Here is a 144,179-nt window from a genome sequence, read left to right as displayed (position 1 = left end):
ATAATCCTAAGGAAAACAATAGGCCTCTCGCCCTTTGGGCTTGAGCCCTAAATAACAAATAATCCTAAGGAAAACAATAGGGCTCTCGCCCTCCAGGCTTGAGCCCTAATAATCCTAAGGAAAACAATAGGGCTCTCGCCCTCCAGGCTTGAGCCCTAATAAAAAATAATCCTAAGGAAAACAATAGGGCTCTCGCCCTCCAGGCTTGAGCCCTAATAATAACAAATAATCCTAAGGAAAACAATAGGGCTCTCGCCCTCCAGGCTTGAGCCCTAATAATCCTAAGGAAAACAATAGGGCTCTCGCCCTCCAGGCTTGAGCCCTAAATATATGTATCCTCACAGAGCCTACTACTGTCTGTTTTTTTCTAAAGCATAAGTCTGGTACAAATCTACCAGGGGAGCTCTATAAATTGTTTATTCTGTTCCATGTTGCATCTGAGTTGTAAAAAAGAAAAAAAGACCTTGGCGTAGTAATTAGTAGCATTAGTGAGAGACACAGGTTTGAGTCTGGTCTGTATCTTGTTTTCATGCATCCCCTTGCTTCTTGATTTCCTGAGATATTTTTATTGTCTCCATAAAATAAAAAGTGGCAGAAGGGCAAAAATAAAAGGTGTATTAAAAAAGCAATTATTTAGGAATGGACGTAAATTTTCCAAACAGTGACTGAGGTACTTTTGAATTTTGGAATATGCATTGTACAAAGGGCAAATAATGATAAGGTCTTGCTGTAGGCTCTTCACTTGTACAAACATATAGATATAGGGCAAACATAAACAGAGCTAACATACATAGATTTTCACAGATTTGATATCTGCACTGAAGGCAGATTACAAGATTTTCTGTGCCTGTTTCGGGAAGGTAGCACAGGATAAATGAATGTGTTGATGGTTTTAAACAATGGTAGGTTTACTTTTGGGGACTCTAAACACTTTAGAGTTGTGTATCATTTGTCAGTTGCATGGGGAATTTTCTGCAGCAACACCAGGACCGTGAGGAGGGGGGACTAAAAGGGTGCAAGATCTAATATCTGCATCTAAACATATCACATTCACTAGTTTTCATGGTTAAATAATTAGCTAAGAGGAGAGGAGAAAAGTAAAAAAAAAAAAAAAAAAACATATATATATATCCAGCTTGGCTTTGAGACCCTCCCTCCTCCCGCCTCCCAGGACAAGAGTAAGTGTTGATTTTGGATGCTGGAGGAATTATTAGTAGTGAGGTAAGCTGCTGTCATGCATCTATTGTGTTGCTATTGGCTAGAATTTTTCTGAACATGCTTCTTCAATGGCTCCACAGTTTGTAGTATAACATAATCATCATAAAATCCCGTGTTTTGGGGTTCGTCATGTACTAGGAACATGTTTTGATAAGTTGAGTTAAAGGCTAACCAAGCCAAATTTTTATCAAATTATAACAATTGTTTTTTTTTCCAAATGACACCAGCATGAAAAATGACAGGAAGGAACAAGTAAATAGTGAGGTAGTGTTTTTTTTACTGTGCATGACTAATGTGCATATAAGGGTAAATCAACCATTAGAACCTCTTTATCTTCTATTCAATGTGAGTTTCCAGATAAGTCTGAACTGAACAGCACTTAAAGAGTGGGAGGCTCGCTCATGTAACTGCAGAAAGTAAAAATGTTCCAAAATCATAACAAAGAAGACTAACAATGAAATTCTTGAAAAGTCATGTGGTACAATAAATGCAAAAACAAATAAACTCTTCAGGAAATTAGTCCAACTTGTTACTCCCTTGTTCCATGTAGTAACAGGGTAAGTAGCTACAAGTAATTGTTTCAAATGATTGTTGTTTAGAACAGTAGGCCATACATACATTCATAACAGGTGATATCTCTATCATGTCAAGCTCTTTTTTTTTCTAACTCAAAATGCTGAGCTGTTTTATATAATTCAATTACTGCTTGAAAAGAACTTTACTGCTGGGTCTAAATGAACTCAAAATGTGTTTTTAAATTAAAATCACACACAATATGACAACAGTAACAACAGAGATGAATAAAAGGCAAACTTGTATTACACCAGAAATTTATACAAATTCAAACAAAAAAAACTTAGGCCTGCATGAAAAGTTCAGGAAAAAACAAGGCAACTCCACACTTATACAACTTATATATTAGTTAAACCAAAATTATTTAATATTGAATAACTTATGTTTAAGAACAAATTTGAGATTTTTTTTGCTCATGTTTTTTACCCACTGATGAATAAACTATGTACACTATACGGCCAACCCATCACACCAAGAAACACACAGACTGAAAGCTTGTAATAAACACCCAAAGTCAAGAATAAACTGTGTATTATCGCAAATCTATTATAGCAAGGTTTGACACATTCCTAACCCAACCCCATCGGGTTACTAACAATTATCAGCCCAAACGGGGTCAAATCAAACTTTCTTACAAAACAGTCTCAACTCTGTTGAAACAATAGCTTAAGGTTTTTTTTTTTGTTGTTGTTGTTGTTGTTTTTTTTTTTTTTTACTTTTAAAAGGTACACAATGTATGTTATTGCTAAATCTCTTTTAAAAGTAAAATTGTTGTTTTCCAGGTAATAAATACCATGTAATATAAAAAATAGGTACCCCTTAGTTTCAATACTTTTAGTATAAATAATTAGCAATTTTCAAGGTTATTATGTCTTTATTCCCTAAATGTTGCAGATTATTCCCTAATACCAACACGGAGGTACTGTTTAGGTAAATGATCATTACGAAAAGGTACACTGTAAATTTGTTTTACGTACACTGTAAATTGCGTGCAGTAATCTAAAGCGTTATCCGAAAGTGTTAATGGCAATGATAACTGTGAATTGTGATTTCAGTGTTGCTTTAGAAATGATGTTGGACTTGTGCACAGGTCTTAAAATGACTACTCGCACACCAGTTCTGTGAGTGCACACAGTACAACACAAAACCTGTCACATTGCCAAATGGAGATTTGTTCTGTTTTGACTTCTTTCCTTATTTTCGTCATTTAATTTCAAGTTGTTCATTTTCCACATTTTTCAAAATACTCTTCAAACGTTAGGGACAAATTAATAACTTCCCCCCCAAAAAAACTGTTCAGCTCACATATAACATTAGAGTATAAAATATTACTAGACTCCTTCACTTGTTCAATAGTATTTTATTCCAGGTGGTCAAAAGAGCACATGAAATACAGCCACCTCTGATAAAGCTACTATATCAGTCCCACTGTATTCTTGGAATGCACTATTTTTTGGCTTCAAGGTGAACTCCCTTTTGTGTTAAATCCCTTTTGAAAGGCAAGGTAAGATACAGTCCAGTCAGTAGAGCGCCACTGCATTGTTACTAATCAGGCTACAGTGCTTTAAATAAACTCTATCAAGCAGATCTAACTGCTGAAAGCCCAATTTAGTTCACTTCAAAGTGTTTTCAGTACTTCCTGTTGGCATTTCAAGTTGTGCCAGTGCTTTCATCTTGTCCTGTGTCCCAACTGGTCTCAGCTCATTGACAGAGTCAGGAAGTCATCGGGAACGCCTGCAACATCAGGGACAGTGTGACTCTGCTAATATCTTAGTAGGCTGGGAAGAGGATCCAAAGACCCTAAAATCTCTTATAATACCCCAAAATTATATTAGATAATAGATATTTTATTTTATTTTATATACACCAGCACAAAATGGAAAAAAAATAGATAAATATAGAAAATACTAGTAAATAAATACATTTTCAGTTTTCAAGTGGAAACCCCCTTTCCCAGGTTATGGTTTTGGATGTCAAAAAAAAAAAACTTTCTCTGTGTACTGTTGTATTTTTGCAGTTTTGAAGAAAGCGCACATTTAAAATGTTACGATTTTGCTACGTCTCAAAAATCAACTGCACTCATAGGCTTTCTTCTGTTACTCTAAGATACAGCCATGAGAAACTGCTGATAGAGTGTTTTCGAAAGTACTCCGGCGTCGCTGTCACACGTCTCCATCCATTAGTCCGGCAGGGAGAGGGGAAATGATGCAGGCCATCATTGTGTGTCGGCAGACCCTGACAGAGATTGTGGGGTCGGAGGAGGTGTTAGGGAGCCTTGCGGTGCTGCCGTAGAGGAAAGCGCCGGCTCCAGAGGGCTTCCCTCCTCCCCGCGGGGCCACGATAGGCTGGATGGCAGGAGGACTGGTTGGAGAATGAGGCCGCAGCTGTGGGGGAGGGTAATGGCTGTGCCGGGCTCCCTTCTGCCCTCTTGCTGACAGGATCTGGTCAGTGTCCTGCTGCTGAGGGTCACGGCCCAGCTTACGAACACAAACTTATCTTCCGTACATCTGCCAGGCCGCCTGCGCAGTCAGTCAGTCTCCACGGCAGGCTGCGCTCTCTTTCCTGCAGAGGGAGGTTGGGTGATACTTTGGTTGAGGAGAGGTGACAGAGAGAGGGAGAGGGCCAGCGGGAAGGGGGACAGATTGGGAAACCAAGTGATCTAGACCCTGCCAAATGGAAAACACGAGCTGCCTCCAGGGTAACAGGCCCACTTCTGAATTTCGACAAACAAAAATAACTCCGGCGACTGGATACATCCATTCCTCAAGCGCCGCCGGCCAGAATTCTCAGAAGCTGAGCGAATTCGTTCTGGAACCAGGACTGTCTTTGAGGACTGCTAATTTGCTCTACTGTTACAAGCAAGGAAGAAACTTAATAATACTGTTTTGCCTCAGTTATTTATCATTCCTCTCTCCACAGATGGAGATGACCTTTGAGTGACCAATGGTGAAGCTCAACCCTGGCCCTTTCGGTGACTTATTTCATCATGTAAGCGGCGTATGATTCAATTCTCATGACCTAATGCATTGTAGAATGCCTTGGAACTGAAGTTAATGTTTTTTTCTTTCTTTTCTTTTTCAATTTTTTTTTTCATTCTACTCCCACCCTTTTCCTCAGCAGTGCAAGGGAATGCTGGCTGCGTCTGCCCAAGAGAAAATGACAACTTCATTAGAAGAGATTGGATAGAGCAGAGAGTGGGAAAACTAATGATTGTAAGCGGTGTTGATGGAGCGCAGCGAGGCTAACTCAGAGCAGTTGTACCTGCCAAAACCTTGTCTGCCTAACCTTAACCCAGACGAGAGAATCAGGAGATGATGTATGGCTGAGAGCATGCTATCTGATGGCAGGACCGCTGTGAAAGGCGTGATTTGGGTCTCTTCTTTTTTTTAGGAAACAGTTTTGGTTCAAATTACTGGTTTTTGTGGTGAGCCTTTGACACATGACATGGTGCTCATTGTTTTTGTCCTATGTCTTGTGAAAGAAATATGCCTCTGCTGTGAAGAGCATGTTTTTAATTTCTAAAATAATTTTTATTTGAACTTTTTTTTTTGTCCACCAAAGTTTTGCAATATGCACAAAAATCCAGAAAAAAAACCCCAATAAAACAAGTAAATATATCACACAGAGGACCCCTGCAGACCCCTATAACAGTGTCTCAAAGTCTCTTAAAATAATTCATAATGTTTGTTAAAAGATAGATCTTTCTTTGTTCCACATTATAAGAACAAATATTTTATTCCCTTTTACTTGTTGGTGACACCATCACATTATGAAAAACTGACATTTCTTTATATTTATAGAGAGAGAGAGAGAGAGAGAGAGTGAAGGCATGCATATGAATTACATTTTACATAAAAGATTGTTTCCTTAAATAACATCAGATTTCTTCTTCTTCTTCTTTTTCTTTCATTCTTTCTTTTTTTTTTTCTTTCTACATGCCACACTCTATAGATGCCCCAAAACTTGAGTTGAGCTTAGTTGTGATATCTGAAAATACAAAGTTGTGACCAATTATAAATGATCCAGTGGAAGATTTGATTTGATAATTATTAATTGCCAATAATAAAGAGTTACAAGTGCTTCTTAAATCCTCACCCTTGATATGTTATGTGTGCTCACTGAATGGGATAAGTTAATGTCAGAGGTAAGTAATGATTTATTAGAGCAAAATTCCCCCCCCCCCAAGAAAGAACTATGTTGGTACAACCAGGAAACACTGTAAAAAAAAAAAAATTAAATGGGAGACCTATCATAAAAGTTTAAAATGGTAAACCTCTTCTTTGGAAGCAATTCTTCAGTCTTTGCAACTAGGGGTGTGTTATCAGAATTGATAATGTTCCCTAAAATACAAGAACCTGTAAACTGAAAAAAACTAGCAACAGGCGAGTCTTACCTTAAGAACTAGTTCTACATAACTTAACCCTTAAATTAAATTAAATTAATTGGTATAACCTAGTGTAGTCGAGTTGTTTCAGGGATTAATTTAATTTAGACGTTATCACAATCAAAACATTTTCAGGTTACCTGCCCTTAGCGCTAATATTTTCTGTGGTTGAAAATGGATTATTGTTCATTCATCTGTTGGATTTTTTGTTGCATTTAATTTTTTTACTCCTATTCCCCATTAGGTCTGCTCTTGTTCTTTTAACATTATTGTTTAATTCTACAAAATTACACTTCTTTTTTACACATTTTAATAATATGATCATTTTATAAACTATGACACTGAACAAACATTTGGAGGTTGATTAGTCTGGATTTCAATCTATGGGGCACAGGAATGCCACAGACAGGGTAGAAAAGGTCATTTGTTTCATGTTTCATGATGTGAAATACAAGTTGGATAAGGCAGAGGATCAAACTATGTCAAAAAACACCACTAACCACAAACCGCCCTGCATTTCCTAAAGCCCCTCTGACAAGACATTGTAGACCGAGCCATAAAACCTAGCCCATCACTCACTGCTCATCCACTGTGCCCTATTAAAACATCTGCTCTCTGTTGTTTTCCCTTCAGTAGGTCTCACTAGAATGTCTAAGCATGTCTAAAGTTGAACTGTTAGTCTTTGTGCTCTAGACTGCTAAAAATCTTTATGGTACACCATATGATCAGATGATGAGGATGATGCACTGCACGTGATGCTGAAAATGTTTGAATATTTTTCCTCCATGTAATGTAATTGCTACATTATGATGTTCCAGAGAAACAGCCACAATGAAAGATACTTTTACAATAACATAAAAAAGTCAGATTTCATGAACAGATTTCAGGTTGTTTGCTCTTCACATCAATGTGTTTTATTAATTATTGTGGCTGTAAATACGGTTTTATTTAATATGGAGAAGCTAAAATAAAATGTCAGACCACTTCAAAATGTATGTGTAATTATGACCTATAACTCACACATTGAACCTGTAGGCTAAGACTCCTACAGACTTGCTAACATTACAAAAAGAGCTCTAAAACAAAGCACAGGGGTTCCCAGCATGCATTCCCTAAACACTGTTAATTCCTCTGCTTCTAAGCTTTGTGAGTTGGGAGGGAGGCTGGGATGAAACATGGGTTGCTCAGCGTACATTCTTCCCTGGCTGCCCCTCTCAAGGCTGGCTGGGGCGTGTGCTGCACGGTTTCCATGCCGTCTGTTCAAGCAGGTGCCAGGCACGGTGAGAGGCTTCAGTCCTGTAGCGCTGACCCAAGACGCCCCCAAACAACCAGCCGTGATGGATTCTTTCCTCCTCCAGCTACCTCTTCTGGGCCAGCAGCATGAGTTGTAATGGGCCGGAGCATCACATTCCTATTTATCAGTATTTGCAGTAAATGCATAAATGTGCACAACAAACACAGAAAGATAAAAACAGTGACTTGATGTAAGTTTATCCACTAAACCACAGAGGCTCTATATAGAAGAGGAGTTGTAAAAAATATATGGAATTTTATTAGCAGTCTCCAAGGATTCACTTATTTACTTAGACTCGACATCGGAAAGGCTAATGCTTTGGTTTAAACTACTGTAGAAGGATTAATAAAGTTTTTCACTTCAGAAAGGATATACCAAATTTTAAGGGTATTGCAAGGGAGATGCTATGATGGTATGTTTTTAGCATGTTGCTAGCTGACGCTAAGTTAGTGGCAAACATACTTCACTCAAAACTGAAAATAAAAGAATAGTTGCACGTGCACTTAAAATGATTTATTTTGCTCAATATTTGCATGTGTGCTTTATTAAAATGCTTATTTGATTATCGCTTTGCTAGCCTAGCATCGTGTTAAAGCCAAGCTCTGTTGAACTCATTTGTAAGTCTTCTCTCACGTGCACAACTTTTTTTTACTGTGGCTCATAAAATTGCTGCCTGTGTTAGAGCATTTCAAATTTGTGACTCATGGGTCACCAACACTGTGTCACGGGTTACGCTGCCGGAAGGAACACGGAGCCGAGGATAAACGAAATAAGGTTTTATTTTCCAACATAGGAGTTATCCAAACATGGATCACAGAGGAAGGCACACGTAAGTAGCATGTGAGGTAGCAAGTAACAAGTTGGTAACAAGTAGACCCGACAAAACAGAACTGAAAGGACAAGGCTTATGTACAGAGGATAATAGGGAAACACAGGTGGATGGAATAACTAAATTAACAGGGACATTAACACACATGAGGAAGAGAATAGACACACCTGGGAACTAATCAAACCAAACACGGAAGACAGAAACTGGGTCACAGGGGCAAAAACACTAAATGAGTCCAGGTGTGTGACAGTACTCCCCCCTCCCTGTAGGTGCGTCCTCGCACCGTAGAAACAACCAAGGGAGGCGTGTGTGGGAACTTGGGAGGAGGTTCCGGTGGAGGACGGACTCCCAGGAGGGGGCCAGCAGACAGGGACCACGGAGGAAGGAGCCAGGGAGGAGACAGGAGCAGGAGGAGCCAGATGGTCCACCAGAGACCAGCCAGGACGGAGATCCAAGGTGGAGTTGATGGCGGTAGGAGCCATGGTGAAAGAGGGGTCGACGACACCAGGGGGCCGACAGGCGGAGACTGCACCGGTGGGTGAGGAGCCCAAGATGGAGCAGCACAGCCGCAGAGCCAGGGTGACGTCGAGCTTCCGGAGGGCCTAGGTGGAGCAGAAGGCTCAGGCGACCAAGACGGAGGCGGGGTCCTGGCAGACCGCTGTGGAGCCGGAGTGACCGAGGATGGAGGTGGAACCGGAGGGAAGGAGGAGCCTGACAGAGCCGGAGGGATGGAATGACGAGGTGGAACCAGAGGAGTGGAGTCCCGAGGCGGCGGATGGTCGACGACTGACCAAGGTGGAGCCGGAGGGACGAGGGAGCCCGGTGGAGCAGGTGGGATGACAGGCCACGGTGGAGACGAGGGAGCTAAGAGCCCAGGCGGAGCCGCTGGGTCGAAGGACCGAGGAGGAGTCCAGGGCTCGGAGGCTGGAGGCGGAGACAGGGCCTTAATGCGCCAAGGCAGAGCTGGAGACTGGCAGTCCAGTGGCGAACCATAGCGCCCCGATGGCGCGGACTGAGGGTGAGCTGCTGGACTGACTGGCACCAGCAGGGATGGCGAGGAACTGGCGGGTCTAGGAGGAGGACAGAGAGGAAGGATGGGAGGAAGGACAGGAGGATCAGGGCTGGACGGAACCAGCAAAAGTGGAGTAGAGGGACCAGCAGGTTTGGGAGGAGGTGGGAGAGGGAGGCTGGGAGGGAATACAGGAGACACAGAAGGTTCAGGGCTGGGCGGAACCAGCGGAGACACCGAAGATTCAGGGCTGGGCGGAACCAGCGGAGACACAGAAGATTCAGGGCTGGGCGGAATCAGCGGAGACACAGAAGATTCAGAGCTGGGCGGAACCAGCGGAGACACAGAAGATTCAGGGCTGGGCGGAACCAGCGGAGACACAGAAGATTCAGAGCTGGGCGGAACCAGCGGAGACACAGAAGATTCAGAGCTGGGCGGAACCAGCGGAGACACAGAAGATTCAGGGCTGGGCGGAACCAGCGGACACACAGAAGATTCAGAGCTGGGCGGAACCAGCGGACACACAGAAGATTCAGAGCTGGGCGGAACCAGCGGAGAAACAGAAGATTCATGTCTGGATGGAACCCGCGGAAATGGAGCAGAGGAAATGACTGGAGGAGGTAGGAGTGGGAGACTGAGAGGGTATACAGGGGAGTCAGGGCTGGACAGAACCAGCGGAGAAACAGGAATATTAGGGATTACCTCCATAGACCAGTCCATCAGATCCAGAACTTGCTCCATATGATCTTCAGAGACTGCATACAGCTCACCCTCAGTCGCAGGAGTGTGGGCAGGGCTTTCCTCCACGCCCTCGATCTCCACTAGGACTCCCACGATGCACGGTGTTGCCGGCTCACACACCTGGTCAGTCGCGCTCTCGAGATCCTGTTCCCTGTCAGTGGATGGCTCGGGCTCTGCGGCTGCGGTGGGCTCTGGCTCCGTGCGGCGTGATGGTGGCTGGCTGGTCTCTGGGTCGGGAGTGGGGCTGGCGAGGTCCTCTATGGGGCAGCCGGTGAGAGGTGAACCATTTCTCGCCAGAGTCCACTCCACGAATGCAGCGAAATCCTCCCGAGGACCATCTTCGGACGACAACGCTCTGCACTTGGAGTTCAGGCTGGCGTTGTAGAAGGCGCAGAGCGCGTCGTCCGGGTAGCTGGTGGCATTAGCTAACAGAAGGAACCGTCTGGTGTGGTCCTCGAGAGAGCGTCCTTCCTGCTCCAGCATGAGGAGGAGGAATCCGGGGCTAGAGAGGGGATCCATCAACACTAAGAAACAATAGGACTGTGAAAACACAAAAACAAAACGGAGGGAAAAACAAGCAGTTTTCTACTTTCTTTTGGGTCGGGTCTTCTGTCACGGGTTACGCTGCCAGAAGGAGCACGGAGCCGAGGATAAACGAAATAAGGTTTTATTTTCCAACATAGGAGTTATCCAAACATGGATCACAGAGGAAGGCACACGTAAGTAGCATGTGAGGTAGCAAGTAACAAGTAGACCCGACAAAACAGAACTGAAAGGACAAGGCTTATGTACAGAGGATAATAGGGAAACACAGGTGGATGGAATAACTAAATTAACAGGGACATTAACACACATGAGGAAGAGAATAGACACACCTGGGAACTAATCAAACCAAACACGGAAGACAGAAACTGGGTCACAGGGGCAAAAACACTAAATGAGTCCAGGTGTGTGACACACTGTGCTAAAAAAATGTTTTCCCTATATGAAAAATTTGAGGGACGTCATGGCCTAGTGGTTAGAGAGTTTGACTCCTAACCCTAGGGTTGTGGGTTTGAGTCTCGGGCCGGCAATACCATGACCTTGAGCAAGGCACCGAACCCACAAATGCTCCCCGGGTGCCAAAACATAAATGGTTGCCCAGTGCTCTGGGTGTGTGTTCACAGTGTGTGTGTGTGCACTTTGTATGGGTTAAATGCAGAGGAAGAATTCTGAGGATGGGTCACCATACTTGACTGTATGTCACTTTCACTTAAAATTCAATTAACACATATAAAGACTTGAGTGCATCTCTTCAGCAAAGTATTTTTAAATGAAGTAAAATGTATAAAGAGAGAATAAACAAAAACTGCAACACTTCCTACAATACATTTTGTACGTTTTAAGTAACTGCTGAACTTGTATGAATTCGTACTCTGTTCTTAGTCTGCTCATTTCATCTGCTTAGGTTAGGTTTGGGGGGGCTTCATGGTAACGTTATACCTACATATTGTTGGTTTTTTTTTTTATAAAATCCATAAGAAATGGTAAACTTGCACAATATTATGAATTCCCGTCAGGGGAAAGACAAGGTACAACTGATACTATAATGATGACAAGGTAGATGATTAAGTAGTTTGGCATAATCTTGTAATATTTCTGTAAAAAAAAAAAAAAAAAAAAAAAAAAAAAAAAGTTCACTAGTCATGCATGTGACTAACAAAGTTATGTAAAATTACTGAAACCAGCATGCAGGAAATAAAGCCATAGAGAGGACTTTTGCAGACTTTCATGACTGTAATAAATAAAAACTAAATGTAGAGGGTATGATGTTACCAGTCCAGGTAACATTAGTTCAGGTTTTAAAATGTCATGAGGTTCAAACGTAATGATATTTATAAATTAATAATTCATTTGTTAAAAACTTTCAATTATATTAAATAATAATAATAATAATAATAATAATAATAATTAAATACTGATTAAGATGTGTACACTCAGTGTGTAAGTAAAATATGTTGTTACCTTTTACTTGATGGTTACACCACATGATATTTTTATTGATGCTGTATTTAAACATTTCTTGAACGTTTGAACGAATTTTAGTCTGTTTCTCTCTTATTCCGAGGTCAGCGTGGCCACCAGATGCAGTCTGTATCCAGATCAGAGGGTCACTGCAGTCGCCCGGATCCAGTACGTATCCAGACCAGATGGTGGATCAGCACCTAGAAAGGACCTCTACATCCCTGAAAGACAGCGGATACCAGGACAACTAGAGCCCCAGATACAGATCCCCTGTAAAGACCTTGTCTCAGATGACCACCAGGACAAGACCACAGGAAACAGATGATTCTTCTGCACAATCTGACTTTGCTGCAGCCTGGAATTGAACTACTGATTTGGTCTGGTCAGAGGAGAACTGGCTCCCCAACTGAGCCTGGTTTCTCCCAAGGTTTTTCTCCATTCTGTCACCGATGGAGTTTTGGATCTGGTTTTGGTTAGTTTGGGTCACTTCATCTACAGCGATATCGTTGACTTAATTGCACAGATACTATTTAAACTGAACTGAGATGATGACATCACTGAATTCAATGATGAACTGCCTTTAACTGTCATTTTGCATTATTGACACACTGTTTTGCTAATTAATGTTGTTCAGTTGCTTTGATGCAATGTTTTTTTGTTTTAAGCGCTATGTAAATAAAGGTGACTTGACTTGACATGACTTGACTTGACGTTATATACTGTAATAGAGGATTGTTGCTAAGAAAAGGCTTTATTGTAAGGCAATGTTACAGTGTAAAAAATACATGGAGTATTATTAATTAACATGTTCTTATATGGTTAGGGTGAGCTGCATGTAATTATGCATAATTGTTTTTAATTTATCATTTATAATTATTATAGTAACTACATGTGTAACCTAGTGTTACCTAGAAAGGTAATAGCAAATATATAACTTATTATATTGCATAAGCATGACAAATTATCATTCAAAGTTTAAACAATTACAATAATGATTCTTATGATAATGATCTCAAATCAGTGTAAAATGAAAGGCAAAGAATATGTTAAGATCAAACAGTTTTCAACGCAGACTGGAATGAATGAATCATTGATCATTGACAGCTTGTATTTCAGGGGAAAAGGTAATTGCGCAATAAAAGTCAATAAGACGCATTACATGGATTTCTATGGAGCACATATTTTCAGACACTAAACCAATATATTTGACACAGTTCTTTGAGCACACACGGTACAGTCATTTTTCTTTTTTGTACAGGTCTTTTTCCTGTCTACATGCTGACTCATAATATATTCCTTCCTCTTGTGTTTTGCTCACTCACTTGTGTGGGCTTTTCCTCACTGTTATAAGCTGCTGTTAGTAAACTTAGAGTCTATATTCTGACCTTCCCAATGAACCAGCTGCTACTCTTTTCACCTCAGACTTCCCTCATAAATCCTACACCATGTTTCCTCTCAGCCAACCAAATGTGGCCCCATCCGTGGCCCTTCATTGTTTCATCCAGTGTCCTCATCCTGCAATGCTTCATTTTACCTGAAATCAAAATAATCTCAGAGGCTGGGTTGTACACTTTTACCTAAGAAGGGGTTTCTATCAAATGAGAGGTGATTTTGTTGTCTGTATGTCTACGCGTGTCAGGTCAATGGGTGCTGTGTGTTGTTTTCTTGATCGCAAAGTGAAAGCGGATGCCAGAACATTTCTTTTAAAGGCAAAGACTTGGATAAACAACTTAAGAAAACTGAAGTGGAGCGAGTGATATTACAGGTGCTTCTAAATAGATTACAACATCGAGGAAAAGTTCTTTTATTTCAGTAATTCAACTCAAATTGTGAAACTCGTGTATTAAATAAAGTCAGTGCACAGACTGAAGTAGTTTAAGTCTTTGGTCCTTTTAATTGTGTTGATTTTGGCTCACATTTAACAAAAACCCACCAATTCACTATCTAAACCAAAAAATATATTGTCTTTTAGTGTTATAGATGATATGAAAAATTTATGAGACTCAATTTTATGTTTTGATTTGAAATATTTTATTGAAAGAAGACTTTGGCAGTTTTTTTCCCCTTTTTTTTTCCCTTACCTTCTTTTTAATCAGGTAATTCATTGGAAGAGGCATACAGACACTTAATTGGTCACTTAAGACAAGGGTTGTCACATTTTTTTTTTATATGCCAGAGATGCCCAAATATGAGTAAGGCATATTATTGCCTTTATGAAGACCTCATTTATAGGCTGCTGTGAAAATGTAATATTATATATCTATTTAGTTAAATCTTATTTTGTATTATTTATAGCAGTGTTGTGTTGTTTATCCCGGACGAGCCCCCAATTTATGTTACTTCCCTCACCTGGACCAGGGACCGTAACACTTTACACTTGTTTCCTTGTTTTTGTCTAAACATTTCCAGAGACCCCTTAGCACTCGCTTGCAGCCACAGTTTGACAACACGTGATTCATTAGCTCCCATGATGGTCAGGATGCTGCCTAAGAAGAAAGCTGCCTATAAAGGCAATAGTCAACAAGGCACCTCACTAGGTTTTGGAAAATAGCTCATGTGTGCCTTCTTTCCGCTTGCTCATTCTCTTCAAATTAATACAAATTTTGTTTTCTTTTGAGTTGAACAGTAAAGTATGTTTTCACAGGCCAGCTTTACTCCACGCAAGAGAAGAGAAAGCACATACAGATTCAACCCGTTTTCAAAAATGCTATCCCATTATGCTGATTCTTTTAATGTTGTAGTTGTGCGCAAGAGTGATAGTGTGATTAATATGGTCAGTTCTCTTCTGACAGCTTTATGAAGTGCCTCAATTACCACCATTTCAAGAGTTCCTGGCCTCATGTAACACATGATCATTAGACTAATATCTTCCAACATGTAGACATTAAGTATTGTTTTAATTTTGTTCTGATAAATGATGAATATTTTATATAACAAATATATTATTATGGAATTTAATTCCAGAAGTTTTTTTTTTTTTTAGTTTTCACAAGCTGTTTGCTATCACACAAGCTATTTTTATTATTTTGTTATAAGATAATAATGATTTTTTTACCCAATTTTAAAATCAAATAATAATACTAATGCTGAATTAAAGTATGTTTGCAGTAAAATATGAACTTTTAGGAGAAACTGGTCAGTTAGAGTTTTTTAAATGATCTGATTATCAAATTTTCAAGGAATCAATTCTCTTGCCAGGAACATGTCAGACTAACATGTTGTGTATGTTTTTGGGGAACTTATATTAGAGGGAGGGCTTAAATGTTTCCCTAAACGTTTGACGATCATATTGCAATGACAATGGCAATATTACTAAAATGATGCTATAACTGCTGCTTGAGCTGTGTGTATGGTGAACAGTGAATTTGGTTCCATAAAATGTGTCCACAATTAATTAAGAAAGGCAAAATCTTTTAAAGGGGCCATGACCTTTTATTATTATTATGATTTTATTATTAGGGTAAGGTAAGTAGATCAAATTCTATGTAATTTCAAGATAATATTTTGACACATTGTCATGCTGGTCTGTATGACTCCTCAATGATTTAAATTCTTTATTATTTGAATTATAATTATTTAATCCTGATTTATGGAATATTAGGAAAGAAAAATCAAATTTTAGGTTGAAACAGTTGAAGACATTATTGAAGACAATATCATATTTGATACCGTTATTGTCACACACCTGGACTCATTTAGTGTTTTTGCCCCAGTGACCCAGTTTCTGTCTTCCGTGATTAGTTCCCAGGTGTGTCAATTCTATTCCTCATGTGTTCCATGTTCCTGTTAATTTAGTTATTCCATCCACCTGTGTTTCCCCATTATCCTTTGTACTTAAGCCTTGTCCTTTCAGTTCTGTTTTGTCGGGTCTTCATTTGCCACTTGCTACTTACGTGTGTCTACCTCTGTGCTCCATGTTGGATATCCCCTGTGTTGGATATATTAAAAGCCTTATTCTGTTTATCCTCGACTCCGTATTCCTTCAGGCAGCGTAAAACCGTGACAGAAGACCCGACCTCAAAAGAGAAAATAGAAAACTGCGTGTTCTTCCCTCCGTTTTGCTTTTGTTTTTTCACAGTCTTTTCTTTTCTTAGTGTCTATGGATCCCCTCTATCGTCCCGAATTCCTCATCCTCCTGCTGAAGCAGGAAGGACGTTCTCTCGAGGACCATACCAGACAGTTTTTCCTATTAGCTAATGCCACCAGCTACCCGGACGGCGCGCTCTGCACCTTCTACAACACCAGCCTGAACTCCAAATGCAGAGCGTTGTCGTCCGAAGATGGTCCTCGAGAGGATTTCGCGGCATTCGTGGAGTGGACTCTGGCGAGAAATGGCTCATCTCTCACCATCTGCCCCATAGAGGACCTCGCCAGCCCCACTCCCGACCCAGAGACCAGCCAGCCACCATCACGCCGCACGGAGCCAGAGCCCACCGCAGCCGCAGAGCCCGAGCCATCCACTGACAGGGAGCCGGATCTCGAGAGCGCGACTGACCAGGTGTGTGAGCCGGCAACACCGTGCATCGTGGGAGTCCTCGTGGAGATCGAGGGCGTGGAGGAAAGCCCTGCCCACACTCCTGCGACTGAGGGTGAGCTATATGCAGTCTCTGAAGATCATATGGAGCAAGTTCAGGATCTGATGGACTGGTCTATGGAGGTAATCCCTAATTTTCCTGTTTCCCCGCTGTTTCCGTCCAGCCCTGATTCCCCTGTGTACCCTCTCAGTCTCCCGCTCCTACCTCCTCCAGTCATTTCCTCTGCTCCATTTCCGCTGGTTCCGCCCAGCCCTGAGTTTTCTGTTTCTCCGCTGGTTACGCCCAGCCCTGAGTTTTCTGTTTCTCCGCTGGTTACGCCCAGCCCTGAGTTTTCTGTTTCTCCGCTGGTTACGCCCAGCCCTGAGTTTTCTGTTTCTCCGCTGGTTCCGCCCAGCCCTGAGTTTTCTGTTTCTCCGCTGGTTCCGCCCAGCCCTGAGTTTTCTGTTTCTTCGCTGGTTCCGCCCAGCCCTGAGTTTCCTGTATCTCCGCTGGCTCCGCCCAGCTCTGAATCTTCTGTGTCTCCGCTGGTTCCGCCCAGCTCTGAATCTTCTGTTTCTCCGCTGGTTCCGCCCAGCTCTGAATCTTCTGTGTCTCCGCTGGTTCCACCCAGCTCTGAATCTTCTGTGTCTCCGCTGGTTCCGCCCAGCTCTGAATCTTCTGTGTCTCCGCTGGTTCCGCCCAGCCATGATTTTTCTGTTTCACCGCTGGTTCCGCCCAGCCCTGAATCTTCTGTGTCTCCTGTATTCCCTCCCAGCCTCCCTCTCCCGCCTCCTCCCAAACCTGCTGGTCCCTCTACTCCTCTTTCGCTGGTTCCGTCCAGTCCTGATCCTCCTGTCCTTCCTCCCACCCTTCTCCTCTCTCCTCCTCCTAGACCAGCCAGTTCCTCGTCATCCCTGCTGGTACCAGTCAGTCCCGCAGCTCACCCTCAGTCCGCGCCATCGGGGCGCGGTGGTTCGCCGCTGGACTGCCAGTCTCCAGCTCCGCCTTGGCGTGTTAAGGCCCTGTCTCCGCCTCCAGCCTCCGAGCCCTGGACTCCTCCTCGGTCCTTCGACCCAGCGGCTCCGCCTTGGCTCTTAGCTCCCTCGTCTTCACCGTGGCCTGTCATCCCACCTGCTCCACCGGGCTCCCTCGTCCCTCCGGCTCCACCTTGGTCAGTCGTCGACCATCCGCCGCCTCGGGACTCCTCTCCTCTGGTTCCACCTCGTCACTCCATCCCTCCGGCTTTGTCAGGCTCCTCCTTCCCTCCGGTTCCACCTCCATCCTCGGTCGCTCCGGCTCCACAGCGGTCTGCCAGGACCCTGCCTCCGCCTTGGTCGCCTGAGCCTTCTGCTCCACCTAGGCCCTCCGGAACCTCGACGTCCCCCTGGCTCTGCGGCTGTGCTGCTCCATCTTGGGCTCCTCACCCACCGGTGCAGTCTCCGCCTGTCGGCCCCCTGGTGTCGTCGACCCTTCCTTCACCATGGCTCCTCCCGCCGTCGACTCCACCTTGGATCTCCGTCCTGGCTGGTCTCTGGTGGACCATCTGGCTCCTCCTGCTCCTGTCTCCTCCCTGGCTCCTCCCTCCGTCGTCTCCTCCCTGGCTCCTCCTTCTGTGGTCCCTGTCTGCTGGCCCCCTCCTGGGAGTCCGTCCTCCACCGGAACCTCCTCCCAAGTTCCCACCCACGCCTCCCTCTGTTGTTTCTACGGTGCGAGGACGCACCTACCGGGAGGGGGGAGTACTGTCACACACCTGGACTCATTTAGTGTTTTTGCCCCAGTGACCCAGTTTCTGTCTTCCGTGATTAGTTCCCAGGTGTGTCAATTCTATTCCTCATGTGTTCCATGTTCCTGTTAATTTAGTTATTCCATCCACCTGTGTTTCCCCATTATCCTTTGTACTTAAGCCTTGTCCTTTCAGTTCTGTTTTGTCGGGTCTTCATTTGCCACTTGCTACTTACGTGTGTCTACCTCTGTGCTCCATGTTGGATATCCCCTGTGTTGGATATATTAAAAGCCTTATTCTGTTTATCCTCGACTCCGTATTCCTTCAGGCAGCGTAAAACCGTGACAGTTATAGCTTAGTATGATATACGAGAATGGACCTAATGCTCAGGGAGGAAAACACACCTGACCTAATATATAGTGTACAAAAGGTTTTTCCAGCTCATTTTATTTCAACAATTTAGGACTTAGAAATCATGTAATAAATATGATACAGTAGGCTTTACAGAGTAAAAGTCATTGTATAAATGAATTGCATTTCCATGTGCAGAATGGTTCACATCACTGACCCATTTATAGCAAAAGTATCTGTACACACATTTCAATTCTATCAATATTGTTTTCCAGTATCGGTATACACTCTACTCATCTCAGCTCAAAATGTGTCTTCAGCTGAAGTGGACTAATATAAATCTCTCCAGTTTGAGGGCCAGGCCTGACCTGTACTGTTGGCCTCCATGAGCCTTTGTTTGGCAGACGCCTCTGCTTCTCCTTTCATCCTCCCTTGAGATAAATCCCTTGATGGACCTTCTCAGCTCTGGTTGAAAGTGCAGCGCAGACGCCATACATCACAGTGGAGCTGGTCCGTTTGATGTGGGGCTGCTGTGGCCCACGGGTGGGCAGGAGATGGACTTCCTCACAGTTCCCCCTTGAAACTTGCTCATCAATCTTGTGATCTGACCGCAGATCTCCCTCTGCCCAGCCACCTCTGCCCTCTTGACCACAGAGAAGCAACAACAAGAACGCTCAGCGTCAGACTGTGTGACGTTAGGGCAGAAGCAGCTATCCATCACTCCGATTAGGCTCCTGAAAGTATATAAATCACCACTTCAATTGGTATCTGATTAAAAACAACATACATATATTTCTCATAATACTGGCTGATATCATGTGGCTCCTAATTTTCTTAGTCACTCCCAAAACAAATGTATTTATAAAAATAAACTTTAGTCACATCGCATGAGTCACATTTTACTCCCTGAACTCAACTGATAAGAACGGACATAGATAGGATAAATCACTTTCACTTTCAAATCCACAAGATTCCAGATATATTCCAGCTTCATATTCTCAACCATCTCCTTTCAGAAAACCATCAGAAATATTTTTATTCTTTTTCCTCCAATCAGCGTGAAGCAGTTGCCACACCGTGTGCATCATGACTCACAATGAGGTGCCAAAATCACTTGAGGGGGAGGAAACCCCACACAAACACAGGAAGTGCTGCATTTCACACACAGGGACTGTGTCTGAGGTCTGAGGTCTGTGCTCTGCTCCGCTGGCCGAGACTTACATTAGTGTTGCTTGTGACAGCGTATAGCTTCAAAAACCGCTGTGCAAAGTTATTCTTTTGGTGCATTACGTGACTGAGGAAGTAATAAAACATTACAGAATGTGCAGCCAATTGAGGATCTGTCAAATTAGATGTGGAAATTAAAACTATGTCTTGTTTATTGGCGTTTAATGTTAATGTTTGACTTTGTCTGTCCAACACAATAGTCTTTCCAACTTTTTTGTGCCCTGAAAACTATGGCTGATATACAAAGATTCTGGTCAGAAAGAGTGAGAAAGAGAGAAGTGAAAAGCATTACTAAACGGCTTCCGTAGTGAAGGAATTGCTCTCGTATTTCTTTTCTTGAGTATCTGTCATTACCATAACGTGGTTAACTCAGCATGTTAGAATAATGTCATTGACCTGAGTGCTTCTGACCGAGGAAGGTTATCAGTGGGGAAGAATTCTGAGCAGATGACAGCAAAGGGACCACCCACTGTTACTGGAGCATGGATGTTGTAGTCCACATTCACAAGAATATCCTTCATTTAGTTGGCCAAATCAGTGGAAAATTATATTAATATATATATACAGTACAGACCAAAAGTTTGGACACACCTCATTCAAAGAGTTTTCTTTATTTTCATGACTATGAAAATTGTAGAGTCACACTGAAGGCATCAAGGGCTATTTGACCAAGAAGGAGAGTGATGGGGTGCTGCGCCAGATGACCTGGCCTCCACAGTCACCGGACCTGAACCCAATCGAGATGGTTTAGGGGTGAGCTGGACCGCGGACAGAAGGCAAAGGGGCCAACAAGTGCTAAGCATCTCTCGGGGAACTCCTTCAAGACTGTTGGAAGACCATTTCAGGTGACTCCCTCTTGAAGCTCATCAAGATAATGCCGAGAGTGTGCAAAGCAGTAATCAAAGCAAAAGGAGGCTACTTTGAAGAACCTAGAATATGACATATTTTCAGTTGTTTCACACTTTTTTGTTATGTATATAATTCCATATATAATTCCACATGTGTTAATTCGATGCCTTCAGAGTGAATCTACAATTTTCATAGTCATGAAAATAAAGAAAACTCTTTGCATGAGAAGGTGTGTCCAAACTTTTGGTCTGACATATATATGTATATCTATATATATATCTATATATATATATATATATACACATATATGTGTGTGTGAAAATAAAAGTGTATATTTTAGGTGCTATCATTTATATATTGTTTTTTCTCTACCGTTTTAAATCAGCTTTTGCACGTAATTAAGCTCTCTTGCATTATGACAAATTATTTTTTTTTTAAGTACAAATATTTCATGCAGTACGTTGATTAGTAATTATCCGACCATGTAACTAACGTTAGCTGTGCACATGACAGTCTTCCCAATTTGCATCACTCTTTATTTCACCTCATTTCCTTAATAAACGCCTCCTATAAGCTAGAAAACTGACTGCGAAAGAATTCCAGACTATCTGTTACAAACGACAAATGAACTTGAATCTCGACTATTTCACCACTGGTTTATATGACCTCCCTTATTCATCTCATCACGGGAATCTGTCTCACTCGTGATATTTAAAGGGGGGGGGGGGGGGGGGTCCACACACATGTACATTTAGGCTACACTCGGTCGCCCTCTAGTGAACATCTCGAAGAAATCATTATTTAATCGCTACATAACTTCCAGACATATGCACACAACTTTCTTAACCACTAGATGGCGTTGTGACTTTAAAAATTACTGCAATCACACGTTTGTGAGTCTTTAAACACACACACACGTACACACACACCGACAGTCTTTTGTGCAACTTGGAAGTCTGTGAACGGTTGTTATTGTCATAAATTGTGCCATCAAGTAGAGTTTTGTCATTTCAGTTTAGGTACCACTCATACAGTGTTTTTATACTCATGTCACGTTCAGTGACTACACAATCCATCTTAAAGCTGCAGTCCGTAACTTTTGGCCTTTTTTTAAATAAAGATATTACTAGTTTATTTATTTATTGGTATTTGCCTATATTATTTAACCAAATAAAATTCGTACATATTAAATGTTTAAAAGTCTTAAGAAGTTTATTTTCAAATGTTTGAAGACACAATAACGATATCTAAAAGGAAATCAATATCTAGTGCTACCTTGTAGACTACTGTACCTAAACATTTTTATGTCCTGTCCATGTAGCCCCAAGGGCGGAACAAAAACGAAGGCAGAGGGTAAAAACACGCAGGCTGTGTTTCAAACCGTAGCGAGCCGCCTAACGTAACGTTACACGGCATTTTTAGCATCGATGGCGTGCTCAGAACCCGGCGTTAGGCTAAAATAAATAAACCACTCTTAGAAATGCTGCCTAGAATTTTGAATTCATTTCCAAAAGCGCTAAAGATGCTGTCTAGTTAGGCGACTCACTAAGTTTTGGAACACGGCCCCATTGTTATGACTTCCCATTGGTCAGACTGCTGCCACAATACTGCACACACGTGACCAGCTTTTCTGTACACACACTCACAGTAAAACACAGCAGCCACTTAAAAGCCAACGCCATGGCTCTTTGACCAGCAATTTCAACCCACATCCAAACATCACTATGAACCCTCTCCGTTGACAAACACGCACTATCCCACGCGTAATGGCGAGCGCGCTGCAGATGAAGCCCTCCAGTCTGGAGCACACACGGAAGCGCGTAATAGATCCACGACGGAGACAAGCTGCACTCTCATTCCTCAGCAACATCTCCCTGGACGGACGACCCGTGCAGGATGACGGGGAGAATCAGACCGAGGATGAGGATAGCCCTAGGACTAGACAGAGCCTGGTTTCTGCAGTGGGCCAGCATGCATTGGCCGCAGCAGCGAGTCAGGCTCTCGGCAGTGTCCGAGCTGCTGGTTTACTGGTAGGGATCACGGGTCCCAGCTCGGCGGCCGCCGCTGCTGCTGCTGTTGCTGTTGCTCCTCCTCCAGCGTGCGGAGCGGATGCGGAGGAGGATGTGTGCGGCTCTCAGGTGCTTCAGTCCGTGTTCAGCTCCCCCTTTTCAGCAGTGCCACCGGCTACGAGAGGGAGACTTCAGACGTACACTCAGGGAGTCCTGCCTGTGTCCTACACCAGGCAGTCCAGCCAGAACTACTGCGGTCTAGATGGAGGGCAGATAGCCAACTCTGCCCTGGAACTGCAGAGATCCAGGTAACTGTATGCATTGAGATGAGGTCAGGCCATTAATTATAACAGCACAGTAATATAACAAGGTGCTCCACGAATTATTAACATGCACGTTATTGCATATGCAAATACACCAACAAATCTATTAAACTAAGCACACTTGTATCATTACATTGGTGATGGTGGCTATACATAACTTTAATCAAGTGCTATTTACCAACTAATATCAGGGTGATTTTTAGAGGATGTTTGAAATCACTTCCCAAGTTCACTTACATGATAGCAGAGTAACCACAATAAACAAGTACTGTCTTTCTTTAAAATAAATGCAATTTGGATTGATATTTACTTGTATATTTAATAGAATTACCTTGTATTTTATGGCATAAGTGTCCAAATAGTTTTGGGGGGCACATGTCTGTTTTTGTATTACACACAATTCTTTAATAATGTTAAATTATAATTTAATGTAGTAATACACCAGCAAAGTAGTACTAACGTTTGCATTTACACTGTAAAATTAATACTCTAATGTAAAGACACTTATGGCAATTTTTAAACTTAATAATTCAGACAGAGTACACAGGTCCCACTTTATATTATGTGTCTTTATGGACTTATAGGTCAGTTTTTGGATTAATTGTTTGATACGGTATATTGTTTATGTTCATGATGCATCGCAATTATAGAAGCTGTGAAGTGGGGGATTACCTAGACTTTATTGAAATGGGGGATTATCTGACATTGAACTAATGGCCCCATTAGACACATTAAACACTATCCCTGAAAAAAAAAACTAATCAATAAACTCCATTCAGACTTTTCTACAGTACATCATTCATTAATATCCTAAGTGACCTGCATCCTGAGAATACTGCCGATGACACAGTTTGCATGGGTGAATTTCTCAGTTCATCTAATGTTTGTGCTAACCAATCATTTTAACTACAATTTAAATATCTTTACATTTAATGTCAGACAACTTTATTTAATCACTAATGGTTTTGATGAATCCTGTTCCTCTTTGGCAGCATTTAAAGGAATATTTTCTCATATTCAGAACTGTTAAGATGTAAAAATCTACTAATATGCCCCTTGAAACTCTTCAATGCATATTCATCTTCTAAGTGTAACCTCTGAAGGAAACCACACAGCAGCCAGTATCTCTGAAGTACCAGGATAATATGTTTAGCATGGTCATAGTGACAACTGTGTCATATCAGAGATGAGCAGGTGGCAACACTGAAGTGTCTGCCAGGCACATTAGTTTCAATTCCATCCAACATAACCATAACATTTCAATCTCAGCATAACAACCATAGCACTGGTGTCTGTTGTTCTAACTGTTGCTTTAGATGCATGCAAAGCACAACCAAATCTGCAGTCATGAATGTTCGGGTTACAGTATCTTTTACTTTTTCTTTCTAGAATGCATCACACACACATATCTTATGCACCTGTTTTGTGTGCTTTAATGTGAACATATGAACATGCTGTAATATGAGACAGACACCGTGCATGCAAGTTGGGTGTCCTTTGTTCAGTTACTTTGTTTTGGAGCCAGAGAGACAGCAGGGAATGTTTTTATGAATATAGATACTGTGCTGTATTGCACTTTGGTGCACTTTTGTGCAATGTTTTCTTTTGTAAACGAAAGAGTGAATCAAAAATGGACCTACGACATATTACAGAAAAATTATATTATGCACAACTGTTTTCTCATGACAGTAATTGTTTTTCATTGTGGTACTAACAGGCACTGGACTAAACCAAATTCTTGCTTCATTTCACAGTAATTCTTATGTGTCCTGTTGGTTTATTTGTGCAAGGTACTAAAAGTACTTAGAGATGGGTCAGAAAGAAAAAAATACACCTTTTCTTTTAACTTCGAGATGATTTGCCATGTGTCAGTAAGCCATATTTGGTGTATTGTTGCTGATTTTGATAAATCACACACTGTGTTCTTAAAGGCAAAGTGTGTCATTTTTGAGCTACCATGTAATGATTGTTTTTAAACAGGTTTTGTTGTTTACCATTGGTTGATCCAAATGGGTTGTCCCACCACCAGACTCACTTCATTACTTGAGAGTGTTTACACAGGTATCAACCTACATATAGCTAAAATCCACTGTAAAAAAAAAAATCATTTTTAAAGGGGTCATGAACTGCCCTTTTTTATAATTATTATTTTGCACTGTTCTTTGAGGTTTTTGAAAATCCAGTGATGTTGGAGCAGTCATTGATGATCATCTGCGGAGGCGGGATTTAGCAACGCTATTACATCATTAAAGGGTTAATTCACCCAAAAATTCTGTCATTAATTACTCTCCCTCATGTCGTTCCAAGCCCATAAGACCTCCATTCATCTTCAGAACACAAATTAAGATATTTTTGATGCATCCGAGAGCTCTATGACCCTCCCTTAGACAGCCAGGGTACTACTACGATCAAGAACTAGAAACGTAGCAAGCACATCGGTAAGTAATCCATGTGACAACGGGTTCAACCGAGATTTTACAAGCTACGAGAATACTTTTTGTATGCAAAGAAAACAAAAATAGACTTTAATAATTTGTGTTCATTGCATCACCTTGCAAACAGCATATGCATTCAGTGGATATTCTCCAAAATGGCGCTGGGTAACAAAAAAATATTCTCGTAGCTTTGTAAAATTACGGTTGAATCACTGACGTTACATGGATTACTTTACCAATGTCCTTGTTATGTTTCTGGACATTGATCATGGTAGTACTCTGGCTGTCTATGGGAGGGTCAGAGGGCTCTCAGATTCCATTAAAATTATCTTAATTTGTGTTCCAAAGTTAATCGAAGGTCTTATGGGTTTGGAACACATGTGGGTGGGTAATTAATGATAGAATAAATTTTTTTGGGTGAACTATCCCTTTAAGTGGCATATTCCACAACCTATCATTTTGGCAGATTGGCTTCAATATAAGCTGTTTTTAGACTAACGAGAAAGTTTTGAGTTCTGACACAAGTACAATGATTTCTTATATGGAATTTTGATTTCTTAATTCTTGACCCCTTTAGTAGACAAAAATGCTATGCTAAAATGCTATGTTCCCTTATATGTGATGATAACCTGTAATTAATAGGTTGTTTTACAGTGAAGTAAATGTACAGTTTTTTTAATGAAAAAAGTCATTTTAAAATTTACAGCGGAAAACATTTACATTTGGCAGAAAATCCTGAAGTTACGTTTTATTGTCTTTATCAGTTAATTAAATTAGGTTTTTATGTTGCAACTTATGTTGTTAAATCAATGTTTATTGTATTCAGTAAGTGTCGTATGTATTACCATTATAGTGGTTTTGTATTTTTGTACATGACCTTGTGCAACTTATATTATTTAAATTATTTCAATTTGTGGAAAAGCTAATTGTGATGAGCTTTGATTATACATTGTAACTGTAAATTCAAACTGTTAAAGCTAAAATGTTGCTAACTTCTTTTTAAAGTTGAAGTTCTGGCAAATACAGCTGCTATTTTTTTCCCATCAATTTCATTTCATTCATACTCGTACTAAATGGGCAGTTGATAAAAACAAAAAAGGCAGGATGCCCAGTTTCTGCCCTGACTTCCTTACCCCCTTCTTCCTTCGCTCCCTGCCTCTGACTTCCACTTCCTCTCCCAGACCCTCTTCATGCATGGTCTGCCACTTTCCTAGCCTGACTACGTCAGACTTCCTACTTCCGCTCAATTTCATTTCGCTTCTGTACTCAGTCTGATACAGCGTCAGAGCTTTCTGTTTGCCACCGGTCTGGAAACAGCCGGGCCAATCAACGAACAGAGGGCGGGCTGAGAGGCGTGACGTAGATGCTAAGCGCCGGGTTTTACATTGTAGGTTAGATGCTGAGTCCCAATTCGCCTACTTATACTACGACCTAAAAGTATGTACTTTTTTTGTGAGGGAAAAGTACATGCTTTTGAGTGTGTAGCAAAAGAGTATGCACGCTCTGGGACATACTTCGATGACGTCATGCAACATGAACGAAAACGTGGTTGACTAGTTACGCACACCACAACTGTTAACGTTTCATTCATTCTTTATGTCCAATAAAATTTTATTTACTATTCCCATCATTTTTTCTCATCGTTTTTTTTCACAATACATTTTACTATGTGTGCTTCTACCAAGTTGAGGAGTGAGGAAGCAGGGCTGCATCGTCGTAGAACCAAACGCAGGTCGTTTGTGAGGCGGCTGGTTCTGACGTTCATGTGCAATGTGTGTAACAAAATAAAATATAAACGACCGCGGAAATGGAAAACGAGACGGGATGCAATTCGCTCTGTTATGGAGAACATTCAAGTGTTTAACAACAGGTTTACAGTGGAAGTTCAATCATAGATTTGAGTTCGATGCATGATGTCTGTGCTTCGATGCGGCTGTACAGACGCATAACATACGTCTAACTAAACGTATCTGATTGGCTTACGGGTAACCAATGATTTTAAACTTCAGACAAGCGCCCCCTAGCGAGAGAGAAAACACTTCTCTATTATGCCATTCCAGACTCTGTCTACGAAGCAAAGTGAAGTAGCAGAGTCTGGTATTACCAGGCTACCACTTTCCACCAGGAAGACCAAAACCTTTAGATGCTCTGCCAAGAGCAGTCTGTGAAGGGAGACTGTGCATAGTAGTTCTGTAGTAGTCTTTCATGTGCTGACATTTACGCAAACACACCCTATATGATCCTGTTCTTCAGGGCCTTTTGTTAAGCTACAGTCTGAATCAATTGGGTGGCCCAGACAAAAGCTTTATTGCAGCCCTGTCAGGTCTAACTATGTGAAGAGTGTAGTGTTTTATAATTCCTGAATTCTTATGGGAGCCTTTACATCTGTGCAAATAGCCTGTTTCTTTCTAGTGTTTGCTTTAATCTTACTTCACAATTGCCTCAGAGACAACTAAGTAGAGGTTTATAAAAATTACATGGGTTTAGCTGTAATCTATAATATAATGCTGCATTCCATTTTAACGTGGAAAAAAGTAACTATCACACTATGTTATGTAAAATAAGTGTTAAATAGTTTTCATTATGGGGATTAGTGTTCAGTAGCCTTTGGTTTTGAATGTGGACCTAATTGACTTTTAATTAGTTTGATCCCAACTTGTGTAACTGTGTTACAGAGCACATTATGTTACAAGGCTTGGAGAAAATGGTTTAAGTCATTATTCTTAATCGACAGGCATCATTTTAAACTTTGACAGCAAAATGGCACCAAATAATATAATAAAAGCACATGGCACATTTTTTATTATTATTTAAAGGATTACTTTAAAGTAGGGGATAACTAATCGTGTTCATATAATTTTTTGGTCCTGTTCATTAAGAAAGTGAAAGTGAATTGACATACAGCCAAGTATGGTGACCCATACTCGGAATTCGTGCACTGCCATTTAACCCATCCAAAGTGCACACACACACAGCAGTGAACACACACACACACTGTGAACGCACACCCGGAGCAGTGGGCAGCCATTTATGCTGTGGCGCCTGGGGAGCAGCTGGGGCAAGAACCGTGAACATTATTTATATGATGTACATTGTCCTGGATATCCTTTTCCCACATATTGGGATATGATTTTTAAGCTTTGCACTTATTTATTCTTAACTAAACATTGACATTTCCTTCAGACTCATTATTGGATATGTTCCATAACCATTGAAACAAGCCATGTTTTGGATAGACCCTATGCTTTTCCTTTTTATTGTGTGGTTAGCTGCTATTGCTGAGAGATTACACTGACATTTTATCTATTCAAGTGAAAAATAAATTAAGCCAGGAGAAGGTTTTAAAACAAACCTTAAAACCTGGTTTGGATGTGGCAGGAATTGCAACCAGACAAATTCTTGCCAAGATGTGATTAAAAAAAAAAGGCTGCTGTGGCTTGGTGTTCTATTTTTTTCCTTAGACTTTTCAGGAACAAAGGACTTTAATGGGATTAGATCCCACCGGTTACTTAAAACAATGAAAGGTGGTATTTTAAGGATTGAGAAAGGCAGGCAGATGTGGCAGGAATAGAGTAGGGCATGTATGAGGATACATAGAGTGGAAAATGTCATAATATGAGATTTCGCTGCTCTTAAAATTCAAGTTCATAAACTAGTAACCTCTCATGTTTAGAAAGCTGCTCTATGCATGGAAAGGGCCCAATGCAAGAACTTCTTGGCTTTTACTATTAGTGGATGACTCTTGTAATTCCTGCTGTAGATAAACCGAGAATTAAGTCTTTGCTATAGCCTTGTACATTGAAAAGCCTTTCATAAACATTAGACGTCTTGTGTATTGATGTTTTGACTGAGGTAATTTAATTTGGTCTGGTCATGACCAGTGTTTCTTACTATTCCAGTAGTTTAAACCGCAATCACCCAGAACAAACAGTTTTTCATTCACTTCTGTTAGATCAAAGTATCAGACAGCTTTTGAAATTGAGATGTCCTTAAAATAATTTAAAAGGGGTCATGAACTTCTGATGTTTTTGAAATTCATCCCTGTAAGAGTAAAATTCAACAAAGTAGTTTTGTGATGTTTTTGTAATGGAAAAACACAAAGAGCAGTAAAACATGCAAACTACTTAGATAAGTAGCTTAACTTGTTGATTATTTACTGACTTGACACTAGTTAAACTGAAAAGGAAAACTAGTTTTGTCCGTAATGATGTACTAGACACTGTACACTAATCAATGACACTATACAACATGTACTCTGTTGTATGTATGAGTATATACATTTTACTAGTATCAGTAGTGTAATATGAAAATTTATTTTAGTTTTGGTCACACTGAAGCATTTGCCATTTTCCATTTTAGAAGAAAATGACATTTAAAATGCACCTCATAGCTGCTGCTTTCTTTAATACATTTATCTTCCATTTCGTCAGGGAAGATGTGACTTTGAGCTTTCATAGCTTGAAGCATCACATTCTAGTATTAACATAGAGTATGTTTTGGACCATGCAATGCATCCCTTTAACCTGCACTATATGGAAATTTGTCTTTTTTAGTGCCAATTATTCAGTTTATCTACATAAACTATATGCAGTTTGAAAGCAGAATAAAGCTTAAGATAGGGCCCTATAATACACCCGGCGCAATGCAAAGCAAGGCACAGCACAAGTGTGTTTGCTAGTTTTAGTCCAGCGCCGTTCACATTTTCCCGTCCAGCGCCACGTGCATTTGCGCTCATTTGTGTGCCCATGGGCGTGCTGGTCAAAAAAAGAGGTGTGTTCTGGCGCAATGATATTTTAAGGAGCTGAAAATAGACTGCACCATAGACCAACTCAAACCTGGTCTATAATCTGTTATTATTGGTCTAATATCTGTTATTTAAAGAACGTGTTAGTATAGGCAGGTCTGCTTATTAAACACAGGGATGCACAGCAGCACACAAACATGCCAAATATTATGCATATATATATATATATATACAGTTGCAATCAAAATTATTCAACCCCCTTGACTTGCAAGACAATTTGCTGTGGAGGATACCATTTTATGAAATCAATTTAACAAAGGCATCAGTAAAGTATTAGAGAAAGTTTGTTAATACACTTTTGAGCGATTCTGAGAATGGAAAATTGATGAATCATGATAAAATTCGAATTGGCTCTAAACATTCATGTTCAAAACTATTCAACCCCCTTTGTGCAGAATCTTTTATTCTTTAAAATCTCCAATAAACGCTGTCTGTAAGGGTTTAGAAGCTTCTGTCTCCTCTCTACTACAGTCTTGGCCCATTCATTGCCGGAAAAAGCTTCCAGATCACTGATAATCTTTGGTTTTCACATTGCCACTGCTTTCTTCAAATTCAACCAGATATTTGAAATGAGAATTAAGCCTGGAGACTGAACATGTCACTCAAGTACATTCGATGACTGATCCCTGAACCAAGCAGTAGTAGATTTGGATGTGTACTTTGGTATGACTGTCCTGCAGGAAAGTCCATTGATCATCAGCTTCAGTTTTTGCACCAAAGGCATCACAATTCTTGTCAAAATGGCCTGACACTTTAAAGAATCCATGATGTCCTTCATACCGTCATGATTTCCACTTCCTTCTACAGTGAAGAAACCCCATAACAGGACTGATCCACCTCCAAGTTTGAGGATGGAGATGGTGTTCTTCTGCTTATGAGCTTTGCCTTTTTTTGCAGCAGACATACTGCTGATCCATGGGTCCAAAAAGTTCCAGTTTGTTCACATCACTCCATATAACATTCCTCCAGAGCTCCACAAGTCTACACAAATGAATTTTATCAAGTTCATGTTGTCCTTTGTTCTTCTTGATCAAGAGTGGTATTCTATAAAATGTCTCAAAAAAAAAGGCAATACTTGTCTAGTGAACTTCTTACACACTGCTTTGAAATGGTTTTCCTCCTTTCATCGGGTCATCTTGCAAGTCTTTGGCTTAACATTGCAGATTTTTCTCAGTTGCTCTGATTAAACATTTTATGATATTGTGCTTTTTATTCCACAACCTCCTTTAAGCTAAGGAATAAGGCTGAGAGCTGTGTCTCTAGGAACTTTCAATGTCTTGGAAATCTTCAGATAGCCTTAGCCTTTCTAAAGTACTACGATATTTATTCTCTTTAGCTTTTGTGAGATCTCTGTTGAAATTTTTGCTACTCAACTTCAACACATGCATGGGCTTACTGTATGTGTAACGGCTCAAGCTAATTCTGTTTTTAATAGAGTTTCTAAAAGCTTAATTGTGTTTTATTCCCCACCATGCAAATAAGTGATTTAAAAACAGCAATGTTGTATAAGGGTTGAATATTTATGACATAGCAGTTTTATTAAAAAAATCTTATATCTCAAAAGTATTACATTATATATTGACAAACTGTTATAGATAAAAAATTTATTTTATCCTGGATCTTCAGAAAAGCTTGTATTTGTAAAGTACTGCAGTCTCTAGGGGGTTGAGTAATTTTGATGGCAACTATATATATATATATATATATATGCCTTCATGTCATAATGGATAGTCATCGCATGTATCAGAATTACGCTATCTATTTGCTCGCACACGAACAGCTCCGTTTCATCTCGGAGACTCGTTCTGTCTTTGTGCTTGCCAAATTCCGCCGTGTAAATAGCAAATCCGTCATGGCACGAGCGCAACTGGCTCTTAAGGAATGGAAGATGAGACTCTGATTGGTTTATTGCACGTTACGCCCAAAAAACACCCATTACTCATAGAATAGAGACAACAAATTTAGACCATGTGCCCGGGCGCACCAACCGTTTTTCCGTCGTTAAAATAGCAAAAGTTTATTTGGACACGCCCTGAGTTTACCTGCGCTATGCGCTTTACACTTTGTGTTTAGATCGTTAAAATAAGGCCCTATATCTCTGAAATCCATTTTCCAATCAATAAATTAACCCTACAGTGGAAAAATACTTTGAAAAGGTAAAAAAAGCAGATTTTTGGGCAAGAGATAAACCTCATCGAAAGTTTCCGGTGCAAGGATCCAGTAAGTGAATACATTCAGGTAGTCAGTTTATAACAGCACTAATGCAAAGAAAACCTGGTCGATTACATCAGAGATGGCGGAGAGAATAGTGACTCAAGTCCAGATTTCAGTATATTATTCATTTCGATGTGTATTTGGCTTCAAAGCTCAACCTCTCTAATTTTCTGTAATTATTTCGGAGCAGCCCAAGCTGTTTCTGATTGTTCTGTGTGAAATGCGATCTGAACGGCAGCTCAAATCACCCAACTGATGCATGAGCATATTATACACAAACTACATCGCTTGTATAAAGAAAACCAGGGTCTCGCTAGTGGTAGTAGTTTTGATGGATTATGATTGTAATCAAAGTAAAGACAATGACACAAGAGTTGTACATTAGGCATGCATGAGTCTGTTATTATTGATGTATGAACAAACCACTTAACCACTATCATTTTGGCAGTATGCAGTATTTTTGTGACTTGACTGCACGGACACTATTGGATGAGAACTGAACTCAGCTTCATGATGACACCATCCAGTTTTATCCAGAGCTGCTTTATAGATTAATTAAACTCATTCCATAATTGATGGACAAAATTACTGAATTGAACTGAATTAATAATGAACTTATCATTGTAAAACTGTGTGAAACAACCTGTATTGTATATAGGGCTATATAAATAATAGTTACTTGACTTAAATTGAAAGAAGAATGAGCTTGAATGAACACTACAGACAGTGTATATTTGCAGTGGTCACACTCTTATCAGGTGTCTGTTATTGGTCTGATTTCAGAGCTTATTAGGCAGGAACACAAGCATTCAGGTCTTTGTAACAAGGCCATGCTTGACCTGCTTTTCAGTGCTGCTCTCTGCTCTTTAAAAGCATATATGAAGAACTTGAGCTTAGAATGTGTGAACATAGAGGAAAACCTCATGATAATGTCTTGAAATAGAAACAAGTGTTACTTAATGAGGCTTTTTCTCAATCTTCCTGGTGTTTGGTACCTTATCAACAATCTAATATATGTTCGACATTACCTCAGTTTGTGAGAAGGAATGTGTTATGCGAAAGTGTATCTGAGCCGTGACTTATCCTCTTACAGAGGCTTGTTTCTGGAACATTCTGTGTGTGATATAATAGTACATCAGGAAAATAACAAAGTCAAACACTTGTGCTGCAACAGGTTTGGTATTGATGTGAAACTTTAACCTGAATTTAAAATAATTCTTTAAAGCTCACAATGTTGTGCACTAATTCAAGCTTTGTTTGGTAATGTACTAAATCATAAGTTGCTTACATGTTTGACACAATTGATGGTGTGCGAAATGCTGCAGTTGCTATTTTTGTACATAAACCTATTGTGTGGTAAAAAAAAAACTAGCAAACTGATTAGAGTAAGTGTGCTGATCATGGCACATGTAAAACTGCCATTCAGACTGACATTCTGGTTTGAGTCTTGGTTGCAACATTCCATTTCTCATTCCCTTACAAGTAGCTAAATTTGCACACATTTATGGTATTCGAGGAATAAAACAAATGTGAATTTACTAAAAGTTTACGACTGTAATTTTAATAAATGGAGCATCACTACATCTTACCTTATTGTTCATTTGCAGGCGAAGACTAATATCCCAGCGTTCCTCACTGGAGACTCTGGAGGATATCGAGGAGAACGCCCCTCTACGCAGGTATTACCAGTAGAACCATAATTGTTCTCTGCAGAAACTTTTCAATGGCCAGAGGCGTTACTTCGTACATGGGTGATTCTGACAGATTGTGATAAATGATTGCTTAGGTAGCCCATCTAATTGTTCATTCAGATAACATTGTGTAAACTTTTTTACTTTAAAAGTGATTTATTAAAAGTAGGGATCCACAATTAATATCAGCCGATATTTAATGTGCATCTTTACAGAATTGCTGGTTCTGTAATCAGCGGTAAATCTCTACATGTGTGACTACATGTGGAGGAGCATAGAGCCGTAACGCATAGATCCCCCTGAGGATCTATAGCATAGAGCACTAACGAGCTGCGCCAAGCCACGATCATATTTTGCACATGTTTTGGCAACTTGTCAGTAAACAACATCTCTGTGTAGTGAATGCTGCTACAAGTGAAATCACGCACGTGTAGAGATTTACCGCTGATTACAGAACCACCTTTACTGACAAGATAAGCATTAAATATTGGCCGATATTTATTGTGCATCCCTAATTATAAGTAATTTTAGGGATGTTCGGTATGATTTCGCACCTGTTTTATGTTTAAAAAATGTTTTCTTTTACTCTTTAACAAGACTAGTCTCTTCAGACATATTCTGGCTTATTAGAAGTACTAAAGACTTTTTTTTAAGAGAGTAGAACAACCGCAAGTGTAAGAAAAACACATGAAGTCAGAAGTCAAGTTAAATTATTTTTTGACAGCTCTTTTCACAATACACATTGTTTCAAAGCAGATTTACAGCTTGACATTTTTTACAGTGAAATGTATAGAATATCTTAGTTTCTTCATGCTTTCTAGTCATATAGTTTTACATTTAGCAGATATTCGCCATATAGGGTGTATATATTATCAATAGAATATCAGTATTGTTTTTTAAATGAACAGTGTTGACTCTGCTTTGTTTCATTTAGATGCCGAACTTTATCTGGTTCACCCCGACCAAAGAGTTTCAAGAAAGTCCACTTCATCAAAAACCTAAGACAACATGATATGCGCAATGGAAGGTATGCTCACATCTACCCAACAGCCCACACACAGAAATTCTGTAGAGAACAGCACCCACACGTCAAGTGTTTCTGCAAAAGACTCCCCCTGAATTTATTCCAGTAGTTCTCCTGAATTGATTATAGATTTTCCTGCTTTTCAGGTATTTACTTTTTTAATTAATTAATGTATTTATTTATAACTTTTGAAATTCAATTTGCAAAATGATTTCCCTTTTTGATGGAATATTTCCAGTATAAATGTGAATATAACAACCACCATATTTCTTCCAGTACTATAAGGTCATGACATTTGAATATGTCATACATTTTCTTTTCATTTCGTTTTAAAAACATGGCCAGTTGAGGTTGTAGAAACTGGAAAAGGCCAATATGTTTTTTGTTACTTTCATGCAGATGTTCATCAGTGTGTGTTTGGGATATTTTTATACCTAAATGACCCTCTAGTCTTTTAAATTGATAGTAGGAGACAGAGCAGACACTCCCTGAAACCCAAACATTTGAGGCATGTTATTAGTGTTGTTGTTTTTTTTTTGTATATTTGTATAAATATAATTGATTATAGATTGCTTGCCAGATGCTGTCTTTTATCTGAATGGGAATGAGTGTGTTAGAAAACAAGAATTGTTTTTCCTTTAGGCTTTTGAGAAAATCCATAAAATACACACATTTGCAGTCTTCCAATGAAATCGCTGACCTTTGTTTTGTAAAGCTAACTGCAGTGTTTGATGTGCCAGAAAGGAGAAAAAAATGTTTTTTGGGGGGCTGTACTTTGATCCAACATTTTGTTTATTCTGTGCTTTAGATCAGTTATTAGCTGTCCATGAACTTCTGAAGAAAATAGGACTTGAAAAGCCTTGGCAGAATATTTCATTCTTAAATCCTTTGTTTGTAAACATGGTCGCTTCTCAGTGGTCTCAGTCAGTTTTGAATTTACTTCAAAGATTGTTTTTACAGGCAATTTGCCTTTCTTTTTTTATTTCTGCTTCTATTCTTTCAGATACATTCCCACATTATATTTATATATATATTTATGACATAGGCCTACTTTTTCATCTAAGTTATTTACTGTGTATCTCTTCATCTTTGCCTGTGGTCCTGACCTCTATATTGACAGAGTTCACTTCAATTAGTTTATGTATCATTTTGTCTTTATAGGATAGTCCTTATCAGTGGCAGAAGATCCTTCTATAGTGTTTTTTCTGTCCTGCCCTATCGAGATTGTAGCCAAACAGGGTATGTATTCTTCAGCATGTAAACGTTCTCTTCATCATCCTCGTTTTTATCCCATCACTTTTCCCATCCTCCCATTTCATTTTATTATAATATTTTTCCTGGCCATACGGAATAGGAATGGGTCCAAAAATACACATTTAGTGTCTTAAAGTAAGTTTAAATCTATTATTTGAATGTTTTATCAAAGAGACCTTGATTATTCACTAGTTTTTAGACCCTGTGCACAGATCATTTGTAAAAGTTTTGTATCATGCATAGCTGTCCAGATTTTTCTGTTAATTGTAATTTCAATTCACTAAGACTGACCAACAAGCTTGAGCATGCTTTATATAGACCTCACACTTGACTGTACAGTTTTTTTTTAGAACAGGTTTTTTTATTATCCTGGATCTGCAGCTGTACCGCTATTTTTTTAAATATATATTTAACAAACTTTTCATCTACCTTGATATCTAACTTCTAATGGGACATTTTTCTTACCTGTGCATTGGCATTGCCTGCTTTCCCATTGTTTAAGGCTGAAGCTTGCAATTTATTTCTGTAATATATAAAATGGTTTCTCCTGTCACAGTTAAAATGCAGAGACAGCTGTAAATAAGCCATTTGTAGGTCTGTAGTGAGAGCTACAATTGTATGTTTGTTTAAATATATTGGAGAACCACAGTTCAGCTAATGGTGTTAATTTAAGACAGAAACTTGTTAGAAAACAGCTACTTCCATTTAGTGATTCCAATTTATCTTTAAAGTTTAAAATTGAGGCCGACTTAAATTTCTGTTTACGGAGCATATGAGTGGAAACGCTTGGGTCGTTGGCTTGTTTTTAATGATAGTAACTTGAGGGAATCTGCATCATTGGATTTGTTACTGGGATTTGGCTCCATTGGGGAATATGTAGACCTTGAGTCCCGCTGTATCTGCATCCATATATTTTTATTAATAATGAATTACTGCGTAATGTTTTCTTTTCACAATTCTATTCACTACACACAAAAAAATAATAATAATAATATTAATGCTTTAACAGAAACAGCATGCAAATAATTTGTGATACAAATTGTGATTAACTGGACAAAGGGCATTCCATTCAAACGTCCTTTTTATGGCTACACTTGCATTTATTGAGGTACTTTGGAAAGTTGATAAAATCCTTGTATAGATAAAAGCCTCTCTGTATTATGGTATATGGATCAATTCAGTGGAGTCCAAAAGTTTTAGATCCCAAGTGAAAATGCATTACCGTATTTTCTGGACTATAAGTCGCACTTTTTTTCATAGTTTGGCTGGTCCTGCGACTTATAGTCAGGTGTGACTTATTTATCAAAATTAATTTGACATGAACCGAGAGAAATGAACCAAGAGTTCACATTACCGTCTACAGCCACGAGAGGGTGCTCTATGCTGCTCAGTGCTCCTGTAGTCTACACTGAAGATATATAGAGCGCCCTCTCGCGGCTGGAGACGGTAATGTTTTCTATCGGTTCTTGGTTCTAAATAAATGCGACTTATAGTCCAGTGCGACATATATATGTTTTTTTCCTTGTCAGGACGTATTTTTGGACTGATGCGACTTATACTCAGGTGCGACTTATAATCCGAAAAATATGGTAGTTTGCATTATTCTAATTTAATATGAATGTCTTCCTCACATAGTGTGTTGCTGGCATGACGATTTTTAAGTTGCATTCAAAAATTAACATGAATGTCAAAACAATATTTTTTTGGTTGGTCCATATTTTGTTTCATATTTATAGTGTTTGATTAGAATGTAGGCAGATTTGCTTAATTGATTGATTAAATTTGACCTTGAAATGCTGAATGCTTCTTTGTTTTCAATGCGGTCTCCAACATTTGGACCCCCTTGTATATGGTATTATATAACTGAGGCTGGTTAGTTATGCATTCAGTATGATGAATAGCCCATGGCAATATTCAGCATGATTTATTCCATTGATGTTTTGGCTTGGCTGATTGGAAGTAAAGTGCACAGAATTGACAGAACAATCTAAGTGGGGTTGTCCTGGATATAGTGCCAATTTTATGGACGTGTTCTGCTTGCATCAGCACCACCAGTGGCCGAGGAGTGTTAGATGCATGTGTATTCCAGATCGAGTGCTAAAAAACTAAAACATACACAAGTTTTATGTCAGCAGACTGAAGGAATGAGTCTTGTTAACTGATAATTAGCTATGGGACAGAAGAGAATGTGTCTCATCCACAATGGACCTAGGAGTTGTCATGGACTCCTCCTGAAAATCAGGTTTTGTTTTTAAAAATTTATATCGAAACTCCCAAGGGCACCTGTTCTTGTTAGTTCTTGCCTAATGCTTTTCCATTCACCAAGCTGTTTGAAAGGCTCCTGCGCCTATTACCTACAACTGCTGTCTATCCTCAGGGGGATCTGAGATTATTGATGCATCGCTAAACATCTCACAAATACTCTGTGCTAATGTGAAGTTCTGTCTGTTACCTACTAATAAGACTCTGCTTCTAAGTCTGCACATTAATATTTTAGCTATGCTTTTTATTATTATTATTTTTGAGGTTTACAAGCTTCCATATTAAAGTGGCCACCGTGCCTGGCAAGTTGGTCTTTCATGTCAGTGTTTAATTTTGTGTTTTGTTTCTCCTAATCCTTTATGCATTGACAAAATGTCAACATTATGTACAGATGCTCTAGATAATATTGTTTGTACTTCTGCTTCATATCGTCACATATCATCAAATAATCCTTAAATCCTCTAGAATACTGCAAACAAATCATGATGATAGTAGAATTACTTTAGATAAATAAGTTGCAGCAACGAGCAAAACTTGTTGATTTGTTAAATGACTAAAACACTTTTTTTTCTTTAACATAACTGTGACTTCTGGGTGCTATTAACAGCTTTATAGACACTTGTTTGTTTTTTGAGGCCCTTATTTAGCTATGTGAAGATAACACATAGCTAAAGGCTAAATAGTGTTAAATAATAAAGTTCCATAAATAATAAAGTAACCAGGGTTCTTTTAGTACAGTGTAATTGATTTTTAAATAGTTTTCGTTAATTTTTTTAATTAGATTTTATTTTCTGATTTCATTTTAATTGTAAAGTTTTCATAATTTAATTTAATTTAATGTAATAATAATAACCCACATGTCTTGAATGGAACATAATGGTTTGAAATTTAACACAGCTGTGATGCAATCTTAAAAAAAGCATCTTACCTTACCTTAAAGAATTCCCTGAATTCTTCCAGTCATGTGAGAATTAGTTTATTTGATTATTCCTGGACCCTGGAAATAACCTATATATGCTATATTAGCCATCCATCCATCCATTCACCTTGAGTCTTAGGGCATGAGACAATAATATTACAATTCATTTTTTACCCCATTTCTTTGTTGTTGTACCAGTTTGATTTTATGATGCACTTAATTCAATTATAATTTTAGTGTATAAACACTGTTGTGTATAGGATTTGGTTTAAAAACAACACCAATAACACCAATTTTCTTCCTCTTAAAACCAAACATTTAAAATGTTACATGCAGTTTTAAATGCTTCTGAAGCTGAATTAAAAATAATGTATAGCCAAGCAGTGAGCACAGCAGGTTATTGTGTCAAATGGTGTAGCAGCAGGTGAAGCATGTTTGCCACTGCAGACTGCTGTCCATGGAGGGGCTCTGAGATGTGCTCTTGCCCCAGCAGGGATGTGAAGGCAGAAAGCGGACGCCAGCGACACCCCTCGGGTGGCGTGAGTGCCAAGGAGATGGTGATCGGCCTGGAGGGTGTTGAACTGGGTGCAGATGGCAAGGTGAGAGTAAAAATAATTTATTTTTAGTGTTGTTGATTACAGATATTTAACTTTTTTTATTACAATGTCTGTACAATCTCTGTTTTCACCTTCTTTTCTCATGCATGTACATGCATTTTATGAGCATCTTAAACCTTGATGAGTATTTGACTACAGTTTCTGTAAATCTCCTCATAGACCGTGTCATACACACAGTTCCTGTATCCAACCAATGTCCTGGGTCGTCGAAACACCATCGACTCCACGTCTTCTTTCTCTCAGTCTCGCAATGCAAGCCACCGCAGCCTCAGCCTGGCACGTGCCAACAGTAACCAGAGTAGCCTTGATACCGGTGCGTGTGCCAATAGCTTGTCATGGCTCTTTCATTTTCCCTCAATCTCCCTAATATGTCCCGACAAGGGGCCGTTTGTTTGGTTTTAATGAGCATTTTGGTAAGACCTCTGTTTAATAATGTGCTTTTTATTAAGCTGCCTTGAGCAAGGTCATAAACTTCTTGATACAAAATGCTTATCATACAATTGTTACATAATGTTGTTCTAAATGTAGAACTACATATTTATTAAGTAGTGTATTTGTTTTGAGTACTACGTGATCTCATGACATAAAATTTGTTTATTTGTCCTCTCTCGCCCTCTCTTTTCTCATAGGGAATGAAGTGGGAGATTTCAGGGAGTACGACCCAAATCTTTTGGATGACCCGCAATGGCCATGTGGAAAGCACAAAAGAGTGCTTATCTTTCCTTCATACATGGTGAGTTATCACGTAGCACAATGCCAGTCTTGACTGATTCACAGGTGAAAATTGTTTCAAATCTGTGTGTATTTAGTGGAAAATAGCTCTTTTTATAGCTTAAGACAAGGGTTTTCTAAAGTTGCAATTAAATATGATAATTTAAATATGATTATCCCCAAATATGATGATATATATATAAATATATATATATATGAAAGTTGTATGTGTTGTATGAAAGGAGAGAAGGTTAGCACTCCCCTTGACAAGAGAAGAATGGAAGAGGTCCTAGTTACCTTCAAGGGTTATATATAGGGTTTATATATATATATATATATAATTTTTTTATATAGATTTACAATTTTTTTTATTTTACTTCTTTATTTCAGATTTTTCTAATCAGGATACATGATAAATAGAAACAAATGTTGATATAAATTAAGAGTATAGAAATACTAGATGAATATAGATAACATAGCTGAGAAAAGATGGTATTTTAATGTGAATTTGGTGTAAATAGTACGTTTATTTTGGGATGGCTGACTTCTGATCACGGAATTCTGTATCTTAACAGATCTGAGCACAGTTTGAGACAGCTGAGATCTTATCTGAAACTAGACTTTTTCTCAAGAGAAAAACATTTGAGAAGAAAGAGACTTTAAGAAATAATTGAGATATAAAGTTATTTTATGAGATCTTCATTTTCCGTGGAGTATGTTTAAAAAAAAAGACAGGTCATGCTACTTGTCACTCAGTGATTTGACTTTAATTGTTCACTGTTACAGGCACATTTACAGGGTGAACTTAGATCCCTAGATGTCAGTTAATTAGTAACGAACATTGTGTAGCAGCAATACCAGACTTGTGACCTTGAAAAATGCTTGTCTTACTTCCAAACACTGGAAGAAACACAATGCCTTTGTATGTCTTCATCATTTATTATTTATTTGTTATGTATCCTCTCTTTTATGTTTATGGCAACTGTAATTACTGTATTACTGTAATTTCAAATAGAAGCTAGCGTTTGAAAGTGATTTTACATGCTTACAAAACAGAACACTATGTTAATTTCCTATTCAGCTCTGTTTATGTTTTTGCATTGTGTAGTAGACAGGGATTTGAACTCAAAAACTCAGACGGTTCAGGAGACGGCCTTCCTCTTCCTTCTGTTGGTTATTTAATGCTTGTAACAATCGCTATTGTGTTTTTTCTGAAGGAAAGTTACCAGCAAGAATGTATAAAGGAATTTCCTCGCAGTTCCCATGCATATTATTTCTGGATAAAAGAAGCCCCGAACATTTGTATCATTATCTCATACAGTATATGCATGCAACAGTGAACATTCATTATTTTTATTCCATGATTGTATTTGAAAAATTGGAAGTTATGATTATTATAAGAATTAAAGTGTAACTTTAGAAGCATGATTGAGCATGGAAATCTGCAAACCGTTCCCAGAACAGAATACATTTCCCATGCTTTGTAACCTTGGCAAATGTTTGAGTGACCCATTGGAAAACTGTGTGATATGTGTGTACTCATATGTATGTCTCAATGAATATTTACTCTTTATTCCAGACCACAGTCATCGAGTATGTCAAACCCTCTGATCTCAAGAAAGGCATGAATGAGACTTTTAAGGAGAAGTTTCCTCATATTCGTCTAACACTGAGCAAGATCAGAAGGTAAGGATGTTGGTATCTGGTACCTCTTATGATTGTTTTATGTTGGTAAAGCAGTCTACATGCTAACATTTAACACCAAGTATTAAAATTTGGCAGTGATGTACACAAAACCCTTGCATCACAACAGTAGTTTTTTTTTTTATTTAGATAATATTATTGTGACATATTGTTTTGAGATGGCTGTTGTGAAGAGCCATTTAATGAGAAACATGTTTTTTACACAAATTAATTTCATATATATATATTATATATTATTGATAAAGTTAATAATATTTATAGTTATGAATAAAATATTTATCCTTTTTTTCATGTGTGAATAAACCTGTCAAATAATTTTACTACGATATCTGAAACAACCAAATGACATTCAATCAGGATTTAATCCTTAACACAGGTCGTAATAATTTTCAGAGTTAAGATTGGTTGTAATTTGGAATCAAACCAAACATGGCCAAGTTTTTCACATACTGCAAATGTGAAGACCAAGAGTTGTTGCCAAAAAAACAAAGCAGGCTGTGGTTTTATAAACCAGCTCTGGATTTCTTATGGGCCGCTAAGCAGAAAGTGTAGAATGAACTGAGTGATGTCAAGATTTTCAGCTAATTGTTTTTGATTTATTCACTGCCCTTTTGTAGAAGAACTTGTGACAAGGCCTTGAGTACTGATGTACGTGGTCTTATGTATTGTGTTCTAGCCTGAAGAGAGAGATCCGTAAACTAGCTCAGGAGGAGTGCGGCTATGAGGAGTCCACGGTAGCCATGGCCTTCGTTTACTTTGAGAAGCTGGTGCTCCAGGGTAAACTCAACAAACAGAACCGCAAACTCTGCGCGGGTGCCTGCGTCCTCCTCGCGGCCAAGATCGGAGGAGACCTAAAGAAACATGAAGTCAAGCTTCTGATTGATGTGAGATTATCTTTGCACACTGACACACTCCTTGCTTGAAGATCCAAAATTGTGGGCTTGCAACCACAGCTAATAAATAGATGTTATTTACTCAACTGTCTCTGAAAAACAAACGTAGCTTAAATGAAACATCTGGGAATGAAAATAGACAATAGGTGTATTTTCATTACCCTTTAAATTGTTTGAATTGAAATTGCGAATTGAAAATACTCCTGAAGGAAATGCGTAAATTTAGCAAAAACACCTATATATCGCTTGCTTGAGGTGGTTTTTCATGCAACGCAAAAAAGAAATAATTCGCAAAATTGCAATGGAAAGTTTTTTCCGCATTAACAGGTCACGCCTTCGTAAAAAGTCATATCATCATTCCTCAGTGTACTATAACCTCCAAGAAACACTTCAACACTTCACTTGAGACCCGCAGTGACGGATTGATTGACAGCTGCTGTCAGAGTCGCTTAAATGGAGAGTGACAGTAGTGACACAAGTAGCTTTGCAACAAAGCGTTCATTTGAAGTAGAGGACTTTTCTCGCCCACCTTCACCTGAAGTGGAGGATGTTGAGGTGTCTATGGAGACCGGGCAAGGGCCTGAGCCATATCAATTCGAGCCGCTGGCTCAAACTGCAGTCTTAACTCCCACATCGCGATCGGCACTGCATCACTTTTGCAGCGCGAGCTTTGTGGAGAAGCCCATTTCCACCTCCATTGCGTTGGAGAAGCAATCCCATGTAAAATGCAGTTTGCACACTCCAGCTTTAGGCGAGAACTCGCGGTCTTCCAGGCCAAGTGCATGCAACCATATGTGCCTAACTTTCAAGTCTGCTGGAAAACTATGCAGTCCAGCAGTGCTGTTGCAACCAGCAGCACTACACCTACGTACCATCCTGACCACTGTAAATAAATCTACGCTAACTTGAAGCTATCCAAACTGATGCAATACTATGCTACTAATTAACTATGCTTCTAACAATACTAACGTTACACTAAAAACTATGCTAATGAACTACATAGGCTACACAAAATAATCCAGATAACTATATAAATGCTATGCTAAATAGATGCTAAAATACTCTATCCTGATCATTTTCAATACTCGCAATTCCAACTCCCGACTCACTGCATTGATTTTGACGTAACAAGATGGTTTTATACTGCCAAGGGCGTGGTAGCTCGTACCAAGGGCGTGGTGAGCTGGAAACTGCTTACTTCACGTACCACCGCAAACATCCAATAGGAAAAATCAACTGCAGTAGCCACCGTTCAACCTGAAGAGGGCAGCACTCAGATGTTTTTACACCATATATTGTAGAATTAAAACACTTTATACTCAAATGTCAAAAAAGTTACTCGAATTGATGAACAGCACTAATAAAGCCCCATTCTTACAGATCATTAACAAAAAAAAAGTTGGTTTAGGGTTTAGTTACTCTTTAATGCTTGTGTTACCAGTCGCACCACAGCATGTCCCAGAAGCTGCGCTCCGTTCTTTCAAGATACAAGCATACGCCTCCTTCGATTAAATATAATGACTACTGTAGTGCAGTTACCATGACCATTTTTATAAAATATTGCTAAAAAAAATTGCAATGTGAACACGCCTAATGTAACAAATATTAGCATTCTTTAAGTCTCATTACTCTGTATTTTTTGGATGTTTCTGCAATGTGTAATGATTTCCTTCGATTGCTGTTATATAACAAGAACTCTGATCTCTTTCCTTTTAGAAACTGGAGGAGAGGTTTAGGGTGAACCGCCGAGAGCTGATCGCCTTTGAGTTCCCTGTTCTGGTGGCTCTAGAGTTCAACCTACATCTCCCAGAGCATGAAGTCATGCCCCATTATAGACGCCTTCTGCAAAACTCCTAGCGACAGCCCCCATCAGGGGAGTCCTCCTTCTCTCCTGATCTTCTTACCCCAGAAACCCCCTATGCACATCGCCAACGTCCACTATCATCTCCAGATATTGGAATGAAGACACTATTTCACAGTTCTCTTTTCAGCCAAAGTGACAACTCTATATTGAACGTTTGTTTCCACTGTAAGAAGCTACATTTTAAAGGGAATACCTTTTCCTGGACTGTTGATTCCTCAGTTTACTGAGGATGTTTTAAACCGTTTATTTGTTCTCCTGCTTCCAGGGTGTAAGTGTTAAAGCTCAAGTGTTAAAACGAATAGTGAAAATTCTGTCATTATTTGCTGATCCCCATTTTATTCTAAACTATTATGCTGATATTTGTTCCATGAAACACAAAAGGAAAACTTTTGATCAACCTTCATGCTTGCTCTTTTACGTACATTTACTGTTCATATTGATGATTATCAAGCTCCAAAAACAAACCATAAGATCACAAAATTGGTCCAATCAACTTGTGCTCTACTTTAGAAGACTTCTGAAGCCATATAATAACTTTTTGCAAGGATAATACTATTATTTCAAAGGGATGGTTTACCAAAAGGAAAATCATTCCAAACCTGTATGACTTTCTGTCTTCTGCAGAACACAACAGAAGATTTTGTCCATACATTGAAAGCCAGTGGGGTCCAAGAAATTATATTTTTCTTTCAATATCAACTTTTGTGTTCCAAAGAGAAAGGAAATTCATCCAGGTTTGAAATGACAAGAGGGTCTGTGGATGATCCCATTAATCATTATTTACTGAAAAAAACATTCACCTTCACCAAAACATTGAATTATTCATTGTGTTCCATGAAAAAAAAAAGAACAGTATGGAGGTCGTAAAAACGTTGAGTGAAATGAGTCGAGGGTGAGCAAATCATGACAAAGTTTATTGTGTGACTTATTACAAATACTGGCCATTTCTTTCGAGTTTGGACTGTTTCATTTTGCATTCTTTCCAGAGGTTACAGTATTCCTGTATTTTTCCATTCTTCTTCACATCTTCCTTAATTCCAAAGTTTGACACTCTGCCAAATTTCTCTGCACTCGATCACTCTCGGTTGAAAGCCTTAAAAAAAAAGAGTCAAATGCTCCTGAACACTCGCAAGTATGTGACTGTTTCTCGATGACATTCTCTTTATGGACTACAAGTGCACTTTTCAGGTCTCATCATGTATGGCAGACCTTTATGGCATCTGCAGAAGCTGTAGTTGGAGGGGTTTTCATCTCATTTCCCATTTCATTTAATTTAATTTCAGTAGTCAGCAGTCCCTCTGTTAGTGTAAGCAAAAATATATTGCGGTCCATAAAAGTGGGACTTTTATACAGTTCTTAAGGGGTACATTGTACATCGATGTACCCCTGTCAATGTTTTTTATTTTACCTTATCTTTCTGTGTTGACTTTGACAGTGGTGTGGCTTGCTGCACTCATGGTTACTGTGTCCGTGCTCTATGTTAGAGTGGATTCTGAGCACATTTGTAGTGCTACACTGTATGAAGCAACATCAGGTCATACCGCTGATAATCAACAGCATTTTCCCTAACTAGGCTCAAAAATCTGTATGACTAATATGCTAAGGTGTTGACTAATGCATGTACACCAAAGCAGTGTTAAACTTTTGAGCGTTTCAATTGTAAACGCTTCTTTTGGAAAATGTTTGATTTGAAATGTTCCATTTCTTCTGAACCAGATGTTTTCTATCACCATTGGTGGTATAGAATTGTGTGTAAGCTGAATTTTCTCTCACAGCGCACAGACTGTGTTACTACATTCATAATCCAGTTTTTAAATGTGTAAAGTGTATAACGTTCAATGCACTACTCGGTTCCATAAATCATTTATATAAACAAAAGTTAGAGATTTATGCAAAATAAAATCAGTTGAGAAGTATCTAATAGCAGAAGGAGTTAGAAGAGTAATGGCAAACCTGCATTTAACCATTAAATTCTAAAATGAATAATGAATGTGAAGAGTTTGGCCTTGTGAAATGCACTTTAGGATTTGTTAGCAAGTGACTGGGATGCCCAGATGAAACATTTGTACAATGCAGATACATTTGTGTAAATATGCTGCTTTGCTTGTTCAATAAAAAGCTAAATTTAGAAAATGTTTGCCTTCAGATATTTGATTTTATATAAGGTCTGAAGAATTATTCAGTGTAATTAATAACCTTCTTATTTGCTCAGTTAGACCTTTGCCATTTTAAATATTTAAACCTGCCTAATTATGAGAAATTTTATAGTACATGTCTGTAGCCTTTAATTTTATTTTATTTTTATTTTATTATTAGCATTATTATAATTTTGTAGAAATAGGTAAAATTTAAAATTTGCTTCTGCATTTTATGTTTATATGATCTATGTGTGTAATTGAATTCTTTGGTTGTAATCACAAGATAATTTAAATAAATTATGTAATTTATTATTAGAATTTGTCTTAATTAAAAATAGAAAAATAATGTGTTGTATTTTAAAATACAGATAACAGGCCTTAAACAATATATATACACACACATGCTGGACTCATTTTGTTAAACAGGAAATGCTGGGTAGCACTTGGTATTTCATTTTTTGACCAAGTGTTGAAACAAACTTTAAAGAAGTTTACCCATAACACCCTCTTGGTGATTTTACCATTCAGACACCCTCAGCTATGTCACGTCCTTTAGATGCGCTTGCTCCCCCACAACTTACAGAGAACACTCAAGCCTCTGTTTACAGCACTCTGTAGTCCATTATCTTACTGTTTAACTTGATACACTGTCAAACAGTCAATACCACAACCTCTTACCCACCAGTTCCTCTTGTTCCTTCTTACCAGGGACCACAAACCTCATTGTATTTTTATGACATCTACACATTTATTGGGCAGTTGCTTTTGACCAAATGGCTCATTTGGAACACCATAATCAGTTTGTCAGGTACATGTTTTTAACAGATGTACAACAGGTGTTTGCTTTAGTATGACTTGAAAGCCTACTTTACTTAAAAAAGCTAGGTTTTACACTTTTGATACTTGCCAAATCTTAATTTTGGTCGCTGCTTCTAACTTCATAAGTATGTTCTACTATTTCAGCAAAGTTTTTAACCTCAATATCTGCAGATAACTTAACATCTACCCTGAACTCCACTTCCTCAATACAACTTCTCAAAGCCGAAGCTGTAGTTTTCAGACACTCTCTGTGTACACTGAGCGAGACTCTGTACAGTGCAGTAGAAGAAACATGTTGGGTTCTGCTCATTCATGCTCCACAAAGTAAGGAGATTCAGTCAACTGACCCTGTTTACAAGCTCCATTCCCTCTTGGTGTGTATGTGCCACATTCCCTTAATGCCTCAAAACAACTTGTGTTTGACCACTGCACATTCTCAATCGCTCTGACTGCCAGAATCAACTTCAAAACAATGGCAATGGCAATAGTACTTTCAATCATGTTGAGGTCAAATAGTACACTCAAGCCAATAAATGTACTTGGTTATTATGAATCAACATGCCATTCTCTCTCATCTGTCCACATGGCTTTTATCTATGCTATAAGTAGAACACAGATGACTCACCAGTTATATATTTCACACTCAAACTAAAATCTTAAAACACTGTACACAAGTATGCGACATCAGTCATGAAGGCTTGGCCAGTGCATTGCAAGTGTGTGGTTTTGTTACATATGTTGTTGTGTTAGTGTTGCAGTAACAAACTCCAGCATTTGATGGAAAGATAAAACTGCCTTCAGAAGTCAAAGCTAAAGTGTCAGGTAACTAAATGCCTGTCGGAAATTTAACTTGCTCAGCAATATTCTCCTGAATCTTGCCACAGGGGTAGTTGTCCTAAAAAACTGACTGCATTATAAGATGCATGCACAATAGTGGACTTTTTATTTGAGGATTCTTCAAGTTTACTCAACTAGATGGTCTGCATGGACATCAACAGACTATGATGATGCCAAAAATTGTCAGACACACCATGCGTGAGATGGAGCAAGTATTCAGGTCTACACTTTTGTATATTAACATGCACTGTTCTAAATGAGCAACAGCATGTTTTGCGAAGTTGAGTAACAATCATCTGCCAAGGTCAGGGCTGTCCAATCTTGGTCCTGGAGGGACAGAGTTTATGTCCTGCAGAGTTTAGCTCTAACTAGCCACAACATACTTGCCTGGAAGCTTCTTGTAATCCCGGAGACCTTGATAAGCTAGTTCAGGTGTGTTAATTTAATGTGTGTTTGATTGGGGTTGGAGCTGAACTCTGGAGTACACTAGCTCTACAGGAGCAGGGTTGGAGAGCTCAGCAGTAGGGTATCCCATTTGTTATTCAAAGTTTCAGGAGCAGGGTTTTCTCCTTTTGTGGCTGGTATGCACCTTTGACCCACTAATCAAATCTGCATTAAGTCACAAAAGTATGGAGTCAAACACAAAAAGAGCACAGGCCGTATTTTGAGAAAGGACCAAAGGTCCTACCATAGCATCAGAGTCTGAAAGGTACTGTACGTATTATTATTATTATTTTATTTTTTTTACTGTACTAAAACCTGCCTGTTTTTGTTTTGGTCTGTGTGATTCCGCCCACTACCAGTTTACCCAATAGAGGTTCTTCACCCTGGGTTGCCAGTTAGCAGAAAATACAGCATATTGCAGCCACTTAAGCCAGCAAACGAATTGGGTCAACACCTATCAAAATAGTTCTATGACCAAAGACATATTAAACATAGATAAAACAACTCATCACCTCACATGGTAAAGCCTGTCAGATAACATTGTCAGTTGTGCTCATTCCTTGTTCCTTTTTCGATACTTTGAATTCGGACTGTAGCACCAAATTCAACCACTAGCTGTCAATATTCCATACTGCACCTTTAAATAGCCAGTCTGATGCAGTGTCAGTTGAACTTAATGACATTTCTGAAAATGTGTAGATACAATAAACATACAAAATTCTTATCAACCTCACATTTCCTGTTTTAACATTGCTCTTCCCTCTCTATTATCTGCACTTTCAAGCAACATTGCATGTTCTTGACATTCTGTCTGGTTCTTGAGGCACACCCTTCACACTTGACTTATATTCTTGACTGCATGTTCTGGTAAATGGCACTGAGGAGCACACTGTAAAAGAAAATGTACATTACACAATTGCAAAATTCCTCTCTTGTTTCCTTAAGAATAAAAGCATTATCACAATTTTCTCTTTAGCACAAAAGAATAGATAAGAATTTTTGAGTGGCCAGCTGATGTTGAGATATATTGCAGAGAATAAGTCTGTTATTTGACAGGTGGGCAAACACAGCATTGTTTAGTGTAATGGGCTGATTTCATCAGCACTAAATGTCTGCTGACACCCATATGCTAATAAATACAACAAAAAACACACTATGCACATTAGCCAAAGGTGTATATATATGTATATATGTGTATGTATGTATGTATATATATATATATATATATATGTGTGTGTGTGTGTGTGTGTATCTGTCAGAATTTGAAGTTCTTAGTCAAATAGGTATAAATATCAAATAACTAATAGTTTGTAATAAGAACTTTAGAGCAGCAGCCAAAACATCAGATGGGCTCTGGAAATGTTCCCATAGCTCTGATGCAATCAAGAGAAGGGGTTTCAAGCAGGGAATGAATTCTGACACAGTTCCAAGGTAAACAAGGCCCCAGTCACACCAGTCTCATGCAGCGATAAAAACAAGCACTCAGGCCTAACTGTGGACACGGCGTATGTAGCTTAGCCCTCTCCATTCACCAACTAATTCCCCCTTCATCCCGCAATAAAAGCCCTTTCCTGATTTGAAATTCCTAAATCTTTCCTGGACACGCATTGGTCACCCTCATTGTGGAGAAATATGTGTAATTCGTCAAAGTATGCATGCGTCCGTTCGCTTCCTTTTCAAATGGTTGGAATTTTGGCTGAGGTGGCGATTTATCTTTTTCCTCTGGCTGCAGTGACTCAGTTTTACCCTCTTGGTTCCGCTCCATGTGCCTTTATAAGGCAGTTTGTAAACAAGGAAGTGCTTGAAAGCATTTTCAATAGGCCTAATTGAATGTGGCCTTGTGAAGTTTGGCTAGAAGTGGCTCTGAATGAAACGACACACATTTGCTTCCCGGGATAGCGCTGCAGATGGGCGGACGAATCTGATCCCGGCATCCTGGACTTGAGATGGCTATCTTTTTGGCTATCCAGTTCCTTTCAACTCCACTTGTGGCCTGTTCTTCTGTCAAACGACCCCAGTAACTGTGAGCCAGTGACGCAAAAAGAAGACACTGAATTCCAGACGCTTATTTATTGATGGCGCTGTGAAATCTTTTGGGCCCCACATTACAGGTGCCTATTTCTGGTCCATTTTATTTAAAAGGAAAAGTTACTTGAATATGTTTGTCATTTGGTTTTGAATTACTGGTAAAAAAAACAAAACAAAAAAAAAGATTGGGAAAAATGGGAGGAATATTAAAATATAAAAAAGTTAGCTAATTGTGGTGCCAAATTAGGTTATTTCTTAAGATAATGGGTGAGATTGGTGAACATTGCCGGTGCAAGTGAACATTTATATAATCAGCGAATGCAGAGGTGAAGTTTATGACTGTGTGTTGCCCTTTAACCCCTAATGAACCACCAATACAAATAACAATGTTCAGAGTGACACAGACAGTCCCTTGCCCCTTTAGTGTCTTTTTAATGTATAAGCATAGAAAAAGAAAAGAAGAATCTGTTCATTGTTCTTTCATTCATGGCATAATTCCAGGCATTTTTGGAAAGCATACAAGAATGAATAAAGGCGAAAAAAGATGAACTGGCTTGAAACAGCAAGGTTAAAAATTTGCCATGGCCAGAAAGTGGGAGGCAGAAGTAAGACTCCTACATCCTTTGGAACAAAACTTAACACTTTTGTCATGTGAACTGATTTTGTTGTCTTGTCGAAATGTTACTTTTTATAAAGAGCAAAACACCTCCTGCTGTTGGCTAGCAGGGGTCTTAAAAGGGACAGTTTAAATGCTTACATAAAAAATGAGAACTCTGTCTTTACTGCAAGCCTAAACCAGAGGAAATCAATATTTCATTGTCTCTCCACCACATGGGGCAAGATAGAAACATATTATTAAATCATGACTTGGCAGCTAGTATGACAACAACTCTTTGGAGACAGTCAGCTCAGGTCAGACACTGCCGTAGCTTTTGTAGTGTAGGATGTCTAGTACGACTTCTTTATCAGTATTATCATGTTTGTGTTTTAACATAATTCCTTTTTTTTTTTTTCAAAGCCATTTAAGGCTCTTGACCCAGTGCACAGCAAACGATCATCTCAAATGTTAAGACACATTTACTTTTGAATAAAATGATGCAGAATGATGCATTTGTAATATAATTCATATTCACAGAACTGAGATAAGGATGCATGTAGAGAACAGGGTTGCCAGGTTTTCACAACAAAATCCTCCTTATTTCTACTCCAAACAAGCCCAATCAAATCGCACTCCTGCTGGGTAAAATACACAAGTTTGGTGGGAAATCCCCCTGGTAAAATTCGCATTTAAGATACTAAATATCACGTTATTGGGCTCGTTTAAACCCGCGGGGAAACCGGGGACTTGGCAACACTGAGAGACGCTAATTAATTTTTTTCTCAGTTTGTCAGTTCAGATAAACGAGTATATGGCGCCACCGTTTGGTTAAAATAAAAACAGAAATTTTCCTAATACTTGGAGGTGAATGTAAAATATTGCTGATAAATCATTGTCTGAGAATGATAATATTTAGGCAATTGTGTCATGTGTGCTTTCTATTCTATGTTTACAATCAAAACTAGCAATGCTAACTGGTCAAACAGGTTTGCAAAAAGGTCTAAAATTATGGTTCAGTTTGATTCATAAGCATTCTAAGCGTCTTCATTGGAAAATCATAGTATAGGCCAGTGGTTCCCAAACTTTGAACAGGCATGTACCCCCTGAGACATTCTAGATCTTCCGGAGTACCCCCAACACCACCAATTGTTAACAAGTTTTTTAATTTTTTATTGATATTTATTTTTATCAATTTTGTCGAGAATAGTGAATAGAATCATAAACAAATTATACAAATCTCATCAAAAGTCAACATATGATACAAATGTGCTGAATATAATGATTTAAAAAAAATATGCACCCAATCTCACACACAATAGGCCTACAACACATGTCCAACATCTCATTTAAGTTATTGTTAACTTTTCACATACTGATAAGTATTGCTTTTCACATTTGATAACATTCTATATTTTCTTAACTTTTCTGCTGTAAAATAATAATAAAAATGAGAACACATTAACAATAGTAAACTAAATAGTAAACAGTAAATTAAATTGTAGTAAACCACACAGAATAGGCCTACCACCTCTCCATCCACATCACCAGTTTAATGTGAGGGATGTGCCTGGATGTTCTTACACAATGCAGCGATGTTAGGCCGAATTGGGGACAGTTTCAGTCTTAGGTCGTTTTCCACAAACAGTCTGTACCTATACTTGGTCTTAAGGCAGACCAAAGCTGAGAATCCAGTCTCGCATAAATATGTTGTAGCAAAAGGCATCAACGTCTTAATCGCTCGGTTTGCCAGGTCCGGATACTCTGCCCGCAAACTAATCCAGAAGTCTGTCAGTGTCTTCTGACCGAACTCGATTCTGACCGACCCGTTCGTGGATATTTCAATGAGGCTCTCTCTCTCCAGCATAGGAAGCTGGCATGTGCTGGGTGACGAAAAAGGATTACGAATCCATGTGTCGTGGTCTTCTGTTTCGGGGAAGTATTTGCGTAATTGCGCTGCCAAGTCGCCAAGGTGTTTCCGTATGTCACATCTGACAATGTCGGCAAGCCGTAGCTCGTTTTCACACAGGAAATCCTGCAGTGATGGGAATGCGCCAATGTCGTTGTCTTTGACACAGTCAGACCAGAAGTTCAGCTTTTTAATCGTGGCCTCTACCTTGTCTCGCACATTGAATATTGTCACAGAGCGACCTTGCAGCCCGAGATTGAGCTCATTTAGACGGCCAAAGATATCTCCCAAATAGGCCAGTCTTGTGAGCCACTCATCATCATGCAACCTATCTGACAAGCGAAAAGGATTGTCGATGAAAAACAGTTTCAGCTCGTCTTTCAGTTCAAAAAAGCGTGCCAAAACTTTCCCTCTGGATAACCATCGCACTTCAGTGTGGAGCAAAAGCGTCAAATGGTCACTGCCCATCTCACTGCATAAGGTGGAAAAAATGCGCGAGTTTAGGGGTCTTGATTTGACGAAGTTAACCATCTTTACTGTGTCGTCCAACACCTGTGCCAGGCTGTCTGACATTCCTTTGGCGGCAAGCGCTTCCCTATGTATGCTACAGTGGACCCAAGTGGCATCTGGAGCCACTGCTTGTACACGGGTGACCACTCCGCTGTGCCTCCCCGTCATTGCTTTGGCACCATCTGTGCATATTCCAACACATTTAGTCCAGGTTATTCCGTGTGATCGTATGAAACTGTCTATGAGTCCAAAAATGTCCTGCCCCGTTGTCCTCGTCGGTAACGATTTGCAAAAGAGGATGTCCTCATGGATTGACCCTCCATATATGTACCTGACGTACACCAACAACTGAGCCAGGCCTGCTACATCTGTTGACTCATCTAGCTGTAATGCATAGAATTCACTGGCTTGTATGCGACATAGTAACTGTCTCAAAACGTCTGCTGACATGTCACTGATCCGTCGGGACACGGTATTGTCCGATGAAGGCATTTTCTGCAAAGTATGTTTAGCCTTTTCCCCCAACATTTTCTCAGCCATGTCCATGGCAGCAGGGACAATCAGCTCCTCCACAATATTATGAGGCTTGCCTGCCTTAGCCACTCTGTAACTGACCATGTAAGACGCTTCTACTCCTGCCTTATTTACAGCATCTGGCGCGATCAGACATTTCTTGTTGTTAGAAAGCAGTCTCAATTGTCGCACAAAAAACTCCCGTGGCTTATTTTTCAAATTGCCATGTTTCGTTTCTAAATGTCTTTTTAAGAGTGAAGGCTTCAACGAGTTATTAGACAGGACCTGCGCACATATGACACACTGTGGCTGAGGGAAATTTGAATTGCCTGTGTATGTAAAGCCCAGAGTTATATAATCTTCGTTATATCTTCTTATCTTTGAGTGTGCCTCCCTACCATCGCCTTGTTGTCTTGATGGAAGAGTCTGTGTCTCCCCGTCTCCATCACTGTCCATGTTAATGGTTTGGCTAGCATCAGGCCTTTCGTCAGAGTTAGGATTAGCAATGATAGTGTCTTGACCTGAAAAGCTTGTCCCGACAGCAGGTGACTCCTGTGAAGTTTCTGTTGTCGTTCTGGGTATGGCCTGAACCCGTTTCAACCATTTATCCATCGATTGAAATTGTTTTTTTGTTTTGTCAAATAGACGTAACTGGGATGATTTCTGACAGGATTTTTTTTTTATTTGCGCGCCGCGCGACAAATAATATTTGTCGTCATAGCAACGTTTATTATGATGCCTTAGTGAGTTGCTACAGGTAACGTTACACATCCAGACTGAGAGTGCATTGGCTGAAATGTCTGTATGTATTTTAATTATTGTATTTGCTTTTTTCTTACTGTTTGTTGTTTGTTTGTTTTGATTGTTTTTATCTGTCCTGTTTGGCAAATAAACTTAATTGAATATGACGCAGAGCTGTAATCAGTAATCTGTAATCAAAATGAAAACGAAATCGCGACACTCGGGGAGAAAAATGCGTTCATCAGAAAATGCGTTTAATATATTGAAACGTCTGTTTATATACCATACTCACTTAATAAAGCAGCGTTTTATATTTAATATGAGAAGAGGTAACACTTGCGTTATGGTCCGGATTTGACACAAAAAATCTTTAACTTTTAGGTGGTAAAATATGTTTTAGTAGTAATTCTATGAATTACACTGGCAAACCTAAAGTAATATACCCACCGGATGAAGAAGGGTTGGCTCTCCGCAGAACATAATATATTCATTTTATTTTATTTTTCGTGTTCGCAGTTATGAGGAACAAACAATGCTACGGACGTGAGCACACTGAAAGAGGCACTACACAACTGCTTTAAAACTTTCACAGAGATCTCACACATAAAACACCAAATATTAAAAATTGGAATATCAAGCAAAATAATATTCGATGATTGAACTAAAAAATCGTAGCTCTCACCGGTAATCAATACGCTCCTACATTAAATTTCTCTGTAGCCTATATGCTACTTTAGCCTACTGTGCGTTGTAGCCCAGTCTTTAAAAAAACGATTTAATTTCATATTCATGTTTAAATAAAATTATATATATTTATTTTATTTTATGTTTATTATATGAAAGGTGAAAAGCATGATAATCCCGAAAATATCGAAAGACAAATGGAGTGGGCAGACATGATTTTGACCACTTCATTGAGTTTGTTTTTGTAGAAAACCTTTCTTTAAAGTGAATTTCGTTTTGTATTAATTTTGTCTTAACAAATAACAAGAAAATATAGCAGGCAATAAATCAGGACACAGAGTCGCCAGCGCATGAACTGGAGATCGTCTCTTGAACCGAAACTCAGCGTATAAGCTACTTGCCATACAGACCTGAGAGATATACATAAAGAAAGCATGAAATGTGTACTTAAACATGTTTAACAAAAGAATTCAAAACGAAAGAAAACAGACTGCTCTCTGCTTAGGCTAATCATATTTATCTCTGGCGTGCTCACTGCTGCGAAGATCGCGAGTCAGCATAGTCAACTTCATCTTTTACACAGAAAACACTTGTCTATTAATAAACAATTGAAATGTCTCCTTGATATATTTGACATATTAATAATCTATCATTACTTTTCCCAGTTCTTTGTGGCAGCTTATGCGTTATTGGCAGCGCCACCCTTATGAACGCGTCCCCACCGCTCAATAGTTAATATTCTTTGGTGTTCAGTTTATACAGGTTTTCTAATTGTTATTTAATATATAAATATAATTATTATTATTTTTTTATTATTATCAAAATCTTTTTTTTTTCTCGACACCTCTTTAACTTGGCACGAAATTCTGTCAGTGAAGTCCCGCATACTATTTGTTTAAATCAATAGCTACGTAATCACCATTACAAAAATTGTACTTTTTTTTACATTTTGAATCTTGAAAATATATATATATATGGCTAGTCCGACCTGCCAATCCTTTTTGTTACGGCAAACCAAAATATTTTTAAGGATCGCCTAAGAAGTTACCACCGTGGGACAGAGAAAACGTTTGAAAAGGCATGACTTAGATATTCTTTCTCGTACCCCCTGAAATCAGTCCACGTACCCCTCGGGGTACGCGTACCCCAGTTTGACAACCGTGGGATAGGCTACCTAGTCCACATCAATTCTAACTTACCTAACTTATCTAAGAAATAACCATTTATTTATATGCAAACACATTTTTGCCTCAGACACGCATTGATTCAATAGTGTTACCCCCACCACATTTATGAGGTACAAAAACATTTTTAGCAGCCTTTCTGAAGCTATCATGTTAGTAAAGAAAGCAGGCACCTCCCGAGGAATGTGAGTTTAAACCGAACTGCATTGCAAAAGTGCTTTGGTTAATTAAACCTAAAATTAGCTTAGTAGTTCAAGTCCCTACATATAGGCTATATCCTAGTGCTCCCTTTCTTAGCATGTCAATGCTAATTAATGCAGCACAGCACAGTTTTTGTACCCCATTTTCCCAATCCATATTTTTCATGTGTTTTATATACTGTACCTACTAAAAAGTATTCAGCTGACACCGTTTAAGATAAAGGTATCAAACCAATTGTACAAATCTATAAATATTATTCCTTATAATGCACACGGCTTGGTTTTTCATATTTATAGGCAATTATAGGCTATAATATTTATAGATTTTAACAGTTAAACAGTGTCTGAGTTTAATTAATTTCCATGGGTAAACATGAACAACATGGATTCAGTATACAAAAAGAATAAAGGCAAAATCTGATAAACTGAACCTTTTAAAATGATAGGGAATAATATTCAGAATATTTTACGGTTGGTTTTATACGTCTAGATCAAATAGTGTCAGAGTTTAATTTACATGGGTACAGTAGCCTACTACATAAAACATAGCCTAATGAAAAGTACTGTATATAAAAACAATGAGGGCATAGTCTGAAAAAAAAACAAGCCTTGTGCATTATAAGGAATAATATTTATAGATGTTTACAGTTGGTTTGATACCTTTATCTTAAATGGTGTCAGAGTTTAATACATTTTAGTGGGTGCAGTAGCCTATATAAAACATATGAAAATAAAAACAATGAAGGGATAATCTGAAAACCGTGCCTTGTGCAATAACAGGGATGTTTTATCAGAACATTTTAGTATTGGGTTTATATTATAATGGCACGTAGTTAAATTGTTTAATTAATTGAAATGTAAAAATTTTTACTGAATGAGAAGCTCTTGTTTAATGTAGGGGTGACATCTAGAGGTTGAATCTGAGAATATGGGGACAGCGTTGCTTATGAATATTAATTAGTAACGTGACGTTCGCCAAGCAGGAATAGTTGATTTACTGGCGTGATTGACTATATTAATATCCATGAGCCATGCCTGTTTAGTTGAACACGTCATGTTTTGAAACTTTGTGATTAAGTATTATTAGACAAATTCATGGTCCATGCAGCAATTTTTTCCCCCTTATTTATAAAGTAAAATAAATGTATTTGAAAGTACTCCATAACATTTATGCTGGCAAAAAATTTCTGAAGAAAATATTTGGATCTGGTTTTGACAAAAAAAAAAAAAAATCATAATTAGCCAGAATGACACTCTTCTTTATTTGCTTTTTTCATGTAATTTTACTTATCAGCTCCTGGAAGAATTTGAGTTTATCTCGAATACTATGATATACAAGACTATTCAATGAATCCCAAATGTACTATATATATATATATATATATATATATATATATATATATATATATATATATATATATATATATATATATATATATATATATATATATATATATATATATATATATATATATTAAGTGGATCCTGTTCAAATTAAGTGGATCCCAATGCCTGTTTTGTAATAAGTACATTTTCATCTTAATTCTTCTTATGATTATATATTCACACATGAAAATGTTTTACAAGAGGTAAAAAATTATTTACTTTACTTAGTTCAGTTTCACTTAACAATAAAGCTCTCCGAACATGTATAATTTGCATGGCCTATAATTTTCTGTATTTAATGATTAATCTTTAAACCTGCCCTCTTCTATCTTTTTTCCTTTACTGTTTATTGTGCCACTATTGGTTGTTCATGTTTTCTTTCTTTCTCTTTGTTCTCTTTACTATTTGTAATTATTGTGTTCTAATTTTGTTGTACTATAGTGTAAACTGAAGGTTCAAAAGAAGCATTAAATAATAATAATAATAAAAAAAAGTATTAGCCAAATTAAGTTCAAGCACAGTCCACAATTAAAATCAAAACTTTAATAATTAAATTAGTATCTAATTTTATATTACTTTTGCTGCTGTTGCTGTAGTTTAAATTATCATGATAAATTATGTTTTCTGAAGTTATTGATTTTTCCCCCTATTTGTACAAGGGAACTTTTTCTTAAATGTTTTAGTTGGAAGTTTGTCTATTGTTTTTTAATCATTCATTACTACTAGTTTCAGAACCACAAATTAATAAAGAATTAAAATACAATAGTTTTTAGATTGCAGTAGCAGTTGTGGTCATAGCATTCACATTTCAGTTTTAGTAATTCTACAATTTAAATAAATTATCCTGCAAATATATATATATATATATATATGTTGTTCAGTTGCTTTGACGCAATGTATTTTGTTTAAAGCACTATATAAATAAAGGTGACTTGACTTGACTTGACTTGAAGCATGTACGAAACAATGGCAATCATATAATCCTTGTGGCTCGTGACATCATAGGAAGATGCCCGGAAGCAAAAAAGGGCACCTGCTGAATACATCACCAATTTTTGTTGTCTTCAGGATCCGTCTGCTTGAAGTATGGGTGAGAGACCAAGGCAGGTGAGCGGTGTAGAAAGTGTGTGCTTCATGCCTGAGGACTATCGATGCGTCATGTGTCTTGGTAAGGGGCTTGTGCATTTAGTGTTTGAGGGCTCTGAATGCACTCATTGTGAGTGTTTCAAGTGAGAAAGCTCAGTTTGAATTTACCCCTCTTCTCGAGAGATGAATGACAAGTGTCTGCATCTTGCAGTTTAGGTCCCACTGCTGGCGAGCAAAACTGCCAGCCCCACTGCTGGAGCAGACTCCCTCCCCAGGCTTCTGGGTATTTTTAAGTGGGCGATCCCTCTGAATGCTCCCCCCTTTTCAGGACTTTAAGTAAACAGCATCTGCTCAGAGTTTAGCTGGGAACAGGGAACGCATGCTTTGCACTCTAATTTAGCGATCTGAGGGCAGCCATATTCTAGGCTGGGTTCTATAACTAGGTTGGGTTCCCCCTTGGCACAAGCTCTCTCAAGTAAGCACTGAAGTCTTGTCTAAGAATCTGCTATTCAAGGATAGCTTTGTTCCAGCTCGGACACTGTTCCCCTTTTGGGGTTTTTAAGTAGTGGTCTCCTTGAGCACATTGAGCACACCCCTGCTAGGGTTGTAAATAGATAGCGCACTCTCTGTGGTCTGGGCAGCTTTGTGGGAAGGCCTTACCTGGGTATCTGAGCTAGCTGTGTATTGTTCATTCTAAAATTATATACAAGTCTTCATAAGACCATTAGGATATAGCTATCTAAGGATTGCTGTGTTTTAGCTCAGCAGGTACTCTCCTTAATTTAAATAGTGATCTCTTTGAGCTCCCTAAGAAGCTTTATAGTTTAGCCTCTTCAGTGGTCTTGTGTATCCAGGCTAGTATTGCTCACATAGCATAGCTATCTGAGGATAGGTGTGTTCTTAACTTGGGTCAGATGTTACCCCTTATCTGAAATGGGTTCCCCCATTCTGCCAGGTTAGTGAGTGGCCTGAGGCGTCAGTGGCTTGGCCCTTTTCTGAGCAGAGGCTTGGTGTATGTCTGTCACTTCCCTGGTCTCTCACCAGGTAGACAGGCATGTGCCTTGGCATGGCATAGTTGGCATTTTGTTCCCGATTGTGTCCGCTAGAGGACGTAGCGTGGAGTTTCCTAGAAGGGAATTGTCTCAAGTTACATATGTAACCATGGTTCCCCAACATGGAACGAGATGTTGTGTCTCCTCACCATGCCTTTGTCCTGCCAGTTTACATCTCCTTCAGACAACTAAGTTGGTGATGTATTCAACAGGTGCTGTTTTATGCTATCGGTCATTCGCGTATGACGTCACTGGCCACGTGGACCAATAGGATTGGTGTTTTTTCACACATGTTTCAGACACTGGTCATGCTGGCAGGCTTCCCCATTGTATCCGGTATAGGATGCAGCATCTTGTTCTCTCTCAGGGAACGTGTTGGTTACGTATGTAACCCTCGTTCCCTGAGGGAGGGAACGGAGACGTTACGAATGGGATCTCGCCCGAGAGCCCAATCACCTTCGAGTGGTACAAAACGATCCAATGGTACACAAAGTACCTTGGTCTGCGGAATTTGCATCGCAAGCTCTGCCACGCAGAGCGGGTATAGAAGGAGCAACGCGAGCAACTCGCATTCAAGTCTTTGCTGAGGAGCCGAGCCAGTGACCCAGCCGTTCAGCGGAACAGCGATGTGGCAAGGGGATGTAACGTCTCCGTTTCCTCCCTCAGGGAACGAGGGTTACATACGTAACCAAGACGTTCCCTTTCAGTTGGTCACGTTCAACATTACGAATGGGGTCCCTTACAAAACACCACATGGCTGTCTTCCAGCGACCCGTGTGAGTGATAGCACCCTGTCGTGAGGCCAGCACGAGTGAGGGCCTATAGCTCACACAGAATACACTGGGTAGCATATTCCAGCTGGACATATGCTAGCAGGCTGCCAGCCTGCCTGCCCGTGGGATGACTTACAGATGGCAGGTATCTACCAAGGTGGTGATACATAAGAACTCTGAGGTACCCAGAAGTTTCAATGACAGAGCTGGCAAGGGGCTTGCCAAGGGAAAGACACATGCTGCGTAGAGACTTACTGTGGACATACACATGTGGGATTACCCAGAAAGGGGAATCACGACACATGGAGGCACCTAGTCCCACACATGGCTGACCAAAGGGCATGTACGCAAGTGTTGGACATCAACAGTGCTGGAGGAACCCAGGGTTCTGACTGAGGAACTCACCTGAGGGGAATAGCACACGCATCCAATCCGCGGAGTGGAATGGCGCAGCAAGCAGATTGACACCGCAGCAGGTCCTTACTGGCCCGAAGGGGCGAGTACCCGGGAGGACACGGGCTCTACACGGAGATTATAAAATCTTGCGAATGTGTTAGGTGTTGCCCAGCCCGCAGCTCTACAGATGTCTGCTAGTGAGGCGCCATGCGCCAGCGCCCAGGAGGAAGCTACACTCCTAGTTGAGTAAGCTCTCACCCCTAGGGGGCATGGCAGGTCTTGAGCCTGATAAGCCAGGACAATAGCATCCACTATCCAGTGGGATAACCTCTGCATGGAGACAGCCTTTCCCTTCTGCTGGCCTCCATAACAGACAAAGAGCTGGTCTGAGGTCCTAAGGCACCGAGTTCTGTCCACGTAGTTGCGGAGCGCACGTACTGGACAGAGCAATGCCAGGGCTGGGTCTGCCTCCTCCAGGGGCAGTGCTTGCAAGTTCACAACCTGATCCCTAAAGGAAGTGGTGGGAACTTTGGGCACGTACCCAGGCCGGGGTCTCAAGATAACGTGAGAGTTAGCCGGCCTGAATTCCAGTCATGCTTTGTCAACTGAAAATGCCTGCAGGTCCCCGACCCTCTTCACCGAAGCCAAAGCCGTCAGGAGCGCAGTTTTCAAAGATAAAAACTTTAGCTCTACTGAGAGCAAGGGTTCAAAAGGAGCTCTCTGCAGTGCTGATAGAACCACTGCGAGGTCCCAAGAGGGGACTTGCTGAGGGCAAGACGTATTGAGCCTCCTTGCTCCTCTCAGGAACCCGATGATCAGATCGTGCCTCCCAAGAGACTTACCTTCAACAGGGTCATGGTGAGCCGAAATGGCACCTTGAGGGTGTAAGGAGACAGCCTTCGTTCCAACCCCTCCTGAAGAAAGGAAAGCACTGACCCAATCGGGCATTTCCAGGGGTCCTCACGCCATGAAGAACACCAAGTGACGAAGAGGTTCCACTTCAAAGCATAGGCATGTCTGTTGGATATGGCTCTAGCTGAAGTGATGGTAGCTACCACCTGTGGTGGTAAGGTACCTAAACCTTCCGTGACCCATCCAGAACCCACACATGTAGGTTCCACAGATCGGGACGTGGGTGCCAGAGGGTGCCCCGTCTCTGAGAAAGAAGGTCCTTCCTCAGAGGAATTGGCCAGGGAGGGGCTGTCGTGAGGAGTACAAGTTCGGGGAACCAGGTCCGGCCGGGCCAAAAAGGCGCAACCATGAGGACCTGCTCATCGTCCTCCCTGATCTTGCACAACGTCTGTGCAAGAAGGCTCACTGGGGGAAACGCATACTTGCGCAGGCCCAGTGGCCAGCTGTGTGCCAGGGCATCCTGGCAGTGGGAATTTTCTGGAGAGGCAAACAGGTCTACCTGAGCGTCTCCGAAGTGTTCCCAAATCAGCTGAACCGACTGGGGGTGGAGTCTCCATTCCCCGGGGCGAGACTGCTGCCGTGAGAGCTCGTCGGCTGCACGATTGAGCCTGCCTGGAATGTGAATGGCACGAAGCGACCTCAGATGGTTGTGACTCCACAGGAGGAGATGGTGAGCGAGTTGTGACATGCGGCAGGAGCGTAGACCACCCTGACGGTTGATGTACGCTACGGTCGCAGTGTTGTCTGTATGGACCAGAATGTGCTTGTCCTTCAGCAGGGCCCTGAAGCTTTGCAGAACAAGACGTACTGCTAGCAATTCTGCGGCCATCTCCTCGCTGCGGCCGAGGTGAAGGCTGCTGCTGTGGGCGAGCGGTAGTGGAGGAAGCCGCAGAGGGCCGCCCTCGGCGACGAGCAGGCTGAGGCGGTTGCACCAATGGCAGGGTGGAAGCAGCAGTGGGCCGCCGGGGCAGGATGTGTCTGATGGCCTCTGACTGCTTCTGGGCGGCAGAGAACTGCTGGGCAAAGCTCTATACCGCGTTGCAGAAGAGGCCATCCTGGGAGACCGGGGAGTTGAGGAGCAGAGCTCCTGGACCACCAAAGAGGACATCACCTGACCCAAGGAGCGCGCAGTGACCTTCGTCACCCGGACAGCAAGGTCGGTAGCAGTGCGCGCCTCCTGCAAAACCCCTGGGTCAGCACTGCCCTCGTGCAGCTGCCAGGAGCAGCTTGGCCTGATAGACCTGAAGTGAGGCCATGGCATGAAGCAGGGCAGGGCAGAAGCGGCCTGGCCACCAGCCGAAGTAGCCCTCTTTACGAGAAGAAGAGCTAGAACGGGGTGTGGCAGAGGGTACTCTATACCTTTTAAGGTAATCGACTCTCGATCTCAATGCCGAGATCGTCATGTTCCCACAATGAGAACATGAGCCATCCACGAACGCAGTCTCAGCGTGCTGGAAGCCCAGACACGTGACACAGCGATCGTGACCGTCACGAGGAGCGATGTATCGACCGCACCCAGACAGACATGGGCGAAATGACATCTTTAAAAAGACGCAAATCAGCCCGTATCTCTTTTGTGAGAGGAATTGCTCATTTAGGGGTGTTGAAGCGCTCAGGGGAACGCGGGAGCTGTCGCAGGAAACCCAAACGAACCGCTGAATTGCGCCGTCACACCAACACCAGCTCTTGCTTGTGACACTCCGGTGATTGCAGCAAGCGATGTGCTCGGCTCCGAAGCGAAAGCTTGAATGCGAGTTGCTCGCATTGCCGCTTATATACCCGCTCTGCGGTGCGGAGCTCGCGATGCAAATTCCGCAGACCAAGGTACTGTGTACCATTGGCTCGTTTTGTACCACTCGAAGGTGATTGGGCTCTTGGGCGAGATCCCATTCTTAACGTCGAACATGACAGACTGGAAGGGAACCATGGTTAGATGCATAATCCGAAACGTTCTTAAACCTTGCATCTTGTTCACACATTTGTGATCATAAAAGTGGGTGATATGCATATCTGTTAAGTTCAAGCATGACTATTAATTAGAATTATTAATTCAAAAAGCTTTGAAGAAATAAGGTCTGATTAGGTATCAGGGAAAACACAACTGATGTTATAACACACAATTAACAGACCAAAGTACAGACCAACTCTCATAAAAACAAGACTTTATTGAATTTACTTAACAAAAGACAAGAAGGGACATTGTCACCATATTCTGAGGGCAAATGCAAATTTTCAAAGGAATGATCAAAGCAAGAAGGATAGTGAATTTAAGATATCCAACCACATTACTTTGTTTTATGTAACAGCCATCATAGAGATCAAGCATGTGAGATATGTGTCAGATTCATTGAGTTACCATTACAAAATACAAGAAAGGTACAGGAGGGTGAAGACACATGGACAAACAAACAGACATGAAATATATCAGTGACCCTATATGTGGTTTTTATGACAATGGATAAAATACTCTGTTAGATACAACAATGCAAATACCAGCCATATATTACAGTTCTGTACAAGTACCAATCTTATGTTGGCCTTTGGAAGAAGCTGCATCTATCCTTACACAGTTCATTGTCACAGCCCTGTCCAAAACAGCCAACATTTCCAGCAAAAACATAGCAGTTAAATCTTGAATTTAACTCAAATTTGACTTTCATTCACAGCAGAGAGGAATTAAACAACCTCTGAGTTCAGTTTACAGTGTGTACCCAAAAAGAATTTGGTTGCTTGAGCCACTATTAAAGTCTATAAATGACTTTGCATTAGCCTATAATATCAAAACAAAGGGCACATTTTAGTCCAGTTTATTAAGTTTTTCAAAATATGAAGTAGTCATACACTACTGTTCAAATGTTTGGGGTATGTAAAATTTTTGATCCAATGTTTTCGAAAGAAATCTTTTATGCTCACCAAGTCTACATTTATTTGATCAAAAATACAGTAATTGTGTAAAATATTGTTATAATTTCAAATAACTAATTTCTTTTTTACTGTATTTTAAAATGTAATTTATTTCTGATGACGATTTTATCAGCCATCACTCCAGTCATCAGTCACATGATCCTTCAGAAATCATACTAATATTCTGATTTTGTGGTAAAAAAAACAAACATTCAAATTATTTCTTATTAATGTTGAGAACAGTTTTTGCTGCTTAATATTTTTTTTTGTGGGACAGATTATTTTTAGATTTTTTTAAATGAAAATCCAAACGGATGTTGATTTGAAATGTACTTTTTTTGTAATATGCTACAGTCTAACTGTCACGTCTGATCAGTTTACTTGCTGCTGAATAAAAATACGAATTTCTAAAAAATATATATTAGAAGTCTGTTTGTAGTGTTATTCAAAATGAAGACAAACTGTGGAACATGTTCATGTATTAATATGATGAACTACACTGTTTTTGTTGGGAGATGTCACTTAGCTTAATATTTTGTAATGCAATAGAATTCTCACATTTTTATATGCGACTTCAGTGTTCAAATACATTTTGGTGCAACTGTACCTTTAAAACTAAGTTTTATGGTTACAGACACTATTGAGCACAGTGCAATTGTGTAATCTTTTGCTCATTTAAAACATTATTAAAGGGATAGCTCGTCTAAAAATATACTCATGTCGTTCCAAACCTGTATTATTTTCTTTCTTATGTTGAACATAAAATAAGATATTTTGAAGAATGCTGCTAATCAAACAGCTGATGGTCCCCACTGACTTCCATACTATTTCCATAGTATTCAACAACAGTTTGATTCTTCAAAATCCTCAAAATATATTATTTTGTGTTCAACATAAAGAAACGTATACAGGTTCGGAACAACATGAGGATGAGTAAATGATGACAACATTTTAATTTTGGGGTGAACTATTTCTTTAACCTGACTGCAACCACATCTCTTAAAAAACTTTACATGCATGTTGACAAGCTTGTTTCATGATATGCCATTTCAGCACACCAGCATATTTCTACTGGCATTGGCGTGGGATTACTATCCTGTTGTCATTCATAGTCATTTAGAGAGAGCCACAATTGTCATTGGCGGCAGGCATACCTGTCAGACAACTTGGCAAAATGTTTGCTATAAATAGATGTCCTTCCATCTTTTACCAACTGTAAAGTGGCTCATTTTAACAGTTGCTTTTCTCTGTAATGTGCTAGTGCACTTCCAGCCCCATGTATTCTGGATTTTCTGCAGCCGGCAAGTGGCCATTGGTGTATGTTTTGAGCTCCAGGGGGCAGAAGTCCTGCTGGTAGTCTGGGTTGTCCATGCTGTTCTGGGGGTTGAAGGCCTGAACGCTGATGAACGGTTGACTGGAGAGAATCTGCGTGTGGGACGTGTTCAGATACTCCGGTAGGGTGCCAGCAGCAGCAGTGGGGCTCTTAAAGCAGTTCAGGTATTCTTCCTCAATTTCGTCCAGCGCAGATGAATTGTGCGGAAGTTTGCGAGGGGGTCCAGGGTGTTGGTATATTGGGTTGGTCATGCTGGACATCAGTGATTCCTTCTGGTTGATGTATTCTGAGAAAGAGCACAATATGGGGTTAAAAAAACAATTTATTCCATCAATTATTTTAATTAGCAGTTTGTTAAGATGTTCTAACTCTACATAAAAAAATACCCTGAGGATGTTAACATCTATTTCAGTTACTGCCACCTAAAATCATTTAATTTCCCTCATGACATTCCAAACCTATGCAGGCCCTTAAGGGACGTACGTAGTGATAAAAAAGAATGAAATTCTCTTGCAAAACCTTAACGATCCCCCAAGAACCTTTGTGTGTGCATGCAAAAGTTTTACATGTTCCTGAAAACTTTCTGTCTGCTTGAGAAAGATTTGTGATTGGCTGAGAAACTTTGAGTTTGCATGCAAACTTTTGCAATCCCTCCCATCTAATTTTTTTTCATCATCATATTCTTTTAGGGGCCCCATATGACCCTATATGACTTCATTATATATTTTGAAAAACTTAACTGTTCACAATGGGCAAGATTTTCATATTCAGAGATTTCAAAGCTAAATTTGAAGTGTTTTTAGTGAAAAAAGACTTAAATTACAGGCTGTTTCTAATTCAAAAACATATAGCCTACAAGTAGTGTGCACTTGCTAGCCTGTCACCCCCTGATGATTTAGTTTTATGTAAAAAAGCAGTGTAAAAATGTGTACTATTCCAACCTGGAGTGGGCTGGAAGTCTCCCTCGTGGAAGCGTTCTGTCGGGTCTGGGATGTAACGCAGAACTAAGCTGTTCTCCCTTCCTGGGAAACCATTCTGACAAGAAAACAATAGCATATTAAAGCACGCATCATCGTGGTTAAACCGGTTAAATTAACAATAGGTGAGTGTCTAGAAGATCACAAAAGCACAGCTGGGTACAGCTGCATAACAAGTAGAACTTTGTCTTACATTTCATATTTATATTGTAGGTGTTTCCTTACTATGAAAACTTTTATTAGCCAGGGGTTTTCATCCAAAATATTAAAATACATAATAGAAAATATTATTATTCAAATAATTTATGTAATATTACTAACATAGTTAAATACTATTTAACTTTGTATTAAAGAAACAATAAATACAGCACATGATGACTTTTTAAATAGATGTTGATGGTTTTTCTTCATTTAATTCTGTTTTGAATTATGGAGTACATCAGGGCTCCATTTTTGGACCCTGTTCTTTTCTCATTTTTATGAAGCATGGGGTGTCCTTTCATTTTTATGCAGGAGACAATCAAATTTATTTGTCCTTGAAGCACAACAAGAAAAGGCTTAAGGTCCTTTAGCAGTATGTCTGTCTGATATCACGTTTTCTTAATAAGAGCAAAGCAGATGTTATTGTGTTTGGACCTTCAAGCACTTCAGGTATCTCTGACTGAAGCTCTGACCGGATTAGTACCTACCTGTCTGTCTGACCTTTTGAATGGAAATACTTCTATTAGATCTCTGAGGTAATCTTGAGCAAAGATTTTTGATGGTCCCGAGATTCAGACTAAAGTTGTGGCATGAATTGTTGTTTCCATTGCTGGGACAAAACTGTGGAATAGTCTTCTGGTTTCCCCCAGATTCGTTTAATCTGAATCTGAATTTACTTACTGTATAAACCCAAATGTTTAAATGCTCCTACAGTCTAAGGTGAATAACTTATTAGTGTTTTGATGTCTCCTCCCTTTATTGCATTGCAGTCTATAATATAATATTGTTTATTTTAGTATGGTTTGTACAGAACAGTAGTCAACTCTTGTTGTTTTTATTGTGCTCTTTAAATAAAAATGAAATTCATTTGATTTGATGTGAGTAACTTACTCCGTTTCTGCTATGACAGTTCCCAATGCTACTGTTGAGACTCTGAAACAAAACATAGTAACCATGTTTATTATAAAATTTTTAAAAACAAGTATATATTTGTAACGTAAAGCAAATACTGTTCTGAAATAAGCTATCTTTCAATAGTTTTTTAATAAATAGTGCAAATGGGTGTTAAAAGCTGATGACTGAGGACTGGATATATCTTTGAATTCAACACCACATGCACAAAACAGGCCTGTACCTGTTTCGAGGAGAACAGAACCCAGCCTTATTGAGGCTCCTGGACCATTACAAAATGCGTTCATAAAACACAAGGAACTAGGGGGAAAAACACAAGCTAAATAAGCTACCATCTGCCAGAGAAACTACAGCCTAAAATGGCTATGCCTCAATGGCTGTGTTATATAAGACTCCGTCTGAGCTCAAAGTCTTCGTTCTGCCAAAAAAAATTTAACAAGTGTTGCCCGTGAAAGCAATCAGACTTGAAAGGCTGAAGGAGCTTTGCACGCACATAGCGACAGGCTTGAGGCCAGGAAACACTCAGAACGCGGAGGCCGGGCCAGTCGTCTTGGACAGACATGCTTTGCTTTTCTGCTGCGGAACGGTCATTAATCAGGAGGCAGCTGTGAGGAAGCGGGGGAGAAGTCGAAGAAACAGAAGGACAGCGGAACAGGAAGTGGGTGAAGAAGGCCAGACTAGAAGAAGACGAAAATCAGACCAGGTACATACGCCTCTGCAATATAAACTTTCTGTCCTTTTGAGCGAAAGCACACAACACTGTCATCAGATCTGATATCACATCCAGTCACTGTTTAGCTGGGACAGATGTTTTAAGACGGGCTGTCCATAGGGCTATTGCATTCATTTAGTATATAATTTAGTACAGAATATAGAACTCTAAATTTTATTTTTGCTCACCTACTTTGATCTACACTCATTCATACAGCTCTGTGCACTCATACAGCACATTATACAGTATCGTTATAGGCTAACATTAAAGATTTCTTCACTTATCGGCATTGTGTAATATTGAATGTATATTGGCCGGTATTCATGTATGCCCTTAAAACTAAAATGGAAAACTGTTTCAAACTGAAACTTAATATTAATTTTTTAAATTGTAATTACGATGCTGTGATGCCTACATTAACTTAAAATTTAACTACTGAGTTTATCTTTATTTATAATATTTTAGTTTTTTTTACTTTGAATTTATTTAAACAAAATAGTATACATTTTAATATTGGTAATTTAAGTAACATTTAACAGGTTGCATTTACATGATCAAAAAACAATAAAAATAATAATATTAAGGTAATGTGACATTTTTAATAACTGGTTTCTATTTTAAATTTTTTTGAAAACTAAATTAGTCTTCAGTGTCAGATGATCAAGAAACATTTCAATGATCAATATTTTTTGTTGTATATTTTCATTTTTTTTCAGGATTGTTTATAAATGGAAAGTTCAAAAGAACAGCATGTTATATTTGAAATATGTTTTTGTAACAATGTAAAATACTTTACTGTCACTTATTTAAAGCTGGCTTTCCCTGCCGAAAAAAAAAAGAAGAAAAAAAAAAACTTTTTAAAGCAAACAAAAGTGTGTGTGTGTGTGTCTGTGTGTATTACCACAGAGTGCAGCAGCTGCGTGCGGGAGGTGCTGGGGCTGCTGAAGAAGCTGTGATTGGGCACTAAATACTCATCTGCATCCACAGCTTCATCCAGCTCTCCGCTCATCAGACTGCGGTAGAACTTGGAGTCAGAAGGACTGGGTAAATGCATCCGATCATCACCCTGTTAAACAGGAAAACATTATTACATGTATTAATTTAGCAGACGCTTTTATCCAAAGCGATTTACAAATGAGAAAAACAGCAAAAAGAGCAATGATATATAAGTGCTATAACAAGTCTCAGTTAGCTTAACACAGTACACATAGCAAGGGCTTTTAAATAATATAATAAATAAAAAGAAAACAGATAGAATAGAAAAAGAATAGAGCAAGCTAGTGTTAGAGGTGTATATATATATATATATATATATATATATATATATATATATATATATATATATATATATATATATATATATATACACACACACACACACACACACACAGATAATTGCGTAATAAATGAAAATAAAATAGAATACAAAAAGATTAGGAAGGTAGTTACATTTTTTAATGAATAGAATTAGAATAGTGAGTGCTAAAGTTAGAGGGTCAAATAAAGATGGAAGAGATGTGTTTTAAGCCGATTCTGGGAGATGGATAAGGACTCAGCTGCTCGGATTGAGTTGGGAAGGTCATTCCACCAGGAGGGAACATTAAATTTAAAAGTCCGTAAAAGTGACTTTGAGCTTCTTTGGGATGGCACAATCAAGCGACATTCACTTGCAGAACGCAAGCTTCTAGAGGGCACATAAGTCTGAAGTAACAAATTTAGGTAAATGGGTGCAGAGCCAGTGGTAGTTTTGTAGGCAAACATCAATGCCTTGAATTTTATGCGAGCAGCTATTGGAAGCCAGTGCAAATTGATAAACAGAGGTGTGACTTGTATTCTTTTCTGCTCATTAAAATTAATCTTGCTGCCGCGTTCTGGATTAATTGTAAAGGTTTGATAGAACTGTCTGGAAGACCTGCCAAGAGGGCATTGCAATAGTCCAGCCTGGACAGAACAAGAGCTTGAACAAGGAGTTGTGCAGCAAGTTCTAAAAGAAAGGGCCTGATCTTCTTGATGTTGAATAAAGCAAATCTGCAGGAACAGACAGTTTTAGCAATGTGGTCTGAGAAAGTCACCTGATCATCAATCATAACTCCAAGGCTTCTAGCTGTTTTTGAAGGAGTTATGGTTGATGAGCCTAACTAGATGGTGAAATTGTGATGAAACCATGGGTTTGCTGCAATCACAAGCAGTTCTGTCTTGGCACGGTTGAGTTGAAGGTGACGGTCCATCATCCAGCAAGAAATGTCTTTTAGACAAGCTGAGATGTGAGTAGCTACTAGGAGGAGCTGATAGGAGGATCTGGTGGTTAACCGTGTCAAAAGCAGCTGACAGATCAAGCAGGATAATTACTGAAGATTTGTATTCAGCCCTTGCCAGTCTAAGTGCTTCAACAACTGAGACCCAGCCAGTCTCAGTTGAATGTCCACTTCTGAAGCCAGATTGGTTGCTGTCAAGGAGGTTGTTCTCTGTGAGAAATGCAGAAACTTGGTTGAACGCAGCTCGTTCAAGTGTTTTTGCAATGCAAGGAAGAAGGGAAACTGGTCTGTAGTTCTCTAAAAGAGATGGGTTGAGGGTGGGTTTCTTAAGTACTGGAGTTATACAAGCCTGTCTAAATGATAAGGAAAAAAAAACACCAGTGTGGAGGGATGTGTTAATGATGTGAGTGAGTGCAGGAGAACAACTGCAGGAGAAATGACTTGAAGGAGATGAGATGGAATAGGATCAAGCTGGCAAGTAGTAGGATGATTAGAAAGGATGAGTTTGGAGACTTCTGCCTCAGAGAGTGAAGAGAAATAAATTGATTGCATTGATCAGTGATCAGACGCGAGCAATGCTCCAATGAAGAAATCTGATTTGTGTTTCTCTTACCTGAATGACGAGATAGCGGGATGGGTCACGTGCCATTTTAGCAAACTCAGCGATGAGCTCCCTGAAGCGAGGCCTGCTCTCTGCATCAATCATCCAACCTGGATGATAAAGGAGATGATGAAAAACTTTACATTTAAGAATTCTAAATGTATCTCTAAACTACACGAATGTTGCTTAAAAATCTTTATTTTTTTTTCAGATGCAATTAAATTAGCAATGCACAATATATCAGTATCATATTGGAAATTGGTCAATATTTTTTATATGGACTTTTTAATTTATAGGTATCATTTGATATAGGATATTGGCCGATATTGGATATTTGAGTAAATCCTTGAAAATACTAATAATTTAAAGTAATCTCTGAATTCATTTTTATTTTTGATTTCACACACTATAGTGTTGCTATGCCTAAAATTTGTTTCAGGAATTAGAATTATAGTTGTAGCGTTTCATTTTGAATTTAATTAAACAAAATAATTTGAAGAATCTGCCATTTTAAGTTAGTCAACCATAACTTGACAATCTTATCAATTTAATAATATGAAACAACAACAACAACAACAACAATAATAATAATCAGTATTGAATGATCTTTATATCCCTAAAAAAAGAAGAAGTCATCACTACTAGAGCTATATAAAGAATGATGAGTTACTAAGCAGTTCAAAAAATGCTTTTTCTTGCTTTGGTCATATCTTATCTTTCAGAGGGAACTAATTCTATCACTGGTTCCCCCTCATAACAATTGTTTTATGGACAAAATGTATAAAACACACAAAGCTTTTTCCTTTACTGGAAAAATAGATTTAACAATTGTATGGCACATTAATGGGTTTCATGTGTGAAAACTATTTATTAAACTGGAAAAAATAACTATATATGTCTACTTCACAGTACAGCAATGAATCACACTTACATTTAACCATTATCATGTACACATCAATGGTGCAGATAGGAGGCTGTGGAAGCCTCTCTCCTTTCTCTAGAACTTCGGCAATTTCACTTGCAGGAATTCCATCATAGGGCTTTGTTCCAAATGTCATCAGTTCCCAGACTGTCACACCTAGTAGCATATCATTTAGTCAAGAACTGATAAATTCATTCAATACTGAGAAAGCTATTAAAGTCAACATGAATTAAATCAAACCTATCCACTTCCAAATTTTTTTTTTCTTAATGAGTTTTCTTTTGTACTCTGAAGTGTACTAAAGTTAAATGGACCAAAACTTTTTAATGTTAACTTTAATGTCTGAAAAAAGCAATGGCAAATATTTCTGATATTATCAAACTGTTAGTCACCATAACTCCAGACATCACTCTGGTGGGTGTATGTCCTTTGCAGGATGGATTCCAGTGCCATCCATTTTATTGGCACCTGTTGAAGGATACAGACAGACATAGAAACAATGTGAAACATGCAATCTCTATTTCAAATGTTATAATTGGAAGTGAACACATTGGATGCTTTCTGAAGATGAACATCTGATTGTTAGTAGTCCTTGTCTTATACTGTTGAGACACTAATGAGGCCACATTCATCACTTCATTTAGTGTTTATGACAGTTTACAGTAAAGCACTAAGGCATTATAAACCGTATGAATTTCTGTAATTACGTGTATTGTGAAAAGCGCTATACAAATAAATTGGTCTTGACAGTTAAAGAAAAGTTTTTCAAATGCTTAAATTCTGCAATTGAGATCCACTTTCTCACAAAAAGAAATACCACACCTTTCCACCCTCTGCGTGATATTCCTTCTCATCAGCATTCAACAGCTTGGCCAGGCCAAAATCAGTGATCTTTACATGTTGAGGGTTCTTCACCAGCACATTACGGGCAGCCAAGTCTCTGTGCACAAGATGGCGCTCTTCTAGGTAACTCATTCCCTAATAAAAGTCAAAGAAATTCAAAAGATTTGTTGACATGAGCTAATATGATGATGTGCTCCTTCAAGCTGGAATGAAAATTCAATGGTAACAAAATCAAATTATTTAATGTGGCCTTCATGTCTGCATATCATCCCAAAAGCTTCTAAATGTTTAATGATACAGGAGCATTTATATTTGGCAGTTCCATCATGCAATCATGAAAAGAGCAGGGTTTATGAGCCACATACAAAACATTTATCAGATCCAAACGAAATAATGTCATCATATGGAGAGACATGGAGACATTCATATATATATCTATATATATATATATATATATATATATATATATATATATATATATATATATGAATTCCTATTATTATTAGATTTTTATGCATTTTGAATGTAAATGGAACTTACATAATGATTCTGATTGCAAACTGACTAATCATGACAGTGAAGTGACTACAGAAAATGTAAATGGGCTCTAAGAAGTGCCTGGATAAAACTGGGGTGGCCCGTCAATTAATAATTAATCCAATTAATTGTTGATAATTGTTATAAATAATATTATTAATACATTTTTTTTTTAAATTAATTGGACTGAAAATTTTAAATTGACATATCAAAAACAACAAAAAAACCCTGTCCATCATCGAATCAAATGTCATTCAATGACTGATCGACTAAAATAAGTGTAAATAGGCTCTAAGAAGTGCATAGGTTTGGAAAAACATTAAATGGATCATTAGGGAATAATTGGAAACACAACTGTTACATAAATCACTGTGCAAACTGATGCTATTCAAAAAAGTCAGGCTGTATTTGAGAACATGAAAGTATATTTGATCAAGGTTTCCTCGGAATGCTAAATCATCATATCAATCATATCACCACATTTTCTAGTCATACTCAGATCAAAAAAGAAATGTTATTCCCTCAGCAGTGAGGACTAAAAAGGCCAGTCTCTTAAAAGAATCTTCACAGCTACTGATTTGCACTTCAGAAATGAGATATGACTAAAAAAAAAAAATATTTGTGAGTTATGAGTGATCTTATCTATTTTAAGTTTCATATCACCAGCAATAAACATGGATCGGCACATCAGTTCATTCTAAATCTAAAACTATATTCATATATCTTCTAGTTTTACTTTAGACCTGATGTGTTAAACTGCATTTTCAGCCTTTCAAATAGGGCAAATTGAGAAATGGGAGAAAATACTGTGGTGTAAATTAAACTAGAGAAGCATATCAATTAATAATGAATCAAATGAATTGCTTATAACTGTAATTCATCATTTTATTTAAAATAATACATTTAAATACTAAAATAAATGTTAAAAAGGAAACAATTTAGATTTCTTAAATTGAACACATTAAATTGACATCTCAAGACATGATCATCATCAAACGAAATGACTTATGACCATACCTGTCACGTATCCCGTTTTGGCCGGGAAAGTCACGTATTTTACCCTTCTTTCCCGCCGTCCTCCCGTATTAGTATTTTCCCGTAAATCTCCCGTATTTTTTTTTTTTTATTTTAACCTGCGTTATTAATAAAATAATGATAATAAAAACATTCCCAATCTGAGCTCTGTCACTAGTCTCGCGATAACTGCCACCTGTAAGTAGCCTGTCGCGAGGGGTGTGTGAGGTCAGGTGACATGAGTTATAACGTGGGAAAAACAACAACAAAAAAAGAAAAAACAGAGACGGATGATGGATGCTATGATAGAGAGTGAAGGCATACCTGCCAAAAAACCAAAACCCATGTGTAAATACCAGGATAAATGGGACAGCGAATTTACTTTTTTAAAGAATGCAAAGTCTGCAACAAATTTGTACAACAACTCACTAAAAGAGTAAAAGAAAAGTTATGTGAAATAAAAAGAAAAACTGTAAAAGAAAAGCAATATGAAATGAAAAGAATGTGTGGAATGAAAATAAAATGTAAATGTAAAGACAAGCAATGTTAAATTAACAGAAAATATGCAAATAAGCCTTTAAATAAATGCTCTTCATATATACCCTTTTGTGTTTTCATTTGGGCTATAACACCTGCCTTAAAATGTAAGGGATACTGGAGCTTTGTTGGGGTGGTGGGACTGCTTGCGGTAGGCGCCGGAAAATTTCCCTTATTTTCAAATTCAAAACTTGACAGGTATGCTTATGACAATCCTTTACCTTAGCAATCTGCACACACCAGTTGAGCAGGGGTTGAGAGCCAATGCTCTCCTTATTTTCTCTGACGTAGTCCAGCAAACAGCCGTAGGGCATCAACTGGGTGATAAGCTGGACGGTGGAGGTCAAGCAGATGCCGAGCAGACGACACACGTGAGGATGCTCAGTGCTCGCCATCACATAGGCCTCCTGTAGATACAAACAAATGAGCTCAACACAAATGCTACATATACAGTATATACTAGACAGTCGCTGTATATAGTCCCTACAGACTTAAAACTAACAAATGAGGTGCCTAGAGCGCATTACAAAATATTTGCAGAGATGTGGAGGCCTGGCGTTCTGAAGAAAAAGTAAACTTAGCAGGAACACAATAATCAAACCCCTGGTCAATAATCCAGAGCCAATACCAACAACCCCCTTTCAATTCTTTTCTTTTCTTTTTTATGTTCAAAGGACTGTGCAGATCTGTTAGATTTCAGTTTCTGCAGACTCTCAGAAGGTTATACTGTACTGGGCGAGTTATCTTCAAAGTTACCCCGAGAAGCGGCCTGCGCAGCCACATCCTCACAATCAAACAGAATACTTGAGGAAATGACATTCTTTAGAAGGAGTTAGAAAGGTCTTGTTTGCTGTTGCAGTGATGGAATGCACGCAGAAAGCAGGAAGTTTTCTGTTCTATATCAACTCAACACAACATCCAGCGGGAACTGGTCAGGTTACCCTTTAACTCGAGGTTATGTAGTAAAGAATTCACTGGAAAATAAGGCCTTATCTGCACAGTCATCATCTTAACTAGAATGACAAAATGTTGATTTTACTGTCAGTGTTTACTGAAATTATTGACATGTTAACTGGATCACACAGATACAGCACAGATGCATGAATACTCAAATTATAGGCAAAGAATGCAGAGAAAAGTGCTTGATTTTGGGGAAATACAAAGCCAACTTTTTAATTTTGTTTTTGATCGAGTCAAGATTATAGTGCCCCAAAAAGTATTTGGAAATTTAAGCCACACTTAAAAGGCTAACTTCTATGGAGCCCCGCACATGACATGCAGAAAAAAAATATTAGGCTAAATTGTGTGAGCGATTTACTAATTAGTTCTCTCAATGTACTAAAACGTGCACATGATTACTATTGCGTTCCCTCGATTTACTATTGCGTTCCCTCGATTTACCATTTTGTTCACTTGATTTATAAATTGTGCGCACAATTTCCTAATTCGTTTGCTCGATTTGCTAAATCGTGCGCGCGATTTAGCAAATCGAGGGAACGCAATAGCAATCGTGTGCACGTTTTAGTAGATTGAGGGAACGAATTAGTAAATCGTGAACACAATTTATTTATTTTTTATTTATTTTTTATTGCATGTCATGTGCGGGGCTCCGTAAACTTAATTTAGATGCAAAATATCAAACCAAGTGGCATCTGCAAACAACTTGTTAAACCCTTTTTTAATTGTCTAAGCAGCATTTCCAGCAGTAAACTGAAAACAAGATCTTGAATCACAGCCTAAATCGTGAATAAGGTCAAATTTGACGGGACGAAAAACTGAGATTCAGACTCTAATACTCACATCCAAGATCTCTGTGTTTGCTTTGGGAGACGTGGCTTCTCGTAAGACCTTAATGGCAACAGGGATTTTCACATTCTCTCCCTCTGGAACCCACAAGCCCTGCAGGAACAGACACATATCTGTCTTAATATTTCATGTCGCAAACAAAGCAACACCCAGTGTTTTGTAACCGATGAGGTTTCACAGCTGAAATCATCCTGACATAACAAGATAATATTTATGTCTACAGATCTAGAGAAAAGGGAAATGAAAGAAGAAAAGCACGTAGCAACAAGTATTTAAACAAGCAACCTTAAAGGGACAGTTCACCCAAAAATCATTTACTCACCGTTAAGTTGCTCCAAACCTGTATGAAGGGTGAGTAAATGATGACAGAATGTTCTTTTTTTGAGTGAACTATCCCTTTAAAGGGAGGTCAGTCACCTTATACACAGTGCCGAAAGCTCCGGACCCAAGCACTTTGATCTTCTTGAACTCCGTCTCTTTGAGGATGCGCAGCAAGGCCTGGTTGGGGGCTTCGCCGCTGGGGGTCAGAGGCTCCACTAGCTTTAGAGACAAATAGAGTCAGGAAAGCTCCCCTCCACACACAAACACACATCCTGTCTTTGAATTAGGATGGGATGACATTTATCTGTATTCGCGGAAGCTATTGCCTCAATGACTGATTTCCATCAGCATTCATAATATTTAATGTTGACACTACAACAGTAAGCAGGCTTCACTGAATTGATCTTACATGGTTTCACCAAGCTCTGCAGCTCTCTTCCAGCAAATGCAATTATTTGCGTGAGTAGATTACATCCAAAGTCAGAGCAAAGACGTTTGTCACATGCTGCAAGTAATCTAGAGCAATGCAAATATTCACTTTGCTTTTGGTGTGTACACACCATAAGCGTTTGGTTGTTTAACAATAGATCCTCAAAACATTCAGAATACGGTTGTCTTGAGATCTTACCTCTCTTTCTTGCAGGAGTCTTCGTAGGGTTCTCTTCTTTTTGATGTGCTGTCTGCGCAGTAGAACAGCAACTCCTAGACTCAGGATAACAAAAGCCAGCAGACTTCCAACCACACCAGCGGCAATCATGGGCAAACCCGAACTACAAGAACATTACCAGGTTAAAATTTTTACATGTAGTGGAAGAAAGTCCTCTCTCGACCGCAGATGTCACTTAATCTCAAAACTGATTGAGTAGTTGTGCTCTAATTAATGTTGAATTCATCTGAACATCAACATTTGTGAGAATTATTCCTTTCGAATTGCTTTGAGTTTAATTTATTAATTTTTTTAGGGTAAAAGATTGAAACCCTAAATGAAGAATAACGTTAAACCCTAGACATAAGAGTTGGATGATGCATCATGTTCCTGTACATGCTAAAGTCTTTTCTATATTTCTCACAATTCAGCAAAAAAGCACACTGCTCTTAAGAAGGATATCTTCCTTTATTTCTCACCATATGCATCATTTTCATTTATGCAAATGATTAAGGCTTGTGCATTTGGTATCATTTTTGAAAAATATGTTCTAATTCACAGCCTCTTTATTACTTTTTTTTTATTTTTTTTCCCCGAAAGAAACTACGGTGATTTAAGAGGATGAACATTTTTAGTGATTCTTGGGATATTGTGGAGAAGTAATGTATACAACAAGATTCGCTTCTTACACTTTGAAATCTTTGCAGTCGTTCAGATCAGGCCCAGTACATCTGCAAACAAAACATCAAATTATTAAATCACAATTAGTGGATGCTGCAATCCCTGATGAACCTGGTCAAATTGCACAAATGACCGTTTCATGTCATCACATTCAAATAAAAGCATCACATACGATGCCTCTCTCACCCCTGGGTGCAGTTCTTATGACAGGGCTGGCACACTCGCATGCTGTCAGCGTATTTCCAAATGAGTATGTCTTTCTCTCCAGGTATGCCTTGCGGGCAGCGTGGTACACAGTGCGGCCCATCTTTGTAGTTTGCACAAAATGTACATTTGTCGGGTCCCTGGACAAAAGCTGGCGATTAGATGCAACAAGCAACTTTTCTACAGTCTTCAAGTGATGTGAATGTCTCCAGGACACAACTGGGACAGTAAACATTGGCTTGAGAGACTGGTGTGCTACCATCAGCTTTTTTAAAATGAAGAATAAACACTGTTTACTGACAGCAGAACATGTGGTACTGTAGGACTGGTTTGATACTTACAGGGCCAGTGCAGGTCAGGTTTTCATTCATAAGCTGACATTCAGGGTCGCATTCGACACACGTTTTATTGACCTCATATTCACGCGGCTCCCTGTATGGACAGAAATCCATTCTGGTCAGTATATATGAAATCATCATTGTAAAAACAAATGGTAATACTTTAGTTTAGGGACCAGTTCTCAAAATTAACTAGTTGCTTATTAGCATGCATATTACTAACATATTGGCTGTTTATTAGTATTTATAAAGCACATACTAATGCCTTATTCTACATGACCATGATCCCACCTAAATCTAACAAATACCTTACTTATAATTAATATGAAGCAATTAGGAGTTAAAAAGTCAGTTAATAGTTAAATAGTGAGAATTGATCCCACCCAAAAAAAATCACCAAAATTACAGGTGCCACTTTTACAGACATTTCCATACACTGTATCTGTGTGTAGTTTTATTTTTTTTTACCTGCATTAAATGTTTTACATTTAAGATAAGGAGTTTAATGTTTGCAATCAGAGACATGGCATACTGTATCACTGTTATTTTGAGTTTAAACATGGCTAAATTGAGAAGGCATAACAGAGCTCTCACTCACCCTGCCAGCAGGTTGCAGGAAGCCACACAGTGTTTTTTACGGGTGAAATGCTTACAAGTGAAGCACATAGTGGGACCAGGACCCCAGCAGCCATCATTTGTGCACATCTCATCACATGTGCTGTTCTGATTCGCTGTAACACAGACATTCAGATAAGATTTCAACACAAAAGATAGAACATGTCTTTTAAATCAAGCTTGAGTCAAATGTCTACAAAAGCAAAAACATTCTTACTTCATACTTCAGTGTGTTACAAACATAATTTTGGTGTCTTTGGAAAGAATCAACCAGATATCATTATGCTCAAAATATTAAAGGTTATAAACACTTTTTTTACCACACTTAAATATTTTTTTCTTTGATATAAAAATACATTAAATGAGTCCTGGAACAACCAGGAAAATAATGGGTTGAAAGTCACATGTCTCATGAGTTTCTATTTCAAATTTGAATAAGATATCATGAAAAATGAGACTCCTGCAAATATTTGTCTACACCCCCCCAATATAAAAAAAAATATTTACAATATTTAATTATTTATTTAACAGTATTGAAGGCTTCTACAAACTATTTAGTCATTAAACATAGCACTGCGTAGTCTTATTTCCATTATAAAACATTAGACAGAAACTTAAGACATCATATAAGTGATGTTTTGTGTGTTTTTTTTAGCTTGACATATGTGGTCACTATGAGCTGTGTTTGGAAAAGGACTGTGTGAAAAATTCTCCTTTTGTGCTTTGCAGAAAAAAAAAAAAAAAAAAAAGCCACATACAGTGCAGGTTTGGAATGACACAAGGGAGAGTAACCTAGAACAAAACTCAGATTTTTGGGTGAACTGCACTGAAAGTATTTGACAGGTGTTATTCATTACCACAGGTGATGGCATTAGCATTTGATGACATTTTGACAGTCTGGTGTTCAGATCTGAAGAGGCGTCTCCAGTGGTCAGGGCTGGTGTAGCAGAGATGCTCATTCTGACGGATGACCACATCACCGTCACTGATTTCCCTCAGAGAACGCAGGCCTAAATGTGTGATTACAGTATTGGTAACGGCAAAGCTGAATGTTCTGTGGGAGCAAGAACGAAAGGATTCATTTAGGAGCAGCAATGTGTCAAAATTTTCTGAGATTGCTGACATATTTGAGATTGCAGTATTTTTTATTGACTTACTGCTTTTTTGTACGTCCACGGATGACCTCAAGGTTTTCGAAGGCACTGAGGGATGGCATGTCTGTCGGCCACTGCTGAATCACCAGGTAGCCTTTGAGTTGGGAGAGGAATGAGATCTTCAGGAAGGTTTATGAACACGGAGGGGCCAAAGTTCCCCTACATGACACATTATTTTAATCATTACAAATGTCCAATATTAAACCACTGCATTCTCACCGGTGATTTCTTTTACAGTTTTAAATACATTGAGTTTGGCCGGGTCCAGTCCTGGAGTATTAGTATGCGGGTCACTGTAAATAATAATAATAATAATAATAATAATAAAAAGGATATCAAAGAGTTTTTTTTTTTTGTCTCAATCACACAAATATAAATAATTCAAAAATATATAATATTATATAACAGTATAATTGTCTTTAAGCAACATGGAATGGTACTAATATTCTTGGTTATTCAGAGAATGCGAAACATCCTTCTCACCCATTAAATGTTGTGGTGAGAATTGCAACATCTCCGCTGATTTTTGTGCAGTTCTCAAAGGAATCGATGTTGCTGGCATTGATTGACAGGACGTTGGCCAGAGGCCCCATTTCCAGCCCATTGCAAACTAGAGGGATGGTAGCAAGCATATTTAATATCAACTGCTTCTTGGTTAGGTACAGAATTAGCCGTGAAGGCAATAATAAATTCAAAACTTATGCTACCAGTAATACGTTTAGACACACTTGACCGATCTTTAGTGCAAACCTTAAATGGCATTACTTTTGTTAACACTAAATTAAAACTAAAATGTGCGTTTTTCAACTATCCTGAAAAAGCAGACATAAAATAAACCACACATTTTTAATATTCAAATTATTTTCAGTAATATTAAAATGGATGGGTTGGAATAATCAATAAATTTACAAACCAAAACTTTCGAAAAAATGGCAAAAAACATATATAAATATTAGGGCTGTCAAATGATTAAAATTTTTAATCAAATTAATCAGAATTTTCATATATATATATGTGTGTGTGTGTGTGTGTGTGTGTGTGTGTGTGTGTGACCGTGGACCAAAAAAACAGTCATAAGGGTAATTTTTTTTTTAATTGAAAGTTTTGCAAATGAAGTCCTTAGCAATGCATTTTACTAATGATAATACACTATATGTATATATATATGTACATATATATATTTACATTTATTCATTTAACTGATGCTTTTATCCAAAGCGACTTACAATTGCTATATATGTCAGAGGTCGCACGCCTCTGGAGCAACTAGGGGTTAAGTGTCTTGCTCAGGGACACATTGGTGTCTCACAGTGGATTCGAACCCGGGTCTTTCACACCAAAGGCATGTGTCTTATCCACTGCGCCAACACCATATGCATAACATAATTAATAATTTAGTACAATGTACTTATTGTGTACATACACGTTTTTACATTGTACTTATATATATATAAAAAACTACATGTAATTACATCTGTATTTAATTTCTGTAATTACATTTATAATTACACTATTGACCCATACTTTACACCTTAACCCACCCTTAAACTTACCCATACCTCCAACCCTCTCCCTAACCTTACCCCATCCCACCTCAATAGCAGCAAAAGTGTTTTACAATACAATATGAACACAATAAGTACATTGTACTTATGTTTTTACGTAAGTACATAGTAGTTAAGGCCACCTAATATAAAGTGGGACAATATATATATATATATATATATATATATATATTATATATATATATACACACACACACATACACACACACGGTAGGAAATTTACAAAATATTTTCATGGAGCATGATCTTTACTTAATATGCTAATGATTTTTGGCATAAAATAAATTTTATTGTTACAAATATACCCGTGCTACTTATGGTTTTATATATACATACATACATACATACATACATATATATATATATATATATATATATATATATATATATATATATATATATATATATATATATATATATATATATATATACACACACACACATACAGTAGTTGGCTTCATAGTTATAAAAGCTTTAGAGGTAATTTGTATTTGCAGTTTTGTAGTAGGACAGAACACTAGTAGACAATAGTAAATTACAGTTTATGGCTTTTTTTTTAATACATTTTACATGCGGATTAAATGTGTGTTTTTTTAAATCAATTCAATCAAAATATAGTACAGCAAATAAAACAAGACTTGTTTGTTGAACTACAAACAAAAAAGGAACAATCTGTGTGTTTTTTTTTTTTTAGGAAAAGATCGTACCTTTTGGACAAAGGCCATCACACTTCTTACATTTCCGAACTCCACCCTCATCCACCTCATAGGTGCCAGGGCTGCATGTTCTTACACATGCCCCATGGTCTGTCACCACATAGTTGTCTGAGTAAAAAAGAAAAAAACACATCAAACAAGCAGTCACTCCAGACAGAATCATTAACCACAACCAACCAAAGCGACACAACAGAAACTGATTAATGCATCAAATCATTCCGTCATGGTTATCCTGCTTTCCGAGATGTTTTTCAGAAACCAAAGTTGAGCAACAGGTGAAGACTGTAATGGAACTGGATTGTGTCATGAAAGTATTTTCAACAGAAGATATTTTGAAGGATGCTGGTAACCAAAGAATGAAAAACCATAGAATGAAAAAAAAAACCACCATGGAAGTCAATGGGTACCAGCAACTGTCTGTTTATAAACATTCTTTAAAATACCTTTATTTTGTGTTCAACAGAAAATTAGAAGAAAAGTTTGGAACAACATGACGGTGAGTAAATGATGACAAAACTTTCATTTTGATGTGAACTTCCCTTCTAACAGCTTGGATTAGAATAAAAGATGTAATTAGAATCTGGTTGTGTGTTCAAGTTGGGAGACAAGATGAGGAATCACATGACTGGCCTTACGTGGGCATATCTTGATGCACGTTGCCCCAAAGCTGTACTTCCCATTAGGGTTGGGAGCAAGCTGGTGGGTGTTGGGGTCGTAGAGCATGAGCAGTGGACATGTGTCCTTACATGTCCCCTCATCCTGGAAGTCCTTACAGGCCTGCAGAAAACACAAACAACATTTCCCATGAGCGCACTAGTCTGAAAGTATTTTCATTGCCCTTGAGGTTTCTTTTACTGCAGTTTTTTTTACTGCACTTCATTGGTAATGAATGTTTCACTGTAATACTGCAGACAAGCCTTGTACTGTTATTTAATCAAAATAAATAAGTGCTATAGTTTTTAACACATTCAAGCTGCTGTGAATTTCTCACATTTTGAGTCGTATTGTTGTCATTATTCATCCTGAAATAGTTGAGTTCATAAGCATCTCTAAACTTTATTTTTTCAGTAATGGGGTAATTTAACTAATTACTTTTCCCGTCGTTACAATGCCGTTAACATTACCGAACGTTAAATGCGGTGCATTAATATGCATTGATTTAATAAACCATGCAATCCGAACGTACCCTGGCTCACAGCTAGTGAGGAGGTGGGTTAAAAACGAGATAAGCGATTATGATTGGCTAAGGCAGAGTCATGTGTTTCATGGTAGCCAATCAGAGTCAGTGTTTTTACACACATGCAGGCACACGTGCCAGTGGCGCAAAACACACACAAACAAGCACACACACACACAAACACACGCAACAGTAACACAAAGATTCGCAGCAGCAGCAGAAATGGCGAGTCAGGAGCAATCCGATGAAAAGTTGGCATTTTCAAGGTGAAGATATAAGCACTACTTCAAATTCATTGTGGTCAAAGGCAAGAACGTGCATGTAATGTGTACATGTAATGTGTGACACACGCATCTAAAGCTAGTGGCCAAAAAAACCTTTCTTACAAAGATAATACTTGAAGTGCAGGATAAAACTCTTGCTGTCTGTTAACGTGCAATAAATATCGAAAGTTATGTACGGAAATCTGTCGGTTCTACTCATTTCAACTGACTTGTGAAAACTGAAAAAAAAAAAAAACTTTGACAAATAGCAATTTTTTTTTTTTTTACAGTAACGCAAATAGTTACTTTCCCTGGATACGAGTTACTTTTATTATAGAGTAATTCAGTTACAAACTCAGTTACTTTTTGGAACAAGTAGTGAGTAACTATAACTAATTACTTTTTTAAAGTAACGTTCCCAACAGTGATAATCACAGATGACTTAAACTGCATTTAAGCTCACCATTTATAGCATTCAGTCTGTATTGAAAGATGAACGAGCAAACAAGTGAATGGTCATATGTATATGTGCGGTTCTCACCAAGCAGTCGGTTGGTCTGGGTCCAGTGCAGCCAGAAGCACAATGTTCATTACAGCAGTCAATGGGTTTGGGTCCCTTACACCTCCCTGAACACTGCTCCGCACAGTTCACCTTAGTCACTAGATACAGAGCGAGAAGAAACTTCACAGATCCTAAAAGTACTATCTGTGTTCACTTGAGCACAGCAACAACAATTCAATATTCTTCTGAAGAGTTTTCAAACCGTTTCTCCAGGGGTCAAGTAGTGTTTTTTCACAGTTGTGAAATATAAGCCAAGGATCAAATAAACAAACTACTCATAATGCAGAAATCCCAAATTGTTACTCCAGTGCATTTTGCAGAGGGACTATGCGTTACTATCTCAAGGTTAGAATTGTGGAAAAAAGATAAATAAATAAAAACCACAAAACACCCCAGATAACCTAGGTTTATGATAACTTAGGGTTACATATAAGAATGGATCAAACATTGAAAGTGTAAATGCCACAAATCATTTTCAGTCACTAAATATTATAAATTATAAAAGATTCTTTCTTATTTTTTCGTATTTTTCAAAGTTTTCTATATAGTACACTACCATTCAAAATTGTAGGTGTTTAAAAAACAAAAGATCAAAGTATTTATAAAGATTTCTATCTTAAATAAATGGTATTCTTTTGTAATTTCTATTCATCAAAGAATCCTGAAAAAAGTATCATGTGATAATTTGATTTGATAATAATAAAAACATTTTCTTAAAGCCTCTTGAACAGCAGTGTACTGTATACTGTATGTTGTTTCCAGTCACTAACTGCTGAAAGATTTTTAATGTTTTATTTTCATCATATTTTTAGGAAACAATTGTTGTCACTAATTGTTTTTTTAAATGTTCTAAAGTTTAATCGCTTGATTTAATCACTTGAATAGTTCAAAACCACTTACTTTTTTGGCAGTTTTGGGGGCCAGGGCCCCAACAGGAACCATTGTAACAGCTTGGATCACACTTCTCACCTGTTGGGAGGTAAAGTAGAACATTTTTATTCAAAATGCAAAATGAATTAGTACCATTTAATATATATGTATAAAAAAACAGACTCCTGAGGGACATACATTGTCTTGCTAAGCTTTTTGGCTCTATGATGTTAGGCTGACTCTTCATGTTCAGAATATCATTCCACTGGATGGTCTCCACATTACATAAATGATCGTTACTGGTGAATTTTATTCCACCCTTCAGGATTTCTAGGAATGGAAAACAACAACGCTTTCACATATGATAAACCTCACATTTGAAATACAGCTTTATGAATATTTAATAAGAGCTGGGCAAATTAATTCATTAATATTATTCCCTTTGCAAAACAAATATGCAAAACACACGAATGCAGGTCAGTTAGGAGCTTTTGTTATTCCCATTTAGCCGGAAAAACGAACACACACAAAGACCAGTTTTATATAACCACATACCAGTTAAGCTAGTCAGTGGTAACTGGTTCACGCCTTGTCCGATGCTGCTGTTGGAGTTCAGGAGGACAGCCAAAGCATATTTGTCTTCATAAAGAGAGTGGCCGCGGATGATACGCAGGTTCTCAAGGGGGATACTGGGGGCTGTGTTGATCCCAATGAGAACATAGCCGCCAACTTCTTGGATGCTCTAAAAATCAGGAGCAACAACACAAAATACCATTAAACATAAACCTCATTACACCTACGACACTATAAAGATATAAAGAGTTTTTAACATATAGTTATGATTTTAAACATCTGTCATGAAATACAAATTATACACACATGTGTACACCAAGGTAAAAGTGAAACAGCATTGATCATAGTGTTTGTAAATGGATATACAGTATCATACCCTGAGAAACGACAAGTCATGCTTTTCTGTAATATATGTGATTTCCAGGTTTTCCAGAACCACGGTGCAGTTGCTGTACATTTTTACCAGAATCTGATAATGGTCATCCACGGTTCCCAGAAGAGCCAGTTTGTTGTTCGCTCCCAGACACACTTAAACACAGAGAGAAAGAAAGCACAATTCAGTCCATCTGAGGCCTTTGTGGGGAAAAATACACAAACGGCCAAACCGACAGAAGAAAATGTGTTATTTGGTTGTAATTAAGTTTTCATTCTTTTTTCTATCTGTTTAGCCATTAAACCTGCCAACGTACCTTTAGACATACAAAGCAAGCATGCATTGAATTAAAGGGGAAAGTAATGACTTTAATATGTTACAAAAGATTTCTATTTCAAATAAATGTGTTTTGTACCTTCTGTTCATCAAAGAATCCTTAAATTCTTTAACAGATAGAATATCTTTATTTAAAAAAATTATAAGGCAACCTCATAAAAAAATCCAAATCATGCCTTCCACAAAAATATTAAGCAGCACAAGGATTTTCAGCATTGATAATAATAAGAAATCACAAGCACAAAATCAGCATATTAGAATGATTTCTGAATGATCATCTGACACTTGGAGTATTAACTGTTGCAAACACAGATTTGCCTTAGCAGAAATAAATTACTTATTCCACTTATTTTAAATTGTAATATTATGTCACGATATATTTTACTGTATTTTGACCAATTAAATGCACATAAGAGAGTTCATCAAAATAAATGAAAAATAATAAAACATTACTGTGCATTAGTAATTAATCCAAGCTTTATACACAGTTTAGCAACAATTACAATATTGAGCCTTCTAGTATATTTCACATTTGTGGAATTTTAGCCCATTTTGCAATGCAAATTTGTTCCAATTATACAAATTAGACGGAGAGAGATTGTAGACTGCAATTGCCAAGTCAAACCACAGGTTTTCACTTGAACTGAGATCATTAAATACAAACAAAAAACGAAAATGATTGTAATAAATCAAACCAGGCTGTTAGAGACACAGGCATGTAGGAGTCTTTTGCAGCTAATGAACCGGCCTCTGAGCGGCAACGGAAAGACTCTGCGCTGGGCCAAGATAAACAGTGCTCGTGGAAGAGAGCACTGGCTCTTTCTCATACTCATTTTGGAAAAAAACTAAATTTTTATCAGTCTGTCCATAGGCTATTGCTGCAGAGACCATTTTAAACTGTAATTCTAACTAAAAGGCAGAAATAGAATTAAAATAGCCAAAACTGTGAGGTCTCATTGAAAAGTGAAAGAATTGGTCATCATCAACAGCTCCTATTTTGCACCACCAGATATCCCCAGCAGTTTCCACTATCCAATGTATTGACTGTAAAATTGTGAATAATTACATTATTGTGTAAGAGAAGACAGCCCCAGTTATTTCACAAGTGACTTCCTAAGACATCACTTGATTAGCAGCAGAAGGTTGATGGGAATTCCCACTGATTTGAAAGAAATTAGCATTGGAAAAAGGGGACAGACCTAACCTCAATACAAATACAAATCAATGAATCAACAATTATGTGTTCAGGGGTCATGGTGGTCTCGGTCTGGCATTTCAACTAAAGCTTTTTTTAATTTGTGATTTTGAAACGATAAGACCAGGTCTTGAAGAATGGTGCTTTATAGTCACACCAAGTACATTAAGTGTCTCTCTATGAACACTAATGGATGAACTGTACAACAAAATTACAGAATTCACTCATCCAAGTCTTCTTAGGAAAACTCACAGAACTGTAGCTTCGATGAGGTGTTGACATGGAGTAGGGGCGATACTGGCTGTCGTAAGGTTGTTGGGTCACATTCTTTAACGTGTCTGGTCTTGAAGGAAACTCTTATGCTTGTAAACAACTGAGCAACGGAAGTCTCAAAGAGGTGCTTACAATAGCATGTTTTAAATTGTCACATATGAGTGCTTAGACAGGACTTGTTACTAATGGGTTTCCTTTAAGCGTAATTTTTCAACATGCAGGGTACAGCATTACTTTTATTGAGAAACTTCTGGTGTCAATACAAAGATGCAAAAGGCATGGGATATTTATCATCATTGAATTATATATGAGGGTTTAATAGTGTCATTATGAAAAATCTAATGTAAAACAATCCAAGTGTTCTGAGGGCAAATTATTAATTTGTGTGCAGAAAAACCCCAAAACTGCTCATCATCTCCAGCCATTTTAGAAGGACATTATAAACTTGCATCTTGAAGAAGACTTACATCTGGATTGATTGTGAAATATCATTGCATCTCGTGTGATTTTGACTGATTGTGTTATGCGAAAGTTCGGATTTATCTTTGAATGGGACATGACTGCGTTAATGGAGTGGGAACAGTTTTGGCAAGGAAGTTTGATGAGGGGTTTCCTCAGAAGGGCTTACATTTGAAAACTCCTGTCACAGCCTTGAAATAAAATATCATATGTAAACTTAATTTTAGGTCTTAGATACTGTGGAAATGATTTTCCAGAGGGAGTTTTGATACATAATCTCATTCGTTCCCAACAGTTAGAGCAACTTGGCAAACGTCATAAGTGGTTCTGAAGAACAGAAGAGTGCTTCTGTTATCAGGAACAGCTTAAGAGGAAAAACTGATGATGAGAAAACAGGTTCCCTGTGTTCTGCTTTACTCTAACTACAATAAAAGTGTTTCATAGCCTAGATTCAAGCCATCGGACCACCGCCTACACACAGGAAAAGATAAATTCATAAACAGAGCCTTAATGGCGTAATCTGTGACGGCCTATATGGAGTTACTAATTTCCTGCATCTGTCACTGGCAGAATTAAGACAGGTTGCATAAAACATATGACGTCCTGAGACAGTAGGATGTTTTCCATTCATACAGATGATATTGTAGCATGTGATGAAGAAATCATGGCCAGAGGTAAGTTACACCACTTATTTCTTCGTTAAAGCTTGAGTTGGCTCACTTCCTTCTAGCAATGCTTCTGGCCCAGTGTCATGATGGCAAAGTTAAGGTGTGGCTTTACCTAGGCTGGCTCAACTTCATTAAGTATACTGTTCTTTTCCAGATATGACGTAACTGAGAGTGTTACTTCTTGCTGCTGGCTGTAGGTGTGCTGAACGCTCTTCATAATGTGTGTTCCCATGCACTCACACTACAGGTTTAACACCAAGTACCTGAGTCATGTACAGCTTGTTGCAATAAAGGGAAGATAAATGCATTTACTGTCTGTTCATGCATTTTAAATTATGTTTCTTGATAAGGGTGTGAGCATATTTGGTTTCTTTAGCATGTTATTAAAAAAGTATTCAGAAAAAGGCTTGAAAAAAAGGTTTGGGTGGTTACCATGACCAGCTAGTTCCTGCTGTGAGATTCTATCCTTCTTCATTCTTAACATGGGTGTAGACCCCCTCCCCCACCCTTTTAATAAAAGGTAAATAAGCACTTTTTTCAGGCAAGTTTGTTCACATGGTTTTCAAGGGCCAATGTGAAATTTTAATTCAAAGAGACAAGATAGTCTATGCATGACCTGACGTTTTATTTGAATCCAAAATGACATGCCAGGAAATCCCTAATATGGGCAAAGGAGCTGAATAAAAAGCAGAAATGTTTGACTGATTAAACGTGAAGATTTGCTACAATTGCTACAATGCATGTTTTATGTGTGTTTTTCAAAGTAATCTCCAGGTAATAGAAAAAAGTATATGAATGATGCAGTGCTACTTGAGATAGCATTTATTACAGTATAGGAATTATAAAATATATGTTATGCCCTATTCTGTGATAAAAATGGAAAAATGTGTTTGTAGTATATAAACCAATCATTAATAAAAATAAAAAAAACCAAGGTATTGAACCGTGGGCTATTGTTACATCCCTAAAGGCAATGCCACTGCTCTTAAAAATAAAAGTTCAGAAAAGGACTTTTAGTGAACAGCTCTAAAAAGAATAATTTATTTTAAAGAGTGTTCCTCCAATATTTGATCTTAAACAATGTGTGTTATTGAGATATTTTGTTTTAGATAATCAGAAGCACTATTTCTTAACCAGTTAACACTATACTAGACTAGCAGGCTAAGATGTTAGCTTTCTAAAGCTAATTGAAAACACAAGGAAAGACAATTGTTAATTTGTCCATTTCAGCTATCCAGATGAATTAATATAATGTAATTTAAAAGTTATTAAAATCTCTTTTCTTTTTTAAACTGAAGTGCAATTCAGTAGTTTTTTTTTTTTTTTAGCTGATATTAGTGAGATTTAGATATATATATACCAGTGGTTCCCAGACACGTTCCATTGCGCTTTGGCAAAGGATTTGGTTCAGAACTACAAACATGAATAAAAAGCTTAAAAAAAAAAAAACGTTGTGGATGTGTAAGGCTCCAGCCTCTAGTTGCTGTCCATGTAATGACTCTCCCAACCATTAGTTGGGGCTGTCACTCATGAGGTGTAATGACTCTCCCATCCACTAGGTGGCCCAGCCATTGTAGAACTCTCTGGGTCATCACTAATTAGGAATTGATTTCTACCACCTGCTGGTCATTATCTTGTTGGTGTTCTGCCTATTTAAGTGTGCCTCTTCCTTAGACTTGTGTTCAATCTTGAGCTAACCTATCGTGTGTAATCATTGCAGTTTGTTAAACTTCTGGTTTTGTTACTGTTCTTCTTTTGTTTTGTATTTTCACTGAGGAAGCACGGCTTCTCTTATGTTGTTCTTTGGGAACTTGGAGCCTACAGTAAAACCCTTTTGTTTGATTGACAAAGCCTGCTTGTTATCCTTCTGCTCTTGGGTCCAACGGATATCTATCACTCACCATAGCCCAGTGGTAAACAGGGAGCTCAGTTGACTAGAAGACCTGAGTTCGATTCCAGCTTCAGACACCCTTTACAGGATGCGTTCGGCCGACAGTTAATTAGAGAGTTTAAGATAAAGGGTTTGCGTTATTAATAATCAACATTTAACCTGGTAAAATAATATTTATTTAATCGTATCTGTGTTATATTTAATCTACAACAGTAATGTAAACTTTTATAAACTCCCGTTTGGTCGTTAACTTTTAAATGCGTCCTTACGCAGAAAATATGAGCAGGGTTGTCTGCATGAAGACCCGCGACATGCAGATCAACTTGCTACTTCTCTTCTCTCCGATATGGTAGGAAGTTAAATGAAATGAAATGTGGATGATGTAACTGTGACAAGATGATTGCAGGCCAGTTTACAGTGACAGCGTGTGTCTAACTATACGACAGAGAGGACCATTAAAGTCGTAACTGTGAGATGGTATAGTATGTCCCAAAGCTTGTCCACTCTTGTGTGTACTTTTTCTTCACCAATAAAGTACATACTTTAAGGGCGTAGTATAATTAGGCACATTGGGACACAGCATAGATTGGTTGTACACTCGAAATCAGAGAGGATTGTGGGTTAAAAGAAGTGAATGCTTGTAGGTAATGAATTTGTTTACTCAGAATTCGGACAGCACTACAAAATGGCCGACACCCAATACAGTACCGTATTTTCCACACTAGGGCTGCACGATATTGGGAAAAAATGACATTGCAATATATTATTTTTCTACGATATATATTGCGATATGAAATCTAATCAAATTTTTTCTTACAAACAAAAACGGGGTGAGCACACTTAAATTATCATTTTAAATGATTTAAACATCGACACCATCGTGTCAATTGATTAATATGCATGTGGGAGAGAGAGCAAGACAGCGCTAGTGTTGTATGAAGACGGTGAGCGTGCGGCCGGGGCTCGCTCGCTCGCGCTCTCTCTCTCTCTCTCTGCCCGGTCAAAACTTTCACTCTATGATGGTTAAGCTGTGCAATTAATCTGCGAATCACATTCGTCAAGGGCAGGGGAGCAGCTGGCCCATACAGTTAATGAATAAGGGATCAACTACGACAGCCTACATCGCACATCCTGTGATGTGACTATCGTGGATTCGTACATCGCGATATCGATGCTTAAACGACACATCGTGCAGCCCTATTCCGCACTATAAGGTGCACTTAAAAGCCTTTAATAGTTGACAAAATGTTGACATTCCCTTTATCACAGCTCTATCTAGTGGATGCATAACGCAAACCCAGTCAAACTTTTGACTGCAGTATCTCCTACTCTATGCGTTTTATAATCCGGTGAGCCCTATATATGAAAACAGTTCTAAAATAGGCCATGCACTGAAGGTACGCCTTATAATCCAGTGCGCCTTATAGTGTGGAAAATATGGTACATTATATAGGGCATAGGGAGCATATTCGGACACATCTTTGGAGTCTTTTGGATCTGAATCAGGTGTGTTTGATTAAAGAGACTTCAAAATAACTGCCCCCCCCCCCCAACAAAAAAGAAGCAATTTGGCCAACACTACTAAGGATTTTATTAATAATCAAATCCTTCCACCTTGTGCACGCCGTACAGATGTTTGCTATTTTTTTTGTCTTTGTCAGCTTTTGTGCATTGGTCTTTTTCACTTCTTTTGCCATCATACATCTACTGATCCTACCATTGTCTCCATTGGAAAAAAAAAGTTAATAAGTGTCCATTAAAAATTTCCCTTCTTGCATAACTAAACAACAATTTGCTTCTAGCGTATGAGCCAGTAACATACATTACGAGCCAGATAATTATTTCAGACATTTAGTGAAACATTCACAGGTCACGTCATTTCAGTATCTCGAAACACACCAAGGGGTGACCCACACTATACATAATTCAAACACTTTTTATAGAAAATACGCTATTCCTATGACTCTTTACAAAAATCAGTTACTGTAAATTTATCCCCACTTTGACTGAAAGGGTTTTCTCGAAGATTGATAGAACAAAAGAGAGCATATGTTCTTTTTTCAGTTACACAGCAAGGTTTATGTAAAGTAATTGTGATGTCTCTGAATCATCCATCTTGGATCTAGAGCTCAAGACTTTAGGTTTACAAAGCAGTTTAAACCCCTCAGGACCACTATCAGTTTTAATGAGGAAAATAAAGCTTTTCCTCATGTCTTCCTGTGCATTAAGCCCACACTTCCCTCTCCTGGTAGGACTGAATTGTTTGAGGCGCAGCAGAGGAGGTGTATTCCGCTACATATGGTGCAATGTAAACAAAGATAGCATCACAACACAATGAGGGATTCTCAGGGTGTGTATGACAATAATGTATTCTGGGTCTTTGAAGCCTAAGTCTGAGATTCCAACTGGGATTGGTTCCAATGAGTGGGATACAGACTCCAAATTGTGGAGATGTGGGGGTGTTCAAGATCAGGGACTTTAAGGAGCACACAGGAAGAAGATGGATCAAACAGAGACACACATCCACACAAAAACAGCACCACTATACCATTTGAAAAAGTTGATGGCAATAAAACAGAGGGGAAAAAAAGCCCTTCTGACATTTCAGGAAGTTCCTTGTATGGGGTCAGTCATTGCGTTACTCCAAACCCAGATGCTCTAGTGGCCTCTTGGGAGGGATGAGGGAGCTAGAAAGGATGGATTTGAGAGAACTGGGAAGGAAGACGTGTTTGAACCAAGATGCAAAACACCCACAGAAAAGCCATGTATTTCATTTAACAGAATGCACTTTAAATGCATTAATGGCTTTACTAGCAGAAAGTGATACGGTGTTGACTTTATTACACCCACTTCTTCCTCTGTTGCGCACGAGTGTGTAGGCTTCAGTGAGGAGCAGCAAATGTAATAATAATACTAGTTTAACATTTCCAGTTGCATAACACTAGCACAGTTGTTTGACAATAGCACAGATTTTCCATTCAACAAACCACTTTTTCCAAGTGTGAGAAAGTGCTGAAAGGCTGTTTGTCATGGCATTTGATTTTTAGTTACGGCTGACATGATTTTGGAGAGATGTAATCATTGACCAAAATAGTGACGTTTCATTAGTGCATGTTGCCCAGGGCATGTTATGACTGTTTTCATTACAGCCATCATTTTAATGTTTACATTTTCAACAATGAACTGGAGTGGAAACCCTGTTATATCATTAAGAAGTTAAATTGCATAATGTGCCAATTAAATGTTTGTACACAAGTCAGTTATTATTTGAGTGTTCATAATTATATAACTCTGATTAGCTTTATGATTTTTGGCTAAATAAAAACTTAAATTTCTGTTTCAGTGTTCTGTTAAATGAAAATCAATAACACTTTAGTTTAGGGACCAATTAACACAATTAACTAGTTGCGTATTAGCATGCATATTACTAGCATAATGGCTGTTTATTAGTACTCAAAAAGCATATATTAAATGGCTTATTCTGCATGACCATAATTTATATCCTACCCAATTCCTAAACTTAACAACTACCTTACAAACTATTATTAAGCAGCAAATTAGGAGTTTATTGAGTTAAAAGTTGTAGTTAATAGTTAATAATGAGAATTGGTCTCCAAAGTAAAGTGTGACCAAAAATGTATTTTGGTGCATCACTACAAAAAATATAACCCATTATCCTAAACTTGTCTTTCATTTTCCCTTTCATATTCACTGTTGGAAAGTCCTATTCAACCTGATCTCAGAAGAAAATCTAAACGCAAAGTGTAAAGCGCATGGCACAGGTGCACTCAGGGCATGTCCAAATCCAATTTTGCTATTTTAAAAATGGCAAAACGTACGCTGGGGTTTATTTTTGGAATGGGTTGTCCCTATTCTCTTAATAAGAAAATGGTGTAACGTTCAATAAACCAACCAGAGTGCCATCTCCCATTCCCTTTAAGAACGAGATGCATTCGCGCCAGGGCGGATGGCTATTTATATGGCGGAATTTGTTGGCGGAAAAGCGAAGAAACCGACCTGCTTGTGCGCAAACCTTTTGTTTTTAATATTTGGCATCTTTGTGTGATGCGCATCCATGTGTGTATAAAGCAAATTCAACGCACACTGTGGACCTGGCCAGAAGCGCATTTTCTACAAACAGGCTCTTTAAATAACAAAAAAGTCTATTTTCAGATCCTTAAAATAGCAATGCGCCTGAACACACCTTTTTTTTAGACCAGCATGCTCAACGACGTGGCGCAGGACGAGAAAATGCAAAAAGCACTGGACTGAAAATAGCAAACACACTTGCGCTTCACCTTGCGTCGCATTGCGCCAGTGTATGAATAAGCACTATGAATTAAAAGAAATTTGCAAAACATAATTTTGAGTCTTTAATGTAAATTAATCTGTTTAAGTCACTCAAATTTTTATTTAATTCAATAACCCATGCGGCTTTGTGCCCGAGACATTCTCATTTCTGATTTAAATTATTAATTGAAATATTAGCCCATTAACTAGCTTTAATGTAGTTATTTTAGTGAAGCTAACTACTTATTTTCTTAAAAAAAATAAGCTTAAGTAAAGCTAATTGTAAGTAGCTTTAAGCTTGGAAAGCTATAGTTTCAATGTAGCTTCATTGAAGTTTCTTCATGTTTTAAGTAGCAAAATGGCGCTTTTCTGCATTGTACAACCTGATGGACACTGTCCTTAGATATTGTTTTTTTTTTTTTTTTTTTTTTTTTTTTGAAGAAGTTTAATAGAGAGAATGTCATTCATCTTACAAAGCATCACACTTTTTTTCTTCAAAAACTCTGGAGAGACAAATAAGGACCTAAACTGAGGCAAATGTTTATCTTTCTTGGAAAGGACTCCTAACAACTCAGTGTACATCTCCAGTTACACTTTGCAAATCTTTGACTTTGTTTATCCTGAGGCCCAAGGTTGGAATGCTAGAGAAAAGGACCTGTTGAGCACCTAGTCTTAACATTAGCTAAACATTAGCATGCTAGCATTTCACATTTTACTTTGTGGACTGATCAAGTTGCGATGAGATCACGTCTGCAGGATTTGATGCAACTATGTCATTCCTAACTTGGTGGCTTTTGGGCTTTGACACACACAAAAAAAAACGAAACCTAATATTTATGTCTTTGTGTTTAATACCAAAAAATATATGTTAATAAGTTTTCAAATTTCATAATGCTCAATGCCCTAAGTTATATTATTTACAAAAACTATTTAAACAAAATAAAATGCCATGGACAAATAAACACCCCATTAGAGGAACCAAAAATGCACCAAACTGTCAGAATGACTCTGAAAAGCTACAAAACAGGCGAACATTAATCTTCTGCTGAACGTGTGAACTAATGTAGACCATGCATGATACTCAGATGCATTACCCATTGAGTTGCTAATGTGATCACTGGTGTGCCTACAGTACATGATCATAGATTTTATTCATCATTTTAGAAGAAACAGAGGGAGCCAAGATCTGATGCGTTTCACTAGTTATCTTCTTTCTGCCCTCAGATTGATTTCTGACATTTTCTGTGATATATTCTTCACCAAAAGTAAACACTGTGTCTGTTTATTGTAACAAAGATGCACTGTTATCATTAGCGTCAATATTATGCACAGCCTTATTTGTTGCTGTATATATGGCTGGTTATGAGTTGAGTTCTATCGTAATCCAGCCAGTAGTTAATTCCAAATAGTATATGAAACATAACTAATCTATGCGGTTGAGTAAAACTCCTTGGCTAGCTTTTTGTCCTTATTTCTTGAGGGTGCAGTAATACTCGATAATGAATGTGCTAAAACTTAATCTTAGATGTTCAAATATTATTCCAACTCTAAACCAGAAATATACTCAATGCAAAAAATAGGTTGAGCACTTAATTTGGAGTTCTTGTGTTATTGTGGTGGTAACAAACGTAGTGGTGGTAACAAACAAGGGGTTGAGTTATCTACAAATATCTATGCCACTGAACCAAATGTGCTATTATTCAAGTAACTAAATGCAAACAAGTCAACAGTAACCAACTTTAAGTAACTTTCTTAGAAAGATTCTTATCAGACTGTTGCTACGGCTTGATAGAAATGGAAAAACAACTGCAGAAACATTGGAAATCCAACACATACTGAACATTTTCCAAATGCAATGTGAAATGGATTGTTTTTTTTTGTTTTGTTTTTTTGTGGTCTAATTATCTCAACACATATAGAAAAGAATCACCCCCTTTAAAATAATCCCATTTTGTTGCTTTGCAGCCTGAAATGAAGATGTATTTAATCACTGCAACTTATAACATCCAAATGAAAGAACAAGTACCAGTATGTCAGAAAATAATTAATAAAATAAAAACATATTCACTGAGTTGGAAAAAGGATCACACCTTGTGGCAGTATTTTGTTGAACCACCCTTTGCTTTAATTATAGCCTTTAGGGACAGATTTACTAAACAGTGCAAATTAGCGTGAGAGCACAATTCCCAAAAAATTGCTAATGGGAGTGGAAATTTCTGCGGTTGGTTTACTGACAATGCACAAATTAAAGAACACAGACAAAGCCAGATCAGTTCCATAATGACCAACACAAGCTATCAAGAGCAGTGCAAATTAGCGTCTGCTTTAAGACATGCTTTTTGAACTGCATGAGACCTTTCTTAAGGAGTGTCTTTTTTTTTTCTTCCAACCCTCCCATACAAGTCACATTTGTGGAGAATTTGTGATATTGTTGTCATAAGCACACAATGACTACTCTTTGTCTAAACTCCTGCTGCTGGTTCAGAGTTGCTGACATGTTGGTGTTCAATTGGATGTTATAAGTCGCACTGAGTAAATAAATCTGGATAAAACAAAACCTTTCAGGGTCTTCATTGCCGAATGCAAAGCAACAAAATGTGTTAATTTTAAAAGTGGGGAAATTATTTTCTATTCCCACTGTATGTGTGTGAGAACTGTTTTCTATTTTAATATATTTAAACATGTAACATTACTCCAGTCTTCACTGCCATATGATCTTTCAGAAATGTTGGGTAATTTGGTTGAAGATTAAGTGCTCAAGAAACATTTCTTATTGATTAAATATCAATGTTGAAAACAATTAATTATATTAATGCATATTAATGCACATTAATGCGCGCGCACACAAACACACATACACACACACATATATTAATTTTAATTCAGAGATTAAAAACATGCTCATCACAAAAGAAATGTTTTATTGTGTGAATTGCATTGTTACATATTTTTCATTAAATTAAATTAAATTAAATTTAAAAAAATTGTTATGTCAGTTACATCACTTGTTCCTGTAAACGTTTAAAAAAAAACAAAAAAAAACACTTAATATAAAATCAAATCCTGACATAAACTATTGTGTCAGCTTTAGGCATTCAGCAACTTACACACACACACACACACATCCCTTTTATAATAACAACAGAAAGGGTTGGTTGAGAGAGAGTTGTGAAAATGAATGGGCAACATGGGCAAAACTGTGGTCACGTTCCAATTTTCCACTAGCCCTACTCTGCAATACAAGAGTCTAATGCACCATTTGCTGGATAACCCACACATTTCACACATCATTCCAACCGGAAAGAGGCAGCTGCATTTCGGGAATCCCCTGTTGCCCTGAACATTCCAAAATTTTTCTTTTTCCACAAACTACAGAGCAGCACAAAATGAAACTCAGAGGTTAACACAGCTAACCACCAACTTCAGATGTTTCTTTAGGGAGAAAATATGAAACAACACACTTAGCAAGAGTATTTGTGAACACCAATATGTATTTGTATGAATATGTTTATTGCTCTGCCCTATATTTTGTTTCATTATAACAGATAGTCAGGGATACAGAAAGAGTGCTGATGTTTTTGATTATGTATGTGAGTGACTGTGAGGACGAAGCTATGATTTAAAGAATGAGTGCGTTGGAGCACAGGGATGAGCTTCCTGTGTGCTGCTCCCAATCGTTATTCATCATTTACTATTAAAACATTCTGCGTTTCACATTATGGCACACATGGTTTTGTTCATGCAGATGAAGAATGACTTCTTTCCAGAGACTGACGCATAAGATGAACTAGTCGCACTAACTGTAAAGATTCCTGAGGTATGCACTGTTTCACCACAGCAAGAAGCGTCTTGGTGTATTTTTGACAAGATTTCACTAGAACTGTGAGCAATCAGTATTTAACTCTGAAATCCAAAGGGGTTTAGATGACACATTAAGGAGTCGCATTTAAAATGCAGATTATGTGCCAAAATCCAAAAAAAAGCATGGCAAATCTCAGGAAATATATACGGAAATGAGTCAAAATATTATTGACTACTACTTTATCATTTCACATATTTTAGCTGATAATGAAATGTTCGTTTATTACTGAATCTCATCTCGAGTTCACCAATGCCTTCACAACAGTCATCTTTTCCATAGAAAACAAGGCATGGGCCAAAGCAAAGCTCTCAAAACAATGGCACTATTTGTTTAAAACTACAATCACATCCTCAAGTCAGTTGTTTTAAGCCCACCCTCTCACTCTTAACAAAAAGGGGTTGAGCGACCTGCCCCATATCACTCAACTGGGCATAGAAGTTGGCTTGGAAACTTTTCTTATAAACTCTAGACAAATTGCTTTGAAACGGCTGGGCTATGGAGCAATGAAACATGAGATGATGTGTTGGGGAGTCTGAGACTGAAGAGCAATCCAATATGGCCAAAATCTTTCTGGTTTGAAGAGCGTTCCTCTGTGTAATCTAATCTAAGACTACGCACAATAACTGATGATGAATATTATAAGAGATCAATGCTTTAAGGTTAAATTGATTTTGATTTGTACATTGCCTCATGATACCTTCAGAAAAAGGGACAGGAAACCTCTTTCCAGAACATTTTTGTTCACTGTTCCTTGCTGGTGGAATTATTTTCCCAACCCTGTCCGGAATGCCTGACTATATTCCAAAAACAAGCGCGTTAACGACGTTAATTAGTTGTTTGTTGTTAATTACGTCAAATTTTTTAACGCATTTCATGCATGCGCAGTGTGACAAATTATTTAGGTCAGGAAAGTCTCGTCGATCTCTGAATTCTCAAGATAGTAAAAAACAGCGGCGAGCGCCACGACAAAAACACTGAAGAAGCTTAAGGTTTTACCCCAGTTACTCTCAAATACATTCATGCCAAGCTCGATAAACAGAGACGACTTTGGTAGTTGATACGCTGGAGCTTCTTCCTGTTATAGCGTCCTGTGTTTCACACTGCGCATGTGCAGAACGCCTACATGCAATGCAGCGAAAATTACAGCTGTTTGGAAAATCATATGCATTTTTACTTGGTTTTACTGGGACTTGAAGCCTTCAGAATGTGAAAATATCGATCCTAAAGTATTGTGGCAGAGCAAATGAACACCTCCCAAAAACAAGAGTGCCCAGAGTGCTGCTTATGTGATTGTGGCGCATGTTTTTGTTTCTGAGTTCATTCTTTTGAGTTTCTCTATCCATAATTTCATAGATATGTGGCTATATTTAACCACTGGTTCACCTAAAACTCTTACACTATCTGTAGTTAAATGGCATGGTTTGATATAGTGCTCAGGTAAATTTGATCTAAGTAAATGTTAAACTTTTGAAATTCAGAAAAAAAGAACCACATATTGATGAATCAATACATGAAAATTATGTATCTGTGTCCTGTTATTTATCTTTTGGTATGCATTTCAGAAAAAAAATGGTTAGGATTCAGGTGTAATTGCAAATAGTGATTAATCCTGATTAATCCACTGAAAATGTCAGCACTTAACTGCATCCTGCTGAGAAAAAGTCTTTCTCTGTCATTTCTTAATCCCTCCTTGTTCTAGCTTGTATTATTTTAAACCATGTCTGAAATTTTGTATTACTAGCACTTCATTTCCTCTTTATGATTAATTGCTTATTTTTGTAATGATCATTTTTTAGTCACTTTGGACAAAAACATCTGATGAATAAGTGAATAAATGTTAATATAAGATGGTTATCAAATGAACGTTCCGGTTTCAGTAGATATTCAGCATCTGTGATATGTTAAAAAAAATTGTTTATTTTTTTTTGTGAACCAATATTTATTATATTTATGGCTGAATATCTAATCACAAATGAGAACCGATTTGGAAGATTTTATTATTATTATTTGTAATTTATTTTTTTACATAGTATAGTAATAACTAAATAATTAAACGGACAGAAGAATTAAACAATACTGATGCATTCTGAACATTTTGTTAATAAATTAAATGATATTATTTAAATATTTATAATATTTTATATGTTAAAAATACTAGTGTGTCAAAACTTTCTGTGGCACCTCTGCCCTAAACTCTGCACACATTTTCTTGACTTTTTAGACCCATTTTATACATAATATTATGTTAATTAGCAAACTGATTACAGGTCTTTAATCTCTTTAAAATTACTCCTTATCTTTCATTGTAAGCACATAAATGCATTCAAGATTTTCAGAGTTTTCTTAAGTGATGAGTTCAGATAACTTTCTGCTGAAATCAACAGTGAGCAACAGATGCTGTTCGTTGAATTCAAAGCATTCCTCTTCTGGTTACTTTAAAAAGTCTCCAAAATATCATTCACACTTGAAAGAGAAAACAAACTGTTTATTATTAATTACAAAGTGTGTTTATTATTTCTCTAAATATAATTCATCTCTAATTGAATTTCTAAGTCACTTGCAACATAAAATCAATTGAATAATTTCTTGTTTATTTAAATTGATGGTTTTCAGCACCACAAGCAAAGAATGCTCACGTGTCATAACCGGATTACATCAGTGAAGAGTTCAGAACAGATGTTGGATCGGCTGCATATGCACTAATATTTCCTGTGAAGAATGCTCCAAGTTTCCACTGCGGTTACAAAATCTCAGTCACCAAAATCCAGCAGTGCATTGGGACCCTTCTTTCTCTCCAGAGCACTGACGCAGGCATGCCCCAACATACGCTAAAAGACTAGGCTGGATGACTTGTTTTCAGATGTGTCAGGTGTAAAACCAGATGATAAAGCACCTTGCAGGTTTACATCAAAGAACATGAATCTACTTTGCATCCATACACAGCTGGAGGACACATGGCAAATCCACAGGTAACAAGAAATTGAATGTATGACTAAACCACATTTACAACAAGCTAGAAGATTTGGGAACAAAGGGTCATTTTATGAAGGTTTTGACTGCTCTGTGAAGGTTATGCAAAACGCATTATCTTAAAATGAAAATAAAATAAACATCATAAGGGCTATAACCTTGCCTGAACACAAAATAGTATAACACAAACCTGTATGAGTTCATACAGTTTAGAATAGAATAGAATAGAATAGAATAGAATAGAATAGAATAGAATAGAATAATTGTCACTAGTGGTCTCAGACTTAGCACCTTGCTGTATTTTGGTTAGATGGATTTTAAAATCCTAATTCAGCTCAGTGTTCTGGTGGGGTTGTAAGGGGCCTTGGAATACGGTCATCGGCTGCCTCAAATTCCTCTCATAGCTTTGGCTAGCTACTACGAAAACAGCCTCTCTCGCATACATGACCTCTTGACCCAGTAACCATTATGAGTCTTCTAATCCGGGAGTTACAAGCATATGATTAGATTTTCCAGTAAATAAAAATTGCTGTAAAACTAAAAAAAGCTCTTCAAGTGAAAGACTAAGGGATTCCTTTTCAGGATTTAATTAGTCTGATGAGAGAAATGAAATACATAAAACATTGTCCCTGAACCAGGCAAGAAGTTAATCTGCACCCGGACCCATTCTAAGCTTATCTCTAAGGAGATGTTTCAGTCTTCTGAAAGAGCCTTTACACTTATCACTAAAATGATATAGATGGATTGCTTTGGTCTGAGGCGTACAACATCCCTCTGAGCTGTTCTGATGTCTTCACTTTCTCAGCACTAGAAATAGCCCTGAACAGCTAGACTGGATTCATTCAATTAAAGTTAATCGAAATGACAGTATGCAGCATCACTAGCTTATGACTAAACTGCTCCACTTGTGACGATCTGCTCCAAAACCTAGTGAGCAGCCTATCTAGCCTATCTTCCAAAAGGTAGACAATACTGGAAGTTATCATGTTTTTGTCACTGTACGCTAGCATTAGCTGTCACATCCGCTAACATCACCTCAAATCACCAGCTGTCACTGACAATAAATGAGGCTTTCAAGCATCACAGTACATTTTGTGGAGAACTAAGTAATTCTCTAATTGAGTGAAAATGAGTGAAATTTGATTATAAATAAATAAATTTCATATTCTAAAGTATTGATAAAAATAGATTCACTGGACAATTTTTATCCAGTATAACTGTTATGCTTATTAAAGTATCACATTTTTAGCTTTACAACATGCTAATGGCAAAGTATTAGAATCCATTCTGATTTATAACCTTGAACTTAACTGAAGTGTGCACAAACACAAAAAGCTAACATTAAACATTACTGGAATCAACTTTGAGCCATATCTTCTGTACAAATAGCATAAGGAGAGTTTATGTGCTTTTGCCACCTCTAAAGATTGCTCCAAATTAGTCACTTAAAGGGATTGATTCCAGTTAAGCTGATCCCTTAGAAGGCAGGTGTCTATATAGGGAACAGACAGCATGACAGTTTGGAACAGAGCTTAAGTTTGAAAGACATTGTTCTTACAATCCATTAGCTTCCTGGATTATTTCACAGTTTATTTCAACTTAATTTGTAACATGTAGAGTATATATGACTTATGAGGAAACGTAGTAAAACTCCTCACCAACAGAATTGCACCTGAGGGCCTGTCAGTTTTGAGAAACAGTCTGTGTGTCAACCTACAGTACAATAGTGTTCTTATACACACTCCTCTCAACACTTAACAAATACCTCTTTCTTTTTGTGAAATTTCACTAAATGTAACTTCTATTATGGTTACTGGAGTGTTGCTTTAGTTAGGCAATCGACTTTTAAGAAAAAGGCTTAAGAACTTTTCAGGTCTGTTAACAGGTTCTGTCTTGTTGGTTAGCACACCTGCAGTTTACCAACATCCGTATTAGACTATGGAATATCAAGGAGGATTTTTTTTTAAATCTAAGTACTATAAAGGCCTAGTTTATTGTCATAAAGAAACTACACAAGAAGACCTGGTCATTCATACATAATTGAAAATACCGGGCCCATTATGTTTCTGAAATGAGAACAGGATCTTTTTCTTGGCAGCTTGCCACTATTCAACTGTTAACCTGCATTATTCTGAACACTCAAATATTTGCCTCATTGTGAGCCACCTGACTTTTCTAAAGGCAAATTATAAAATAACAAGGAATAGCAGCCAAAAACACTCCCGCAGCAAAAGAACCTTCAAAATTAGGGTGAATCAATAGTAATACCATGTTATATCAAGTCTTTACACAGTAGACTTTAGACACAACAATGTGCTAAAATCACTCAGAATCCTTTAGCAACCACATGAAAGAACACTCAATTATTCAAGTGGGCAAGTACCATCACATTTTCTTAAAATGTCATTGTTTTCCTCTAATGCATACCTGAAATAAGTTCTGTCTTTAATATACTTTCATGTATTTTCTATGACAAAAACACATCGTCCCCTTTGAATTTTAAGGTTCTATCTGCGTTCTGACTAGTTTTGAGATATTGAGCTTTAAAATTGTTGTGTTCCATAGACTTCTGTAGATAGAACCTTTTTGTTTTTTTCAATAAAAAATCCCAAAATGTACACAACTTGAAATAACACATCACTTAATGTAAATAAATTATTCTAGGAATAAGAATATGTGAATAACTCAATTTTGACAAAAATGTCAGATAGAACCTTATAATTCCAAGGGAACGACATCAGTCATTACATTTTTAAAGCTTTTTAAACTTGTGTGGGACTACAGAGGTGGTCAGGAAATTAAACATCATGCCAAACAGGAAAACTCTACTCTCTAGTCCGCTTTCACAGCTTCATTGTGTTTATAAGTTCACTCTTGAACTTTTTTTTTTTTTTTTATAATCCAAAAGGCCAATAGAAATATCCTGAGTTTTAGTCAAAGAAACCAGGGTGATGGTAACTTACATGTTGGCCTACAACAAAGCAAAACCAAATCACATTTATAATCACAGATGATATAATCGTCCGTGATAATGACAGCTGTTTGCGTATCTTCTCAGTGAACTACGCCTCTGTGTAGTAAATGCTGCTCCATCTGAGAGCACGTGAAAATACCACATATAATAACATATTTGTACTCCAAACTCACTTCAGTCGAGTGTTTGAAATAAATTTTTCTGTGAGATGATGTGGCTTCTACAACAGGATAATTAAGGAACACAGTATTTCATTGTATTCTTAGTAGTGATAATGGCTATGTTGATTAGCATTTCATGATAGATATACTGTACTTTATTATGATGAAAATTATAATAATAATAACTCAGATAAACCATATATTGCGGCAGTCGTGTGTTTATTAGTCAAGCTTAATCACCGAAAGCAGTTAAATCTTCTGTTTATTCAGCTGCACTGATTTCTTCTTCGGGACATAATTTGGATTTTCAGCGTGAGAGCGAACTCTGGCCTTTGGATGGATATTTACTGCTAATCACAGAACTGTGCTTTACTGAAAGATACAATCACAAATTCTGCCTAATCGTGATTTATTGCCTTTGCGATTTAATTTCGTTAACTTTTCAGCCCTAAATGAAATTACCTCAGTTAAATCAACTGATGATTAAAGAATTGCACAAACTCACATATTTTCATCCGAACATGACGTTTGTTATCATAATCACTGTCTCTGTAAGACTCAGAAAATCCACAGAATGATTCAACTTCCTGCTGAAGGATGCCCTCAGCAACACAGGTGACTTACTCTGACACTGTGCATGACTCTTATTGCTTAACTCAAAGGTTTGTTAATTTAGTGGATTATTGTGTTTTAAAGGGGTTAGTGAGACGGGACAATAATCTTCCTGTCCCGCATTATTGACTGTAAAAGATAGTAATATTGCAATCAAAATCATGTGTATACAAAGCATTATGCATCCAACAATGTCAGTAAATCCTGTTTCAAAGTCGACGCTAAATCATCAAATAAAGGTTCTTTTGTGTTACATACACTTGTCCCCATGGAAACGACAATGTACTCAGACTAGTTCCTGGCCTCAATGGTGAGGGCAAACGTTTCTCTTTCAGCACTTTTCTCAATCTGTCACATCCCATCTGACTCATATTTTGAAGAAGTACATTTTGGGATGCCAAAACCACGTCTTCACGATTCAGGGTAAGTCTTTCTACACACATCTCAAGAAGGAAATGTATTAATTTGCCACTATAAAGAATTTGAACACACAAGATTCTAATTTTTTCAGCCCTGAAGTGGTACTTCACAAGAATCTCATCTCATGTAATGGTTATATAATTACATTTGCAGGCACTAATGTTTCCCCACACACTATGGCACATATTGGCTCAGAAGTCATTAGGAAGAGTTGCTGTTCTGCTTTCAGGATTTTGCCTAAATTAACCAAAGAATTACCTAAAGGAGTAAAAGTGAGACGTCTGGAATGAGATCCAATTTGCAAATCAACAGGCCTTGTAGGCGAGACATGCAGTCTCGCTTTGGCACTACCATAACACAACTCTAGACCAAACAAAGACAGTCTGACTAAAACCACTTGTCCTCGTGATATAAAAGAAATCGGAAGATAAGGTTTGCACATACCAAGGCTAACAATTAAGTTATCACAATGTAAGGCAAACATGTCCAAGTGTAAGGTGGAGATGGTCCAACATGACAGATCCTGGTAAACACTTTGGGCCCTATCATATCCCGGTGTTTTTGCTAGTTTCAGCTGGACGCCAATACTCATTTTCCTGTCCTGTGCTGCGTTGTTTAAAGAACAAATGCATTTGTGCCCATTTGTGCGCCCATGGGTGTGCTGGTCTAAAAAAAAAAAAAAAAAAGAGCGCATTTTTGGCACGTTGCTATTTTGAGGAACTGAAAAATAGACTACACCATAAACCAATTCAAACCTGGTCTAAAGTCTGGTGCAATATTTTTTCTTTGTTATTTAAAGAACGCATTAGTAATACCGTATTTTCCGGACTATAAGTCACACTTTTTTTCATAGTTTGGCTGGTCCTGCGACTTATAGTCAGGTGTGACTTATTTATAAAAATTAATTTGACATGAACCGAGAGAAATGAACCAAGAAAACACATTACCGTCTCCAGCTGCGAGAGGGCGCTCTATGCTGCTTAGTGCTTCTGTAGTCTACACTGAAAACATAGAGCGTCCTCTCGCGGCTGGAGACGGTAATGTTTTCTCTTGGTTCTTGGTTCTAAATAAATGCGACTTATAATCCAGTGCGACTTATATATGTTTTTTTCCTCATCATGGCGTATTTTTGGACAGATGCAACTTATACTCAGGTGCAACTTATAGTCAGAAATATACGGTATGTATCAGGCGCAAAACGTGTGTACACTTTGCTTATTACACATACAGGGACACACAGCAGCACACAAACATTTAAAATAAAATTTAAGTTGCCTTCCGCCATGTAAAAAGTGAACCCACATGGCACGAGTGCAAATGGCTTTTAAAGGGGATGGGAGATGAGTCTCTGATTGGTTTATTGTATGTTATGCCTCCAAAAAACAACCATTACTCATTAGGAGAATAGAGACAATCCGTTTAGACCAAGCGTCTGGGCACGCTTTTTTAAAATGGCAAAAGTGGATTCGGACATGACCCTGTGTGCACCTGTGCTGTGCACTTTATACCATTTGCTTAGATTGTTAAAATAGGGCCCTAAATGAGCCATATGCTTGCTTTTGTTACAATAATGCCTGAATATCTTTAGTTTCAAGAGCATTCATGTGTAGACATGCCTGTGTCAGGTTTGTCTGAGCTTCTAACATCCGCACATTTGAGGAGATTTAGCCAAAAGCCTTTGGGCAAAGTAAGCAAACATCATAGCTATCACAGATATGGATATGTCAACATTGAGATGTGCTGTACAGTGATGAATTAGATACGTTGTACTGAACAGTAGGAGACTTCAGTGAATTAAAAAAGATTAAACAGGAAAGAACGAAAAAGAGGAAAAAGTTCAGCTGTTTTCAAAAGCATCAGATGCAGAAAGCCTAGGGCTGGGAAACCACACCCAGCAGCGCTTACGTCCTAGATGCAGATCACTGCAGTTCCTATGAGATGTTCAGTTTCAGCAAGTTAACTAAAATAGGATGCATTTGTGTCAAAGAGATTTTGAGGACATTTTCTTGATGTTCGATATACATGACAATCAATTATAACTGGGATGCTAAATCAGTATCTATCAATTAGCACAAAAGTTTTACCATTGTTTCTTGGGAAACGCATTGATTTCAAGATATTTTCCAAGTTAAACACCACAAGTCAATATAATAAACACAAGCACATCTGTGGAATCCTATCGATTACTACAAAAAAAAAAACGTGTTTTCACACACATGCACAATTATGAAAAAAAAAAAAAGTTTATAGAACAGTACTGTATATTCAAAGAAGTTCAAAGGGACAAAATTGGTGTTAATACATTTACTATCACTTTCATTTAAAATGTTAGTAAATTACATTGTATGCATAATTACTAGTAAGAATAAACCAAACCCTAACACTAAACCTATAGTAATTATGTTGTTAATTAATATTGCTCAATATTTCTCCATTCTATCACCGATTAAGTTTTTGGTTCCTTGCTGCTGTCGCCTCTGGCTCACTTGGTTGGGGATCCTTAATTACCAGCAGTTTCGTTGACTTGACAAAAGAGATACTATTTAAAATGAACTGAGTTGGATGGTGACATCATCGAATTCTGTGATGAACTGCCTTTTTGCTTTGTTGACACACTATTTTCCTATTTAATACTGTTCAGTTGCTTTGTTACAATCTGTATTGTCAAAAAGTGCTATATAAATAAAGTTGAGTTGACTCAACACTTGCATGTGATATAACACTGCAAAAAGGAAACATAGCATTTAATAGTGTGACCAATTTTGTTTGTTTTACGTACAACTTTCCAATGAAGACTAAAACATATTTTCCATTTCAACTTTTTCTATTTTTTATTTTATAAAAAAAAAGATGCTGCAAAAGGTGCTGGAAAAAATATTGAATAATTCACCAGGAGAACACTTAAAATAGACTAAGTCTTATCACAGTGGGGTCTTGAGTTTAAATTTAGCCTGGGTCATGGTCTGACCCTATTGTCTCTCTTACTCCATCCACTTTCCTGTCAGTTTTCAACTGTCCTACATAATAAAAACAAACTTACAATAAATAAAAGAATGTCTTTGTCTTCGAAGGTGTTTGCATTCTGCCTCTGTAGCCATTCGCCTGAGAACAACAATACAATAAACAAAGCATGTGCACAAAGATATCCATTACAATTCACTTCACACACGTCTATATTTTCACATCATGCCCTATACACTGTGTTTTCACAATAGACGTGTGTAGAGGGAGTGTCACTGATGTATCACCTATCCCAGGACATCTGTGGCCTGTTCGGATCAAGTGCTATTTTGAAACATGATCACCCAAGAAGACACAGAAGGTTATTGAGAGTTGAATGTTTCACTTTGGCTCACTTCCTTACTAGGCTCTGCCTTAAATGAATTGTTTTGTTAATGCAAGCTCTAAATTATGGTTTGAAAAGTCAGTTGGATGTGGTTGTGTTTGGGAAGAGAGGAGTCAAATTGGTTCCCTTTGCTTAAAATGCAAAAATGTCTTATTTGATGTCTTAAAAGTTTAGTCATTAATACACTCACTAAACGCAACAGAGCTGACATAATGAGTTTTCAGTTGGACATTTTGAGAAAATAATATTTTGGTATTCTAGGACAAAAGCCCATTCAGGCTTCAAAATGGGCCACTGTCAACCACAAAATATGGTACAGACTCAATAAATGGAACTTTGTATGTACATGCTTGTGTTAGTGCACATTTTAGCACACATGCATTAGTAGCTGCTGGCCTAGAACTGACATCCTGTTTCTCAATGTCTTCCTTTATGTCCACCCCCTCTCCCCCTTTAAGTTTTACTAAATATACACCCCATGGGATAATAAATGGAATCATCACTTTCCAATTCAAAGGGTCTGACGAGGAGCACCTGAACATCTAGGCATAATTCTAAAAAAAAATAAAAAAATCCTATTTTACATCCTCCCAGAACGTCTGTCTAATATGCATACGGTAGTGACTGCATACCATATATAAGGGGTCCATCCTCAGTGGTGTTATACTGTGATTGGACAACTGGCACTGTTTGATCAAACACTAAAGTCAAATATTTGACAGTTAAACAGGACAGACTCTGTTTTGCCATGTTTTTGCAGCTGTCAAAATCTTGTATAATGTGTTCCCTGCATTATTACATCTCAGTGATTTCCAATAGCAGATTAAATAGCCACCAATGAATGTCAGTGTGACGTACCGTACAATCAATTTTGTCATGCTGTTTCTTTGTCTGGCTATCTTACTGTACTCAAGTCAAAACTACCTTTAAAGTGCCCATATTACGGCATTTTTAAGGTTCCAAATATTACTTTGGTAGTCTCCTACAACAAGTTTACATTTAATTTATTAAGAATACATGTAATTTCACCGCATTTCTCAAGGATTGGTAACCGATTCGTACAAAGCAAAATTTAGTCTCTCTAAACCTCTCCTTTCCGTAAGCCTACTCTGCTCTAATTTGGTCAGATGGCCCAGTCCTTTTTTTTATAGAGTGGGGGAACTATGGCATCAGAATCCAGAAGTGTAATTTGCCACAGGTTCATTTCGAGATTTTCCTATGGGGTTTTTCAATGAATGAGTAAAATAAAGCTTGAGGTAATCATAACTTCATGATACTTTTACGTTTTGTTCTATAATGTAAAGTGCACACACTCATGGATCTTATTTAGTTACTTATTAAAAACATACATACATTTTCAAAAAAGAACATAACTGTTTCAAAATTTCTGTTTTGGATATGGATGCGTTTAATTTACATTGTAGAAAAAAAAACTTCAAGTTATGATTACCTACAGCTTTATTTTACTTATTTATTGAAAAACCCCATTATAAAAGCCCACAGGAAAATCTTGATGGAACCCACGGCGAATTACACTTCCAGATTGTGATATCATGGTTCCCCCAATCTATTGGTCTACCGCGTACAGTGTGTGTCAGAAACTAAACGCCATTGCCATAAATGAATGACAGTTTCGGAGACAATGAATAGAGTGATGGTAAAAGATGGTATAGATTTAAGGTTATATCTAGGTCAGACTGATGATGAGATGCCAAACATTCATGAGTTTGCAAACATAGTCTTTCCATGATCTGGCAAACATCATAACATAACATGCAGACGTGGTTTCTTATAAAGAAAGAAAGAAAGAAAAAAGAAAGAAAGAAAGAAAGAAAGAAAGAAAGAAAGAAAAAGAAAATAAGAAAGAAAATTTTGTCACAGGTAATCAGAGCGTATAGATGTAAACAAATTCTGGCTATTTCAAGCTCAACCACTGTCACTGCAATCAGCATACAATCAAACTGTCAGAGCTGCTACACGACTGTGAACGACAAAGGAACTCAAAGAACATGACACTTCTGTCACATACAGTAGCTCTTTCCTTTACAGCAGTCGTATGGAGGAACATTCAAAAACTTTAGTTTGCTTGAAGAAAACCCTCATTCTTTCCGCCCAAGAGAGAGAGAGAGTCACTCCAGCAAATGAGGCACTGACTACTTTGCCAGTTTTAGGTAACTGCTCAACAGTTCATCAAAACAGGAGGTCCATCTTTTTCCGGAAAACTCATTTGACTTTCTCTGCAGCTCTTGAAAATCCAACTGCTTCACCAGATGTGATTCTGGGAAAGCCAATCACCGGTGAGAGGCACCAAGACCCAGAAACAACCAGACTTCACATGCTGATAGCCCCTTAGTAACAGAGTTTTATTTATTTTTTTACAATTGCCCTCCAGGGAACTCAATATGGATCCATGAGTGGGCTCTGGTAACTCGTCTTGAAAGAGCATTCAGAACGGATCATGAAAACTAAGTAGAGGTGGAGGAGGAAATATGCAGGTATTTAAGGCAGGAAATTAATACCGGGCATTAGGTTTAACTGAGAGAAATCACAGCCGGCCGTCTGCAAATTCAATCACAGGGTCATGCAAAGCGTGTGCAAACAGTGTGGGAGCTCAATGACAGATGAGGACAATGAGAGAGCAAATCAAGATGGCGAAGAAATCGTGAGGTTTCAAGGTGGTTTGCATTTCATCACCTCACTTTATAGTGTAAACAATGTTGTGAAATTGAAGAAATGTCAACAATATTTAAACAGAAACTCATGGTGTCAAGCATCTTTATTCAGTGGGTGGAGACTTGTGTCAATGGGATTTGCAAAAATAATCATTTGTAGGCAGCAAGCAAAGCTCTTGCAAATAAATCAAGGAAGCACAATTTTCACACGTAAGAGATTGAGATTGTAATTTCCATTTGCCAATTGGAATAAATAAAAATCTGTTTGTTGGATCGAAATTGATCTTAATCCAAGGCAACATTGTGTCACCATACAGTAACTAAAATAATCACGCTACATCTTTACTTCATATAGCAAGTAGCACATTAGCTACTTATGTGTTAGAAAGTCCTGGTTTTTAACAGTCACTTGGCTGAGAGTGAGCACTCAATTCATGTGCGAAGTTAAAATCATCCTTTTTCTTGTTCTTTTCTGTCAAAATGACAGAAAGCATTTTGAATTAGTCAAAGCTCATGCAAATGGTGGAAAGTTTCCAGTTAACTCAACCTGTGATGTCACAAGCACCATGCTCTCTCTACCTGTTGAACTACAGAAAAGCTGTATGCTCAAAGCATTCCTTTGCAATGATGTTTATTTGGTGAGAAGTTGTTATTTAGCCCCCAGAGAGTATGAGACAAGCAAACTGTCATCGCTATGAAAGCTGCATGACAAACCAGTGCCAAACACTGTTCCCATGTCAATTAACTGACCAAGATGTTCCAGTCATTCCAACTGCACGTTATTTACATTCATCCTTATCTGGCAGAAGACGCAAAGAAATTATGCCTGACAGTTTAACGTAACAGTCCTTCATTTTGAAAGGTCCTGAGGCGGGGGAGGAAGGCAATGGGAGAGCAGAGCAGTATCATATATCAAATTTAACTCACAATTAGGGGAAAATACATGGCTGATGTATTTCCCAAGATCACTGGCTAAACAGTCCATAATCCCAATGGAGGACATTGATGGTCTCCAACCATTACTGACAGAAGAACTAACAATGATGGCTTTTTGAAGGAGGATATGTGGCTGCAAATGAGGACAATTGGATTATGGCGCACTTTTTATCTGCTGTATGCCAAATCATAAAGACTATTAATCATAAAAAGTGAAATTGGCAGACCTGTGGAACATGAAGTGATGTACACTCTGTGCTTTGAAAATTAGATGAGCCTATAATTATGAAAATGGTCCGTCTTTGTTCAGTTTTATAAGGTATTGGTGTTGGCAAGGATATCAGGGTGTTTTCAAGAGAAAATCTGAATGATATGATACCTGGGGCTGAACAAGCAAAACAAATCCATCTTTGACCTTCATCGTTAACAAGAGCAGTAAATGAGAGAGCTGACATACATATATAATACGAATACTGGGTCTATCAAGCTTGCACACACACACACACACACACACACACAAACACACACACAAACATTTTATTTAAAGTCTTCTGAAACACAATGGTTAAAAAGTAGTTTTGTGTGATTACTCAAGTTGATTCATTCAAAAACCAATCTAAACGATTCGTTCATGACTCACTGACTCATTGATCTAACTTCAGTGCTTCACCTCTCGTTGGAGAGGAAGATTATAAATGAATAATCCCTTAAATCTCAGCCTGTAACTTACAAAACTATCATATGGATTAATTAAGAAGACCAGGGATATAGCACACAGGTAATATGGACTTATTTTCTGATATTTTAATGGTGCTTTTGCATCCTGTTGAACTTTGAAAGCTTCAGTCCCCATTGATAGTAAGTGAAGAACGCCCAGTGCAATGGTTTTAAAGTCCTTCTTTTGAGATCCACAAAAGAAAGATAATTCATATGAATCATTTTTTCTCTGTCTTAAATATCCCTTTAAAGGAAATTCTTGATCATTGCTCTTATCCACTGTTAACTCACAGAAGTTCCTAAGCATGTCTTATACGGGCGTCTCGATAAGCAATGGTACAACACGTGATGACAGTTTTGTTTAGAGGTTTTAATATATATTTGGGAGATCTGTCTTTTGGCTCATAAACACAAGCAAGTTGCCAAATGATTAGATGAAGCCTGACTCAAGCTCCTCTGGACTGTTAAAGACTGGACTGGTCTTGGTCCTCTGGACTGTTAAAGATACAATACAAGGAAATACAAGGTTAACCTAATGAGACTGTGGATTCACTTTGTCAAAATAATTACTCTCAGCAATTTACTCTCTAAAAAGCATCAGACTTTAATTTTCTAGACATACTGTACACAAATATGCAGACAAACCCCATTCCAACAACTTTACTACCTCAAACAAATCAAAGACCCAGACCCAGAAAACACAACTAAAGCTCATCTGACACGTTTTTGTATGTTTTGGCTCTGAGTCACCTGTGAGCCATGCATCCGGATGAGATGTGTCTAGAAGACCTGAGCACAACTCTCTCAGACAGACTAGATTAAATCCCCCTGCCTACAGGCAAAACTAAATTAAACATACAATGAAAACAAACTATGTGGGACTTTTCTCATTTGAAAGGCCAAAAAAATTGGAACAACACACAAGAAACTTGAGTTTAAAGAATATGATCTTATCTGCTTTTGATAGAACAAGCTTTGATTTATGGCCCATCCCTTTATCAGAAGATAGATGGATGTCTGCTCTAGTCTGGTGATGTCTGCTTTGAAACTACTTTTATTTTTTAGATGGCAAAGTCAAATAAAAAATATACACTACAAAATTTCAGAATAATTAAGATTTTTTTATGTTTTCGAAAGAATCTTCACAGAGGGCCCGATTTATTTGATGAAAAATACAGTAAAAAAGTGAAATATTAATGTATTTTACGCTATATTAAACAGTTTTCAACATTAATGATAATAAAAATAATAATAATAACAAAATGTTTCATTATATGCACTGATTTAGCATATTAGAATGATTACTGAGGGATGATGTGACACCGAAGACTCGAGTAATGGCTTATGGAAATTCTGTTTTGCATCACAGGAATAAATTACATTTTAAAATATATTAAAATAGAAAACAATATATATATATATATATATATATATATATATATATGTTATATGCAATATAATATATATATAACAATGAGTATAATAACAATAATATTTCACAATAGTTCTGTTTTAATATACTTTTGATTAAATAAATGCAGCCTTAGTGAGCAACAAATATTTCTTTTTAAACAACATAAAAATAAAAACACTTTAATTATTTTGACCTGTAGTGTATACACTGTATACACTGAGTGTTAAACAGCTTCCAGCATCCATACCCACATATGGCTGGAGAGTTAGGTGACCGCCTGAGAGACATTGTTCTTTGTCACAATGAGGCTGGACAGTATCCAGAGGTCAGTGGCACACTAATGAAAGGAAATGTGGCTGGACCGATGGCCAAATGTACGTCATTCTACTGAAAATTCTAATATGTGAAGGTGCACCTTCAAAACAGCTACTTGGAAACTGGGCAAAAGCATTTATCTAGTATTTAACCTGGGAAGTCTATGAAGACTAAACAGCTGTCTAAAATATAAAAGAGAGCTGCAGCATTTCTCTGACCTTGAGCGAGGCACAACAGGGAGCCCGAACACATTATGGGACGTCACAAATGTCCTCACTGGATGAGAAAAACTGGCAATCAGCGCAATTAACAATGACAATGAATTACTAAAACACCAAATAAACCCATTTGTTTAATATTCTTCATACTTCAGCCTCTTTCTCAATAGAATTTCCATATGTAGAAAGCAAAATGTACCAAACTGTAACAAACAGTTGGGTACCTTTAGCATGGAAACGTAACATCATTGATGATTGTCAAAACAGAACTTATGGACCCACTTTATATTAAGTGGCTTTAACTACTATGTACTTACATTTTAATTAATAATTTAGTACAATGTACTTATTGTGTACATACATGTTTTTACATTGTACTTATATTTTTTTTTTAAAAACGACATGTAATTACATCTGTATTTAATTTCTGTAATTATATTTATAATTACACTGTTGACCCATACTTTACACCTTAACCCACCCTTAAACTTACCCATACCTCCAACCCTCTCCCTAACCTTACCCCATCCCACCTCAATAGCAGCAAAAGTGTTTTACAATACAATATGAACACAACAAGTACATTGTACTTATTTTTTTTATGTAAGTACATAGTAGTTAAGGCCACCTAATATAAAGTGGGACCGAACTTATATTAAAAGAAGATGATTCCTCGCTTGGCACCGTGACTGTAAACCTGAATGAGTCCAAACGAGGAAGCAGACTGTAATAAAGTGATTGTGTGTGCCCCATCTGTCAATATTGGCACAGTCATGTGTTTACACATAGTACACCCCTGAGATGATTTTAATATGCAGAGTGGCATATAAACACACTTTAACTAATCTAATAAATGTAACAAACTCTAACACTAACATCATAGATTAAACAACGCTTTGGTTAATTTAATTAATTTCAAAGAAATTGTTCATCATTACAATAACCACTGGACCTACATATTAAAAAGTAATGTAGATGATTGAAAGAAATATGTGCTTCTTGTGAAAAAAAACTACATTTGGTTAAACCAACAAAAGTCATTTTTGGGGTCAGATCAGGTAAAAATAACAAAATAATTTTCACTTAAAAATAATGAAATGAATCATTTAAAAATCCAAGCTGAAACATAAAGATGGAGTAAAATTGGCAAAAATAATTGTGAAAAGTTAAATGATATAAACATGTTGTTAAAATGATAAAATCTTTTTTTGGTAGCCTGACACAGCAGTCATATTTATAAAAAAAAAAAAGAAAAAAAAAGAATTAAAACTGCGTGATAAATAAAATTTTACATAGGAATGTAAAAACAATAATATTTATATATGTGCAGAAGCTATTTCTACCTGATCTGACCCATATAATAGTAATAACTATAACCAGCTATATTCTACTATATTCATATACTATAAACTATATTCATATTTTGACCTAATAAAACCTGTCAACTCTAATGTTACCACATGAAACACGTTTTAGGTTACCTGATAAAACATTTTTATAATGCAGGAATATTTCCAGCCAATATCATCCTCTTCTCTCAGCCTTTGCAACACAATTTAAATCACAGCTGTACCCCTCAGTAATGCACTTTATAGCTATTAAAAAAAATTATAATAAATAATATCACAACATAATTAAAAGTATGAGGTGGTGTCATATAACCTTAAATGTGGGCTGGTAAAGTGAAAAGTTGAAAGTTCAAACCCAATGATTTATGAACTACAGACACTAAACCTCAGGTTGTACCACAAGGGGTAACGTTAGGCTATTATCTATGTCGAACCAAGTTCGACAAAAAATAAAATAAAAAAAAAAATATTTAAAAAAAACTATATAGTATCCAAGTGGAAGTTCTCTGTGGGACTGTGAGCACAGACTTCCACTGTTCCCACGCTGACTGAGGTTCCTCTAAACGCACGTCTCTGAAGGTATGTGCGACGTTCCCATCAAGCTCTGTAGGAGCTCGTTCTCCATCAAAACAACTCTAAGTTTAAGGATTAACTTTATAAACAGGCCGTTTCACAATACTCTTACCTTTCTTTTCCGGCGTCGCACAGAAGCTCCATGAGAGCAGTAAGGTAAAAAACAATCCGATCTCAGTTGGTCCTGCCATTTCTTGTGTTTAAGACCTCACAGACTTCACTCCATAGTTAGAAGGGCTCTTCTTTAAAGGGTTTCTAAATGTTCAGAGATCTTGCCTTCTCGGCTTCTTGAGAAAACTCGCCCGACTTGGCTGTAAACTTTGACAGCTCCTCCTCCGCGCTCGCGAACCTTTGCAGTGATAGAAGCGCGTTCTGCTGGAGGGAGCTGTGCTGGCTCGTGACGTCAGCACAGGGAGGTTCGTGTGCGTGGTGTACGGCGTTCAGAAAGGTGGGACGTTGAATGCCAGGTACTTTTTAATCTCGGAGTTCGTGATTTCATTCCGAAAACGAAATCTTTGACCTGCTGTCAATCAACAACGAGGACCCGTAGGGCAGACAAATCACAAATTAACACGGGAATGCAATTTGCTTCTGTGCTGTTCTGTCACAAATATTCCCATATTTGTCTGCTACAAATTATCAAATTATGTAAAGAGTGCTGTTGTTACAGCTTACTGCACGGATGATTTGTAAAATAAATAAATAAACAAAAATATAAATGTATTGTGATAATATGATTTACTTTTTAAAAATAATTTTTGACATCCCTCAGCACCGTAATATGCAAACATTTTAACTTAAATACTATATAGACAATATAGGCTATATAGTATTTTGGTTTTCATAAATTTTTTGGCATATATATATATATATATATATATATATATATATATATATATATATATATATATATATATATATATATATATAGTACATTTTTTTAAATGTATGTAACATTTTCTGTAACAAAAACTTTACTCTCACTTTTAATGCATCCTAGCTGAATAAAAGTAGGCCTATTAATTATATAAACTTAGTTGGAAAGTCTTACAACCATCACCCTTCTGATAGACTGTTTTATTATTATTTTTTCAAGTTGGTAAAAAGCTTGAAAACATTTTATAATTTAAACAAGAAAACCTGCTAATTCAAACGATACCAGATGTTTAATATGATAACAAATCAAATTTTAAACAATATCACTTTTTTGCAACCTCTACTCAGGATGTTATAATTTCACATACTTAGGTCATTTCTAGTTGGATAAAGTGATAGTGTTACTTGTGCTGCAACACTCCCACATCTCAACTGTTTCTCAGATTTTCCTCCAGATGAAAAGACCCCAGTAAGCTCATGTGTCTCAGTTTCAGATGAGAACAGTTTCACAATTTACACTCAGATTTACCAAAATATAAGTCTGTGTAACCACAAGTCTGTGATTTATTTGGTACTCAAATTTTGTCAAATACTTCCAAGACCAAATGATCTGAACTTGTGCAGATGTCTTTCAACTGAAAGAGTATATTTTAAAGAATGTGGGGTTTTGTGGGTAAAAAGACAGAATTTTTATTTTGTATTTTTTTCTGGAGATTAAAGTGATAGTTAACCCAAAAATTCTGTCATTAATTACTCCCCCCTCCAAAACCCGTAAGATCTTTGTTCATCTTCGGAACACAAATTAACATATTTTTGATGAAATCCGAGAGCTCCTCTATAGACAGCCATGTACCATGTTTAAGGCCCAGAAAGGTAGTAAGGACATTGTAAAAATAGTCCATGTCACATCAGTGGTTCAAATGTAATTTTATGAAGCTAGGAGAATACTTTTCGTGCACAAAGAAAACAAAAAATAATGACTTTAATCAATAATTCTTCTCTTCCATGTCATTCTCTCCTCTGCCATTCATGAGTACCACGACTGTAGCTCGTTTTCAAGCAGAGAAATGCACACGCATGCATCATGGTACTCTCGTGAATGGTGGCATAGACTGACACGGAAGAGAGTAATTGCTGAATAAAGTTATTATTTCAGTTTTCTTTGCACACAAAAAGTATTCTCGTAGCTTTATAAAATTAGGGTTGAACCAATGATGTCACATGGACTATTTTAACAATGTCCTTACTACAATTTTAGGGCATGAACGTGTTAGTTCCATTGCTGTCTATGCAGGGTCAGAAAACTGTCAGATTTCATCAAAAACATCTTAATTTGTGTTCTGACGATGAATGATGGTCTTACAGGTTCGGAACGACATGAAGGTGAGTGATTAATGACAGAATTTTCATTTTTGGGTGAACTATCTCTTTAATTCCTTTTACAATTGTCTAATGAGTTTCTATGTTTATTCTTCCACAGAAATATAAAGAAAAACAACGGAAACATATTTGATTCTTGTAAAGATATCTGAGAAATTGAAAGGATACCTGAGAATTATTCTGATCTGCGAGGAAGCATCATCTGAGCAATTAAACTTGTGTAGATGTGCCAAATATTTGCTATACAATATTTTCAACGAGGATGAGAGAGATTAAGAATTTGAAAGTCATGATAAATATACAGGTTGTAGAAGAGATGGTGTAATCTTCAAATTGTCCTTTGACGTAATTCTTGATGTCTCTTTATCTGTCCGGAAACCTCCCTTGTCTGTTGTGAATCGTCCATTGAGTCCTTTGAGAAATTACCACATGGCTGCATTCATTTGGGTTGCCACAGTAGCCAGACTGTGGTTTGGAGATGGGAAGCATCCAGGAAGTTTGTGTTCCCAAAGGTCAACAAAGATCAACTGACCATGAAGAATCCTGTGTTTCCTACTCAAACTCAAGTCTGTCTTAAGTAAACTGACCTTTTACATTTATTTATTGAATACATTTGTGTCTAAAGTTATATAAAAAGATGTAACCTTTATATATTGACATTTATAACAACAACAACAACAACAATTTTTTTATAATAATAATAATAATAATAATAATAATAATAATAATAATAATAATAATAATAATAATAATAATAATAATAATAATAATAAAGAAATCAGACTTTTACAAAAGTGTGACTCTTACATTTCACATCTACAGTATAACCTGAATGCATATATCAGTCTGTTGGAATGGATTTAATAAATAGTTTTAATCCTGTCTTTAGTTTGTTCAGGTTATGTCACAATAACATTACCTGGGAAACAATTATGGCTGACATCAATAAGAGATTCAAAGTGGTCATTTCAGCAAACCGAGAAGGCCACAAATCTTAATAATGTCGCTAGCTAGACTGAATGGGGACAGATGTGAAAGACCTCATATGTCTCCGGTCATTTTTATGAGCTAATATTGCATTATAGTAAGATAATCCCTTGTTAAGTGGTTTTCACGCAGGATGTAAGGGGTGTGGTTGAGTTTTGATTGATAATGAATGACAAGGACAGGTCATCAAAATAAAAAAGTGAAACGTTATTAGCATCAGGTGGTAGCAAGGCTGTACCACCAATATGTTGCTGGAAAGTTCCAGTGTTTTCGCCAGCCAACCCAGCCAAAGGAAAAAAATTAGACATCACGAGAAGAAAGAATTAAAGTCAAGATAGTCAATATAGGCTAAAAACACTCTGTCCTATATGGAAAATGCAGAGGTAGAGTTTAATTAACTGTCACCCATCCCCTCTGTTGGACGCCTACATTTACTTCCCTATATAACAATTAAATCTAATCGAATCTTTCCAAACTATATATCGTTGGAAAGGTCTAAGACTCCCAAATATATATTTTACCAGTGTTTTTTATTTTTTTTTTATTATGTAGGAAAATAATCGATTAATTTATGACAAGAGTGCACCCTCAAAAATGTACATCATAACAGGAGTTTTGACCTTTGTTAAAAAAATACTTTCTTTTTCTCTATCACATTTTAGAAATCATCAGAAATTATTTATCAAATGAAAACTTAAAATCTCAAAATTCATCCTTTAAAACCCATTTTAAAACCAGACATTGCATTACCATGTAAATGGTACATCAATATCATGTTACAAAATGTTTTCATTTATAAATTATAAAAATTTAAGTTTGGACCGTGCACTACAAAATCAATGTTCAAAAATGTGAGTGACAGTTCAGGGGTTAAAAAGTCTATTATGTAGTGTTTAAAAAGAGTATTATTTTTAACAATGATGGATATGTTTATAGAAGGATAATCAAAACCACTCCAATACAAATAATAAAAGTTTCCAGTGAAATTAAATATCAGTACTCTACACAAGTAGAAACACTGCTTGTCCAAAAATGTTACTGGACTGGAACTGATCATTGCATAATGTGGCAGTGTACACACACCTTCGAGACACCAAGACAATAAAATATATATTAATAGATCAAATATATCATATTACTCAGTGGTGTCATGGGAATCAGTGGCAGTCCTAGCCTTGCCCAGGTAAGATCTAAACACAGAAAGAAAAATACTTTCAATTTATTTTTTTCAGTGAACATAATTTGTGGCATAATGTTGATTTTGTTGACAAAATGCATAAGTTAATTCCCTTAATAAACTTAAATGTTAAGAGAACTGGCATTAATTGTCTTTTTATACGTGTTTTTTTTTTTCAATCCAAAAATGTGTTTAAAAGCATATTGTTCACATTTTATGGCTATGTAATGTATAAAGTATTTGTGAGATATGTGGAAATTTATTTTTATGTCAGCTGTCAAATCGCTCCAATCACTAACATTATCCTATTAGACATGGGACATATATACGTGGCACTACTGCTCAGTAAGTATGCTCAAACTGCTCGCAACCCTTCCTTCCTCCCCATTATAAGCATGAGCATATTACTGTGCACCTTTTGGTTGTCATCTTCTTTGTTTCAGATCACTAAGGCTTTCATTCCCAGTTTGACATGGACCTCACGATTACCAGTGTTCTCTTTCAAAGAGATTATTAAAGGGGGGGTGAAATGCTCGTTTTCACTCAATATCCTGTTAATCTTGAGTACCTATAGAGTAGTACTGCATCCTTCATAACTCCAAAAATTCTTTAGTTTTATTATATTCATAAGAGAAAGATAGTCTGTACCGATTTTTTCCGGAAAAACACGAGCGTCTGTAGGCGTGACGTGTGGGCGGAGCTAAAGAATCACGAGAGCCAGTAGGCTTTTGCGCTGATAGCGTTTGGAAGCTTGAGGGCAAAACCAACCAAAAACAAACCATGGCTAACAGTCAGATTCAGCGTATATTTATGATCCAGAGGCTGAAATTTAACAAGAGCAGCAGCAACAACAGCGGCTCTATGTGGTATGTACTGAAACTGTATATATATTTGCTTAGCGGATTTGGAAAATGATTAAGTTCCACTTTGTCGTTTTTTTTTTAAGCTGTACATGTGGAAAGTGCAGTTTGATGACAACATCGCATGTTGTTTACTTGATGTGCTTACGCGCCGATAGCTAAGTTAACAACACAGAGATATTTGAAGCAGTTTTACTCACCGCCTGCGGTTCCAACACACGATTGTGACCCTTTTTCGTTGGGACTGCATTATCCTTAAGAAATAAACGATGTGCAAATCCGTCGTCAAACTGGGCCTTGTTTGTTTTGCATCTTCGAAATGCAGGGGAACAAACACAAACACTTGCACAACTCCGTTGATGCTCTGTAAAAATAAACTCCATCCTGGGTCCCTTAATGCTGTTTCTCTTTAGGTAATCTGTGCAGGGTTGTCTTGCCCTGGCAACCAAAAACACAATCCTTTTGTGAGATTTCGCGACGCTCTTGCTCTGATCAGTGAAGTCTGTTGTGCTCTCAGTGCTGTGCTATACGGGAGCGCGCGCTCTTCCGGCAGAAGTGCCCTTAGGACCCATATAAGGAAATTCCGCTCCATCTGACGTCACACAGAGCCATACTCGAAAAAAACTTTCCGAAACTTGTGACAAACCGGAAGTAGTATTTTTGGAACAGAAATACTCCTTCAATCATACAACTTAATTTTTGAAACTTTGTCCATGTTTAGCATGGGAATCCAACTCTTTAACAGTGTAAAAAACTCAGTATGCATGAAATAACATTTCACCCCCCCCCCCTTTAAGTGCCTTAATTGTCATGTATTTCCAAGCTGATGGTTCTGGGGGGTTAATGTTTAAGCTCTTGTATATTCAATTAATTTTGGAGCAAGAACCCCTGTAAGGAACCATATCGCTAAAGATAAATTGTGTTCAATAAACTGTATCTATACCTGTTTTGATGAATTAAGTAAAATTTTAACTGAAATTGAAACCAATGTTTACCATGTATTTTTGTTTTATTGAAAAGAGCAGCTTTACCATTTTGATAAAAAGTCAATTTGTTTTTATTGGGGAAAAAGTCAAATAGGTTTCAACAAAAAGTCTCTTGACATAAAGTCACTTTTAGCACATCACATAGCAATGGACTATTCAGCAACCAACACTGAAACTTGTAGTGACTAAAAAATGGTGCAATTTATAATAAACGTCTCAGTTACGTATGGTAACCCTTGTTCCCTGAAGGAAGCAATGGAGCCGTTACGTATAAGAAGGCAGCAGATGCAATGCATAACAGGTTTTCACTGAGGATCTGAGCCAGTGACCCAGCTGCTCAGCGGTGGTACATCGGCCAAGGTGATGGAACGAGGGTTACCATAAGTAACTGAGATGTTCCCTTTCAATCAATCAATCTCAATGTCACATCAGTGACTGACGAATTGGGATTCCCTACCAAAGTGCCATAGATGCTGCCCCTTCCAGTGCCCTGACCGCTCCACCAGAGGTACCCCCATGCACTGAGGTGCAGTGCTAAGGGCCAGCGCAGGCCACCCCAAGAAACCAATCATCCAGCCTGGTAGGCTCGGGATGCGGTGTTGTCGCTTAGCTCCGAAGTGAAAAGCTGGTATGCAATATGCCAGCTGCCTTCTTATAATCACGCTGTGATCAGCTGCAGCTTTGCATTGGCGCATTTAGTTATCCTCTAAGTAGATTGGGCTATCGAAATGATTTCCCAATTTGTTGGCCACTGACATAATGTCAAGAGTGACAAGTCTGTCTGTCTGTCTGTCTGTCTGTCTGTCGACATAAATTTATAATTAATGTTTTTGAATTGCATATTAAATTGCATATTTCTATCCATTTGGATTATACAGATTTGACAAACTTAAAGTGATAAAAATCTGTCATACATAAATGAAACGGGAAATAAACTGTTGAACATTTCTGCTGTTGTAATAAACTGATGTGTTTTAAATACATGATAACTATTTATAATCGTCATTAAATTTGGTTTGCTTCAATCTAACATTTAAAAAAAAATTAACTAACTGAATATGCTTGTTCCACAGGTAGTAACCACTTGTATTTATTTATTTATTTATTGCCAATTATCCTTTTACCTTTTGGTTTTATCATGGTTTTAGCTACACAAATAATTTGAATAGAGTTTATAGTTTATAGATTAATATATTTTTATGAATTCCAGCATCATATTTTGTTAAACAATTTGTTGACCAAAATTGTTTGTTATTTTTCTATGTGACTTTAAACATGCTGTTTTTTCTTTCTTTCTTTCTTTTTTTTTTTGACCATGCTTTTCTATAAATTCAATAAGACATTCAATAGCATATAATATGCTATGTAATTACAGGCACAGATGTATCTGTGTATATATAAATCTTTTTGTTCTTGGCCAATACCCATGAAAACGCTTTTAGTCCATTATTGTTCTGTGTTTGCTAAAGTTTGTGAATTTTTTTTTTTTTTGTACACTTTGTTTGACAAATTTTTGCCCAATAAAGGTTTGACAAGGACTCATTTGAGCACCTGTCATGATGAATGTTCAATAGATTAATCACAACCACAGTACATTCAGTCATTCTCTAAACAGTCACAGTCCTGTAACAAATTAAACACTGTTTAGTGGTTCTGCCCTAACTATTAAGTAGCTATTGTGATTTGGAAAGCTGTGCCCACCACACTCTTTTGAGAAAGCTGGAATCTTTAGCTGAAACTGCTGCAAGCATTGCAAACACAGAAGAAAAATAATTAGACTTCATTAAAAAGGGGAGTATGTCTATAACATTCCATATAGCAGCTGTTCTCCTTAAGGCTGTCTGCACTCCACTTGCCAAGATGAGGATTTGTGACATTATTAAGTTTAAAGTCAGCATTAAAACAAAACTGATTCAATTTTGATGTGCATCGTTGTTGTCATGATCTTTAATTAAAATGTAATAACTTATCCTTCCTCTGAAGCCTCCTGTGTGAAAAAAGTACACTGTAGCAGACTTTTAAAATGAATAGAGCTACTTATTATAGAAATGATACTGTTCTTTAAAAGAATATACTTAAGTGTGAACTGAGTGTAATACTTTTAGACACGTAACTGCAGGTTATTTACAATTAATTGGAAATCTATTAAAGTTCAAATTTAGAGTAAACACAATTATTTGACTTTAACAGTTTTTTTTTTTGACCCACTTAAGTAGGACTTAATTAAATCTTTATAATTTCATAAGTGCCTTGTCTTTGCAATGTCTACGGGATGTTTTTTATATGTTTTTAAAAGTAAAAAGTGCATGTTGAGTGCAATTGAGCACACTTTGTTTTCACAAGGAGTGCCTTTTCTGCTGAAAATTGTAACCAATAGCAAAACATTACATTAAAAGTAAATTGTGTTATAAACAACAAAGGTTCCCTTTCGAGGGAACTTCGAACTGCGTCCTCTAGGGGGCGCTTTGGGGAACACCTCGTCGTGACCCGTGTCTGAAGCATACAATGAAAAAACACCAACTTGTTGGCCGTCGACAGCCTCCGACGTCACTACCGGCGCGACTATAAATCAGCACCGGGAGAGCACGTCATTATCTTCTTCATCTTCAACTGACTGTTTTGTTTGAAGCGTGCATCTGAAAGAACCGGTAAGGGCGATCTTTCTCTGTTTATCATGGCGACAACTAACAAGCGTTTAGACGATGTGTGCATCCGTGTCGGCGTTATTTGACACCCGATGACACACGCGATCTTTGCGTCATTTGTTTGGGTAAAGAGCACGCACGCGATGTCTTTGAGGAGGCAATCTGCGTGCACTGTGAGCGTTTTTTCAATGGAAAAAGCTCCGCTCTCGTTCGTCTCTCTTCTAAAAAAAAAAAAAAAAAGGCAAGCCATCTGCTTCCCGCGGTTCAGGATCTGTCCACGCTGAGGCAGGAAAGAAAATGAGCTCGTGAGAATACAGATGGATCTGTCTGAATGGTTTAAAGAGGGACTTTCCCTTTCGAGATCGTAAAAAAAAAAAAAAAGGGGCGGCGGACGAGAGAGAGCCTTGGGAGGATGATGTTATAACACTTTCTCATACTGAGGTTAGTGCTCTGCTGGGTTTTTTACCCAGGAAAAGCAGGAGATATTTGAGGATGGTGAAGAAGCTGAGGCTGAGCCTTCTCAATTCTCCTGCCCTGCGTATGTAGAGCTGTTGGAGGTTATTGAGCAAAAATTACCTTTTGACCATAACCCTCCAGCTCAGGTGAGCCTTTCATTTGTGCATGATCTCCATACAGAGATTAAAAAGAAATGAAAGATGCCGTTTTCTTTTTGCATCCATTGGTTTCGGCATTAAAGTAATCTGCCGACATCGAGGTGATGCGTGAAAGCGGCTAGGAGGGAATGCCCCTGTAGAAAGAGCTAAAAATTTTATAAATAATTTATAAATTTTTATATGTGAAAAATGTTTTCTTTCTGCAGGGGAAACCTCCTCTCTTAATCTCCCTCCTTGCCATCTAAGCCCCTTCAGAAAATCATCTCGCTTAAATGGCAAGGCATACGCAGTAGCAGGTCAGGCTGTGGCTTTATTACACACAATGCTGGTGCTTCAAGCATATCAGACTGATCTGCTAAGAGACCTGGATAGAGGCTGGGGCCTTTTTCCGATCTGGTAGCTGAGCTGCGCCACACCACGGATCTCTCTCCATGCTACCAAGCAGGCCGCCTCCGCCATGGGGCAGGACTATGGCGGCCATGGTGGCAGCGGAGAGACATCTGTGGATGAACAGACATGCAGAAAATGCTTTCTGCTCGATGCTCAGGTTTCGCCTTCTGAACTTTTCGGTATTTCCGTTGAGGCGGCGATTTGAAAAGTTCAGGGAGACGAAGGCGCGCTCTGCTGCTTTCAGATCCTTCGTCCCACGAAGGTCCAGGTCTGAGCCCAAACAACATAGGGGTCCTGGCCTGTCTCGATCTGAGGATCAAAGATGGGCACAGAAGGCTAGTGTCGCAACTCGCGCTCCTCCCCCACCTGCGGGCAGGGGTTAGAGGAATCGTGGGTCACGAGGAGGTAAGCAGAACCTAAGAGGTATGATCTAGACGAGGCAGCGTTCTCGTCTGAATCAGAATGATACCGAGGTATCTACTAAAAGAAAAGAACATAACGCGTATATGCGTTAATCGACTTCGAAAGGTTAACTTCTGCTTTTATCCTCCCCTTCCTAATTCCCCTGTAACCACCAGCTCTCCACCTGATCGAGGTTAGGTGGAAACCTCTCGCATAACAGTCTCCTATGCTGGACCTATAATATTTTTTATGGTTCTATGTCCATAGCAACCAACCTGAAACTGATGGTCCAGGTTAAAAGGAGGTACCCCTTGAGCGGGGCTCCGGCGTAGGAGGGTGAGTGAGTAAATGTAACCCTCTCTGTATATACTTATGTGTATTTAATTGCTGGTGGTTACGTGTCTACTAATAAACTCTGTCTGAGTTTCCTTTGCAGTGCTCAGTTACAGTGTTTACTAAACATTCGTCAGCACCAGCCATCCGGCTTCATGTTCCGGTATTAGGCGGCTGAGATCACAGGTTTCTGAGGGAGCCTCCTTGATCATCAGGCCTGGCACAGCACTGCAGGGAATTTCATGCATGTCTGGCCAGGTCACCCCGAGGGGTCTCCTGGCCGCTTAGGGGTGCTGTCGTATCTACCGGGAAGTGGAGGTGGCAGTTACAGAAGTCTTCTTGTATATGCTGCCTCAGGTGATGCTCCCCTCACCCGAGGTTTGTAAAATTGAGCTTGCCTCTCCCGAGATTCAGCTCCTCTACGATGCTTAGGAACCTTTAAGTACACACGCTAAGCTTTGTGTACTTTCTCAAAACCACATGGTGGTCAGTGTGTATGTGAACGCTTTGCGCACTTTCTAAAAATCCACAAGTGGTAAGTTTGCATGCAAGACTCTGCAAACTTTCTGAAATCTTGTACGATGAGGGGTAACGCTTCGTTCCCTTTCTTGAGATGATTAGACCTTGGTTCCTTGGGCTCCATTCAGCCAGTGTGTATTTGTTTATACACCTCAAGCATCGCTTTTCTCAACATGAGGGGCTATTGATTCTCGTGGTAATTTAGCAGCGCTCCCCTTTTTCCAAAAAATGGGTCACCTATGAGTGCGCTACTCTGAGCTCGGAGTTCTCCTCTCGTACGAGACGGAGTTCTCTGTTTTTTTCCCAGAGCGCTCCAGTATTGTTTCCAGAGATCGAGTTGATGACTCTCAATCATACTGTTTTAAGATGCAACATTCCATCTATGAGCTGCTCTATCAGAGTGCCACGAGAGCCCCTTCTTAGAACAGTATTTGAAAATCCATGCTATGGTAAGTGTGCACGTGTAGTCTTTGCACATTTTCTGAAATCCACACTGTGGTAAGTTTGCACGCTAGTATTCTGCGTTCTTTCTAAAATCCTATATGGTGAGGGCTTCGCGCGGTTGCTTCGTGCCCTTTCTTGAGTTGGTAAAAGCCCCGTTCATCTTGGGCGCCACTCCACCTATGTATCCTCGGATACCTATCTAAACAGGGTGTTGCTACTAGAGAACTGTTGAGACAGCTCTTTCAGCAAGCTTATGCGTAAGCTAGCGGTAGCCCCTGTGTGACAGGCAGGACTTGGTACAAATGCTAGGTTCTTAGCCGTATCCCTTTAAAGGAATCTTTCCTGATTCCAAGCCTTCAGCTCTACCCAGGGCCGAGGCCCTAACAATTAAGTTGGGTATGTAGCTTAGGCCTTTTTGGCCATAAGGGGTACTGTCACAGACAGCCGTCTAAACGTCCCAGGGGCAACTCCCATAGTAATGGTAGAGTTGGTACTTATTGCTCGCCATGATTCTGGCCTGCATTCCCCTCAGCATGGCGGCGTGGGTATACTGTTCCCCAAAGCGCCCCCTAGAGGACGCAGTTCGAAGTTCCCTCGAAAGGGAACGGTCTCAGGTTACGTATGTAACCATGGTTCCCTGAGTAGGGAACGAGACACTGCGTCCTCTAGCTCTCTGCCATGCTTCGGACGCAAGCTTCAGACGAAGAAGATAATGACGTGCTCTCCCGGTGCTGATTTATAGTCGCGCCGGTAGTGACGTCGGAGGCTGTCGACGGCCAACAAGTTGGTGTTTTTTCATTGTATGCTTCAGACACGGGTCACGACGAGGTGTTCCCCAAAGCGCCCCCTAGAGGACGCAGTGTCTCGTTCCCTACTCAGGGAACCATGGTTACATACGTAACCTGAGACCGTTTTCCTGGTTCCACAAGAATGTCAGTGGATACTTTAAAATGAAGAGAGATGTACATATAGCTACATACAGTATATCAAGTTTACCACTGGGAAATGGGAAATTAATTTAACACTCATTTTCTTCAGTTGGTGTGTTGTGCATGCCATATCAGACTGCTGCCAAGGTGCACTTGTCATAGCACGTGCGTCACCATGGCTCCTCTCCTGGTTAAACAATAAATACCTGCAACTCATGTAACTGAGTGAAGCGTTTTAAATAGGATCAGCTTCACAAGTTAACTTTATGCACTTTAAAGCAATATTTATTTAAAAGCAATAATGCAGGTTCAATACAAGTTAAGCTCAATTGACAGCATTTGTGGCATAATGTTAAATACCACAAACCTTAATTTCCAACATGCCACTGTTTTTAATTAGATAAATAAATAAATAAATAAATAAATCTGGGTTATAGGGATCTACAATGGTAAATTATGGTGGCCGAGAGAGGTCATCGCGCTGCAATTTAAGAAAACACCTGCAAATAAAAAAAAACATCTTGATCAATTTGACAACACAAGTGTTGCAAATTATCACAACACATGCATATAACGAAACGTGCTGCAAATCCATCACAACACATGCATATAACAAAACACACTGCAAATCCTTCACAACACATGCAAATTAAGAAACGCTGCAAATCCTGCTGCAAATAGCACTGATCACAATGGAAATGTTACAAGGTGACCTCAAAAAGTGTCGGACCCAGCTGGGAGATTTGCTTATCGTGCAGTGGCGACTGGTCAGTGGAGTTGGTGGTGAACTGAAATGTGAGTTTTTTTTGTTGTTTTTTTACACCCTGATTGCATGATTCCTTTATCTTTTGGATATTGTTAGCCTAAATAAGCTGTATAATTACATGATTAAATGTAAAACGTTACTTAAGATGGCTAACTTTAATATCCTCAGCTAAATATAATTTCAAGGTTAATGAAAATAAATTTGCAATGCTTCATTAATTGTTTCTTAATGTGCATGTGCTGTGAGGATTAATATAGTCCATGTCTGTCGAGGGCTGGTGGCCACACGCTGCTGTCTGGAGGGGAACAACAGAGAAACATTAGCCAAGTCTCTGGAGACATTTCTCACCTCTCTGTTCGTTGTACCCTTTGTTTGGCGATGACAGAGGTCAAACATTTTCTGCGAGTCTTCACAAGGTTTTTACACACTATTGATGGTAATTTGGACCATTCCTCTATGCAGATCTCCTCTAGATAGAGAGAGCAACACAGACTTTCAAATCCCTCCAAAGATTTTCTATGGGGTTGAGATCTGGAGACTGGCTAGGCCACTCCAGGACCTTGAAATGCTTCTTATGAAGCCACTTCTTCGTTACCCAGGCAGTGTGTTTGGGATCATTGTCATGCTGAAAGACCCAGCCATGTTTCATTTTCATGGCCCTTGCTGATGGAAGGAGGTTTCCACTCAAAATCTCACGATACATGGCCCCATTCATTCTTTCCTTTACACGGATCAGTCATCTAGGTCCCTTTGCAGAAAAACAGCCCCAAAGCATGATGTTTCCACCCTCATGCTTCACAGTAGGTATGGTGTTCTTTGGATGCAACACAGTATTCTTTAGGTGACAGGGTCAATCCTTTCTGTGACGGTGTAGAGACCTTGCCAGCTGGCCAAGAATTTACAGGCGGTGGTGGGGACTACGACCATGACATGGTCTCCTGGCTGAAACTTCCGTGGCTGGGCTGCTCTGTTGTAATGCCATTGTTGGGCCTGTTGGGCCTTGGCAAGGTGCTCCCGGACAATGGGCATGAATCCTTTCCCGCATCTCCCAGACATGCTCTATCGTAGAGTGTTGTACGGCCGGCTGTTGTTCCCAGGCTTCTCTGGCGACGTCAAACATGCCACGGGGCTGTCGGCCGAAGAGGAGCTCAAAGGGGGTAAAGCCGATGGACGCCTGGGTTACCTCTTGGATGCCGAACAGGACATAGGGCAGCATCTTGTCCCAGTCGCGCTTGTCCTCAGCAGCCACTTGATGCAGCATCTACTTGAGCGTTTGGTTGAAGCGCTCAACCAGGCCATCCGTTTGTGGGTGGTATATGGTGGTGCGGAGTTGATTGATTTGGAGGAGCTTGCAGAGGTCAGCCATCACCCGGGACATGAAGGGGGTGCCTTGGTAAGTCAGTATCTGGGATTGTAGGCCGACCCGACTACTCAGGAGGAAGAGCTCCTGGGCGATGGCTTTCGCGGTGGCTTTGTGGAGGGGGATGGCCTCAGGGTAGCGGGTGGCGTAGTACAGGATGACCAGGATGTGTTCGTGTCCCTGGGCGGACTTCGGCAGTGGCCCAACTAGGTCAATTCTAATCCGCTCGAAGGGCACTTCAATGATGGGCAGCGGAATCAGTGAGCTGAGCGGAGGGGTGCTTGGAGATGTCCGTTGACAGGTGGGACAGGGCTGACAGAAGTGTTTGACTTCGGCCTCCAGGCCCGACCAGTGGAAGCGGTCGCGTAAACGCTGGACGGTGTTCTGGGCCCCCAGGTGTACGGCCATGGGATGGGCATGCACCAGCTCCAAAAGACGGAAAAGGTTGTCTAGCTGGGAGGCTCTCACCTACGTCCAATGGGAGCTTGAGCTCCTGGAATTGAAGAGAGAAGCCTTGCAGGCCATAGGATAGAAAAGGTAAGGTTATCTGGCTGGGAGACTGTGGCCGGCATCAGGGGTATTTATTTATTTATTATTATTTTTATAAATTCATTTGTTTTTAATTTCTTATTTTTGAAAAAAAAATTTTTAAATTTGGGTAGTCTCTCCGGCCATCAGAGGGAAAATTGAGATTGTTTTATTTGCGAAGCACCTGTTGGTGTTCGGCGAAAGCTTAATTTGCGGTATTGGATGGCTAGAGGGAAAATTTGTTTTAGCTGCGATGTACTCGTTGGTGTTCAATAGGTATGTGTCGCTGACTGGAAGTAAACAATTATTTTTGTTATTTTTGTTTAATTTAAAAAATATATATATATTTTGGTGGCCGATGAAAGTTTTGTGGGCTTTCTTTATGTGAAACTGATTTGTTCTGATATATATCTTTGGTACGCTTCTGAAGACCAACTTCCAAGAGTTTGGATCTGCTGCTTGGAGAGGCCTTTTTGGGCTGCTGAAGTTGCTGCCCCGATGCAAAAGGAATGGGTGGAGAAATTGTTTGCTGGGATGCCCGATAATTGCAGGACGCTTCTGAGGTGTTTTTGGAACCAGAAACGAGTGACTGTTTTTATTGACTCGCCGATGAATAGTGGTTGGTGCAGAGATTTTGCCTGGGAATTCCTAAGGTGTAGAAATGCCAGGATGGATTGGTAAGGCTGGACTGAGGAGGGGAGACTGAAAATATATATAAAATGACCTGTCTTGGCTAGGTCTGTTTTGATTTGTTTGATTAAAAAAGTGATAATTTTGTCATCGAGTATGGTTTTGTCTGATACGGTAGGGTTGATTTTCAGATTGAAATTAGACAAGATCGTAAGCTCCGAGCACCTAAGAAAGCAGAAAAAAGCTAGGATGAACATGGCGTTGAGCATGTGGGCAATGCTGAGTGGTTGGTAATTTGTGCAGAGGGTGTGGATACATTTTGTGAGGATATTTAGCATTATGGGTTTCCTAGTGTCTGGATGGGTGGGCTGGGATCGCTGGATCCCTTTCATTAGGAGGGAGGTTTGCGAATTGTTTATTTCGGGTGAAGGAGCGCCGGATCATCAGTTCGTGAAAAAACTGGACTCCGCTCAGGTAGCTTTTGATGAATTTGACTTGGAGACCCTTGATACCGTTGAGAAACGAAATGAAAGAGGTGATAGAGAGTAGGGAAAAATCAGGGAAAGGGATGTTATAAGTGAGGTGAAATGACTTAAAGCATCTTCATGCAGTCATGTATGCCTGGAGGGTTCTGGGAGAAACTGCTTGGAAAATAGAGTCGAGCGATGCTTCGAGAAGTGGTTTTAGAGGGTGAGTTACGGGAATATTAATTCCGAATAGTGAGGAACCGGAGTTGGGAATTGGTCCGCCTCTGGAGCCAGCATCCTGAATTTCTGAGGCTGGGGCACGCCCAAACAATCACTTGACTTCTAAGAACCTCCATATATACCAGGCCACGTCACACCACTCTCTCACGCTTCCTCAGCGCTCTCATTGCACGTCTTCTAGAATCCAGAGCCGAGGACAACTGAACCACGGGTCGCCTTCAACACGCTCTTAAATCCAAGGTATCTAATTCAATCGTGCAGATAACAAACATATTAAACTATATTTAGTTTCAATAAAACTTCTGTCATGACAAACTTTGAGCCCTCAGCACTTCCGGCAACTCCACTCTCCGTCACACGTGACGTCACGGGAATTCTCCTCCACTGCATCAAACCGCAGCGCCCCTAGCGGCAGGCAAGACGTAATTCCACCTGCACTCATTCAACCTGATCTCTCTTCTCTATGCTCACATATCATTCATAAAACTCCACTCACAAACATCCTTTCATTCCAACATCCATTCCTACACCCTTCCTTTCAGCTGATTACAGCAATACGGCTCACAGCCCAAAGACACGCAGGCTGGTCAAATTGAACAGTCTAAATTTTTCCCCCCTTGACTCGTATGTATTAAAGACTTGTGCACAGATTGATTTTATGTATCAACTGATTTTTGCCATGACATATAACCTCATATGCTGGTATGGCTTAATAAGTAAATAGACAACAATCAGCAATACGGCTCCATGTTTTCTAAAAATTCTCTACAGCTACTTCTAAATTTCAGATGCCCATTCACCGTCCCTCACGCCATTCAAAACTAAAGGAGTACGTGACACGTCTTGTGTATTCCTTAATCTTTGCTCATGCAGACCAGCCGGTCTCCCTTCAAACTGCAATTCTATTTAAATCTTCTTTTCATTCTCTACCTCCCAACCTCCCTCCCTCCCCGCATCTTGCAACACACCCCACTCACATCCTTTCATCCCAACATCCTTTTTTCCAAAATAACTTCAGCTGTTTACAGGAATATGGCCTTGCGTTTCTAATTATCTCTAACAAATCTGACATCCACTGTGTGACAATGTTGTTACTTCTGCTCAAATAGCATTATTAAATCTGCAGCTATCACCCTCACCACCACGGCGGTACCTCAAGTGGATGACCACACAGCTAACAACAGCACCACCACTACAGTGCCCGGCGACGAGCCTGCAGTTAACCACAGCACCACCAGCAGCGCCTCAGGTGAAATGATCATACAGCTACAACAGCACCACCAGCAGCCCCTCAGGTGGAATGATCATTCAGCTACAACAGCATCGCCAGCAGCGCCTCAGGTGAAATGATCATTCAGCTACAACAGCATCGCCAGCAGCGCCTCAGGTGAAACGATCATTCAGCTACAACAGCACCACCAGTAGTGCCTCAGGTGAGACGATCATTCAGCTACAACAGCACCGCCAGCAGTGCCTCAGGTGAAACTATCTTACAGCTACAACAGCACTGCCACCAGCGCTTCAGGTGAAATGATCATACAGCTACAACAGCACCACCAGCAGCCCCTCAGGTGGAACGATCATTCAGCTACAACAGCATCGCCAGCAGCGCCTCAGGTGAAATTATCATTCAGCTACAACAGCACCGCCAGCAGCGCCTCAGGTGAAACGATCTTTCAGCTACAACAGCAGCGCCTCAGGTGAAACGATCATTCAGCTACAACAGCACCACCAGTAGTGCCTCAGGTGAGACGATCATTCAGCTACAACAGCACCGCCAGCAGTGCCTCAGGTGAAACTAACTTACAGCTACAACAACACTGCCACCAGCGCTTGAGGCGAAACGATCATACAGCTACAACAGCACCACCACCAGCGCTTCAGGCGAAATAATCATACAGCTACAACAGCACCGCCACCAGCGCTTCAGGCGAAATTATCATTCAGCTACAACAGCACCACCACCAGCGCTTCAGACGAATCGATCATACAGCCACAATAGCAGCCCACCAGCGCTTCAGGCGAAACGATCATACAGCTACAACAGCACCGCCACCAGCGCTTCAGGCGAAACGATCATACAGCTACAACAACACCGCCACCAGCGCCTCAGGCGAAACTATCTTACAGCTACAACAGCACCGCCAGCAGCGCCTCAGGCGAAACTAACATACAGCTACAACAGCACCGTCACCAGTGCCTCAGGTGAAACGTTCACACAGCTACAACAGCAGCCCCACCAGCGCCTCAGGTGAAACTATCATACAGCTACAACAGCACCACCACCAGAACCTTAGGTGAAATGATCATACAGCTACAGCAGCACCACCACAGCAGAACCTTAGGCGAACGGTCATACAGTTAACAACCACCAAGGCAGCACCTCAGCGGAAGAGCCCGCAGCCAACCACACCACCGTGGTGGTGCCTCAGTCGGACATCCTGCAGCTAACAACAGCACCACCACAGGATCAGTCCGTGTGAACGCGCAGTCCAAAGTGCATGTCTTTGACTGCTGACTGTTTCAATAGCAACCGGGAAGCTTCTAATGGCAGCAGCAGTGACTCTCTGAATTACTGTTCGGTTCTTTCATTCAGAAGGTGGGGCTTCCTGCAATTAAGCGACCTATTGAGCATTGCATGTTCTATAGTGTTTGCTCACACAGACCAGCCGGTCTCCTTCAACCTCCAATTCTATTCCCAAACCTCTTTTCATTCTCCCCCTCCCTCCCTAGTTCTTACAACACACCCCACTCACAAACATCCTTTCATCCCAACATCCCTTCTTCCACCCTACCTCCTCCCCCTCCTATATCCTCTCATCCCGACATCCCTTCTTCCACCCTTTCTCCCCCTCCTATATCCTCTCTTCCTCAAACACCCCCCCCCCCCCGCTCAAAGAAATCCTTCCATCCCATCATCCTTTCTTTCACCCTTCCTTCAGCCACTGTCAGGGTTGCCGCTCGTCTACAGGCACCTTCACACCTGTGCATTCCGTGACAGAGCCATGCAAGAAACTCCTGCTCTCATAACCCTACGACACCAGCAGACTGTCTTGCAAAGCATCTCCGCAGCCCTATCAAGAACCTGACATGGTCGACAGATCACTAGCAGAAGAGACTGAATTAAATTTACTTATCTTTTCTCCATGACACTCTCATTCCAACCATTAACTATAACACAGCCACAGAATACTTATTCCCTTAGCAAGCCACGGAGCTGGCCGACCAAAGCCGATACCACTAAATGCCAAGTCTTGCCTATCCATCATGAATCCGGTGAGGCTTCGGGGATGTTGCCGTTAATTCATTGTGAGCCTCATTCGTTTGCAGAAGCAGCCTAGGATGTTGTTCTCTCCCGAAGCTACAAAGGATTCTTACTAACAACCACAGTCTCCTTAAGTTCTTCACCTCCTTGAAGACTTCAGATAGTCACACCTTCATTTGCACCTCAATGATGAGGATATCCACACTAATCTACAACTCTCATCTGGCTACATCTAACTGTATTTGGATGCAACATCCTAAATAGACTTCGGCAGTAAATATGGTGGCTGCCGGGTCAATTCAGAACAGCTTTCAGAATTCAGTTGCTACAATCCACAGTCAAGAGCATTTGCCACAGCATTATGAAACATATCCCATAGTCATAACAGCCATACTTGGGGGTTTGAATAGTCAGAATCTGCTCATCCGCTCAGACTATGCAGTAGAAATTGAAACCATAAACAAAGGATGACTTTGTTTGGCAGTTATGCAATCCATGCATAGGCCATTTAATCTACTCAACAACAATTCCTCCTCCAAGCAATCCTATATCACGACTCCTTAATCTCGTAAACCAGCTCTTCGTTTCATTTCCCATTTCAGAAGTTAGACTTGGCTCAAGAATAAATGTGTCTATCGCTGGTCACACCACAGACCAAACACCAGATAGGCTTTCCAAGTAGCCATTCTTAATTGCCTTGCTCCAAGCATGATCTCCAGGATACCACTCTGCCTGGAACTGTCTCAAAGCTTCCTCTCCCATCAACCGACTCACCGTCCATCTTCAATTTAACATCTTAGTCATTCCTTCTTCAGATCCCTACGTGCATTTAAACCTACTTGGGGGATCATCTATTCTTTCGAATAACCACTGGCTGTGATTGCCCAGCTTCTCTCATTCTCACACATTCATACTTCTAAAGGGTTACAAAAACAAGAACCTGCTTTAACCATTTAACACCTAAACTAATCAGCCTCTGCGTCTTCTCTGTATGATCGGGCATTCCGAGCTCACACTTGACTCAGCTCTTTCCATCTTTGGGGGTCTTCATTGTCTGGTCTAAATATATGCTAGAGACGGTACCCCCACCCTCTAGAGTCTAGAGTCTAGAGTCTCTCTGAACCCTCAATTCAAGATGCCCTGATAAACCTGACCATCATCCGATTCCCTTGACCCCTGCATCCTCTTTCCACTCTTCCCCAGTTCCTTAGTTTGTTTGTGGCATGGTCCTAGCTTGTGAAATGGAGTTAAATGGTATTAACTAAAGTTCGGGGCTGGGGCACGCCAAAACAATCACCTGACTTCTAAGAACCTCCATATATACCGGGCCACGTCACACCGCACTGCAAGTCTCATTCTCTCGAACCCACCCTTCCCTCCCTTCTCATCCATTTAGTCAACCTTCTCGCACATTATATCTCTATCAGGTTGTATCGGGGGCTCGTCATTGTCTGGCCTAAATATGCCCTAGAGACGGTACCCCCACCCTGAGTCTCTCTGAGCCCTCAATTGAAGATGCCCTGATCAAGATGCCATGGTTGTTGGTGCCAGGCGGGCTGATCTAAGTATTTCAAGAACTGCTGATCTACTGGGATTTTCATGAACAGCCATCTCCAGGGTTTCAGTAACTCAAATAACCACTGGTTTCAACCAAGAAATATCATCTCTGAATGCACAACAGGTCAAACCCTGAAGCAGATGGGCTACAGCAGCAGAAGACCACACTGGATGCCACTCCTGTCAGCTAAGAACAGGAAAAGGAGGATACAATTCACACAGGCTCACCAAAATTGGACAATAGAAGACTGGAAAAACGTTGCCTGGTCTGATGAGTCCCGATTTCTACTGCGACATTCAGATGGTATGGTCAGAATCTGGCATAAAGAACATGAAAGCATGGATCCATCCTACCTTGTCCAAGGGTTCAGACTGGTGGTGGTGGTGTAGTGGTGTGGAGGATATTTTCTTTTTTCTTAGCACACTTTTGGCCCCTTAGTACAAACTGAGCATCGTTTAAACGGCACATATTACCTGAGTATTGTTGCTGATGTCAATCCCTTTATGACTACAGTTTACCCATCTTCTGATGGTTACTTCCAGCAGGATAATGCACCATGTCACAAAGCTCAGATCATCTCAGACTGGTTTCTTTAACATGACAATGAGTTCAGTTTACTCAAATGGCCTCCAAAGTCACCAGATTTCAAGCTTTGAAATGTGATGGAACAGGAGATTCGCATCATGGATGTGCAGCCGACAAATCTGCAGTAACTGCGTGATGCTATCATGTCAATAAGGACCAAACTCTCTGAGGAATGTTTCCATCACATTGTTGAATTTTGCCACGAAGAATAAAGGCCGTTATGACAAAAGTGCAACCCGGTACTAGGAAGGTGTACCTAATAAAGTGGCCAGTGAGTGTGTGTGTGTATATATATATATATATATATATATATATATATATATATATATATATATATATATATATATATATATATATATATATATATATATATATGGCACACACAGGCTGCCAGATTGATGACAACAGCAGGAACGAGCTCACTTGATGATGAATTATAAGAAATATTCTGTGTTTTCCGTCAACTGGCAACCTGGGGTGCTGAAAAACAACTGAAATAAACTGGCAGTGGGCAGGTTTCACAAACCAAATCAGAGGCAGATATTCCAGCCCAGAATGCACATTTTCAAAGGAGAATAACTGACTGTAGCATTGCTTTTCAGAGAACCAAGTATGTTAATTAAGCATGTTTCTTAAATATCTTCAAACATATTATGGTATTTTTGTGCTTTAGTATAGTCAAAAACATACAGCACCTTTAAATGAACAAAAATAAGCCCCATTTACCCCATTTACTTCACTGGAATCTCTCTCTCTCTCATTATTTAAAAATCCTTTTTTATGTTGACTGTATATTGTCACAGTGCAGGGTGCCCTCTCAGCTTCCCCCGTGGTCTGTGTTTTCCTGTCATGTTTGGTAGATCATGGCCTGGACAATCAGTGCTGATCTCGCGACGGGGGTCTGCAGATCACCAGCTGACTATCAGCCACTTGTCGCTTATTCCCCCACTGCCTTTCTTTCCATCATCATGAGTAGATTGTTTTGTCCTTACTCGTGTTTTGTGCATATATGCAAGCATCAGTTTCTGACCCTCTGTTTCTCCCGTGCTTAAGGACTTGTAGTACAGAGATCCTGCAATTCGAGTGGTCCACAGTGTGCTGGCAGGCTCTGGAATCTCTGTTCACCTGAGCAGCATTTAACTATTGTTTGTTATTTTGTGTTTTGTGGTGAGAATAAAGAGTATCCTTTTTTACTTCTCTGCATCTGAGTACTCTATCTATTATAGACCCTGAAATATATGTGACCCTGGACCACAAAACCAGACTTAAGTTGCTGGGGTTTATTTTTAGCAATAGCCAAAAAAGAAAAAAACTTTGTATGGGCCAAA

The 144,179-nt window shown here is 38.6% G+C and overlaps 2 protein-coding genes and 1 non-coding gene across 5 annotated transcripts; 2 read left to right on the top strand and 1 right to left on the bottom strand.

Annotated features, from left to right (window-relative positions):
* The first annotated feature begins 22,344 nt into the window (after positions 1–22,344).
* On the top strand, positions 22,345–47,573 carry LOC128022363 (CDK5 and ABL1 enzyme substrate 1). Of its 2 annotated transcripts, XM_052609836.1 has the most exons (10): positions 22,345–23,033; positions 34,109–34,180; positions 35,127–35,219; positions 36,378–36,455; positions 40,145–40,250; positions 40,428–40,581; positions 40,898–41,001; positions 42,559–42,665; positions 43,360–43,567; positions 45,293–47,573. In XM_052609836.1, exons 1-10 carry the CDS (start codon positions 22,483–22,485, stop codon positions 45,431–45,433), a joined length of 1,614 nt encoding a protein of 537 aa, XP_052465796.1. In that variant the 5' UTR covers positions 22,345–22,482; the 3' UTR covers positions 45,434–47,573. The 2 variants fall into 2 exon arrangements, with proteins under 2 accessions (XP_052465796.1, XP_052465803.1); XM_052609843.1 differs by lacking the exon at positions 36,378–36,455.
* Positions 41,208–41,329, top strand: LOC127940190 (U6atac minor spliceosomal RNA). The gene has a single exon (XR_008148950.1). It is a non-coding gene; the product is annotated as a U6atac minor spliceosomal RNA (small nuclear RNA).
* An 18,219-nt stretch (positions 47,574–65,792) lies between the features above and the next one.
* LOC128022357 (epidermal growth factor receptor) lies at positions 65,793–121,322 on the bottom strand. Of its 2 annotated transcripts, XM_052609813.1 has the most exons (28): positions 121,023–121,321; positions 89,263–89,414; positions 88,869–89,055; positions 88,512–88,643; positions 88,344–88,412; positions 87,423–87,541; positions 86,077–86,218; positions 85,433–85,549; positions 83,644–83,770; positions 83,380–83,453; positions 83,164–83,254; positions 82,864–83,060; positions 81,990–82,122; positions 81,395–81,485; positions 81,036–81,193; positions 80,858–80,899; positions 80,151–80,292; positions 79,619–79,741; positions 79,196–79,294; positions 77,617–77,802; positions 75,287–75,442; positions 74,857–74,932; positions 74,474–74,620; positions 73,555–73,652; positions 71,588–71,752; positions 69,954–69,995; positions 68,826–68,919; positions 65,793–68,170 (listed from the first exon to the last, which is right to left on the bottom strand). In XM_052609813.1, exons 1-28 carry the CDS (start codon positions 121,099–121,101, stop codon positions 67,809–67,811), a joined length of 3,600 nt encoding a protein of 1,199 aa, XP_052465773.1. In that variant the 5' UTR covers positions 121,102–121,321; the 3' UTR covers positions 65,793–67,808. The 2 variants fall into 2 exon arrangements, with proteins under 2 accessions (XP_052465773.1, XP_052465784.1); XM_052609824.1 differs by lacking the exon at positions 69,954–69,995 and having other exon boundaries at positions 121,023–121,322.
* Positions 121,323–144,179: the final 22,857 nt, after the last annotated feature.

Source organism: Carassius gibelio, chromosome A2, assembly GCF_023724105.1.
Source record: "Carassius gibelio isolate Cgi1373 ecotype wild population from Czech Republic chromosome A2, carGib1.2-hapl.c, whole genome shotgun sequence".
NCBI lineage: Eukaryota > Metazoa > Chordata > Actinopteri > Cypriniformes > Cyprinidae > Carassius > Carassius gibelio.
Note: the sequence above shows the minus strand (reverse complement) of the source record. Positions and strands in the feature narration are given on the sequence as shown.

Bases quoted from the DNA above. Each gene is read 5' to 3' on its own strand.
- LOC128022363 (XM_052609836.1), top strand. From the start codon at position 22,483: ATGGCGAGCGCGCTGCAGATGAAGCCCTCCAGTCTGGAGCACACACGG. The intron at 40,251-40,427 runs GTGAGAGTAAAA...ATCTCCTCATAG, and splicing joins AACTGGGTGCAGATGGCAAG to ACCGTGTCATACACACAGTT. The intron at 43,568-45,292 runs GTGAGATTATCT...CTTTCCTTTTAG, and splicing joins AAGTCAAGCTTCTGATTGAT to AAACTGGAGGAGAGGTTTAG.
- LOC128022357 (XM_052609813.1), bottom strand. From the start codon at position 121,101: ATGGCAGGACCAACTGAGATCGGATTGTTTTTTACCTTACTGCTCTCA. The intron at 89,415-121,022 runs GTAAGAGTATTG...TCTGTGTTTAAG, and splicing joins TGCGACGCCGGAAAAGAAAG to TGTGTCTGGGAGCGAACAAC. The intron at 87,542-88,343 runs GTAAGTGGTTTT...CTCTGTATCTAG, and splicing joins CCCCCAAAACTGCCAAAAAA to TGACTAAGGTGAACTGTGCG.